This window comes from Schistocerca americana, chromosome 5 (genome assembly GCF_021461395.2).
Source record: "Schistocerca americana isolate TAMUIC-IGC-003095 chromosome 5, iqSchAmer2.1, whole genome shotgun sequence".
In the NCBI taxonomy this organism is placed as follows: Eukaryota; Metazoa; Arthropoda; class Insecta; order Orthoptera; family Acrididae; genus Schistocerca; species Schistocerca americana.
Window position 1 is genome coordinate 339,959,556 of NC_060123.1, and position 144,179 is coordinate 340,103,734.

The 144,179-nt window shown below is 42.8% G+C and overlaps 1 protein-coding gene across 4 annotated transcripts; it reads right to left on the reverse strand.

Annotated features, from left to right (window-relative positions):
* Positions 1 to 1,251: 1,251 nt before the first annotated feature.
* Positions 1,252 to 67,468, reverse strand: LOC124616201 (E3 ubiquitin-protein ligase MARCHF3-like). 4 transcript variants are annotated; one of them, XM_047144503.1, is made up of 5 exons: positions 67,264 to 67,468; positions 66,962 to 67,094; positions 27,433 to 27,596; positions 26,508 to 26,722; positions 1,260 to 2,180 (listed from the first exon to the last, which is right to left on the reverse strand). In XM_047144503.1, the coding sequence occupies exons 1-5, from the start codon at positions 67,327 to 67,329 to the stop codon at positions 2,018 to 2,020; spliced, it is 741 nt and encodes a 246-aa protein (XP_047000459.1). In that variant the 5' UTR covers positions 67,330 to 67,468; the 3' UTR covers positions 1,260 to 2,017. The 4 variants fall into 4 exon arrangements, with proteins under 4 accessions (XP_047000461.1, XP_047000460.1, XP_047000459.1 ...); XM_047144502.1 differs by having other exon boundaries at positions 1,263 to 2,180; positions 67,240 to 67,468; XM_047144505.1 differs by lacking the exon at positions 26,508 to 26,722 and having other exon boundaries at positions 1,252 to 2,180; positions 67,240 to 67,468.
* Positions 67,469 to 144,179: the final 76,711 nt, after the last annotated feature.

Below are 144,179 nucleotides of genomic sequence, written 5' to 3' on the forward strand. Positions count from 1 at the left end.
AGAGTTTATCTGTGTTGCAAGTGTAATGGGCAACTGCCTGCTGCTTCGCTCACATAGACTATTGACTGCAGAGCCTTTTTTGTTTTTATTTAATCAACTTTTTACATTGGTCACAAATTGCAACACCTAAGCTTTTCGTGATAATTAAGGCCTTATAAACTTGGTCTTTTCTGAATGTACTTCTGACGAAGAAGCGATTCTGGTAGCTGGAGTCCAAAGATTTTGTTAATTATACCTTTTGCATTCTTGTGGAGATATTTCCTTAGCAACCTTTCATCCTGTAACAAATATTTCTTCATATCTAACCAAGACGTGAAAAGCCTATTTTCATAATTTTATCTTTAAAAAATCTTTTAATGTAACAAAATATTTTCTTAAAAATTTTCATCCCCTGTTGCACTCCCTTAGGGGTTGACTTTCCAGGAACATTTATTTTTTATTGTCAGATGTAGCCTTAAAAATCTTTAGAAGTATTTTAGTGATTACTTTCGAAGAAAACTGTCACCCTTAATTTTACCACATTAGTGCTTGAATTTCCAAAAATGCTGAAACACTTATTTTTTATTTTCTAATCAAGAAACCGAACAACAATTTTCATCATTCTAGCTTCAAAATTCCCTTAATAGTGACACTTTCAAAAAGCCTTTCATCCCCTATTTCACTCCCTTAGGAGTGGAATTTTGGACAATCCCTTTCCAAAGGGTGCCTACAGTATAAGAGCCACACTTTCTCCAAAACTTCCTGTTTCTATCCTTCGCAATTTTGGGCTGGATGATGAACCAGTCAGGACATTGCCTCATATACAGAGATGTAATAGTGAACTACAAAAACATGCACTGACAGTCCAGGTACAGGTCCAGTGACACAACATGAGAACTTTTCTGTTACTACTACTACTACTACTACTACTACGAGAGGAATTTCGCGTATCCCAGTATCAAAGATTGTACTCCACTCCCACTGCCACACTACACCAGCATGAGTAACAATTTCATGTCCTTTCCTTCAGATTCAGGAAAGAATGCGTGGAAGAGGCATTAACATAAGATCAGGCACTCTTCTCACAGTTTCAGACATGGACTTTTTCATTTATTAGTGATTATGTCATGTAGTTTATAAAATGAAGCAACAAGCAGCAGCAGCAGCTGCCGCACCACAAACTTCCAGAAATGGAAACAAAGGGAATTCTCGCTCACTCAACACAGAATGCAGGTTTGAAGCTGATACACAACAAAAAAATATACAACATAGTTCATAAAATCACTATTCTTTCAAAGATTTACAAAAAAAATTAGTGTACATTTATCACAACATGATGAAACACTAAAAATAATGTGGGTGAATATTATTACAGTATTTGCATGCAATACTGTTACACTTCTTTGTGCTATTATCGTAACTCTGAAAATTCCTGGCTGTTCATATTGTTAGTACTTTTTAGAGAAGGTAAGTGACATTTATAACATTTTGTACTTCAACACTGGTAATAATACTTACATAAGACAGGAATGACAAATCTGTACTGTTAAAAAGGCACTTAAAATTACTGATTAGAAAGTTAAAGAAATAGAGTCAAAATAGTTGTTTACACCTTCTAAAGCTGTCATTAATACTGGTCTTTTCACTTACATTTATCAGTCTAAAAACAGACATCACCTATAATAACACACAACTGTGATCTGCTGTTTATACCAACAGCCAAGGCACTTCATAAAATATAACATGTATATTAATGTATAAAATCGTTAACCGTGTAACACAAGGCACAGAATATTAGAAGCACTGGAGCTCAGTTTAACAATACGCAATGGCTGCCTTAGGAGCTCTTACATCTCTTGGATCCCTGATGTCACTATTTGAAACAATCTGCCACCCTTCAACAAAATTTGGTGACATTGGAATCCTTCAAAACAGACAACTAGTGTTACATTAGTAACTTCCATATACATAATTAAAAATATACATATTTAAAAATATAGAGCAGCAGAAAATAAATAACATTACAAAAGAGTATCCATCATACGAAGACACTCATTTCAATATCTTCATGATGAGTAGCATTTCTGTTTGCTGGTGCATGTTGCTTTTCAATACATTCAGTGAGAGTTTTCTTTCCAGTTAACAAAACATGAACTGTTTGATACTTCCTCTGCCATTCCTTCAGCAGCTTCCAATGATACCTGGAAATCAAAAGCAATAATGACGTCAGGATTCCCTTCATAATTCCTACTTATGGTGCAAAAAATGTGAACATTTTATTACTACTTCTGTGCATTTAAATACATTTATCTAACTACATACATTTTGAAATGAATATACACAGAGTTTACTATATGCCTTTGGTGTCCTATATGCAGAATAGTGTAATGGAATGTCAACATGTGCGCGCACGCGCGCACGCACGCACGCACGCACAGTGTGTCCATTGATAGTGACCGGGCCAAATATCTCTCTCACACACACACACACACACACACACACACACACACACACAGTGTGTCCATTGATAGTGACCAGGCCAAATATCTCACGAAATACACATCAAACAAAGAACGAAACTAGTCTAGCTTAAAGGGGAAAACCAGATGGCGCTATGGTTGGCCCGCTAGATGGCACTGCCATAGGTCAAACGGATATCAACTGCATTTTTAAAATAGGAAGCCCCATTTTTTATTACATATTCGTGTAGTACGCAAAGAAATACGAATGTTTTAGTTGGACCACTTTTTTCGCTTTGTGATAGATGGCGCTGTAATAGTCACAAACATGTAAGTATGTGGTATCACTTAACATTCCGCCAGTGTGGACGGTATTTGCTTCGTGATACATTACCTGTGTTAAGGGGACCCAGAAGGTCCTATACCTCCAATGTTAAATGTAAGGAACATTTTCTTATGAACTATTAACACCAGAATGATGAAACTGTTACAGTATAACATTACATATATTTAATACCATGTACCATATGGATTTTAATTTATTGGTGATTTTTGGGAAGATATTAATTATTTTGTTACTGAAAATAATTGACATTTTTTGGCATAGTATCTTTGAAATAAAATCTGTTATCAATTATGTATCACAAAAAGGCTATGATACAAGGTGTATATTGGCACTGTTTACATTCCTTGAAAATTTAAGTCTCTATCTCTAATAGTTTAGCAGAAAATGTTCCTTATATGGCAAAAAAGTGGACTTGTGGAAAACGAGTTTCAAAGTTTCACTAACATTTTAGTGGAGTCCAGCACCATAAGAGGGGATTTCACTGTCACTTGACATCTCCCCATCTAGCCTTCTTTTCACACCTTTCCTTCTTTGTCTGGCTTGCCTCTCACACTCCTTTTCTTTCCTTTCAGCATCCCATTTCTTCTCATTGTCTATCAACATCATTGCACTCACCATGTACTTTACGGGCATCACATCCAGCTTCTTCAGCACATTGCACTTTATAATCTTACCATTGTTGTACGTAGCAATGGCATCATATACTCCAAAATGAAGAGTATGAATTTCCACAAAAACATTTTTTGGGATTATGGTCCAAATTACATTATTCACACTCTCATTTTGATTTTGTGTACGTCCATGGAGACATTTCTTCAAAAGTTCAGTTGCAGAAAGAGCTCTGAAAATTGGTTTTATAGCCTTCATGACAGTTTCTGGTAGACTGTGATGACACTTGTATACATGTTCAGATCCCTGATATTTGTTGTACTTGCACCAAGAATTGGGTCCCTGTGGGCATAGTCCATGTAAAGGTTCCTCGTCAGTCGATAAGGTGTGGCAGTAAAGTGCCATTACAGCCTTTTCCATTGCATCAACACTGTGCGTATTTTGTCTTATTGCCAGTCCATAGTCTCTCTGCAATCTGTCGATTACCTCGTCTGTCAATCTTTTAGCTCCACCCAAAGGTTTTCCATCACTGGGTACTTGGCCTTTCATTGTGGTCTTCAGTCGATGCAGCCTTGTTCCCATACATTTCTGAACGTGACCTATGCACTCCTGTTTAGTAATGGTAACATCATTTCCATAAGATTTCAGCTCAGATACAGCAGCAAACAACTTCGAATCACCATCACCCAAGAACTGTAGGTATCTGACCTTGTAGCACAGAAGAGAGTGACTGAAAATGTCTTTCACACCGAAAACTTCCATGGCCCCACTAGACCCACTGTAATTCTTTCGACAGTTTTCTGCATGCTCATCCTTCACTCTTTTAGGACACCTACAGTGCTTGGATTTAATTACAACATCTACAACATTTGTAGTATCAGCACTTGTTGCCATTATTACCCCATTGCGTGAAGTGTGCCCACACTTCTGCCACGTACCATATAGTGCGACAGTCAGGTCCCGAGGATTCTGAACATTTGGAATTTCTTCCTTCACCGCTGTTTCTTTCATGGATTCCTGGGCAATATCTTCAACACAGGATCCAACAACCAAGTTATACTTTGAGAATTTCGATGGTGGTGGTGGTAGATTCATTACACCACAAAAGATTTGACCAGCAGAGTATCCCTTACCGATTGACCTTAGAGCATTAACACATCTAATATTTACACCATAGTACTTGCTTTTCTCACTATCAGTTTCACCTTGGCCTATTTCAATGTATTCTGAGTTCCAAAATGAAACACTGTAATGACAACTAGTACAATGGAGACAGATTTCTGCTGCAAGTCCTATGTGTCGCTTGACATTTACTGACATACTCAATTTGCAACATTCCTTACACAGTACTGAACTCTCAGTCAACTTTGATAGCAATGAAATGTTAATTATTTCATTCACATTATCCTCACTACAATTCTCCAACAAACTGCAGTATTTTTCAGTTGATCCATGCAACTTCTTGCTTGTGTTAGAGACAGGAGTAGATTTCACTTCATGAATAACCTCACTATTTTCAGAATCATTTCCCCAAGGTCAGAGAAATTGTCACAGTTCCACTAGTGTACCTCGGAGGAGGCTTCTTCCCCTTGTAAACGCTGTTACTAAATCGAGGCATATTTGATAAGTTCCAGTTACACAATAGAAATACAACACAAATTGTGCAATAACCACCAAATGCTCAATGTAAACAACAGTATCCAAAGACTACAATATGCAGACAAAACAATTGTCTATCAAATCGTGTTGCCAACATAATATAAAGTCTTTGGAAAGACCGGAAGTTTTGAAAAACGATATTTTCAATGAGCATGTATCCATGGAAATTCAATGTTGCGACATGTCCACTACAGCACATTATTGAAAACAATATTTTCAATACTTGGAGTTGAGCTACAGGTAAGATGTCATTTTAAAGAGGAAGATCTGTAGTATTTTATTTCACAATAAACTGAAAACCCAAAATTTCATCATTTTTAGGTTCCGGGTTCCCTTAAAATGGACTGTTTGCCAATTGCGAAAAAGATCGATATCGTGTTGATGTATGGCTATTGTGATCAAAATGCCTAACGGGCGTGTGATATGTACGCTGCTTGGTATCCTTCACAACATCATCCAAGTGTCCCGACCGTTCGCCAGATAGCTTCGTCATTTAAGGAAACAGGAAGTGTTCAGCCACACGTGAAACATCAACCACAACCAGCAACAAATGATGATGCCCAAGTAGGTGTTTTAGCTGCTGTCACGGCTAATCCGCATTTCAGTAGCAGACAAATTGTGCGGGAATCGCGAATCTCCAAAACGTCTGTTGAGAATGCTACATCAACATCGAATGCACCCGTACCATATTTCTGTGCACCAGGACTTGCATGGCAACGAATCTGAACATCATGTACAGTTCTGCCACTGGGCACAAGAAATTATGGGACGATGACAGATTTTTTGCATGCGTTCTATTTAGCGACTAAGCATCATTCACCAACAGCGGTAACGTAAACCTGCATAATATGCACTATTGGGCAATAGAAAATCCACGATAGCTGCGACAAGTGGAACATCAGCGACCATGGCGAGTTAATGTATGGTGCAGCATTATGGGAGGAAGGATAATTGGCCCCCATTCTACCGATGGCAATCTAAATGGTGCAATGTATGCTGATTTCCTGCATAATATTCTACTCGTGTTACTACAAGATGTTTCACTGCATGACAGAATGGCGATGTACTTCCATCATGATCGATGTCCGGCACATAGCTTGCGTGCGGTTGAAGCGGTACTGAATAGCATATTTCATGAGAGGTGGATTGGTTGTCCAAGCACCATACCATGGCCCGCACATTCACCAGATCTGACGTCCCCAGATGTCTTTCTGTGGAGAAAGTTTAAGGATATTTGCTATCGTGATCCACCGACAACCCCTGACAACATGCATCAGAGCATTGTCAATGCAAGTGCGAACATTATGGAAGGCGAACCACTCGCTGTTGAGAGGAATGTCGTTACACATATTGCCAAATGCATTGAGGTTGACGGACATCATTTTGAGCATTTATTGCATTGATGTGGTATTTACAGGTAATCAGGCTGTAACAGCATGTGTTCTCAGAAATGATAAGTTCAGAAAGGTACATGTATCACATTGGAACAACCGAAATCAAATGTTCGAACGTACCTACATGCTGTATTTTAATTTAAAAACCTACCTGTTACCAACTGTTTGTCTAAAATTGTGAGCCATATGTTTGTAACTATTACAGCGCCATCTATCAAAGCGAAAAAAGTGGTCCAAATAAAACATTCACATTTCTTTACGTACTACATGAATATGTAATAAAAATGGGGGTTCCTATTTTAAAAAACCCGATTTACATCCGTTTGACCTATGGCAGCACCATCTAGCGGGCCAACCACAGCGCCATCTGGTTTCCCCTTTCAAGCTAAACAAGTTTCATTCATTGTAGTTTTTTCGTTTGACGCTTATTTCATGAGATATTTGGTCTGGTCACAATCAATGGACCACCTTTGTGTGTGTGTGTGTGTGTGTGTGTGTGTGTGTGTACACAAGAGAGTTTTTGCAATTCATTATGTGCTGCATGTCAAGGAACATTCCTTTACCCTGACGTAATTATGTTCAGAATTTGGAGATTGTTGGCCTAAACTGGTTGTTGATAAATACACAAACATTTTACAGTAGCTGAATTTAATCCTTGTGGGGTGGTGGTAAACTATGAAAATGGCAATCCTATCAGAGACATGGAAGACACCGTTGTGAAGTGGAAACAGTAGTATGAAAAGTTTTATTATGGAATTAAAAGTGGACCATCAAGTAGTTGAGCAACTTACACCAGAAACTACAATCTTGGGCAGCAAAATAAACAATTCAACATCTGAAGGGCTATAAAGCCTCTGCTCTAAGACAGTATGTCTGAGGAGATGATTGAAGAAATGCGGCAGGAAGGTGGTGGTGTGCTGCATTCATCGTGTACATGAAGATAGGAAAATAGGAAGTGGTCACAATACTTGTTGAAGTCTCTTCATCCCGTTACACAAGCAAGGTGGAATGAGGCACTGCTCCACTAACTAACTATTGCTCCCACAACCCATACAAGTAAAATTTTGCTCTGACTCTTGAACCAGCATTTGAAGCCATACATTCAATATCATATACCCTCAGGACATCCAGGTTTCGTAGCAGGAAAAGGAACTCTTGCACAGATTCTCAAAATATGAAAAATGAAAAATTGCAAGAACTCTGAGATCCTGTCTTCCATCTGCTTCCTTGAATATAGGAAAGCCTTTGACTGTGTTATCGGGGAAAAGTTGTGGCAGATGCTTGCAGAGTTTGTGTCCCATCACATTTGACAGCACTGATCAGAATTCTGTACAATAATCACTTAACAGCTGTGGAGCCAAGTCCTGGCAAGTCTGATTTCTTTAGTGTACCAAAAGTTGTCAGAGGGGGTTGTGTTCTGTTCCCACAAAGTGTACAACATCTATGAAGAACATGTCATTAAGAATGATCTTGATGGTTCGACTAAAGCCATCTCAATCTGTGGTAAAATTTAACAAACTCCAGTTTGCTGATGACATCACGCTTTTAGCCAGCAGCAAACATGAACTTGCTGTGCTACTAACAAAAGTAAATGACATTAGTCTATCACATGGCTTAGTCATCAATCTCAGTAAATCCAGACTCATGATGACTGGCTGACAAGTGCACAGGTTCAACTCACTGGCTGATTGAAGGAACAAGAAATCTTGCATTCTGTCACCTTCCTTTCGATCAACAATCTGAGACATGAGAAGCTATGAAGATGGATCATGCTGCATTGAGTGGCTATGAAGAAACTCACCAAGACCTGGCAGAGCAGATTGATAACTGACACCACAAAGATGCAGCTTGTTGAAACGACTGTTTTCTGCCTTCTTTAATGGTTGCAAAACATGGACCCTTAAGGCCTGAGACAAGCAGCATACTAGTGCATTTCTGCATTTCAGCTTTGGTGCTGGTGCAGAAAGTTGCGCATAAAATGGAACGAACGAAGGCTAAATGTGTACATTATTCAACAACTCAATATCTCCAGCAATTCTCTCTTCATGTCAACAACAAAATTCTCCAGTTCTCTGGCCATACTGTGATATAAGATGGAGAAAACTCTTTAAAATAATCTTGGAAGAGAAGATCAAGGACAAGAGACCAAAGGGAAGACCAGCAAGCAGGTGGCTGGATCAAATCAAGATCTTCTGTCTACCTCTTTAGCAGGCTCTAGGTTTGTGGGGTCACAACAATCGGCACTGAGCACAAAGACTTGTGATGACAGCAGCTTTTAGTGGTTCCGAGATGTCATTCTTGCAGTGTTAGTTTAGTGGCAGCTTGCATAACAAGATGGAGATGACTATAAACCATACTGTGTGAGTAATTTGACACATGAAATAATCATGGAATTTACTAAAACGTGAACCACTAATATTAATGTAGAACACTAAATCAAATACATTGCATGCATCTTTTCCGAAGCAAGATCCATTCACTTGAAAATTAACACTTCGTGTACCAGTGATTTTTGCCTGAAACTGCCAGTTTATTAATTTTGTTTTGAAGTATCAGTGCCTTTAGCATGAAACGACAACAGCTGCTGTTGTTGCAAGACAAATACATCTAAAGGTACACCGAGATACTTTTAGGAATGTTGTGCATTGTAGCACTCACAGCATTCAAACCAACAGTCAGTGCAGTAACTGTGCTACACAATTGTAGGAGATTGTGGCATGTTTGACTTTCTATAGTGGCCATACTGAGATCACTGACAGTGATATGTAAGTATATCTAAAGTTATTGCAACATAAATCTGAGTTTGACTACTGTTTTTATGAGTTGCTTTGAAATGAAACCACTGGAGCAGTATACAACTATAAGGGGGTTGTTTGTGTTGTGCCCCGGATGATGATTACACGAATGTTTTGTCAGGATTTGTAAGGTGGTAGGTCCTCGAGGTACAGCAATATGCAAACATGAGAAGTAAGTTTAAACAGTTTTATTGACAAAGGCAGGTTATAAAACACACACGCTACATGCACCCATCATCAGTGTGTCTGACACCCTAATTACGGTCATATCGAAAGGCTCTATGGTGCTCTAAGAAAAGAGAGATATTCGCACCCGAGGCCACGCTAGTTAATACCGTGCACGTCGGCCAGTGGTGTACTCTGTGTCACCTCACACTGCGGCTGGATACGCATGTACTGACCAAGCAAATTGTCTGCATTCCAGACGGGTCGGCTGGTGAGCACTTCTTACGTACCGTACGGCTGCGTGCAACCCATAGACCCTTACACAACATTTATTAAATTTTATGCCCATTTTTTCTTGTTATTGAGACTTGAGTTGTTTTAGGAATTATGAGCTCACAGAAATTTCGAGATGGGGATTGTGTCCATGGAAAATATGAATTTGCTTTCAAATATAACACGACATGCTCGTGGTTGAAAATTGTACATTCCAGTGGCTCCAAACTAAAACCACCTCCTTAAAATTAGTTTACTTTTTGCATATTTCTTCTTATAATCATTGCTTATTATTATGGTAATATTTAATGTCATTAAAAATTTTAAAATTATATTGTCTTTCATATTGTTGGGACTCTAAGAGTTAATTCAGCATGAAAGGAAAAGATTACACAAAAACACTGTCACATATGTTAATAATGAAAGCAGATGTCCCTTTATTTGGACAAAAATGAAGTAATAATGCGATGATTATGTACACTTATGTTTGTGGAATGGGACCCTGCTGTCATTTTAAGTATGCCAAGTGGGCCTCATGTGGTTGGATCTATTTCTATTGAGCTGTCTCATCAGCAACAAGAACCACATCCATTCATGAACCAGGTTCATCACTGCCACCTGATTTGTCTGAAGGATACTTACAAAGACTATATTCTTAGATGTATAGTTTGCGAGCTTTGGGTCAGGGCCCAATGTTTTCAGTGTCACACAAAGGCACATTCTTCTCAATGTATTTGGGACTGATGTCTGTAATTATATTTGTACTATGACTGCAGCAAAATATATATAGTGTAATTTTGAAATAACTGGGAAATTTAAGAACTTTCCAGTTCACAGCTGTGTGTTTTTGAGATTTTGCATCACACACTTTGAGACCATAATGAACTTTGGTGAGTATGGTACTCTTTCATACTTCACTTTGTCCACTTAGACTGGAAAGTTATACTAAGAAATGATCCTATTTTAGAAAATAAGCAGACACTGTGGGTCTAGTTTCTGCAAATGCAGTTCGCAATGTCTGACTGCGACAAATATTGCAGCAGTGCTGGCACACAAGTCCATCTTTCTTCTATAAAACAAAACCAAATATTGTTCTCAATAGGCTTTTTGTAAAGTTCTTGAAGTCTGAAATTACTTTGGTAGAAACTGTTGGTTTCTTTTGCTAGGATTGCCTTCTACTTTCGGCATCAATTTTACAAATGTTCTACAGAAAATTTACCCGAGAAAACTGTAAAATTGTGATATAGGTCTAGGTTACGATGTATCCTAAAAGCTTATATCATCAGAACTGACCCACCAGTAACTCAGGACCTTTACATTTGTCAAATCTGAACTTACTACACCTAGCATCTTTGACTGATAATGTGTGTCTTATTGACTTTAATTGATATAATATGCCACGATTGAACAGTCTACGGGTGTGCTGCTGGTCCAACATATCGAACAGGCACAATATTTTGGGAACCAGACATATCACCATTAACATGTGCAATGATGAGCTGAGCTGCTGAGGGCTACAAGCCGTTCCCTCCGCAATCCACACCTGAGGGTACAAGTCAGCAATCGCAGAGACATTTGCAGTGGCATCTGTGGTAGTACTGCTGCTTCTTCAGGATGCAATACAGTTTAGGTCATAAATGCCTGTGTCATTACTTAAAATGGTCAGTTACCAAATGAAATTAAAGTTCATTTTTAGCTACCACTGTACTCTGGTCGATTAGGCTCAGAGCATTATGATCACTTTCCCTCTGAGGAGGTTGCTCAAATAGTTGAAAATTGAATTTCTTTCACCATATTACTACAATGAATAAAAAGTAAAGTACAATCTACAGCTTGTGCTGTATCTGCTAAAATATCTGATAATACAGATGGCAAACACACATTAAAACGTAAATGCTGAAAGGCTTCTGTAATGACACTGTCCCAGTATTTCTAAGTTTGCACTAAAATTGTTGTATGTTCATAGCAAGGCTTGGGAACCATCACAGTCTACTTAAGACGACGCTCAGCAAATAACAATCTGGCAACTAGTGCGGACAAAGCAACTACACTGACACTACTACAGATGCCGACGCAAGCATCTCGGTGACTGCTGACACATGCCCTTGGGTGAGGACCACAGAGGAAATGGCTTCCAGTGGGAGGGGATATAAGTCCACTATGCGCCCTCAGCACACTTGACGATGGCAACTTGTCTGAACACCAAAATATTGTGCCTGTTGGACACTGTGGACCAGCAGGACAACTGTTGACTCTTTAACAACAAAAATGCAAGGAGAAACTGAAGAATCATAAGTTAGGCCAAGCTTATTGTTCAGTATGCTATAAAATTTATGTTAAGATACATTTTTAATTTACTCAGCTGTGATATGCACAGTAAAAGGAAACGGAAACATCTGCCCCAATTCACACACCACCTCTCAAGAGCACTCTTATTCCACATCCATTATTAGTTTTCTTTTCTATTGTCGAGAAAGGGAAATTGATAATATGTAAGGCAAGAAGCTTATGAAAAATTCACCCTAGTTGGAGAAAAAGTTTAGCAAAACTTTTGCTACAGAATCAGAAAATAGCCGGTAGAAGCACTGTAGTGAAAAAAAAAATTTAAAAATGTGCTATGTTTGGCACTATAGTTACATTGGCTATGCACACTACTGTGCTGAGGTGACCTCTGAGTGAAGTGAGGCTTTATATGTGCCAGTGTGGCAGTAGAAAAGCAGCAGTGACTTTTGACAGTGGCTGCAAGTAAGAACAAGTGCACATCTCTATGTATGCACAGTCAGTGCAGACAACTTGGTTATTTGGCTCTAGATGGAAGGCACTGTACTCTGTTTTAATGGATGTTGTCATTGTGTATATTGGTCAAGTATACTGAGCACTGAAGTTCCTGAATGAATAAGACATGTATAAATTGTCTACGATGTTGGAGGCTCAGTATTTTTAGGGCTGTGTAACAATCATTGTATCTCACGTTATCTTTTCTTGCTGTCAAGTACAACTGTAATTGTTCATTGTACACTTGGATTGCAGATGCTTTCTTTTACTTCATGTGCTCTAGGCATAGCCACCATCAATGTGTATTACTAATCTGAGTGAAGTTTATGTACAATATTATGGAAAGGAGAGACTGCTGCTTAGCATACAGGGGAGATACTGAGTTGCAGGCAGGCAGAATAGAAAGACTGCTAAGCAAGTAAGCTTTTGACCAGTCAGTCTCAGTCTCTCTCTCTCTCTCTCTCTCTCTCTCTCTCTCTCACACACACACACACACACACACACACACACACACACACACACACACACACAAGATTCATTTTCTCTGGCTGCTGAAGCCAGATTGTGAGCTCGGGCATTTTATGGGAGAAGCTGCTGAATGGTGGGAATATACAGAGGAGGCTGGGGCAGAGAGAGGGAGGATTAGTAGGGTTGGGGTGGGGTGGGGGATGGTAAAATGTTGTTTGTGGGAGCACGCAATGATGAGGTAGGGGGAGGGTAGGATAACTATAGGTGCAGTCAGGAGGATTGACAGAGGGCAGGTTGGAGGGGATGGGGGGGGGGGGGGCGGGTGGAAAAGAGGAGTGATGTAAAAAGACTGAGTGCATTGGAATAGAAGGCTGTGTAGTGCTGGTATGAGAATAGTGAAGAGGATAGTTGGGTGAAGAACAGCAACTAATGAAGGCTGAAGCCAGGAGGGTTATGGGAAAGTTGAATATATTGCAGGGAGAGCACCCCACCTGCACAATTCAGAAAAGCTGGTGTTTGTAGGAAGGATCCAGATGGCACAGGCTGTGAAGCAGCCTTTGAAATGAAGGATGATTCGTTGGGCCGAGTGCTCAGCAACTGGGTGGTGAAGCTGTTTCTTGGCCATAGTTTGTTGGTGGTCACTCAAGGGGACAGACAGCTTGCTGGTTGTCACACCCAAGTAGAATACAGAACAGTGGCTGCAGCTTAGCCTGTAGATTGTGGTTTCACAGGTAGCCCTGCATTTGATGGGATAAGTGATGCTTGTAACCAGGCTGGGGTAGGTGGTTGTTGTGGGGAAATTTATGGGGCAGGTCTTGCATCTATGTCTACTACAGGGATATGAGCCGTAAAGCAAATTGTTTAGCAGTCCTCCTGTTTTGCCTTTCTGCAGTTCAGCATCTCCACTACATTGTGTGTAGCAATCTATCCTTTTCATAACACTGTCATCATTCTATCCTAGATTTTCCACTGTTTGAAGTCTATGTATGCGGTGTTAACTACTATTTGTTCATGTACCATTAGGTTCACCTTCATTACTCTGACATTCATTTTCCCCCTACTTATTCAGTAGTAGTCACTGGCAATAATGCATTAAAAACGTGTACACTGTACTTGCTTGATTCTGTACATTTATGATAAGCTTGCACTGGGTGCGCACATTAATGAAATCTTGTAGTACCTTTTCTAATACTGCATTAATTCAGGTGTACAGTAAGATATTCTGCATACTGTATGAATGGCTTCATAATCTATCAGACAAGTACTTGCATGTGCTGATCATCATATGGAAATTTAACAAGCATTGCAAAAGGGAAGGAATTTTTTCTGATAATTTTGGTTGATAATAGTAAATTTTAATGTTGATCAGCTCTCAGATGAAGTATGCAGAATTTGATCAATATGTGATTATATTCATTACTGGTTACAGAGTGAAAATCTCATTCTGGAAACATCCCCAAGGCTGTGGCTAAGCCGTGTCTCCGCAGTATCCTTTCTTTCAGGAGTGCTAGTTCTGCAAGGTTCGCAGGAGAGCTTCTGTAAAGTTTGGAAGGTAGGAGACGAGATACTGGCAGAAGTAAAGCTGTGAGGACCGGGCGTGAGTCGTGCTTCGGTAGCTCAGTTGGTAGAGCACTTGCCCGCGAAAGGCAAAGGTCCCGAGTCCGAGTCTCGGTTGGGCACACAGTTTTAATCTGCCAAGAAGTTTCAATTATGTTGGTTGTTTAAGTACATAAGAAGGAGAAGTATAACAAAAGAAGAGATTGCAAACAGCATGTAACTAGATGAACAGTTTTGATACTACTACTATTAAGCAAATGGTGAGAAAAACATGCCACTTTAAGAAGCAGGAATAGTGAAAACATATCTGAGTATTCAATATATTAGGGTGTTTCTTTAAAATATGGTTGTACAAGATTGAATCAGAACATCATACCAGAATGCTGCTTATGTTGCGCTGATGAAATTCATAATGAAAGGTCACAATCAGAAATACAAAAGGAAGGAATACTGTTCTCTATCATTTTCTCATCCTCATCTTTTTTTTTTTTTTTTTTTTTGGCGCAAAACTTCTATGGTCATTAGCGCCCAGCCCCTGACGTAGGAAACAGGAAAAAACCGAAATTTAAAACCAGCAGCAATGGGAACAAAGTCATAAAATTTGAGAAACTAAAAGCAGAAGGAATGCTTAAAAATCCATTATAGGAAGGGGTTGGTTGTGTCCCCCCCCAAAAAAAAAAACAAAACAAACAAACTTCAAATGACTGACGTCATTTCACTGTCACTAATAAACTGGAGAACGCAGTCGGCTGAGCGCATGTCATCTGCTAAAAATCGACGATAGATCAGGCGATAGCTGTAGACGGGAGCGTAACGGATTAAAATAGGGGCATTCAATTAAAAGGTGTCTGACTGTCCACAGCTGAGAGCAGTGGGGACAGAGTGGGGGAGGATCACCGCTTAAAAGATGTCGATGGCTAAAAAGACAGTGCCCTATCCGGAGTCGAGCTAAAATTACCTCCTCCCGACGACGCGTTCGGGAGGAAGAGGTCCAAGTGCAAGGAAGGGCTTTCACTTCCCGCAATTTATTATGGGGAAGTGTTGACCAATGCGCATGCCATAAATGAGCAACTTGGCGACATAAACCGCTCCGTAGATCGGTAATGGGAAGCGACTGAATAGCTGGCCGAGGAAGAGAGACTGCAGCCTTGGCCGCTATATCGGGCGCCTCATTCCCACAGATACCAGCGTGTCCCGGGAGCCAGAGGAACGCCACCGAGACGCCCCCCAGGTGGAGCAAGCGCAGACAGTCCTGAATCCGGTGGACCAGAGGGTGCACAGGGTAAAGAGCTTGGAGACATAGGAGAGAGCTGAGAGAATCTGAGCAGATTACGTACTGTATCCGCCGATGGTGGCGGATGTAGTGGACAGCCTGGAGAACAGCGTAAAGCTCCGCAGTATAAACCGAACACTGGTCGGGAAGCCGAAAGTGATTTGGGGTGTCGCCAACAATATAGGCACTCCCTACACCTAACGATGTTTTCGAGCCGTCGGTGTAAATAAATGTGGCGTCCGTCATTTGTGCACATAGAGCAGCAAATGCCCGACGGTAAACAAGTGTAGGGGTACCATCCTTGGGAAATCGACATAGGTCTCGGAGCAAGTCGATCCGGGGACGGAGCCAAGGCGGTGCTGTACCCCAAGTTGTCAAGAAGGTTTTAGGAAAGCGGAAGGAACGAGAATGGAGCAGTTGACGGAAGCGGACTCCCGGGGGTAGTAGGGAGGAGGAGCGGCCTGCATACCCTACATCAAAGGAGGCGTCGGAAAAAAGGTCATGGGCTGGATTAGCAGGCATGGAAGACAGATGGCTAGCATAACGACTCAGAAGGACTGCCCGCCGATTGGACAGCAGAGGTTCAGCAGTCTCAGCATAAAGGCTTTCCACAGGGCTGGTGTAAAAAGCTCCAGACACTAAACGTAATCCACGGTGGTGGATAGAGTTGAGACGCCGAAGAATAGACGGCCGAGCAGAGGAGTAGACTATGCTTCCATAATCCAATTTCGAGCGCACTAAGGCGCGATAGAGGCGGAGAAGAACCACTCGGTCCGCTCCCCAGGAGGTACCATTCAGGACACGGAGGGTGTTAAGGGAACGCAGACAGCGAGCCGAAAGATAGGAAACGTGGGAGGACCAGCACGGTTTTCTGTCAAACATAAGACCCAAGAATTTAGCGACGTCCGAAAACGGAAGGTTGACAGGACCTAGATGTAAAGAGGGCGGAAGAAACTCCTTACATCGCCAAAAATTAACACAAACGGTCTTACTGGGTGAGAAACGGAAGCCGGTTTTGACGCTCCACGAGTGGAGGCGATCGAGACATCCCTGAAGACGTCGTTCAAGAAGGCTGGTCTGTTGAGAGCTGTAGTAGATCGCAAAATCGTCCACAAAGAGGGAGCCCGAGACATCAGGAAGGAGACAATCCATAATTGGATTAATGGCGATGGCAAACAGTACAACACTCAGCACGGAGCCCTGGGGTACCCCGTTTTCCTGGGAGAAAGTACGGGAGAGAGTAGTGTTCACCCTCACCCGAAATGTGCGCTCTGCCATAAATTCGCGAAGAAAAAGGGGCAGCCCTTTGCGAATACATAGAAAGAAGGATCCTTTATTGTATGATTATATGATAGCGGAACAAACACTGATAGCAGTTACTTCTGTAAAATATCTGGGAGTATGCGTACGGAACGATTTGAAGTGGAATGATCATATAAAATTAATTGTTGGTAAGGCGGGTACCAGGTTGAGATTCATTGGGAGAGTGCTTAGAAAATGTAGTCCATCAACAAAGGAGGTGGCTTACAAAACACTCGTTCGACCTATACTTGAGTATTGCTCATCAGTGTGGGATCCGTACCAGGTCGGGTTGACGGAGGAGATAGAGAAGATCCAAAGAAGAGCGGCGCGTTTCGTCACTGGGTTATTTGGTAACCGTGATAGCGTTACGGAGATGTTTAATAAACTCAAGTGGCAGACTCTGCAAGAGAGGCGCTCTGCATCGCGGTGTAGCTTGCTCGCCAGGTTTCGAGAGGGTGCGTTTCTGGATGAGGTATCGAGTATATTGCTTCCCCCTACTTATACTTCCCGAGGAGATCACGAATGTAAAATTAGAGAGATTAGAGCGCGCACGGAGGCTTTCAGACAGTCGTTCTTCCCGCGAACCATACGCGACTGGAACAGGAAAGGGAGGTAATGACAGTGGCACGTAAAGTGCCCTCCGCCACACACCGTTGGGTGGCTTGCGGAGTATCAATGTAGATGTAGATGTAGAAGCCCCAAGAGAACAGTGTGCAGAGGATGCCTGTCCTCCAACAGGTATCGTATGCTCTCTCCAGATCAAAAAATATTGCTACCGTTTGGCGTTTCCGGAGAAAATTGTTCATGATATAAGTGGAGAGAGCAACAAGATGGTCAACTGCAGAACGATGCTTTCGGAATCCGCATTGGGCTGGTGTTAAAAGACTGCGGGATTCCAGCCACCAAGCGAAACGGTATTCACCATACGCTCCAAAACCTTACAGACACTATTCGTGAGAGAAATGGGACGATAACTAGAGGGGAGATGTTTGTCCTTTCCAGGTTTCGGAACGGGAACGACAATAGCTTCCCGCCATCGCCTGGGAAATGTACTGTCGGTCCAAATTCGATTATAAAGGCGAAGGAGGTAACGCAGACTATGGGTTGATAAATGCAGCAACATTTGGACATGGATACCATCCGGTCCTGTGGCGGAGGAGCGAGAAGAAGAGAGGGCATGTTGGAGTTCCCGCATGGAGAAAACAGTATTGTAGCTTTCGTCATGTTGAGAGGTGAAAGCAAGATGTCGCACTTCCGCTGCACGTTTCTTCGGGAGAAACGCTGGCGGGTAATTTGAAGAACTCGAAATTTCAGCAAAGTGCTGACCCAATGAGTTAGAAATTGCGACGGGGTCCACTAAGGTATCATGCGCGACAGTGAGCCCAGAGACCGGGGAGAAACTAGGCGCGCCTGAGAACCGTCGAAGCCGACTCCAAACTTCCGACGAGGGAGTGAAGGTGTTAAATGAGCTAATAAAGAATTTCCAGCTTGCCTTCTTGCTATCGCGGATGACGCGACGGCATCGCGCACGGAGCTGCTTATATCGGATACAGTTGGCCATAGTTGGATGGTGACGGAAAATGCGAAGAGCACGTCGCCGCTCACGTATTGCGTCACGGCATGCCTCGTTCCACCAAGGAACTGGGGGGCGCCGGAGCAATTTGGAGGTGCGTGGTATTGAACGTTCCGCAGCCGTGAGAATAACGCCGGTAACATGTGTGACCTCATCGTCGACGCTGGGAAAGCGACGGTCATCGAATGTTGCTAGAGACGAAAAAAGTGTCCAATCGGCTTGGGCAAACTTCCAGCGTCGCGAGCGCATATATGGCAGTTGAGGCTGCAGTCTAAGAACACATGGAAAGTGGTCACTCGAGTGTGTATCATCAAGGGCGAACCATTCGAAGCGCCGAGCTAGCGGAACAGTACCGACCGAAAGGTCCAAATGAGATAAATTTGTCGTGGAGGCAGACAAAAACGTGGGGACCCCAGTGTTGAGGCAGACTAGATCCGCTTGGTGGAAGCAATAGTGAGCCACGTGGACAAGGATGCGGAGATCCCCAAAGCAGGTGGTGGGCATTGAAGTCCCCAACCAGCAAATAGGGGGGTGGAAGCTGATCAAGAAGATGAAGGAGATCAGCTCGTGCCATTGGTGTGGACGATGGAATGTATACCGTACAAAGAGAGAACGTGTATCCGGAAAGGGAAAGACGGACGGCGACAGCTTGGAAGGAACTGTTTAAGGGGAGTGGGTGATAATGGAGAGTATCATGGAGCAGAATCATGAGTCCTCCATGGGCTGGAGTGCCTTAAACAGAGGGGAGGTCATATCGGACGGACTGAAAATGAGGGAGAACAAAGCGGTCATGGGGACGCAGCTTTGTTTCCTGAAGACAGAAGATGACCGGCGAGTAGGATCGTAAGAGGATCGACAATTCATCCCGATTGGTTCGAATGCCGTGGATATTCCAGTGGATAATGGACATAGGGTGAACAGGAAATGGAGGAACGTGACCAAGGGTGCTGTCAACTCAACGACTGCTCAAAGCTTGCGACCGACAGCATGGAATGGCATTCAGTCGAAGGCAGAAGATCCTGATCCATAGGTTGGTCAGGAGCAGCTCCTGCCACCAGCGATCGGCCGGTTGACCGGCCACCAGCAGTGCGCCTCGGCGACACAGAAGACGGCCGAGGGCGATTTCCGCCAGGTGGTGCTGTAGATGGGACATGCCTTGGCGGAGAAGGAGAGGAACTGTGTTTCTTCGTAGCCTTCTTGGAAGGATGATGTTTAGATGAAGGAGGAACCGATGGTTGTGAAGTTGCGGTACGTAAAAACTCTTCACGAGAATGCTCTTTTTTCGAAGACTTGGCGTCTGACTTTTGGGCTCGAGATTTAGCAGAACCCGACGGAGGGTGAGCCATTGAGTGGGCAGGCGAAAGTGGTGAGGTTGAAAGGGCGATCTTTGCACTGGCCGATCTGACGACCGTGGTACTAAAGGTGAGGTCGCAAGTCTGCGTGGCCGCCTCCTTTGTTTGCCGAGGAGAAGCAAAGACAGAGCTGTATTTTCGTTTCTGAAGCACGGTGGGCTGTCGACTGGCGAATAATTTTCGAGCAGCAAAGGTCGACACCTTTTCCTTCACTCTTATTTCCTGGATGATCTTTTCGTCCTTAAAAACGGGGCAATCTCGAGAGGAAGCAGCGTGATCACCCATACAGTTGATGCAGCGAGGGGATGGAGGTGGACAAGCACCCTCATGGGCATCCTTGCCACACGTAACACATTTGGCCGGATTGGAACAGGACTGGCTGGTGTGATTGAACCGCTGACATCGATAGCAACGCGTAGGGTTTGGGACATAAGGGCGAACGGAGATTATCTCATAGCCTGCTTTGATTTTTGATGGGAGTTGAACTTTGTCAAATGTCAAGAAGACAGTGCGGGTTGGAATAATGTTTGGGTCAACCCTTTTCATAACCCGATGAACAGCCGTGACGCCCTGGTCAGACAGGTAGTGCTGAATTTCTTCGTCAGACAATTCATCGAGGGAGCGTGTATAAACGACTCCACGTGAGGGACTTAAGGTACGGTGCGGTTCCACCCGGACAGGGAAGGTGTGGAGCAGAGAAGTACGCAGAGAAGGTGTGGAGCAGAGAAGTACGCAGCAATTTTTGAGCCTGGAGGGCGCTGTGTGTTTCTAACAACAGGGTGCCATTCCGTAATCTGGAACAAGACTTTACAGGACCCGCAATTGCGTCGACACCTTTCTGAATAATGAAAGGGTTGACCGTGGAAATGTCGTGACCTTCGTCAGACCGAGAAACAACAAGGAACTGTGGCAACGATGGAAGAACCGTCTGTGGCTGAGACTCAGTGAACTTACGTTTGTGAGCAGACATAGTGGAAGGTGAGGAAACCATTGCGGAAGAATCCCCCATGATTACTGGCGTCTCCGATGGCGCGCTCCTCCCTTGTGGGGGCCCTCACCGAGGGCACACCCGCCTTAGGTGATTGTTCACACCTCAGGTCACACCTCCCGACAAACGGACGGAGGGACCAATCGGCACTTTCGGAAGGTATCAGCTCGGGTAATCACCCCTCCCTGGGCCTGGCCGTTACCAGGGGGTACGTACGTGTCCTACCTGTTTACCCGGGGCGGGGAATTACGCGTTATCCCGTCACCGGCTACGCACAAAAGTGCGTGGGTCGGCCTTCAGACATGCACAGGGAGGAAAAAGAGAAAGGGAAAGGAAAGAAGAGGGGGTCTCAAACGCTGCAGCGGAGAAAAGGGCAAGGAGAAGCGGGAAGGAAAAGAGAATGACAGAGGAAGGACGAGGACTTTTAAGTGTAGGAAGCAAGGGATTTGGAACAGTTTCGAGCGTCCGTCTCCGGACGTAGGCACAAACCATACTCCCAGAGGGGGAGAAAGGGAAGGAAAGAGCCAGAGGTGAGGGGGGGGGGGGGCGGAAGATGGGGGACGGGGAGGGATGCGGAAAGGGAAGGGAAGGTATGCAGCCCGGAAAGGAAGGAGGGCCACAGTAGCTCGGCGTCCCGTGCTCGCTACACACGTGTCCACAAAAGAGTTGTGGACCCCCTGGGGGGCTCATCATTTTTTCTGTCTAATTCATTGCTTTAAAATTCAGGGAGGTATGTTCCGTCTATGCAACTAATTTAAGGCAGTTTGTTTATTGCCATGTGCGTTTTGCTTTTTTTATTTGTGAAGTATCTTCAGTGGCCTGTAATACATGTTTCTTTTTATACATATAATAAATGTATTATGTGGTAGTTGCAATATGTTGCTATGTTCCATTTTGTCCTGTTTTTCTCTTTTTTTTTTTTACGTATCAACTTTTGTAGCACAAATTTTGTGACGTGACATTATTGTTTGGTGTTACTTATGATTTCCAGCGCTGTCTGCTCATGCGTGTGGCCCTGGAAATGTATTCGTTAGTTTTCCTGCTCCAATTGGCCAATTTCAAACAATCTTTCACCTACATTTGATTCAACACATCGCTTACGTCACTTGCACTTTCCATTTTGCGATCAACAGATGTTTTTGATGTGTAGTATTGCCAGCTGTCACTGTGTGTTTATCAGCCATCTTTTGTTATTGTTGTGTGTATCGTTTGATATTTTTCACTCTCTCTCTCTCTCTCTCTCTCTCTCTCTCTCTCTCTCTCTCTCTCTCTCATGATGTGACTTACCATACGAAAGCGCTGGCAGGTCGATAGAAACACAAACAGACACATACATACACACAAAATTCAAGCTTTCGCAACTAACGGTTGCCTCATCAGGAAAGAGGGAAGGAGAGGGAAAGACGAAAGGAAGTGGGTTTTAAGGGAGAGGGTAAGGAGTCATTCCAATCCCGGGAGCGGAAAGACTTACCTTAGGGGGAAAAAAGGACGGGTATACACTCGCGCGCGCGCACACACACACACACATATCCATCCACCATCACATCATCTTTGTTTTTAGATATATTTTTCCTACGTGGAATGTTTCCCTATATATATATGAAATCCCCAAACCACATTCCCTACCCTCTGGCTCCTACCCTTGTAACCGCCCCCGATGAAAAACCTGTCCCATGCACCCTCCCACCACCACCTACTCCAGTCCTGTAACCCGGAAGGTGTACACGATCAAAGGCAGAGCCACGTGTGAAAGCACCCACATGATTTACCAACTGACCTGCCTACACTGTGAAGCTTTCTATGTGGGAATGACCAGCAACAAACTGTCCATTCGCATGAATGGACACAGGCAGACAGTGTTTGTTGGTAATGAGGATCACCCTGTGGCTAAACATGCCTTGGTGCACGGCCAGCACATCTTGGCACAGTGTTACACCGTCCGGGTTATTTGGATACTCCCCACTAACACCAACCTGTCAGAACTCCGGAGATGGGAACTTGCCCTTCAGTATATCCTCTCTTCTCGTTATCCGCCAGGCCTCAATCTCCACTAATTTCAATTTGCCGCCGCTCATACCTCACCTGTCTTTCAACAACATCTTTGCCTCTTTACTTCCGCCCGACTGACATCTCTACCCAAACTCTTTGCCTTTACAAATGTCTGCTTGTGTCTGTGTATGTGCGGATGGATATATATGTGTGTGTGTGTGTGTGTGTGTGTGTGTGTGTGTGTGTGTGTGTGTGTGTGTGTGTGCGCGCGCGAGCGTGTGTATACCTGTCTTTTTCCCCCTAAGGTAAGTCTTTCCGCTCCCGGGATTGGAATGACTCCTTACCCTCTCCCTTAAAACCCACATCCTTTCGTCTTTCCCTCTCCTTCCCTCTTTCCTGATGAGGCAACAGTTAGTTGCGAAAGCTTGAATTTCGTGTGTATGTTTGTGTGTCTCTCGACCTGCAAGCACTTTCGTTCGGTAAGTCACATCATCTGTGTTTTTAGATATATTTTTCCCACGTGATTTATTCTGGTTACATTTTGGATCTCTGTTATAGTTTTGGTGGCTAGCATGATCAGAGTTATTGTTTATATGGATTTGGTCACTGAGTGCCTTTTCCATTGCAATGGTTCTTTAATGTGAAAGTTTCGTTGTAGTGTCAGGAGCTTTTTGTTGTGATTATTCACTCTGATAGCTGCCATTTCACATTCCATGTTGGATGGTTTGTGTCTATGTTTTATCAGGTGTTCAGTGAAGGTAGAAGGCTATTTTCATATTTCCACCTTCTTTTATGTTCGTTATATCTAGTTTTGAAGTTCCTGCTTGTCATCCCCAAATACAGTGATTTACATTCGGGCACTCTAGCTGGTATATAACCCCTCATTGGCATTTATCTGGTTTGTCTGTTGTAAATGTGATTGGACTGTGTTTCTTGTTCTGTAAGCTATGTGTAAAACCCTGTTTCTCTAATATATTTGCTATCTTGTGTGTTGGTTTGTGTTTGTATTTGAGAGTGTTCCATTTTTTTCTGTTACTCATGTCATGAGTGTTGCTGTTTTGTGTTCCCATGTGGGCTGTGGTGTGTGTGGGGTCCTTTGGTATTTGTGTTCTCTACTTGTTTTCATTTTTCTTTATTTGCATTTTAATTTTTTGGTTGAGTTTTTGTAAAATATCTGTTTTAACCATTGTTTGAGGCTATGAGTTGTATTGTTTGTAATTCTTTTTTGTATTTTTCTTTGCTGAGTGGGATGTTATTTAGTATGTGTAATGTGTCGTCAGACCGTTACAGTACAAAAAGTTATAGTATGTATAGTTTTTGTAACAGTCCGGAACTATCAGTTTCTTAGGTCACTGTCACAAATTTCTGACAAATTATTTATAAAAGAATGAAAAACTGGTAGAAACCAACCTAAGGGAATACCTGTCTGGGTTCTGGAGAAATGTAGGAACATGCAAGGCAAGCAATTATCATAGGAAGTTGACAAACCCATGATTAAGCAGTTGCCTATTTAGAAAAATCATTTGACTATACTGACTGGACTACATGCATTGCAATTTTTAAGGTGTTAAGAGGCAAAATACAGGGAGGAAAAGGTTAATAACCCATACAGAAATCAGTCTGCAAGTTGTTAAAGGGAAGCAGTAGTAGAGAAGGAAGTGAGACAGGGTTGAAGCCTATCCCTGATGTCATTCAATCTGTGAATTGAGCAAGCTGTGAAGGAAACCGAGGAGAGCTTTGGAAAGAAAAATTTCTGGGAGAAGAGATAAAAACTGACATTTTCTGACAACGTTGTAATTCTGGCAGACGCAAAAAAGGATTGGAAGAGCAGTTGAACACAATGAATAGTGTAACATATCAGCTTAACATCAACAAAGGTTAAACAGCTGTAACATAATATAGTCTGCATCAGGTCACTGAGTGAATTAGCTTAGGAAGTGAAACACTAACGGAAGTAAATAAGGTTTGTTATTTGGGCAGCAAAATTCTGAAAGTGGCCAAAATAGAGAGTATGTGAAATGAAGACTGGCTACAGCAAGGAACTCATTTATGAAAATGAGGAATTTATTAACATCTATTATCAATTTAAGTGTTACACAGTCTTTTCTGGAGAGTCACTTTGTACAGAAGTGAAACATGAATAATAAGCAGTTCAGAGAACAGAAGCTTGTGAAATGTTGTGCTACAGAAGCAATAGGGAAGATTAGATGGGTAGGGTGCATAATTAATGAGAAGGTATTGAACTGAATTGAGGAAACAAGAAATTTATGGCTTAACCTGACCAATAGAAGCAATCAGTTGGTAGGAGACTGAGGCATCAATGAATTCAAGCAGAGGGAGACTAATGGATGAATACAATAAGCAGGTTGAAATGAACGTAGGTCACACCAGTTATTTGGAGATAAAGAGGCTTGCATACGATTGACTAGAATGGACAGCAGCATCAAACCGGTCTTCTGACTGAGGAGAACAACAAATAAACTATTTACTTACTGGTCCAGAACTCCTGTTTGCAAGTGGTCCACTGTTTCAGTCTTATGTTTACTACATTGGAATATGACTTCCTAAATTCCTTTCAGTATTAATATCTGTTTTGTCATGATTTGACAGACCATTACTAATTTTCTCTCACTGTGTTGTTCCTCTACAGGAAGAATTATGAAGATATATGTGACTGAACTACTGCTTCTCTGTAGCCTAATTGGGAAGTAGGACCACATTGGTTTCATTAATATTGTTACCTACGAGGACAACAATACTCACAAAAAACCACAGGATGAACTTCACTTTTCCTGATGAGCCAAGTTTGTCACATTACCTAGTGCAGCAAAAATTCTTTATTTTGCTTTAAAAACAAGATTTTTGCCGCACTATTTATATATTTACTCTTAGTGATAAAAGTTATGGTTCAAATGTCTCTAAGCACTATGGGACTTAACATCTGAGGCCATTAGTCCCCTAAACTTACAACTACTTAAACCTAACTAACCTACGGTTAGCACACACATCCATGCGCAAGGCAGGATTCGAACCTGTGACTGTAGCAGCAGCGTGGATCCAGACTGAAATGCCTAGAACCGCTCGGCCACAGCAGCCGGCGATAAAAGTTGCATGGTGAGCTCATTTTGGCTTTTTGCCATTATTGGCTCATCATTGTCATAATTATTTATTACTTAGATGCACATTCGAACATTCCTGTACAGTTCTCAAGTACTTTAACTGTGCAATGTTTAAATATCAATACTTTTGACAAACATGAGATGTGGCATAAATGGCGACTGGCACCATCAGTCAATAATGCTTTGCATATAAATCCTATTGGATATAACCAATTACAGGAGGTGCAACCATATCTTCTTTAACATGACTTATGTTCTGAGATATGAATAATGTAATATAGTTGAGATTTATCAGCAGGTCATCTGCTTTACTTCTAATTCACCACTGGCATGACATTCAAGAAAAAAAGGAAATTAATAGTACAAGTAGAATATACAATAATTATATCTACTACAGAAGTCTTGCATCAACTGCCACAAAGATTCACATACCTTGCTGTCACGCCACACCACAGGAGGAATACCATCAGCAGGAAACAACCAACCACAGCAAGACCTACCCCTTCCCATGCTCCATGGCTCATATATATAAAGGCGCCAAAACTGCATATATAGACGGAGGCAAGACTTAATGGCGTAAGTAAAGCAAGACACAGGAGATCCCCCAACACTGTTTTTGCTCCCATTTTGTCATTGCTCTTCAACCACTGGAATAGAAATTTCAGATTTTCTGTAATGTAACCTACACTTATAAATAGTAATACATTAGTGACCAGATGGATACATTTACACTGACACAGTACATCATTACTGGACATGCAGCCTAGTTTGATGCTCTACAAAAGGATCACTGCAAGTGATCTAAGAGATCCTGCCTATTCCACGGCTCACAACATCCCCATGTGAAGTGTACAGTTAGATTATGTTTGTAACAGATATTCTAAAATCTGCTACCAGATATTCCAAAATCTGCTACCACTTATTTATTACTCCTGTTCCCAACTCTTGCAATCTGTTGCTGCTGTTTGCACTCCAAAATTTCCCTAACTGCAAGTCTACCTGTCTCAGTGCAGTTAAAAACTGTTAAATTTTATACCCTCAGTGGATGCACATTTATTATAGGACAATTTGTTTTTATCAGTTTTGTCATCTCTCCCACTTTCTTTGATTTCTCCTCTACCCTTTAACTCCAGAATGGGTTCCTTGTTAAAAGTGCCAAAAACAGAAACTAATTTTTATCTAATTTATTTTTGTAAAGCTGTTACACCCTTCCCTATCAAAGAGTAGAACTTTTAAGCTATCATTCAGATTATGTTGGCCTCACATAATGATTACTGAGCATGTAAAACAGTACCTTTTGTTGTCTGTGCTAAAACTATCGCATTCAAAGTACCTGATGACACAAAATATTGCTCACCTGCAAAAATGAACCAGGTTTCCGTACAATTTTGAATCTAAATTGGCATATTTCACATTTATCTGTGTTTGAAGTTGACAGCCATTTTTCAAGGCAACTAATATGAATCAGTCCTAGTGCCCCTAAACAGTCACATGGACAAATTAACATTCCAGTCTTGTCATCTGCAAAATAAAGAAATAAAGGTAATGTTAACTAAGATGTCAAGAACATTTCTTGGATGGTGGATACATAAGGTAACCAAGGTGCAACAAAACCAATCTTACAATCTTGTTTGCAGGTCACAATTACATAACTGGCAAGAATGTGGTCTTGCTGTAACTTCTGTATGTAACTCAAGAACATAGTGATGCTATGTTCACGAAGTTGCTAGCCTTACATGGAAGAAGAAGAAGAAGAAGAAGAAGAAGAAGAAGAAGAAAAATTATCAATTCAGGTGAATTAAATAATAACAAATTATGTACAATGCCAACTGCACAAAGAATACAGCACTCATTGAAATTTTATCTGTCTCTGTTCACTAAAGGCAGGCAGGCTCAAGCATGCACACGAGGACACATGTGTCTTAAAACTGAGTGCTGTCCTGTGTACAGATTTCTCCCTAAATATGTACTTTCTGCTAAAGCAATCACTGAATGACAATACTGTTTACTGGGAAAAAAAGTATATTCAAGCTCATCTAAGTGATGGGCAGCTAATAGATGGGATGGCTGATAACATATCCATTACTGAAGAGAACAGCTAAGTGATGAGCGAAACTATGGAGTGTCACAGATAGGTCAAGACCTGTTTCAACAACAGTATATTGAATCATTCATGACAAATTTTTCAGATAAAGGACTGAGGAAGCTGTGTGTATCAGCTTCTTCTGCAACTTAAATAGTAATAATTCATGAGGTGTTTCCTATAGGTTTTTTACCTCTTAAGTAAATGAAGATGAAATTTTGCAATCTGTTATAGAAGGGGGTGAGATACTGAATGTCTTCCAAGGAACAGCTCAATGACTCGGCACAAACTAGCACTGCTGAGGAGGGGGAAAGCTTCTCAATCCACCAAGAAAACAAAGCCAACACTATAATGGAAGCATAAAAAAAACAGGACAATATTAAGAAAAGAACAGTTGCTACTCTCAATATAGCAGAGATGAGGAGTAGCAGATATGCACTTCAAAAAGACTTATCTCTGGCTGCTTTTTGTGTGTGTGTGTGTGTGTGTGTGTGTGTGTGTGTGTGTGTGTTTTTTTTTTTTTTTTTTTTTTTTTTTTTTTTTTTTTGTTACTGCTTACAGGACTCTTTACATTACAGCATTACAGGCTTCCCTGAGATAATTAAAACTGCTCTAATACAGGAAATAAAATAAAAATAGAATACTATAGTAAAACTGAGGTTAAAACCTAAAGAGATAGAAAGTTATTTCACAACAGAATATAAAAAATATAGATATCTGAAACACAAAACCAGTGTAAGTAGGCATTACATCTTCCATCACGAGTTTAGACATAACATTTGTGTGCTCACAAAATTTTGAGATCAGCTGTGCTGCCAGTGTACCATTTACAGCCATTCTCTTTGTCATCTTTCTATAACTGTCTCTAAAGAATGATATTAGTGAACATAACTGGTTGCTGTATTCAGCTGTTTCCGCATTAGCCTATTTGGTTGCTACATATGTAACACTGACACTGTTTTATATTTTTCAGAGGTAAATGCAAAGAATTGCCCTTTGTGCTGCTTCAATTTTTATTTACAAGGACTAGTTTCAAACTGCCTACCAAGCTATTTTCAGACAGTACATACTTTCAATGAATGTCTGTAGCATTGCGGGGGGGTCTTGTGTCTGTGGCATGATAGTAACTCCTATTAACTCATCACATCTGACGCTTAACTTGTTACTTTTTTTTCTGTCTTGCCAGAGCTACACACACCTTACAATGCTACTAAAACTTTAATAAAAGTGTGTATCATGAGACAATGATTTGAAACCAGACATGATAAATGAAAATTAAGGGATCATAAAAGGCAAGTGGTCAGTTATTTCTGAAAACCTTTATTAGTCACAATCGCTGTTTTCTACATCCATAATGGATAAAACTTTTATTTTACTGCTACCATTTATTCTGACAGGACCAGGTACATAGAAGTATTTCCTCTTACCCTGATTTCTGAGGGGAAAAAGTGGTATCTTGGAACCCTAAACAAACTTCACTGTTTGCTGCATTCACTGGATAGCCTATAGAACAACCAGAAAATTGGAATATGTGTGATATTTCAATTTAGGGGCACATCTTCTTTGAGAGTTATAGAGATCCTGTCCAACTGTGTGACAGTTATTCCCTATGTATGTATATTCTAAACTTATTCTGTGAAGACAGGGGAGCAACTAACACGACTGCCTGGGTTTGTCACTGCTAAAACTTAACATGTTAAAATATTTTGAAATTTACGAAAAGATATAACTTGCATTAATCATCTTTTTGTATCCAAGTGTCTTTAAAATTGTAATTATTCTGCAGATCAAACACAGAAGCTGCTTGTTCCAACTTAGCAGGAAGACAGTGTCTACCACATCGTGACGTCACTATTTCCTCTAATTACTTTGACTACTGGCTTATTAATGAATAGTCACTCTGTTGATCAGTGAACAATGATGCCAAATACATAAGAGACCATGGCTGACTGTCCTTAATGCAAATTTCATACCGAGGAACTGCAACTGAATTGTTAGAAACTGGGTAGTTCTGTGTAAGTGTAATTGTCACAAGTTGTTCTGGATTAAAAATTTTCCGATAAAACAAACTGATCCATAGATGATACCCTATTATGAAGTTAGCTTTTGTTTAAGCACTTCAGAATATTCTCAATGTTCAATGCTCTCACACTTATGTCTTGAAACCAAGAAAGCTTTCATCAAATAGGAGGAACAGAAACTGCAAACGTGCTGATGTAGAGGCTAGCACCCTGAAGTCACAACTAAGATACATTAAATACTGTGAGTATGACTGAAATGAATACACTTTCTCTTCAAAAATTTAAAGCTTGTTCTTGTTGCGCTTTCCTCCAACTTCAGTACTTAAGTGCAGCTGACAAGCTGTGTGGCTGGAGGAATAAATCAAACAAATAGTGCCTCACTGGACATCTGACTAGCATGGTTACACAGTTTTACACCAACAGAACCACATCGCATATTTGTAACTAAAAAGTGAGCAACTGCTTTGCACGACATGACTGCTGTATAAGTAACATGCAGCCACAGAGCACTATGAGCACAGTTCAGAGAGAGACAGAGATAAGAGAGCTATATATGCAACAACATTTTTGAATAGCCACTTAAAGTAGTGTCAGACTGTCAAGGGGGCCAACAATACCCTCTGAACTCAGGGAGTGACAGATCAGTTTCAGTAAGATAGGAACCCATATGAAGTTATTTGGTATTCTCTGAAGTCTTCTCTAAACTGCTTGTACATACCATAATAGTTACTTGGGAGAATGTGAACTACTTAGCCAATATCACCTGTAAACAACTTTTATTGTTGAATCTTCCTGGCAGATTAAAACAGTGTGCCAGACCAAGACTCGAACTCGGGACCTTCGCCTTTCACGGGCAAGTGGCGTACCAACTGAAGCTGTGAGGACAGGTCAGGAGTCTTGCTTGGGTACCTCAACTGGTAGACCATTTGCCCACGAAAGGCAGAAATCCTGAGTTAGTCTTGGTCTGGCACATGGTTTTAATCTGCCAGGAAGTTTCATATCAGCACACACTCCACTGCAAAGTGAGACTTTCATTCTAGAACTTTTATTGTTGGTTATCAGTTTCAGTAAGCACAGTTACCATCTTCAGATATTGATAAAAGATTATTACATGTCTCTTATACCAGCTGTACAAGTACTTTCTCGAACCCATTTCCAGGTACATTAAGGACGAGATGAACAAAGCATACGCACGTCACAGTTAAAGCCACAATCGATAGAGTAATTTGCTAAATGCTTGTGGGGGAGGGGGGGGGGGGCACACTACAAGGAGGGAAAACTGGCAAACTTCCAAAAAAGCACCAGCTATGGAGTTCTCTTGGTACAATATACCCCATGCAATGTCAACTTGAGCTCTACTGACAGACATGGCATTATTCAATTCCCACATCAACAAGTGACTGTTGTACTGCTCTTTACAATTCATCTAAAATCGAGCTGTCCCTTTTTTGCAGTTTCTTTTGGAACAGCAGCATAAGGTCTTTATTGCCATAAGAAATTTCATAGAAATAATTACTAACTGCCTCTCCTGTATCAAGTGATGATGTTTTAAGAACCCCTTCATTCTGTCTGGTGGGGATATATTTTTATCTGTTGATATCCAAGATCCTAATGATAGCCTGCCAATCATAGGTGGCTGGTGTGGCAAGAATAAAAGAATTCACGAACTCTTGCCATTACCCTCACTTGCTGTCTTCAGTTAATCACTGTCCTCGAGTGTAGAGCAATATTTGTCTTTCCATCAAGGACCGTATTTGAATTGAACTAGATGGCTGTACAGCAGAAAATTTTCTTAGCACTTGTCATTGTGGCCTCTTTTCAGGTCATCTGATTAAATAAGTATCAAAATAAAGTTGCGAAGGCTAGAATTAAGTTCAGTGCCCACTCCCTGCTCAACAATGTGGTGATAAGAAGGGAAGGTCAATGACAAGGAATAATGCTGCTGAGCAAAATTTAAGTGACCTCTGTTCAAAAGGCAGATCTCTTCTGGTAAAATGCGACTAAAAAACTCAGCCCCCGGGCAAGCATTCCAGTCTCAAAGCCCATGGTGTGCCTTTCAATCTTAGCCAGGGACGAATAGCCAAGGTAGGTCACGATTAGAGAAGAGGTGCAATTTGACATACTTTATCAAGTGGAGATGAGCCAGGACATAAATTATGTAGTTAATAAGTGGCACATGGATGGCAAGGAATGGGTTGGTTCTGCAAGTTATCACTATATGTTGTGCTGTGTACAAAGTAGTGAAATAACTTGCTACAACAATTGTGTGTATCAAAGGCAATGAGGGCTATAATTTAGGGTGAGTGTTTAGACAGTAGACACTTCGAAAGCAACCACAGGCACAACAAGCACAAACATCGCAGCAACGTGAGTAGCAGCATACTCAACTGTAGGCAATCCTGGAAAACAAGAGAAGGAGGCTACACCATTCACAACATTGCAGCCAGAAGGTGGAGACTAGAATTCTTACTACAGATGTCTGTAGCTTTGCTTCCAGACTAGTAATAATAAAACACCTTCTCTGACAACTACTTACAACAGATAGTTTGGAACCACTATCAGGGTGGAAAAATATTAGATCTAATAGCAACAGAAAAACCTGACCTCTTTGACGATGTCGATATCAATACTGATATGACTGAACAGAGGCACTTATGGCAAAAATTATTACCAAAGTAAGAATGACAAAGCGAGGAAAATGAGCAGTGAGACAGCTGAAACCATTCAAATTGAAAAAACTCCAGGGCTTGATGGCACTCCTATCAGACACTCTACTGCATCTGCAGCTGAGTTAACACCTCTTAACTACTATCTATCGTGGATCCCTCAAACAAAAAACCATGTGCAGTTGGTTGATTGGTTGACTGATCTGGGGGAGGGGACCAAACAGTGAAGTTATCGGTCCCATTGGATTAGGGAAGGATGAGAAGCGATGACAGCCATGCCCTTGCAAAGGAACTATACCAGCATTTGCCTGAAGCAATTTAGGAAATCATGGAAAACCAAAATCAGGATGACCTGATGTGGGTCTGAACTGTCATCCTCCCAAATGAGAGTGCAGTGTGAACCACATCACCTCATCCGGTCCACATCCAGTAGCTGGAAGAATGCAGGTCATACCCATCTATCAAGAAGAGTAGGAGATATGGTCCATAAAACTGCCATCCAACATCCTTTACATCAATTAGTTTTAGAATCTCAGAACATATTCTGAGCTCAAACATAATGGGGTATCTCTAACTGAATGACCTTCTGCACATGAACTGGAATGCATTTCAAAAACATCATGTGTGACCAAACTAGCACTTTTCACACACAAAGTACTGCAAGCCTAGGATCAAGGCACTCACATAGATGCAGTATAACTCAATTTCCAAAAAGCATTTGACTCAGTACCACAGTTACACCTATTGTCAAAAGTATGATTGTATAGGGTATAAAGGGAAATTTGTAACTGGACTGACTATCTTTTTTGTAGGAAGGCTGCATCTAAAGCTATCTCAGATGGAGTGTCATTAACAGATGTAAAAGAAACTTCAGGCATGCCCACAGAAGTGGGTCAGGACCCTTGCTAGTCATGTTTTATACTAATAATCTTGTGGACAACAGTAACTGTAACCTCAGACTTTTCACAGATGATGTAGTTATCTATAACAAAGTACCATCTGAAACATCATCGTCTTTCTTTCAAGGATTAGGCTGTTGCCTGTTCTGAACTCACAAACAAAATCATTCCCATCTTTTTCTAGGTCTTACAATATCTCATTTCCCATTCAGCTTCTAGTTCAGGATCTTCAGAGGAATTCTGTGATATGGGATTCTCATGAGGTGTTATTTTCAATATTTACGACCTTTCTGAATTTTTTCATTCATGCTGAAAATATTTAATTCTGTTCTAATACCTTTGTTTCTAGTCATCTCTTTTCTTGTGCAGCCTTTTGTCTTTTTTAGAAACCTCATCTCTGCTGTTTGCATTTTATTTTCTTGCCTTTGTGGTAACCCAGCTTTTGCTCCTGTAGGATAACATTGGAACTGCCATTACTTTATGGCCCACTGTACAGCTTGGAATTTGTGTGTTTCACTTTCACTAACTATCTGAAACAAGCTGCATAAATATTCAGTCAGACCTTGATAAGATTTCAGACCAGTACAATGACTGGCTACTTGCTTTGAATGTTCACAAATGTAAAATTGTGCACTACATAAAAGGAAAGTATCCTACAACTGTAATATCAATGAGTCACAGCTGGACTCATTCAACTGATACAAATAACTGGGTGTAACACTTTGTATGTATATGAAATGGAATGATCACACGATTATCGTAGGTATAGCAGGTGGCAGACTTCGATTTATTAGTAGACTACTGAGGAAACGCATTCAGTTTACAAAGGGGTCTTGTACAAGTCACTTGTGCAAGCAACACATACTACACACATCAAAAAAAGTTTTGCATCACCCTGCTTCCCAGAACTCCTGAATAATAGACGTTGACTGTGGATATTTTATCACAGACACAGTCCCTTTGACTGTTCAGATGTCACGAAACGCACCCAAAGATGTAAACAACAATGCATGAGTAGTGCCTATTAGGTGGAGGGGGCCCGACAGCCATTCAGTTCCAGTCATTCCACCAGGATGGAGGTACACTGCTTGTGTTGTCTGTAGTTCAACCATGCCTAGACAGTCAGTACCATGGTTCGATCATGTCCGCATTGTTACTCTGTGCCAGGAAGAGCTCTCAACAAGGGAAGTGTCTAGGTGTCTCAGAATGAACCAGGGCGATCTTGTTCAGACATGGAGGAGATACATAGAGACAGGAAATGTCGACACCTCACTCAGCCCACCCAAGGGCTTCTGCTGCAGTGGATGACTGCTACCTATAGATTATGGCTCGTAGGAACCCGAACAGCAAAGCCACCATATTGAATAATGCTTTTCATGCCGTCACAGGACATTATGTTACAACTCAAACTGTGCACAATAGATTGCATGATGTGCAACTTCACTCCCAACGTCCATGGCGACGTCCATCTTCACAACCACAACACCATGCAGCAATGTGCTGAATGGACCACTCGGGATTGGCTTCATGTTTTCTTCACTAGAGCGGCCAGCATGTTCTCCAGACATGCCTGGGATAGATTAAAAGGGCTGTTTATGGATGACATGACTCACCAACCACACTGAGTGAGCTACATCATATCGCTGTGGGACAATCTGGACCAACAGTGCCTTGATGAACTTGTGGATAGTATGCCATAATGAATACAGGCATGCCTCAGTGCAAGAGGACATGCTACTGGGTATAAGAGGTACTGGTGTTTACAGCAATCTGGACCACCACCTCTGAAGGTCTGTATGGTGGTACAACATGCAATGTGTGGTTTTCATGAGCAATAAAAAGGGCAGAAATGATTTTGTGTGTGTGTGCGTGTGTGTGTGTGTGTGTGTGTGTGTGTGTAATACTGCTTAAGTGTGTGGGTATGGTACCAAATTGGACTAATGGGGGTGTTGAATGTATACAGGAAAGGATGTGTCTGACACTTGGGAGAGGCTTACAGAGATGTTGAAGAAACTTAACTGGCAGATTCTTGAAGACAGATGTAAACTATCCTGAGAAAGTCTATTAACAATGTCAGTTCAAGTGTGAAAATGAGAGATGCAAACTATCCTATGCTTGATCATTTGTACAAGACATAATAATTAGGTATGCACCAAATAAAGAATTTTGTTCAAAACCACCTGAACTAGCAAACTGCACCAAGGAAGTGTTAGCAAATTTAAGAAACTTCTGAAATGAAACTTACTGGCAGATTAAAGCTGTGTGCCGGACCGAGACTTAAACTCGGGACCTTTGCCTTTCGCAGGCAAGTGCTCTACCAACTGAGCTACCCAAGCACGACTCACGCCCCGTCCCCACAGCTTTACTTCTGCCAGAAAGTAGGAGACGAGGTACTGGCAGAAGTAAAGCTGTGAGGACAGGGTGGGAGTCGTGCTTGGGTAGCTCAGTTGGTAGAACACTTGCCCACGAAAGGCAAAGGTCCCGAGTTTGAGTCCCGGTCCGGCACACAGTTTTAATCTGCCAGGAAGTTTCATATCGGCGCACACTCCGCTGCAGAGTGAAAATCTCATTCTGGAAACTGCTGAAATGTCTACTGCAGCCAGCAATCTTTAGATGAAGCTGATATGTCTTCTACAAAACTGTTCCCATTCATGGCACACTACGCACGATTAGAACACATGAGGTTAATCATCTTTGTAGGTCTCACAGTTCAGACCCTGACACCCAAGTAATGAAAAAACTATAGCAGCCGCACTGTCATTGAAAGCACCCTTGCACTAAGTGGACATACAAGGAAACGAACTGTGTGCACTGTTATAAACACAGATACATAAAGGAAAATTGCTAGGCCATATTGAGTGCACCCCATCAACAAAGCCCCAAGCACACCAACATAGCAGAACACATTCTTCAGTCAGAGCTGAATCCTTTTATGGCACGACCACAGGAATTCTGTCTTTCATTAATAATACACAGCTAATGAATTTTCTTGCCGATATTGGCACGGCAGTCTACCACAAATGAAGAAGCCTGAGTATAGATTGGTTCACTACCATTTCATCCTATTTCAGCAAGACTGAAGTTCTATAGCAAACATTGCATCACATTTGGTGGTGAACATACAGTAAGAAAATTGTACAAGAAGCCAGTTGTTCAGTTGCGATTTTTGTTGTGCCTTCAGTAAAAGCACAAACCTTAACTGAAATTGAAGCTTCCATCGCTTCCAGGTTTCTAATAGTAGATGACCTCAACATCCTATGTGCTATGGTATCATATGATAATCTCTGAACATCAAGCATTGGATTTTCTGATCTCTGTTCTCCGGTTTATGATGTCTCAACAATTATGTGGCACACATTCAGTTAATAACTCTTGCAACACTTCATTTCTAAACCCGACCAGCCCCAGTAACAAAACAAGAACACCTCAAAACACAGTAAAACTGTTTAGTGAAACACGATGTCCTCACACATATCACATCTAGTCAATGGGCAACTCTTAACAATTTTATGAAAACCAAATGGTTCCCTCCACATTTGCAGTGGTTTCAAAGCAACTGAACACATTAACACTGATGTGTACCCCATTACAAAGCCAAAAGAACTCTTGTCAGAAGGCCTACTTTTCCAAGATAAAGCCAGCTGCAGCATACTGGTAATTGCAGCTAGATAAACAAACATAAAACCTGTAATGGTTATTAAAATGTCAGTCGGATCACACAGACTTAACAGACTACCTTTCAGAATCTGTAGCACACTGCAATTTTTGCAACATTACTTGGAATACTAATTCAAATGAGTCTTAGCACAGTTAAATACACGTAGATGTAATTGTCACTAGTACAAGGGGGACAACAACCAGGAAAACCCATGTATGCTCTTCCACATGTTACGGCAAGGGATAGAAGTGTAATCTACCCTGAGAGCCAAAGAAACTGGTACATCTGCCTGATGTCATGTAGGGCCCCTGCGAGCACACAGAAGCCGCAACACAAAGTGGCGTGGACTACTAATATCTGAAGTAGTGCTGGAGAGAAATGACACCTGGAATCCTGCAGGTCTGTCCATAAATCTGTAAGAGTACGAGGGGACGGAGACATCTTCTGATCAGCATGTTACAAGGCATCCCAGATATGCCCAATAATGTTCATATCTGGGGAGTTTGGTGGTCAGCGGATGTGTTTAAACTCGGAAGAGAGTTCCTGGAGCCACTCTGCAGCAATTCTGCACCTGTGAGGTGTCCAATAGTCCTGCTGGAATTGCTCAAGCCCATTGGCATAGATTCAGGTGATCAGATAGGATGCTTATGTAGGTGTCACCTGTCAGTGTCGTATCTAGACACATCAGGGGTCCCATATCACTCCAACTGCACACGCCCCAAACCATTAGAGAGACTCCATCAGCTTGAACAGTCCCCTGCTGACATGCAGGGTCCATTGATTCAAGAGATTGTCCCCATACCCCTACACGTCCCTCCGCTCAATACAATTTGAAACAAGGCTCATCCAACCAGGCAACATGAACATGTTTCCAGTCATCAATAGTCCAATGTCAGTGTTGACACGACCAGGCCAGGTGTAAAGCTTTATGTCATGCACTCATCAAGGATACACGAGTGGGCCTCTGGCTCCAAAAGCCCATATCAATGATGATTCATTGAATGGTTTACACGCCAGCACTTGTTGATGGCCCAACGTTGAAATCTGCAGCAGTCTGCAGAAGGGCTGCACTTCTGTCATGTTGAATGATTCTCTCAGTTGTCGTCAGACCTGTTCTTGCAGGATTTTTCTGTCCACAGTGATGTCGGATGTTTTACTGGATTCCTAATATTCACAGTACACTTGTGAAAGGGTTGTAGGGGAAAACCCCACTTCATCGCTACCTCTGAGATGCTGTGTCCATCACTCACATTCCGACTATAACACCGCTTTCAAACTCACTTAAATCTTGATAAAATGTCATTGCAGAAGCAGTAACCGATCTAACAACTGCAGCGCCTTATTCTGCCTCTATTTGAATATGCATGTCTATACCAGTTTCTTTGGGACATCAGCGTAAATAAGCATGATGATTTTTTTTTTTTGTTTTTTCCCCAAATCCTAGTTGAATGTCTAGGTCATATTGTGAGGTACAGAGGTTAAAACCAACCACACCATTGTAGAAGCCATAGACAAAAGTCAAGTGCCTACAAGCTAAAAATACCTCCAACAATTCTTGGAAAAAATTAATTATGCCAAATTTATATCAAGTGGTGCCCAGATTGCCAGACCACTCAATAACTTATAGAGGAATTGAGTAAAATATGAATGATCCCATAGCCCCACAACGATTATCAAAAATTAAAACTGAGTCATATGTATGATTCCTGTCTATCAACTTACAACCTGTTCATGTTACTTATCTTGGCTACTGATGCCTCAAAGCACAGCATCGGGGCAGTACTCTCCCACAGAACTGACTGGTATGAACAACCTGTCTCATATGCCACCAAAACTGACTTCATTTTAGATGCTTTATTCCCACACAGAAAAATGTTCCTGCAATCTGTTTTGGGAATCAAAAATTTCACCAATGTCTCTACAGTCCTAGATTCCACCTAATCACCCATCTCAAACCTTTAATTTCCTTTCCAGACTCAAGAATTTGCTTTGCTACAGTATGTAAATTTTTTGGTAATGTGAAATACATTAATGCAATGTTCGTACTGCTGTATGCTATCAAATATGTAAATGTCTAATGTTGAAGTTAACTACTGTTTCCACCAAAGTTCAACTTGAGCACCAATGTACATATGCACAAATGAAAAATTGAATAATGAAAGAACAACCCAGTTTGTATAGCCTCCTAATGGGTGGTTCCATTTTAAAATATTGACTACACTTCTGTCCAAGGTCCAAACAATGCATGTCACATTAACCCAAATGAACTTTGTTGCAAGTTTAATAAACGAGCAGGAATTGGCGGTGAAATAATGTTCACTTTTATAAAGACAATTTACTGTAGAAACATTAAATGAAATGTCCTTTCACACTACCCACAACAGTTTAATATTTGTGAATCACCCAATTTATCAAGAACTTCGCTCAGTGGAAGAGGCACAAAAAAGCGAACACATCTTTTTGAAGTACTTTATGTGCCTTTTCTGCACGATATCCTTACATGAAATGGTGGCCAAATGGTTAGCATCATGGCTTCTTAATTTTGTGCCCCGTGTTTAAAACCTGATCATTGTTTTTATTTATTTTTTATTGTTTTCATTTACTTACCATAGAAGATTACTACTTGAACGTTTCTTATCAAATTAGGGGATACAAGAGGGTTACATTAATTGTAATGTTACAACTGGACTTCACAATAAGTTTCACACATTTATTACATTATACATGTGTGTGTGTGTGTATGGTATGTTGAGGGCTTAGAATCCTTTTTGATTCTCATATCAGTTCTTATATTATATTCGTATGGTCATTCTTCAAGAATGATTTGGTGCATTCACTTGGACAATACCGATCGTGGGAAAATTCGAAACACAGATTTCTGAATACCACCAAGGGCAGCTTTGCCACAGCAACACTTCTTTGTATTAATCTAACTCAGGAAAGAAATATGGTTAACAATGGTGAATAAATATTTCATGTTGTTGTTGTGGTCTTCAGTCCTGAGACTGGTTTGATGCAGCTGTCCATGCTACCCTATCCTGTGCAAGCTTCTTTATCTCCCAGTACTTACTACAACGTACATCCTTCTGAATCTGCTTAGTGTATTCATCTCTTGGTCCCCCCTCTACAATTTACCCTCCACGCTGCCCTCCAATGCTAAACTTGTGATACCTTGATGCCTCAGAACATGTCCTACCAACCGGTCCCTTCTTGTCAAGTTGTGCCATAAACTCCTCTTCTCCCCAAGTCTATTCAATACCTCCTCATTAGTTATGTGATCTACCCATCTAATCTTCAGCATTCTTCTGTAGCACCACATTTTGAAAGCTTCTATTCTCTTCTTGTCTAAACTATTTATCATCCACGTTTCACTTCCATACGTGGCTACACTCCATCAAATACTTTGAGAAATGACTTCCTGACAAATCTATACTCCATGTTAACAAATTTCTCTTCTTCAGAAACGTTTTCCTTGCCATTGCCAGTCTACATTTTATATCTTCTCTATCTCTACCATCATCAGTTATTTTGCTCTCCAAATAGCAAAACTCCTTTACTACTTTAAGTGTCTCATTTCCTAATCTAATTCCCTCAGCATCACCCAACTTTGCTTGCTCAATATACAGATTGAATAACATCGGGGAGAGGCTACAACCCTGTCTCACTCCCTTCCCAACCACTGCTTCCCTTTCATGTCCCTCGACTCTTATAAGTGACATCTGGTTTCTGTACAATTTGTAAATAGCCTTTCCATTCCCTGTATTTTACCCCTGCCACCTTCAGAATTTGAAAGAGTATTCCAGTAAACATTGTCAAAAGCTTTCTCTAAGTCTACAAATGCTAGAAATGTAGGCTTGCCTTTCCTTAATCTATTTTCTAAGATAAGTCATAGGGTCAGTATTGCCTCATGTGTTCCAACATTTATACAGAATCCAAACTGATCTTCCCTGAGGTTTTTTTTTTTTTTTTTGTTGTTGTTGTAGGGCGCTCAACTTCAATGGTCATTAGCGCCCAGACTACGTTAGGAATGCACCGCAAGGCACAAGTTTAAAACAGCAACTAAAAGGGAAAAGACAGACTGACAGGCATAGGATTTTAAAAAAACAGCGTAATCGAGTGTCCTTAGAGAGGTTTGTCAAGTTGATAAAACGAAAAACGCGAGCAGCTGCTCGTGGGTCATCCGCTAAAATGGCATCTAGAGTACATGGCAGGCCAAGATCAAGATGCAGGGTGTTAAAATCCGGACAGGACGTTAAAATGTGGTGGACCGTCAGCAATTGCCCACATGGGCAGAACGGCGCCAGCGCAGCCGTCAGCAGATGGTGATGGCTGAACCGGCAGTGTCCAATTCGTAACCGGGCCAAAATGACCTCCTCCCGTCGAGAAGGGCGGGAGGAGGACATCCAAGCCGCGGGAAGAGGTTTCAAGGCCCGAAGCTTGTTGTCCGTAAGTGCAGCCCAATCGGCATGCCACAGCGATAAAATGTGCCAACAAATGACCCTGCTACAATCTGACGAAGGGACACAACAAGAAGCTGTCCGAGGCTGGAGGACCGCAGCCTTGGCCGCGGCATCTGCAGCTTCGTTCCCAGGGATACCGACTTGGCCAGGAGCCCACATAAAGCTAACCGGAGATCTGACGTCCACCAGCTGCTGAAGAGAGCGGTGGATCCGGTGCACGAAAGGGTGAACCGGATACGGATCACTGAGGCTCTGGATGGCGCTCAGGGAATCAGAGCAGATGACATAAGCAGAATGTCGGTGGCGGCAGATGCAAAGAACAGCCTGGTAGAGGGCAAAGAGCTCAGCTGTGAAGATCGAACAATGGCCATGGAGCCTGTATTTGAAACTTTGTGCCCCGACAATAAAAGAACACCCGACCCCGTCATTGGTCTTAGAGCCATCTGTATAAATGAAGGTCATATTGATGAACTTCGAACGAAGTTCAACAAAACGGGAGTGGTAGACCGAACCGGGGGTAACCTCCTTTGGGAGCGAGCTGAGGTCAAGGTGAATGCGAACCTGAGCCTGGAGCCAAGATGGCGTGTGGCTCTCGCCCACTCGAAAGGTTGCAGGGAGTGAAAAATTAAGGTGTTGAAGGAGGCGACAAAGGCGAACTCCAGGGGGTAGCAGGGCAGAGACATACAACCCGTATTGACGGTCGAGAGAGTCGTCAAAAAAGGAACGATAAGACGGGTGGTCGGGCATTGACAGTAGCCGACAGGCATACCGACAAAGCAGTATATCGCGCCGGTAGGTGAGTGGCAATTCACCAGCGTCAGCATGAAGACTCTCGACGGGACTAGTATAAAACGCTCCGATCGCAAGTCGTAAACCCCGATGTTGTATGGAGTTGAGGCGGCGTAAGATGGATGGCCGTGCAGAGGAGTATACGAAGCTCCCATAATCCAGCTTGGAGCGGACGATCGACCGATATAGACGAGGTAGGACGGTTCGATCCGCTCCCCACGACATACCACTGAGAACACGGAGGACATTTAGAGAACGGGTACAACGGGCAGCCAAATATGACATGTGGAGACCAGCTAAGTTTCCTGTCAAATGTAAGACCTAAAAATTTTGTTGTCTCCACGAATGGGAGAGCAACGGGACCGAGTCGTAAGGACGGTGGGAGAAACTCTTTGTAGCGCCAGAAGTTAATACAGACCGTCTTCTCGGCAGAAAAACGGAAGCCATTGGCGACACTCCAGGAGTAAAGATGGTCAAGAGAACGCTGAAGACAGCGCTCCAGGAAACACGTACGCTGCGCGCTGCAATAGATGGTAAAATCGTCCACGAAAAGGGAGCCTGATACATCAGCTGGGAGGCAATCCATTACTGGATTGATCGCTATGGCGAAGAGAGCGACGCTCAAAACTAAGCCCTGTGGCACCCCATTCTCCTGGCGAAAGGTGTCTTACAGGACAGAACCCACACGTACCCTGAACTGTCGATCCATTAAAAAGGAGCGAATAAAAAGAGGGAGGCGACAGCGAAGGCCCCATGTATGTATGTATGTATGGTGCGGAGAATGCCCGCCCTCCAACAGGTGTCGTAAGCCTTCTCCAAATCAAAGAACACAGCCACGGTCGGGCGCTTCTGCAAGAAGTTATTCATAATGCAGGCCGACAAGGTAACCAGATGGTCAACAGCAGAGCAGCGCCTACGAAATCCACATTGTACATTGGTAAGTAGGCGTCGAGACTCGAGCAGCCAAACCAAACGAGAGTTAACCATTCACTCCATCACTTTACAGACACAGCTGGTAAGCGAGATGGGTCGATAACTGGAAGGCAAGTGCTTGTCCTTCCCCGGCTTAGGAATCGGGACAACAATAGACTCACGCCAGCATGCGGGAACATGTCCCTCAATCCAGATGCGATTGTAAGTACGAAGAAGAAAACCTTTACCCGCAGGAGAAAGGTTCTTCAGCATCCGAATATGAATAGAATCAGGCCCTGGAGCGGAGGACTGTGACCGGGCAAGTGCGTTTTTGAGTTCCCGCATGGTGAATGGGGGCATTATAACTTTCACGATTCGAGGAGCGGAAGTTAGGTGGCCTAGCCTCCTCTGCCTGTTTGCGGGGGAGGAAGGCAGGGTGGTAATGAGCAAAACTAGAAACCTCTGCGAAAAAGCGGCCGAAGGCATTGGAGACATCCTCAGGGGCCACAAGGACGTCATTTGCGACCGTCAAGCCAGAAACTGGTGAGTGGACCTTAGTGCCAGATAGCCGGTGCAGGCTACCCCAGACAACAGAAGAAGGAGTAAAACTGTTGAAGGTGCTTGTGAAAGCAGCCCAGCTGGCTTTCTTTTTTCTTTAATAATACGACGACACTGTGCACGTAATCGTTTATAATTGATACAACTCGCCACTGTAGGGTGGCGTTTAAAGGTGCGTAAAGCATGTCGACGAGCACGTAAAGTGTCTCTACATGCTGCGGTCCACCAGGGGACCGGTACGCGATGTGGAGAAGAAGTAGTGTGAGGGATGGAATATTCAGCAGCAGTGAGAATGACTTCCGTGAGATGTGCGACCTGACTATCGCAGCTTGTGAAGGTTTGATCCTGAAAGGTCGCCCTGGAAGAGAAGAGCCCCCAGTCTGCTTTGGAGATGGTCCAACTAGATGAGCACGGAGAGGGGGTATGCTGCAGGAGATGGATAACACACGAGAAGTGGTCGCTCGAATATGTATCAGAAAGTGCATACCACTCAAACCGGCGTGCAAGTTGAGTAGTACATATAGAGAGGTCTAAATGGGAATAGTTGTGAGATGTGTCCAAAAGAAAAGTAGGGGCACCAGTATTGAGGCAGACAAGATTGAGCTGGTTGAAAAGGTCTGCTAACAGGGAGCCCCTCGGGCAGGATGCTGGAGAGCCCCAAAGGGGATGGTGGGCGTTGAGGTCTCCAGTTAACAAAAATGGTGCAGGTAGCTGAGCAATAATTTGCATCATGTCTGCCCTGGTACCGGCAGATGATGATGGAGTGTAAACGGTACAAATGGAAAATGTAAAAGTGGGGAGAGTAATTCGGATGGCAACTGCCTACAGGCCGGTGTGCAATGTGATGGGATCGTAGTAAATATCATCCTGGACCAGCAACATAACCCCTCCATGAGCCGGAATACCTACCACAGGGGGTAGGTCAAAACGCACAGAGGTGTAGTGTGCCAAGGCAATTTGATCGCATGGGCGTAGCTTCGTTTCCTGGAGGGCTACGACGAGCGGACGGTGCAAGCGGAGCAGCAACTTCAAGTCCTCTCGGTTGGAGCGAATGCTGCGGATATTCCAGTGAATAAGTGCCATCGTAAGAAGAAAAGGAAGATGAAAGAAGGGGTCACCTCGAAGGCCGCTGAGGGCCTGGCTTCGAGCGAGCACTGCTGCCGCTATCAGTAGGCGGACAGTCATCGGACAGTCATTGGACAGTCATTGGTTCTATAGGTTCATCGGCCATCTTGGTAAGATGGCCAGGAGGGGGAGCTTCCTCCACCAGTGAACGGCTACCAGCGGTGCGGCCAGGCGAAACGGATGACAGCCTGGGGCGGCAACCGCTGGGTGGCGCAGGAGAAGAAATGCGCCGTGGCGGAGAAGGAGAACTGTGCTTCCTATGAGCCTTCTTGGAAGGTCGTTTGGTGGAAGTACTGGTCGATGGCTGGGAGGTCGAGGTACGTAGGAAGTCTGCACAGGACGGTTCCTTCTTGAAGGCCCGTGCATCTGACTTCTGGGTCTTCGTCTTAGCAGAAGCTGATGAAGGGGCTTGTGTCTGTGGGGTGATGGGAGGAAGAGGAGACGCCGACCGCGTGATCTTAGCACTGGCCGAACGGACGACCGTGGTGCTGAAGGTCAGATCGCATGTCTGGGTTGCCACCACCCTGGTAGTCCGAGGAGAGGCAAGGACAGTACTGTATTTCCCCGCTGGGAGCAGCGTGGGCTTCCTACTAGCTAATAGCTTGCGAGCAGCCGAGGTGGACACTTTCTCTTTGACCCGAATTTCTTGGATACAGCGTTCTTCCTTATAGATGGGGCAGTCGCGGGAGGACACTGCATGGTCATCCTGACAGTTCACACAACGAGGAGACTGAGGTGGACAGTCACCCTCATGGGCATCCGTGCCGCAAGTGACACATTTAGCCACATTGGAACAAGACTGGCGAGTGTGATTAAAACACTGACACTGGTAGCAGCGCGTAGGTGTCGGGACATAGGGGCAAACAGAAATAATCTCGTAGCCCGCTTTGAGGCGCGATGGCAGCTTAACACTATCAAAGGTCAAGAGAAGTGTCCGGGTCGGTACAAGGTCATTGTTGACCTTTTTCATGACCCTATGGACAGCCGTCACGCCCTGCTCAGCGAGGAAAGATTGAATCTCCTCGTCAGTCAATCCGTCGAGGGATCTAGTATAGACCACACCACGAGACGAATTCAAAGTTCGGTGAGCCTCCACCCTGACAGGGAACATGTACAGGAGTGTGGCTCGAAGCAGTTTCTGTGCCTGAAAGGCGCTCTCAGTTTCTAGTAACAAGGTACCATTACGCAACCTTGTACAAGACTTAACAGATCCGGCTATGGCATCTACGCCCTTCTGGATAACGAAAGGGTTGACAGAGGAAAAATCCTTTCCGTCCAGAGATCGAGAAACGACGAGGAACTGTGGGGCAGGCGGTAGTACTTTTGTCGCTGGTGGCTGGTCATGTTTCCGTTTGTGGGCAGAAGTCGAGAGAGAAGAAGAGAAATCCATTGCGGAGGAATCCCCCATGACTGCCAGCGTCTCTGATGGCACGCTCCTTCCTTATGGGGACCCTCTCAGAGGGCACTCCAGCCTTAGGTGAATGTTTACACCTCAGGTCACACCTCCCGAGAAACAGACGGAGGGACCAATCGGCATGGTCAGAAGGTATCAGCTCAGGCAATCACCCCTCCCTGGGCCTGGCCTTTACCAGGGGGTATGAGCGTGCCTTACTTGTCTACCCAGGGCGGGGAATTATGCATTACCCCGTCACCGGCTACGCGTGCGAACGCGTGGGTCGGCCTTCAGGTGCACACAGGGAGGAAGGAAGAAGAGGAAAAGGAAGAGAGAGAGGACAGACTGTCTCAAACGCCGAGGCGGAGACCAGAGAAGGCAAGGAGGAGGCGGCAAGGAGGAGGAGGCGGCGGCAAGGAGGAGGAGGCGGCGGCAAGGATGGTTGGTTGGTTGTTTGAGGTTAAAGGGACCAAACAGCAAGGTCATCAGTCCCTTGTTTCAAATAGACTCCATTCTGCTAACGGGACATCTCAGTATAGTCAGAAAAATAAAACGGATAAAGGGGAAACGTAAAAGGGCAGTCACGTTGTCATTAGTAAAAACAAATGAGGGAAGTTGGCAAGAGAACGAACCCAACACTATGCTGAAACAGCATAGGCAAGACCACCTGTGACTTAAAAGGTACAACTGCTATAATGCAGAAAGTACGTATGGGAATAGAAAAACTAACCAAGCCTTAAAAAGAAGGGGTAAAAACAGAGTAAAAGGGAAAGAAAAGAGGATTCCGGTCAGGGAGGTGAATCGGGAATCTCTGAACACTGCCTACAGTGGGAGACACCCAAACACTCACCGCCCTGCCCCAACACCAGAGGGAGATTAAAAACTTTAAAACTGAGAATAAAAACCACTCTCCCGGAGGAAACCTAGAACCAGAGAGACCATCCGCGAATCGTCAGCCAACATCAAAGGTAAAGTGTGGGGGAGTCTGTACTTAGCACGCAGAGCCAAAAGAAGGGGGCATTCAACCAAAATGTGGGCCACTGACTGGAAGGCTCCACAACCACATAGCGGGGGTGGCTCATCACGCAAAAGGAAACCATGGGTCAGCCTGGTATGGCCAATGCGGAGACGACACAGTGTGGTCGAGTCCTTGCGGGAGAGGCTAAAGGAAGAACGCCATGGGCCTGTATTCACCTTAATGGCACGAAGTTTATTAGACAGTGGAGTAGCCTCCCAAGAATTGGCCCATGACTGTGCAAAGTGGGATTTGATGTGAAGCCGTAAATCCGCTGCAGGAGGGGTTACAGAAAACGGGGGGTAAGTAACTGCTCCCCCAGCCAAACGATCAGCGAGCTCATTACCCGGGATACCCACATGGCCCGGGACCCATAGGAAGTCAATGGAACAAGCAGCACGGTGAAGATCAGCGAGATGGTCATGGATGGCAGAGACCAAGGGATGGCGCGAAAAACACCGGTCAATAGCAAGAAGGCCACTCATCGAGTCCGTACATAACAAAACGCGGTTGTGTTGGGATTGTTTAATAAAGGTAAGGGCCCGGGAAATTGCCATCAATTCCGCAGTAAACACCCCACATGAGGGTGGCAGTAGATGATTTTCCGTTCCAACAAAGGACGTGAAGGCATACCCAACATGATCAGCAGATTTAGAGCCATCAGTGTAAAAAACAACAGCATCCCGAAACTCCCATAAAATTTGGCGGAAAAAGGAACGGAACACCACCGGGGGGATGGAATCTTTCGGACCGCGGCGGAGATCCATCCGAATTCGAGGCCGAGGAACTAACCAAGGAGGGGTGGAGGGGAGGGAGCGAGGAAGACAGGACAAAGAAGGAAGCCGAAAATCACGGGTAAGAGACGCAAGGCGCAGCCCAACCGGTAAACCCGCCCGAGGGCGGGAGTCAGGCGGGCGACGTCCATGGTCTGGGAATAGGATAGAATAGGAAGGATGAGCGGGAGAAGAACGGATAGTAAGGGCATAAGACACCAGAAGCTGGGACCGCCGAACAGAAAGGGGGGGGGATCCCAGCTTCAACCAGGAGACTATCAACAGGGCTAGTAGGGAAGGCACCGGTGGCCAAACGGATACCACGATGGTGGACTGGATCCAGCACGTGCAGCGTGGAAGGAGCAGCTGAACCATAAACTTGACAACCATAGTCCAAACGTGACAGAACTAGAGCACGATAAAGACGGAGGAGGAGGGAACGGTCCGCACCCCAGGAGGAGTGGGCAAGGAAGCGAAGGACATTGAGTTTACGGAAACATCCTACCTTCAGGAGTCTGATATGGGGCAGCCAAGTGAGCTTGTTGTCGAAAAGAAGACCTAGGAAACGAAACTGTGGAACCACAGGCAATCTTTGTGCAGCGAGATAGAGCTCTGGATCAGGGTGGACCGTAGTACGGCGACAGAAGTGGACCACCCGCGATTTTAAAGGAGAGAATTGAAACCCGTGGGAGAGGGTCCATGCAGAGGCACGCCGTATAGCCACCTGGAGCTGCCGTTCTGCAGAAGGCATCGAGGAGGAACTAACCCAAATGCAGAAATCATCCACATACAGGGCAGGGGCGACCAAGGGACCGACAGAGGCCACAAGTCCATCGATAGCAATGAGGAAAAGAAGGACACTCAAGACAGAACCCTGTGGGATGCCCGTCTCCTGGGTCCGTGGAGAACTAAAAGCAGTACCAACTCGAACTCTGAATGACCGATGGATCAGGAACTGGCGGATAAAAATCGGGAGTGGGCCCCAAAGACCCCACTGATGAAGGGTTAGTAAGATGTGATGGTGCCAGGCCGTGTCATAGGCCTTGCGAAGGTCAAAAAACACTGCAACCAAATGGCGGCGCTGGGAAAAAGCCTGCCGAACTGTGGATTCCAAGCGAAGCAACTGATCGATTGGAGATCGTCCCTCTCGAAAGCCACACTGGTAAGGGGACAACAGATCCCGAGATTCGAGGACCCAAGTGAGCCGACGGGCTACCAGCCGTTCAAGTAACTTACAACCAACATTGGTCAAACTAATTGGCCGATAGCTGTCAACAGATAGGGGGTTCTGACCAGGCTTAAGGACAGGAACCACAATGCTATCCCTCCACTGAGAAGGGAAGTCACCCTGGAGCCAGATACGGTTAAACACCCGAAGAAGATGGTGCCGTTGTGGAGCACTGAGATGTTGAAGCAGCTGGTTATGAATGGAATCTGGGCCAGGAGCCGTATCATGAGAAGCAGATAGAGCAGAAAGAAATTCCCATTCAGTGAAAGGTTCGTTGTAAGATTCTGACTCACAAGTGGTGAAACATAAGGGGACAGCTTCAGCCTGCTGGTTTTGATGAAGGAAAGCAGCTGGATAGGAGGCCGACGCTGATGCCACTGCAAAATGGGTCGCAAGATGTTCTGCAAGAACTAATGGGTCCGTACAAATGCCATCTGGGAGGTGAAGGCCTGGGAGGGTGGACTGCCGATGGCAACCTTGGAGAGAGCGAAGTGTAGCCCATACCCGTGACAGAGGGACAGTGGAACCAAGGGAAGAAACGAATCGTTCCCAACATATCCGCTTGCTCTGTTTGATTAAATAACGGGCTTTAGCGCGAAGGCGCTTAAAGGTAGAAAGGCTGGCTACAGATGGGTGCCTCTTAAAGTGTTGCAAAGCTCGACGGCGATCACGGATGGCAATGGCAATGGCCGTACTCCACCACGGGACTTGCCGACGACGAAATTGTCCAGATGAGCGCGGGACAGCAAGGTTAGCAGCGCGAACAATCGCGTCAGACACGTCACGTAGGACGTCATCAATACAACCCGACAAAGAGGGAGAAAACTCGACCTGTGCAGTATATAGAGGCCAATCGGCGCGGTGGAAAGACCAACGAGGTAACCTCTCCATCGGGGAGCGGGAAGGGAGCGTGATAATCAACGGGAAATGGTCACTATCACAAAGGTCGTCGTGTGGCGACCAGTGTAATGAAGGGAGGAGACAGGGAGAAGAAAGAGAAAGATCAATGGCAGAAAAGGTACCATGACCAGCACTGAAATGAGTAGGGGAGCCATCATTAAGAAGGCACAGGTCGTGGTCTGCAATAAATTGGTCGATAAGAAGACCTCGTCTAGATGGAAAGGCACTGCCCCACAAAGGATGATGAGCATTAAAATCCCCAAGGAGGAGGAAGGGAGGAGGAAGTTGCTGAAGAAGGGTGGTTAAGGCAGCAGGTGTAAGAGTCCTGTCAGGAGGGAGATAAAGATTGCATACTGTGACTGCAGAGTCTAAGTGGACCCTAACAGCAACTGCTTCCAATGTAGTTTGGAGAGGAATCCACGTGCTAGCAATGTCTGTACGGACCAACGTACAAACGCCACCAGAAGCCCGCAAGGGTCCGACCCGATTTCGACAGAAAACACGGAACCCACGGAGGGTCGGTGAGTGAGCATCAGTAAAATGAGATTCCTGGAGAACCACACAAGCTGCTGAGTAGGACGAAAGAAGGGATTTCAATTCCGGAAGGTGACGATAGTAGCCATTACAATTCCATTGGAGAACCACAGAACGATGGTTTAAATGAGGGCTGAACACGCTAAATCCAGTCATACCGCCGGGTCCCCACCCGTCACCGACAAGGAGGGGGCGACATCCATAAACGACAGGTCAGAATCCGGTTGTGAAGCCGGGGAAGGGACCTCCGGTGACACCAGAGGCTCTTTGTCCCGGGACTTATGTTTCTTCTTCTTTTCAGGCTGAGATCGAGGAGGGCTGTGTGGCATAATGGAGCCAGCTGCAGCAAGATCAGGAACAGAAAGAGACCGGGCGACCTGGGGGCCGATAGACCGCGGCTCTCGCGGTCGCCGCGCTGCAGCAGACCTTTGACCTGGAAGGTGCCGGGGAGGGGCATCCCGGGAGAGGCGCCCTTGACCGGCAGACGCCGAAGAAGTGGGACACTTCTCTGGCTGGGGAGGGGGAGCGGCGCCCAGAGGAGAAGGTGTGGGAGCCGCAGGGGAGGGGGGAAGGAGAGGGGTCCGGGACGGGGGTAAGGAAGGGGGAGGAAGGGATGAAGATGTAACCAAGGCGTAACTAGATGTCATGGACACAGGGTGCAATCGTGCATATTTCTTACGGGCCTCTGTGTAGCTTAAACGATCAAGAGACTTATACTCCTGTATCTTTTTTTCTTTCTTATAGACTGGGCAATCTGCTGAACGTGGAGAATGACTACCATGACAATTTACACATACAGGAGGGGGAACACAGGGACTCCCCTCATGGAGTGGACGTCCACAGTCACCACAGAGAGGGTCCTGGGTACATCGAGAAGACATGTGGCCAAAACGCAAGCACTTAAAACACCGCATAGGAGGTGGGATGTACGGCTTCACATCACAGCGATAGACCATAATCTTAACTTTCTCAGGAAGGGTATCCCCTTCAAAGGCCAGGATAAAGGCACCAGTATCAATACGATTATCTTTAGGACCCTTCTGAACACGCCGAACAAAGTGAACACCCCGCCGTCCGAGATTGTCCCGAAGTTCCTCATCAGTTTGAAGGATGAGGTCTCTGTGAAAAATCACATCTTGTACCATATTTAGAGACTGGTGAGGGGTAATGGACACGGGAATTGTGCCAAGATGGGTACAGGCACGAAGGGCCGCAGATTGGGCAGCCGAAGCAGTTTTTATCAGTAACGAACCCGACCGCATCTTGCTCAGGGAGTCCACTTCGCCGAACTTGTCTTCAATGTGTTCCACAAAGAATAAAGGTTTGACACTGGTGAAAGTATCTCCATCAGTCCTGGTGCAAACTAGATAACGGGGGAAAGGTTTTGCCCCTAGACGACGGGCCTGACCCTCCTCCCAGGGGGTAGCCACGGAAGGGAAGGCCGAAGGGGCAAGAGAAGCAGCACTTGAGGAATCAGTACCACGCAGAGAGACGGCCGCAGAAGAGCGGCCAGAGGTTTGGACCCTTATGCGTTTCATCTGCATAGTGTCCGCCCTGATACCACCCACTCCGATCAGGGGCTCTCCTCACGGGCGCCACCCAGCCACAGCAAGGGCCGTCTGGCACGGCGGCCATTGCCGGGAGTTCCGATGCTCCAGGATGACGAGCAACCACTCCAAGGCATGCATGAGGAGGTCACAGCTCAGGTATCAGAAGTGTGATCCCTGTGTGTTCAGGGGGCTCAACCAAAAGGGTACATAGCGACCCCACCACACGGGCTGGCTACCGTGCTGGCTATGCACCCTAGCATCAGACAACGACGTAGAAGAAAAGGTGGAATATACTAGGAGGGCACACATCGGAGACACTAGGTAAGGTGCTCTTCCCCAAATGGCTCACACTACGGAAGAGAAATTTTGGAATGGAGGTCAAACCCCAGAGGGGGACCAAGGAATGCCAAAAGGAGATGATTACGCAACAAAGCCAGAGTGTAAAACCAACAGAACCAGGAGGATAGCGGGGGCCAACATAAGCAAGGACACCAATAGAGGGAGAGGAGAGGGCGAGGGGAAAGGGGTATGGAGGGGAAAGGAGGGGAAGGGAAAGGAAATGCAGCCCGGGAGAGAAAGAAGGCTGCAATGGCTCGGGGCCCCGTGCTCGCCACGCACGTATCCACGAAAGAGTTGTGGACCCCCCGGGGGGGGCGGCAAGGAGGAGGAGGCGGCGGCAAGGAGGAGAGTAAGGAAGACAGTGAGATGGAGAAGAACAAAGAAAGGAACCAACCAAAGGAAGGAAGAAACGACAAGTGAAAAACCAAAAAGACCACAAATATAGGTCGTGGAACCGTCCGTCTCCGGACGCAGGCGCTAACTACCCCCTTGAGGGGGATGGACTCCTTTTAGTCGCCTCTTACGACAGGCAGGAATACCTCGGGCCTATTCTAACCCCCGGACCCGCAGGGGGGTTCCCTGAGGTTGGCTTCTACCAGTTTTTCCATTTGTCTGTAAAGAATTCGTGTTAGTATTTTGCAGCTGCGACTTATTAAACTGATAGTTTGGTAATTTTCACATCTGTCAACACCTGCATGTGTTGGCAATAATTCCACAGCAAATCATGCAAAACTGATCACTCCTTCAAAAACTGGCACTTTTAATTGACTATGAATCAAGGTATACAACAGTAACCGAAAACAGTTTCAAATAATTTTCTCTTTTTTTTGTTTTTTAATTCATTCATCTGAAAATTAGTAGACGAGTTGGTTGGAGTGGGGGAGGGGACCAAACAGCAAGGTCATCGGTACCATCAGATTAGGGAAGGGTGGGGAAGGAAGTCTGCCATGCCCTTTCAATGCAACCATCCTGGTATCTGCCTGAAGCGATTTAGGGAAATCGCAGAAAATCTTTATCAGGATGACTGGATGTGGGCTTCAACCATTGTTCTCCCGAAAGCGAATCCAATGTGCTAACCACTGCACCACCTCACTCTGTTAATAGATGATTAAGGACAACCTTATATCAATACACATTTTAAAACATTCATATAGTCACCTACAACCTCGGTACACAAATGAAAGAAGTAATAATTGGGTTTCAACTATAGAGTGCAAAATTAAAAAGTCGTGATGCTAACTGCTAAAAGCCACCATTTCGTCTGGTGATACCAAGCAGTAAAAGGCACATAAAGTACCTCAGGAATACCTCAAAAACTATGACAATCTCCTCCTCCTCCTCCTCCTCTCCCCCTTTTTTTTAAATTTATTTTGCCCCCTCATTCACTAAGCAAAATTTCTCTGAAATCAGGTTATTGCACTTGCTGTTGTCTCCTTCTACATTGCCTAACGCAAAATGGCTGTGGGGTAGTCATCTTGCTGTCACTATCTCACCATATCACCAGCCTTCTGCATTATGACCGCTGGCAGATGGTCAACACCTCCGTGCCAGGTGGGAGAGCATACGTGTTAACTTTGCCAACCAATTCCTGTGTCTAGGATGAACTACATATCCCAATCTCTAAATTCTTTTATCTAGTGTGAACAGCACCATATACACAAGTAATTATAAGAGCCTTACAGAATATCTTTGCCACATACCGTGTCCTTGGGAACCATTGTGACAGTCAACAGTACTCAAGTCATTTCCAGTCTTATGCGTGCAGAATTGCGTAACCCACCTTACAACAATGTCACTCCATCCAGCCTCCAATGGGGAACCTGAAAACTTCATTTGTTCAAAATAAAGATGCATAAAAACACAGTCTCAGAGCTTGCAACTCAGTTCCTGGCTTCATGTAGGACCACACTGATCCCATGGCTGCTGTGTGATTGCCATCATTGGACACTTAACTTTATTTAACTAACACCTCGGCAACACCAGCACAGCAACAGCACATGTTACTCTGTGGGTTCATGTCCACTCTTTTGGCTGGGTCCCAGTCTGGCTCCCCAGCAACATCATAGCCACCTACAACCAAAAAAATGTTTGTAACAAAGGCAACAGCACAAGGCTGGAGAGAGGCACACAAATCAACTGTATCTGCTGACTGTGGCACCATCACTGATGCTTTAGCTGGCCAATTATGACCAAGGCCACATCGAGCCCCTGACCAATATCACAGGCCAAGTGGATATCAACAGAGAGGGATCCCTTTCATTATCTGAACAGTTTGCTTTCAATGAGAAGGCAGTCATCTGGATGCCAACATCTGACTCCAGTTATGAGATATCACCACTGCTATACGCAGCTGACACTGAGATCATGGAGCCTCTACCACTGACATTGCCCTATGTCAAGCTGGCCCCGTCAACACATTACTGGCCGACACACATGCATGCACGCACACACGCACACTCTTCCTCCCCTTCCTATTACGTCAGTCCCATTGTTGGTAGGTGCACTTTTAACCCTATACGTTAATTAAGGTGATTTTTTTTTTTTGGGGGGGGGGGGGGGTGACAGCAAGATCAGTAACCTAAGATCATTGCTACCACAGACTTTATCAACTGCTTCAAGATAGCATAGCACAGTTAGCACATGAACAGAATCACCGACATTGTCTACCTCACATACTCTTGTCACTGCCTAGCAGAGCACAATCACTTCAGACTGTCCTGAGCTTTTACTGCCAACTCTCGCTGGTACTTTGATACAATCTACCTGTGACATTCTGTTATATTTGGTGGCCATTTTTACTCTCGCAGAATTGCAAATTTACTTTGTGGATCTTTTGGCTGACAACCTACAATGTTTACAAGACATGGACTGGTCATTCAGGCTATCGGTGTATTCTGTATCATGCAAAATAAATAGCTTATTACACTAACCAAGTATTACAGTATTGTAAGGAAGACAAATGAAGTGCAGCACGTATTAATGTCACGTGCCTGCCTTCCTTCCTTCCCCCATTTTCTCCTGAAAGGTAGATTAGGGATAAATTGGCTTTAACATCTTTCTGTATAATTATAATGCACAATTTGTTCACCATCATCTAAAGCTAAAGAAAGTGTGATTTCAGCTGATGATTCCCCTGATCTCTGTGGACCTGAAGGTACGAAGATGGATACTTCATTGGCTGGAACAGAGTGGGAAACAGTGATTGGCTTTAGTTTATTATTTTGAATGTTTGTCACTCAACAGACCAGCAGCAGCAGCAGCCTTGACTGCTGGGCATCAGTGCTTGTACTGCGTACTTTGCAAAAGCAATAAATGGGCAGGCAGTGATAAGGTTGCTTGTCATTGTTTCTGCAGAAATGTGTTAACTTTGATGACTAGCTGCTTTGGGGCTCCACAAATGAGGCAGTGAATATTCTGTCTAATTTCTAACACTTAAAGCAGTGTAAAGAATACAGAACATACCAATATACCAACATACTCTCAGATGACTGCACACAGCTTTAGAAAATTTTGGAAGTACAGGAAAGTTGGTTATCTATACTTCAAATTACTATTTATGACACACACAATTTCAGCTACATTTTGTTTTCCACTGCATCGACATGCAATGTGGCTCTGAAACTACACTATTCCATCATTTAAATTAAGAGTATCATGTGGCTCTGACACTACAGAATCCACAAAATTTCTTGGATTTCAGAAAGTTTATCACTTACCGGCTGTAGCAGTATTGATCAGGAGAATGCCACTTATCAGTCTTTGTCTTTAAGTGTGTATACAATTCCCATGGATAAGGAACATGTAGAGACAAATGTGTCCTCAAATTTAAGTTAGACTTAACACCGTCTGTATAGATTGCAGTGTGCCACATCCATTTTCTCTGTGATTAGAAACAAAAGCAAACTTAACATTGCTACCAGTATGGCGACGTATGATTAGTTTCGTAGAAAACAAATCTACAAAATACTTTGAAGCAAAGCAATAGCAAAGCCCTGTATTTTGGCCCTGACAGACCAAATGGGACTGACCGACCACTTTGTCATTCTATGCCAACTGTCTCTGGACATGTATGGAGTGGCTTGTGGTCAGCACACCACTATCTCAGCCATTTTCAGATTTCTTGATGTTTGAGCCACTACACTCACTCAAGTCACTCCTCAGTTGGTATCACTAGACTGAGTGGGCCATGTTCCAGTCGTCCTACAAAGGAAAAACCCCTACCAGCACTGGCAACTCCATAATAACCAGACATGCTGACCACCACATTACAGAGGCAGACAAAGCTTTGAGAATCTGTATTTTCCATCTTTCACTAAATTTATTCCATTGACACAAGAAAAATATACTCCATACCTTACAACATGCGCAAGAAAAATTCCAACAACCATCCACGAGCTGATGTAGAATTTTGCAATATGTTGCACTAATACTATCATAGCCTCTTTGGTTTCCAAATTAATTGGTTCACAGAATGTCCATGATGCTTTGAGAAACAGATCAGTCTCCTTATACTGGCAGCAGTTGTGGTGGGCATATACAACTGCAGAATTCAAATAGCATGCTTGGAAGATTAGGGGTGCCAACTGTGGTTGCCAAATCAAGAAGAGTGTAATATTTTCACCAAATGCCTTTCAAAATAGACTGCCAAGCTGCATATAGCAAATGCTTTATTTCAATTACTGAAGTTCAAAAGCACATTTCTACTGCTTCCTTAAATATGATACACCAACGAGGTCAATAGGCACCACAAACTTCATAGTTTATGGCATATAAGTGCAGCTTTTCCGTTAAGTCTTCATATCTTTTTCAGATGTTCTACACAACATTAAAATTCCATATTTCGCAGGTAATCAGAAAGATGGGTTTAATAACCCTTCTTATTCCAGATCAGTTGATTCTCATGGAAGCTCAACTACCACAATGTAGGAATGTAAGCTGGTTGCTTCAGTTGTACCATCACACAGCCATCAGAAGTTGGTGTTCTTCAAGCAGCTGGCAAAGCCACAGATAGCTGCTGCTACTGTGTGCTGGACTGTCATGAAAAATAAATATTGTAGTGATTGTCTTACGGGAATGCAGCCAACACACTCATAACCAACTCAACAAAACTAAAAATAACCTTTCTGGGGGCACCACCTTGAAGTACTGGTTATGTTGGTGGAGATGCTTGCAGGATCTCTTGAAGCTGAGGGCTATGCTGACTAGTGCAACTACTAGTGGGGCCTCCCATGCCAGACAGACCTCAGTGGATGAACCAGACAGTGTGTCTCAAAACAACCATCTCTCCCATATCCAATTCCATAACCCTTCCCCAATTCCCAAGACACTCACTCCAAGGTGTGATGCAATCCATGCCAAGGGCTGCATGGCAGTGGTGAAGTTGTATCATTGATGGTGCCTCAGGGATACCAGGCAAGCTCCCTGTGTAATTAGCCTTGCACTTCATGTGGCTCTGCGGTGTTGAGCGAATAAATCCCCAATTCTTGCAGGATCAAAATGGAACAAAAAAGAACAAAACAAAACAAAGACGTGGAAATCACCACTTAAGTTGGACTTGTTCAAGATCAAATCCTTGTCTGGACCACAGGAGAAAACTTCTCGAAGGACAGAAAGAGAAGGCGAAGAATGACTTCCTAACAGATCTCTTGTATCTCCAAGATGGGGAATAAGGGAAGAGCCAAATATTCCCAATTCTTACAATACTCAGAACCAGAAAAAGTTGAGCCAAATACAGGAAAACATACCCTTAGTACAGCACTCTTGGTTTTAAGGATGGGGGTTATCCAGCAGGGGTATCCACTGATCCACATTACCTTACAACAGATGGAGGTTGTTCTGATGGCTCTCTGGAAAGACTTGAGGGCACAAATCCATGCCCCAAATTCAGGAGAGTCTCCCTGGACTATGGTGCTTTACTTTTTGTCTGGGAGGGAATGGGAGAAGTAAATTGTCTTTAGGAGATGGTGCCAAAGATAGCCGTTTGGACGTTGGCAATAGTGCTGGTCGAGACAATAGCCAAGCTCTTCCAGACCACAAAGGTATCAGTTTGGGACAAACTTTCAGGATATTCCTTCAGAGACTGTTTGAGGAACTAAATGAAAAATGACCAGAGTCAGAGAGATTGTTCCACACTTTTCAAATTCCTTTATTACAGCTTTCTACCATGTTTCATTAAAAGCAGCAGCAGCAGTGCAGTCGAGACATCCAGTTGCCTACTGCACTTGTATGCACAATGTTCTGCAATGCTGATAGAGCATGGTGTGGCCGAGTGGTGGCCTAATGTCACTGCTTCTATCAGCAATGCCCCCCCCCCCCCCCCACACTCGGCAACTAAGACAGTGACGGCCAACATGTGGCTGTTACCTGCAGCACTGCCCAGCTGGCAACAATGGGTGATGCAACTGTGACCCAGTGCAGTAGTGCTGTGGTTGGTGCATTATGTTCCAGTACTTGGCTGGCCCTGCAGCGGTTCTGTGTGTCTTGGTGTCGGGGCGAACTACCCTGATGTGAGGTGGAACTTCAGACCCAGTACAGCATTCCGGATGGCACTCCAAATGTCACAGCGGTTGCTCACCACCATGGTAGTGCTACGATACCAACACAAGGTGACTTCAGTACAAAAGTGGCCAGGTATTTGTATGCTCATGGCCAGCACTTGCTTGGGCTTTGGTATGCCCTATGGCATATTTATTCAACACCTCTCCAGCTGCTTGTGTGAAAAGGCTTTCATCTTCTTCTGCCTGGGTGCTGCTGTGTCAACTATTGTCACATCTCATCTGTCTGGCTGGCTTGCCTCACAACATGTGAAGGCTGTGGTGTTTTGCAAGGCGTAACATCTGCGCTTACCTGTGGCTGAGTCTGCTGTAACCTGCTTCTTATTTTGTGCATCTGACCAAATTTGGTCGGTGTGCTACATTGTCCTCCCTCTTAACATGACCCAGTTCCTCATTCCACCTTAACTAAGCTATCTTTAATTTGAAATACCCTGGTGTTTCCCTTACGCACCACTTAACCCCAAGCCCCTTAGTTTTCTGCCCAACTTAACTTATTGTTACAATTCTCTCTAGTGCCTCTGAAGACTTGGGAATCCAGTCTACCAGAATTTGAACAATGGCTCAGGCTGAACATTATCTTGTTCTCCACTTTTTGTGCATGTGAACAAGGATTACACTTAGCAGAGTAACTGTTGCTGCAGTAACTGATATGGAAATAGTCAACGTCATTCCCCTCCAGTATTCATTCTCCCTATACAATTCACATGCTGCATCAGTGTCTCCACAGATATTCCAGCCCCCTGACCAGCAATGAGTTTGTATATGGACTGTATTAACTCTGATGCCAACATATGGTTTAACACAGATTCATAGCTGGTAACATTCCCGCAGGGTTCCTCTGGCCAATACAACAGACTGCAAAATGCTTATATGGGTTATTCCTGAAATTGTGGCAGGTAGATGGAAAGTAAGTTCCATTATTTCACATGATGACCTATTAGTTAATAATCCACTCCCATCCAACTCTAACCACCCTGATATCTTGTTTTCCTGCTCAAAACAACTGGCTACTACTATTTCTTTGTCAAAAGTAGAGTACAACCAACATGCCACAACCTGCTGGAAGTACAACTCAGGCCTAACGACTTCCTTGGAATCATCCTGCCCTTTCTGACCAAACAGTAGCTTCAATGCACAGGAATTCTGACTCTCTCACTACCCTGTTTGGACAAACTGTAATCTCACTTCTGTAACTCTGCTCCTTTCATGTCTGCTCTTATCATATCAAAGAAAGGTGGTCCCCTGTTTCAGTATTATCATTTCAGCTACCCCAAACTCGAGTATCCAGTTATTTATCAGCCCTTGAGCCACTGTTGCTGCCAGTTTGTTTGGCATTGCTACTATTTACACATATTTCAAAAAGTGATCTGTAATATGGGTACCTATTTATTCTCTGGAGGTACTTCACTGAAAGGACCTAAGACATAAATCCCAAGAATTTCAAACAGTGTTAATGCTTCAGGTAACCTCTGCAATGGTACTGCCATTCAACTCAAATCCACACTAAGATTCACTGCACATACTGGTTCACACCTGTCTTCCTATTCTTCCACCAATATCTCTCCACTACTCTCCTGTTGGTAGCCCTATGTCCTCCACAACCTGCTAACATGTGATCATGTGTTCCTTGTAGCACCCTAGCCCTCAGTTTTGCTGGTACTATTACTTGTGGTACTAATTTTGTTTCTCTGTACAACCCATCCTCCTACAAATTGTGTTGTCTACTACACTGCTCACACATCTTCTGCATTGTCTGCCACTTCTTAAGCACATTACCACCTATGTGCAACACGACTACTTTCCTACTCCTGCCATCTGCATTCCATGTTTCTTTTCAGATTTACATATAACACAGTAAATCTCAATCATACCACCCATCCTGTCAACCCTCTAGACTGGTCCCTCAACCTCGGCAATCCCTTCAATGCTACATGACCTATCATCTACACCTACATGGATACTCTGCGAATCAACTTAAGTGCCTGGTAGAAGGTTCATTGAACCATCTTCACAATAATTCTGTATTATTCCAATCTCAAACAGTGCACAGAAAAAACGAACACCTGTATCTTTCTATGCGAGCTCTGATTTACCTTACTTTATTATGATGATCATTTCTCCCAATGTAGGTTGGTGCCAACAAAATATTTTCACATTCAGATGAGAAAGTTGGTTTTTAAAATTTCCACAAGATCTGAAATATTTCAATAATTTCCAGTGTGTTTTCATCATAAGGCACATTTGCAAAGAACGTGCTCTATAAAACGCTGGTTAATGTCACCTAAAACTATCATACTAATGAATATACACCAATACAGAGTACAAATAGCTGGCATCTGATATTATCTCTAAGTTTTCTTGGCATGTTTAATGCCATACTTTATGGTGTGCAGCCAAGTTGTCTAGGCAGCGAGCATGTGTAACACAGCTCACAGCACCTGCAAAGTGTGGGAAGAATTTCTGATCAAAATACAGTGCATACAAACGAAAATAGTAAAAAAACTCTAATGAAGACATGAAAATACATTATTTGAAATCTCTTTCAAGCCTGCCTTTTGTCATCATGGAAGCACCCACACCTATAAAGTATTTTTTGTATGATTTTGTAAATTTTTTGTTGTTGTAAGCTGCCTACCGTTTTTGTTACTATTCTTACCACCAGGTTACTTGATAATGCCCTAGAGGGCAAACTTAGCTATTCGATAACTTAATTAAGAATTAATTCAAATAAAAATGGCCTCCTGCAAATTGAGGACTACTACTGATAAATTTACTGCAGCTGCTGACAAGCATACCGAAACATATTTTCCGCTCCGAAGAAACTTCTGTTTTCCATTCAAAACAGTGCATCTTCGCCAGAACATATTAAAATGTGCCGATAATTTTCGTTCCAAGTAAACTGCGAGAAAAGAAGGCTAAAGAAATGCACCATAATTTTACTAAAAATACGTACAGCTTTGGCCAAATTTCCATTTGCTCCTGCAGTCTAATCATCAACACTTTTAAAAAGAATAGAGCAGATACTCCAATATAACAGACATGGGTCATTCCACACCAAGTGGTCTAAAACTGAAAAAAGTTCCCACCATCATGGTCTCCAATTTTCGTCAAATTTTAACTGTAGCTTTAGTCAAGTGTTGAAGTAAGTTTCCCAAGATTTCAGGCCTCTAGCTGCAATAGCTGCTGATCTAGACCCCCTTGTCTGAAGTGTACTTAGTCCGTGTGCATGCAACATAAAAAAAATGTCATATTTGGAGTCTAATAAAATCGAAACTAATTCATAAGAATGGTTAGTAAGATGCGACCCTGTACAGTTTTTTTTGCTGATTCCAACGAAATTATGTATAACATTACTCATGCAAACCCCGGTCAAATAACTCGACTCAAAGTATACTTCAAAATTTGTCGTGACACAACGCGACAAATTTTGACCAATATTAAGACTGCAATGATTTCCTTGCAGTTGAAGATATGGACTTGAACTTTTGGCCAAGCTTCATGCTTGTGCTAGACATAATGCAGCCGGATTTGCAATGATCCAGGCCATATGGTCGCCCTGCAGTATCTCTTCAAATTAGGCAGTGTCAGCACAAACGGTAAAATTTACCAAAGTTTCAAGCCAATTACTAAAAAATAGTTGGCCTGAATCTGCTTGTGAATAGTATCACCTAAAAGAGAAACTCTTGCTCTACAAGACTGACATTTGTTTTTTTTGCAACGCGACCATTAAGTACTCATTAACTCACATCAAAGTTGTTATATTTTGTATGCGCGATGCACTAATTTTTCTTCATTTCTAGGAATTTGAATCTTAATAGTCGCTTAGAATTACTGATATAATTGGATATTTCATTCGTGTTTTATTCAGTGATTGGCCAGTGAGAGATGTCAGAAGTTAATGAAGAAGAAGAATCGTTGGCCCCCTGTTCAATTGGAAAAGATGCTGCTGCATCGAAGTGCCATGTTATCTTCTATGCTAAGAAGACTGGATTCAAAGCGTTTAGTGATTTCACAGAATGTGACCAGAAATTGCTTGTTTCGCGTTCAGAAGCCAAACTTGACGAAAATTCCATCATTTGCTTCCACCATGAAGCCCTCTTCCTACATGAATATCAAGCGATGCAAAAGAAATGTTGCAATCCATTCAAGAAGAGGAATCACAATGTAAAAGCTGGACTTAGACTGCTTGATAATGAAACAGCTGCCAAACTTTGCCTGTTAAAGAAAAAAGAAGTGATTGATATAAAACCTGGTCAGAAGCTTTGCCCTCGCTGCATGTCGGCACTGAACCAAAAGCTAGAAGATTCATCATCACTATCAACCCAATCTGAACAAGATTTCACAACGGATGAAACTGAACCAGCCATCAACAAAAGTTTATCATTTATTGGTGCTTCACCATTGAAAAGAAGACAACTAAGTAAAAGAGATAAGCAAAGCTATGCAAAAAGAAAGATCTTGGATGCACAAAGTTTAATTGGGAATCAAATTGCTGCTGCTGTAGGAATCAATTACGATGAACAGCCAAGTTCAAGTAAAAGTCGCCCATGCAATAATTGTGCAGATCTTGATAATCTTATAGAAGAGTTGAAAGAAAAATGTAAAGTGTCAAATCGTAGGACAAAAGTTCAAATATTGACCTTGGTTCCAAGAAGCTGGACAATTAAAGATACGACAACAGCATTTAATGTATCAGAAAGAATGGTAAAGCAAGCGAGAAAACTGAAGAATGAGCAAGGTGTTCTAGCTTTTCCAGCAAATCGGCAAGGAAGGAAGCTTTCAGATGAAGTTGTTCAGAAAGTACATGACTTTTTTCAAGATGACGAATTCAGCAGACTTTGTCCAGGGAAGAAAGACTGTGTGCCTGTGAGAATTTCAGGAACAAAGGTGTACAAGCAAAAGCGGTTGTTGCTTTGCAATTTGAAGGAAATGTACGTGTCTTATCAGAAGCAAAATGGACCAGAAATTGGCTTCTCAAAGTTTTGCGAGCTTAGACCAAAATGGTGTGTTACAGTTGGCTCTGCTGGAATGCACTCAGTTTGTGTCTGTACAATACACCAAAATGTCAAGCTTATGCTCACTGGTGCATCAATCAATGAAGACTACAAGGAAATTCTTAGCAAAGCTGTTTGCAGCTTGGAAAACAAGGATTGTATGCTTCATCGTTGTGAAAACTGCCCTGGTCCAGAAGGTGTAGAAGCAGTTATTGCAACATATTTTGAAGATAATGACCCTGAAGAACTGATTGAGTACAAACAATGGATTCATACCGACAGGGATACTTTAGAAACAAAGCAGCTTTCAACAGAAGAGTATGTTGAAGATATTGCAGCAAAAATTTGGAACCTGTCTTGTCATCACTACATTGCCAAGCATCAAAGCCAGCACCTGAAAGCTCTCAAAACTGATTTGAAAGAAGGCGAATTCATAATACTAATGGATTTTGCTGAAAACTATTCATTTATTGTTCAAGATGCAGTGCAAGGCTTTCACTGGGAAAACAGTCAAGCAACAGTTCATCCATTTGTAGTCTACTACTGTGAAAACGAAGAGGTGCAATGTGTGAATCTTTGTGTTATTAGTGACTGCCTTCGACACGATACGATTACTGTCCATGTTTACATTGGAAAAGTAATCAATTACCTGAAGATGCAATTTTCCAAAATAAGCCACATCCACTACTTCAGTGATGGTTCAGCTGCACAATATAAGAATTTCAAGAATTTTCTCAACTTATGCTATCACAAAGAAGATTTTGAAATAACAGCAGAATGGAATTTCTTTGGAACAAGCCATGGAAAGTCGCCTTGTGATGGCATTGGAGGCACAACAAAACGGTTGGCAGCAAGAGCAAGTTTGCAACGTCCATATGAAAACCAGATTCTAACACCCAAAGATCTTTTCAACTTCTGCAATGATAATATCAATGGAATCAAATTCTTTTTCATCAGCAAAGAGGAAGTTGAAGAAGAAAAAGCTTCTCAAGAAGAAAGATTCCTGCAAGGGCACACTCTAGCTGGCACAAGAGAAAACCACCATTTTTTGCCCATTGATATGACGACAATTAAGGTCAGTAGAGTTTCTAATGATGCGACATCTTTTTTGGCCAAAATTAGTGCTGCTGAAGTAGTAGTTCAAGTCATGGATCTTCAGCCTGGGCAGTATGTTGCTTGCATTTATGAAAAGAAATGGTGGATTGGAAACATCGTTGAAATCTCAGTCGAACAGAAAGATGCTTTCATAAGCTTTATGCATCCTCATGGTCCTGCAAGTTCATTTTATTGGCCCTTAAGACGTGATACTTGCTGGATTCCAGAACAACTTATCATTGGTGTTATTCCAGCTCCATCAGTGACATCATCTGGTCGGCAATACAGTTTTCCTGAAAGCATTCTCTTGCAAATCAACGATGCTTCCAGAATGATGAAGTAACTGAGGAAGACAGGCTTGGGAACCTGCATAAAGAAACCCACAATCAGGCTTGGGATCCTGTGGTAAAGACACCCTGTAATCAGGCTTGGGAACCTGCAGTAAAGATACCCACCCGTGGCTGTTACTGCATGGCTATCGGGCGTGGCCCCTATGGCGATGGGGATGCTGGTTTTATTGTGATAACCAGTAATGGCTCAGCCATCATGGACCAACGCAGGGCACTGCGCACACAAAATATAAGATACTTTGACCTGAGTAAATAAGCACTTAATGGAAGCGTTGCAAAAGAAAAATATATCCATCTCGTAGAGCAAGAGTTTCTCTTTCAGATGATACTATTCACAATTAAATCCAGGCTGACTATTTTGTAGTAATGGGCTTTGAACTTTGGTAAATAAAGCCATTTGCGCTGACACTGCCAAATTTGAAGAGATTTTGCAAGGCGACTATAAAGCCTGGGTAGTTGGAAATCCAGCTGTATTATGTCCAGCACAAAGATAAGACTTGGTAAAAAGTTCAAGTCCATATCTTTATCTGCAAGGAAATTATTGCAGTCTGAATATTGGTCAAAATTTGTCGCATTAAGTCACGACAGAATTAGGGGTACACTTTGAGTCGACTTGTTTGACCGGATTTTGCATCAGTAATCTTATAATTAATTTCGTTTGAATCAGCACAAAAAAACTGTACAGGGTCTCATCTTACTAACCATTCTTATGAATTGGTTTCAATTTTATGAGACCCCAAAAATGGCATTTTGTCTGATGTCGCGCGCATGCGAACTTACTACCCTTCAGACAAGGGGGTGTAGATCAGCAAGTATTGCAGCTAGAGGCTTGAAATCTTGAGAAACTTAATTTAGCACTTGACTAGTGCTACAGATAAAATTTGAAGAAAATTGGAGACATGATGGTGGGAAGGTTTAGACCACTTGGCATGGAATGACCCACATATTTGTTAAATTTTTTTGCTTATAAACGATTAAGTTAGGGCATACCATCGTGGCAAATTCTGCATACGACACTCGAGCTTGAAGAAGTTGAATGGAGCGATTTCGACACATTTCCTGTACTATTTGGTTCACTTTGTTGCAACTGAATCACAATTGGGCTGACGTACAAACGACTCTCCTGCAATAAGTTATATTTACTCCGTTATTATGTCATAACATATAATATCATGCTCCTGTCAAGCATGTCCGACGAATGTTGGTAGTTTTATACTTCTTTTAGCTTCACTATCATCTTTCCTATGAATAGCTTTTGCCTACCTTACCTCTGTACTACAAACAGAGCTTGCCTGGGGCGTATTTGGTGAATCAAACAGGTCGTTGCAATGTGAAATTCCTTTCCTTTCTCCGTCCATATTTTGGTACTCAGCCCACTTTATATCTTAAACACTTCGCTCCAGTAAATTCTTTCGCATCAATCCAAAAACTGAACATTTTACGAGCAATTTTGAGGTACATCATAAAATCAAACGTAGCTACAACATTAATCTTTGGTTCACGGGCTGTCAAAATAGTCAAAGATGTAAAATAGAGGAGACGCCAATGATATTTTACAAAATCAAAATTACTTTACTATTCATTAGAGGTGGGCCAAACGGTTATTCTGGAGTAACCGTTATCACAGTTCCAGTTATTCTTTGATAACCGTTATCGGTAACGGTTATTAATAACTGCCAAGTTATTTTTCGCTAGCGAATACCGATAACTCCGACAGTTAAATAACGACATAGTTGGAATCCATCAGTTTAGTTATCAGTGTAACTGCGAGTAGTGTGAAATAGCAAAAATGTCGCATGAATCGTGTCATAACCTTAGCTTATTAACTCCGGGTACATTTTAGTTGATGTTAGAACGATTATTAGTGTTTCATATTATATGTTTGTAGGTTATCGGTCGCTATTAGAAATATTATCTTCGCAGCTGCGACAGAAAGTACGCGGAACTTCGCCAAAGCACTGTTTAAGTAAAATGTTAACAACGTGCGTTTTTAAGTATGAAGTAATATGTAAACTGAGTACTGTAGGTTAAATTCGAAGCTTAATTTCTTGTGCTGCTCGCATAATAGAATAAAGTGTACAGCCTTATAATACAACAAAAAATATACGTAATGTGACATATTCGTTTACTCCTGTGCTGTAAAAGCTAGTCGTATTGGGGAAAGTGTGAGTACGCTAATCCAAGTTTTATGTCAGATTTGCAAACTGCTCGATTTCTCCAGCGACAGCATGTTTATAACATATGAAGACATGCAGATCGAAAAGGTTGACAGTGTTACATTTCTGGGACTACAACTCGATAATAAATTCAGTTGGGAAGGGCATAAAACATTTTTTCGTTCTATTATTTCATAAGGGAGCATATTCTGTGGTAACTTATCAAACGTAGCAAAAGTTTTTCGCATGTAAAACGTGTAATAAAAATCGTTTGTGGTATCAATTCAAGAACATCATGTAGGAACCTGTTCAAGGAACTTTGTATTCTAACCACAGCTTCCTAGTATATTTATTCCTTTATGAAGTTTGTTTCAAGTATTTCCAACCAATAGCTTAATACATAATATCAGTACTAGAAATGGAAACAGCAATCTACATAAAGACCTAAAATTAGTTACCTTGGTCCAAAAGGGGTCCAATATTCAGGAACATGCATTTTCAATAAACTGCCAGCAAGTCAGCAACCATTAAAAACTTGGTTTCAGATAAGGCACGGTTTACAGTGTGTTTGAAAGACTATTTGATACAGAAGTGTCTGATTCCACCCGTCATCAATATGCCGGAAATGGCTATTTTAAGTGTCTATGACGTCACTACATACACATGGCAACAAACACGAAGTTACATATAAATAATACAATAACATTTCCCACCAAAAATACAATCAAACCAATGGGACAACTGCGGGAAGTTGGGGGTTTTAGGGTGAGGACAAGCTAGTAAAAAAAACACACCATGATCCCAAAACACAAAATGAAGAACAAAAAGAAAAAAAATACAGCATTCCGCTACACCAACAAAAATCTGCAGGAATCGGACACTTCCCTTGAACAATATAGGTCAACTATAGGTGACCATACCAAAACACCAATACCCACAACTAACAGTACGAAAATTGGAATCAGACATTTCCCTTGACCTACATAGGTCAACCTCAGATGACGATACTAAAACATCAACACACACAACTATGAAAATGGGAATCGGTCATTTCCGGTGACCTATATAGGTCCATCACAGCTACTGATGCCAAAAAAACAACACCTACAACTGCGAAAAATAAAACCACAATCCCAAAAGTCCACAAATCAATCATCCCTACATAAATTAAATCACATTCAATACTTCATAAATACACAAAGCATCACAGCTAGAAAAAAAAAAATATTAATTACCACCAGCAAATTCCGGCACTGCAACCTAGATCGACAGCCCCCCCCCCCCCCCCACACACACACACACACACACACAGACACACAAAAACCAACTCATAAACACCGTGCCGTAATGACATTCACACACCACAACACCTTTACGTCGAAGCAGACGGGTGGAATCAGACGCTTCCACTGACCCCTCCTTCTACTCTGTAGATGAATATCGTAACAGAGACTGATAGACCAGCTTAGGTAAAAATTCTGCTATATTTCAGTTTTGACAGCACTTGGTTGCAACAGTCAAGATCGGGTATTCTGTGCACGATAAATTTATTAAAAGTACGTAACTGTGTTTTATTCTGTCAGTGTACCAATTCTGTAAATATTAGCAGTTACTGTGATATATTCACATATTTTGACAATCTCCTGACAAATGATGAGGATAATAATTATTATATTCCACTGTATTATGTTATACTTTCTGACATGTTATTTGTCATTCGCGATGGCCAGCGGCTATTTCCGTAGCAGTACGAAAATATTTGTTCGCTCCAGTTACTATTAGTGGTGGGCAGGAAATCGCGTATCTGTTAGAAATCACAGTGACTGCGAAGTCACAGATATCACAGTAGCAACTTTACAGAATCTAACTGCGATTTCAGTCACAGTTAGCAGTCGCAAGTAGTATTTCACATTGAAAGACGTGAGCCATCTATTGGTCGAATTTAGCACTGCTTTCTGCGATTTCAGTGACAAGTCGCAACTAAGAGTCGCAAGTAGCAACTAAAAAGCGCGGTTAACAGTGGCATCTGTTGGCCGAAGTTCGTACTACGTCCATCTCTGCGGTACGCTATGGAGTCTAACTGCGATTTCCGTGACAAGTCGCAACTAAGAGTCGCAAGTAGCAACTAAAAAGCGCGGTTAACAGTGCCATCTGTGGGTCAAAGTTCGTACTACGTCCATCTCTGCGATACGCTATGGAGTCTAACTGCGATTTCCGTGACAAGTCGCAACTAAGAGTCGCAAGTAGCAACTAGAAAGCGCGGTTAACAGTGCCATCTGTTGGTCAAAGTTCGTACTACGTCCACCTCTGCGGTACGCTATGGAGTCTAACTGCGATTTCCGTGACAAGTCGCAACTAAGAGTCGCAAGTAGCAACTAAAAAGCGCGGTTAACAGTGCCATCTGTGGGTCAAAGTTCGTACTACGTCCATCTCTGCGATACGCTATGGAGTCTAACTGCGATTTCCGTGACAAGTCGCAACTAAGAGTCACAAGTAGCAACTAAAAAGCGCAGTTAGCACTGCCATCTGTTGAGCAAAGTTCATACTACGCTATTCGCTACCGAGTCAAACTGCGATTTCTGTGACAAATCGCAACTAAGAGTCGCAAGTAGCAACTAAAAAGCGCAGTTAACATACTTCTCCTAGTGTCATCTGTTGACCGACGTATGTACGTTATGAGAGCCTTGTGCCTCACGAGATCGATGTGCTGTGTGTGCATGTGAAGGGCTTATTTCAATAGTGGTACAAGTCCATTTTTGTTAATTTTGAGATATAGAGTCGTAAAGTTAAATGAGTGCTGAAAAATCTGCAGTTGAGATACCAGAAACATTCACCATATAGCTTCTTGCTAGAGATGAGCCTTTATTTATGTTTGTTTGGATTACTAATTTCAGAAGCATTATAGACAGAAAAGTGTAGGTAATGGACTTGTACCACTATTGAAATAAGTCCTTCATATTATATGACGACATGCACATTCAGCATCAGTTATGGTTGGTCAAATACTGCTGTGACTCTGAATGTATTATATTAATAAGAAGCGACATTGCCTTTTTCTCCTGAAAATATCGAGTAACGTAACAAATGTGTTTGATTCTGCTTCCAATATGACAGTTTTGGTTAATACTCCACATGCCTACAGGACTTTGCAATGTTAACACAGCAGAACTCAGACATCTGTATAAGTGTAGAGAAATGAAAACAGTCATATGAATGCCTCACAGTTCAAGACTCGGGAGAAAAGTTTTATACCTGGTGTTCTACATGGCAACTTCACACACAAGAACTTTTTGCCGACACTACTACCACCTACATAAGTAAGCTTTTCCTGTGTCACTTTCAAGTAATGCACTTAAGCTATTCCTGATTTAACTGGAAGATCTGTACTTCCCACTTTCATATCAACAGCCTCAAAATGCATATTGTAGACTTCGGGATATGTTACAGGTCAGTGTCACACCAAGATTGTGGAGAAAGGGGGGGGGGGGGGCGGCATGTCACTCTCCAACAAGTGTTTACCAATAAATAAGTGGCGGAAAATTACGGGTATAGGACGGCTTAACATGTGGAAAATGAGATTTTTATTATTCACTCAATGTATTTAACATTTATTATTCCTTTAAAATCGCACAACAACTTCAATAAAACACTTTAATCAGTCATACACTTATTTCATAATTATTTCACTTTTAAACTGCAAATCCTCTAAGAGCTGTCTTGAATCTTCACGAGTCTCTCTCAACAGCCTTGATGTGGATAGATATGTACAGCAACCAGTAATCAGTCAGAACTGCGTCTGCAAAAACACAAGGATTATTAAACAATTTTTGCTGTCACTAATTACTAGCAATATAATTGACAGAGTAGATTGCTAATATTTGCTATATCACATTTGCTATATCACATTCGCAAGAACGATCTCACTGAAGTAATTAAGTCCATCAAAACGCTTAGAAACTAACCTGTCGTCTGACGAAAACGGTCTAAAGACTGGCAATTTCTTCAGATCTGTTGACAATGATATTTTGAATTATCACTTTACTGAGTGACTGAAATGTAGTTCAGGTACCTATGAACATAACAATATGTTAGAATTCATTTGCTAAACACGAACTATTACGATACTGTGCGGCTACTTACATATTAGTTACACTATTAATATTTTCACAGTTGTTTCTTTAATACAAAATTAAAGCCAACGGAAGAATAAACGTAAAACATACTTACCAATGACAGGTTTGTTGAGATGCAATTTTCTGTGTGGACAGATGTAACCTTTTCATACGGTGGTACGTCGCAGCAATCGCAGGAGTCACAGAAATCGCAGAAGTAGCAGAAGTCACAGAAATCGCAGAAGTAGCAGAAGTCACAGAAATCGCAGAAGTAGCAGAAGTCGCAGAAGTAGCAGAAGTCGCAGAAATCGCGGAAGTAGCAGAAGTAGCAGTGGCGGAGGGATACGCGACTTAGGTTCCTTAACTGCGACTCTTAACTGCGACAAATCACAGTTAAGAATAACAGATACTGAAAAGTAGCATTCACAGAAATCACTGATATCGGAAAATCGCAGTTTAGCCCATCACTAGTTACTATCCTCTCTGGAAATATCACCTGGAACTACGACCTTTAACTGGAGTCACCGAGTCAGGAACGTCTACACACACAGTTATTCCGTTACCAGCTGCCAGGTTATCTGTGGTGGTAGCCCGATAACTACCAGAGAACTAGAACTACGAGCCAATAACGATAACTGCCAGAGGAGAATACTGGTCTCTGACAGTTATTTCCATAGTCGCACGAATTCCTAAGTAACTTTCCTTGTACTACCCGTCCAAGCTAAATTAACACGTAAGGCGGTGGCTTAAGGGAACGACCGTACTTGTTAATGCCTGTACTGCAGCTCCTATCAGCCACGGCTTGGACATTAACTTTATTTAATTGTTTATGCTAAAAGTAACGAAGGCCCACGAAATAGTACACAGTTCTTATCAACAGATGGCGCGCAGTCTCACAGTTATTCCCATGGTTATAGAACGCCTTCCAAATGCGCAGTACAATCTTCGGTCAACAGATGGCGCGAGGCACTGTTGACACTAAACAGTTATTGAAATAACTGCCAGAATCAGAGGAACGGTTATCGCAGTAACCGTTACTTCTCAGTAACCGGTTATTTCTATCAGTTACGTTATTTTTTGCCACCTCTACTATTCATTAAGTGATCTATTATTCTTAAATACGGTGTTGATATTGTTTTTCTTGTACACTCTTAATGTCACTAGTTGAATGAACGCACCCAAATGATTAAAAAATTACGATAAGTTTGTAAATAGTCAGTAGATTCGTTAAAATAGATTTGTAAGCTTCGATTTGTAAGTCACTATTGTTAACGTGACGTAGCCAACAGCGCCATGAAATTGTAATCTGAGAGGAAGAAAGTCCGTTGTCAGTTACACATATCAGTAACTCTCCCAACCGAAAAAGCCATGCGAATCAGTGCACTATTCCAAACAAACAAAAAAAAAAAAAAAAAAAAAAAGTCTAAAACTTTTTGCATGTTGAGTTCACAGAAATGTATGCAGTTCATAAGCATAAACAATGGTAATATTTAAAAAGCTGCGTTTTGACTTATTTAAACCGGAGATAATACAGTACACGTCAAGTTGTTATGGTGGTAACAAGTTTGTTACTTTGACTTGCAAACGCTTACGAAAAATGAATTTGCAGGAAATTAGTAAAAGTTTCATAAAATGAAGAATAGTGTTTCTTTCATCTGTTTATGTTTGTACTGCATTCTGCTTATGCCAAGGTCAGTTGTTTTCCTCTGTCATAAGCTGTATGTTAGTAAATACAATTTTCGAACGAAAGACTGAAGGATTATTTTGTAGAGCCAGAAAATAAATGCTGTTTTCTACCATATCATCATCATTGCCACGAAATTATTGCCATGGATTCTATGTGTGTCCGCATTCTAATCCAAATTATATTAATCTTGTAAAACCAATGTCGCATTCATTGTATTCTGCACCCCTGTCTGCCCCCCAGCTACTAAACGCTATTTACTTTTATTGGCTGATGAAGTTGGTTTGCATTCGTCTACATTCGACTTTATGAAAACGAGTGATTTGTGGGTTGCGTTTTAGACCCGAGGTTCAGTTTTCAGTTAATTTTTGTACTCCTGTTTTATTTACTGTTACATTTGCGTATGGCCATTTTATGGCTTGACATTTAGAGATAAAACCAGGTATTGACTGCACATTTCACATTCTGGAGAATAACATTTCCTCTCAATGCTGACAGCATAATTAACTTGAGGGCCTACCTATTTTTACTTCTGATATTTGAAGACAGGAGAAACAGTTAAGATCCAGGATTTCCTTTGTGTTTAAAATGCTATTGCCCTTCTTTAATCAATGGATCCCAGGCTTTCTCAGTCTACATTTATTTTGACATTCAGTTTTTTGTGTAAAATAATCTTCCATCTGAGATGTGTTCAAAAAATGACATTCATGACAGTGTTGAAGGTGTTCAAAATCAAAATGCTCTAATACAGCGGTTCTCCAATTTTTTTTTAAAGAAAAAAACAAAATTAGAACATAGATGCTGCTCTTGCTGTCCATAATTTGTTTGTAAATGTGCTGGTCATTCTGCATGCACATGTGTGCCACCTTTCTGTTGCAAATGCTGAATGGTGTTAAATAAGCAGATATTTATTGGTGTGTTAATATGTACATGAGGAATAATCCAATCTTTTACCTTTGTTCATAATTTGAGTTTTAGAAAATGTGCAGTGGTACTGAAATACTTATCACCCTTACTTCGGAAAAACTTACAGATTTATTTGAAAACTATAATTCCAATTAGGACACTGATCAAAATCTCCCAGCTCCATTTGTATGCTTCCCATGTGTTCAGGTTAATGAGATAAAAGTCAACAACAGCAAGTTCTCAGTAATATAATCATTCTATTAGTGTGTAGTGTAGGATTCCCCAAACTTTCCCTACCTCCATCCCCACTCTTGAAATCCTATTTGTGGTGACAGGCTGCACTGTAGCATATACCAAGGTCTACATTAGGTCAGTGAAGCCAACAAATATGAAGGTTGTGGTAACAGACTGTCCTGAAGCTTAGCCAGTTATTTACATTCATATCATATTTAATGCACTTGGCCATATTTAAAACACATTTCTTCACAAAAACTACAAAGTAAAATCAGAAAACCTATGTTAAATAATGGACATGCCTCAGGTGAATATTTTGATGTGTAGTATTTGCATATATCTCACAATGGTCCAGTACAGAATTATGATATTTAGTATATACATACCATGAAAAAAGAGATGTTTTGATAAATCTGATATTGTCTTTCAGTGAGATTTAAATTCAGTGTCCGCCTCTGGAAAATAAAAAGGTTTGCTTCTGAAGTGATGTAATTTTTTAATTAGGCAGCTCAGCAAAAACAGCATACTTTCTTTTTACCAAGTTATTAATTAATTCATTATGAATTTTATTTCTGATGCACTTAGTTGCACATGATATGATATTGTGTAGGCATCAGGATGATATGTGATTTAATTTTTGAGCTTTATTAATATTGCTTCATGTAGGCGTATGTGATTTAGTGTAGTATGTACATTAAAAGTTCTGATGTTGTAGTACTTTGTATTCATGAGTACTCTTTTTTGCCAACATTTCAGTGCCATAGTTTTAACATTCCTCTGCAAGGCTGAAAAAATATTGGGAAGGAGGGTATTGAACATAAGGCTGTTCTGTAAACTAAGCAACTTTTTAACTTAAATGACAGTGCTGCAGAAGCCTAGACTGTTGGTATGATGTACTGTTAAATTTCAGTATTTTAGAAGCAGGAATGTGAATGACGTGTTAGTATAACATAATGTGCAATGTGTTAATTTATGAGACAGAGAGATGGGCCAGACCCGGATAACTGTTCGTAGGCTGGCACTCTGGCCAAACTGCATGCAGTTTTTAAGTGGTTCCCCTCACTCATTTAGGCAAATGCTAGACTCGCTCCCAAATTCTACTTCAGAAAATACAGTAAGCAACCAGTTAAGATATGATAACACATAGCACAAAATTTACACAATTAACAGACACGGCACATACGATTCCCCATCCTTAGATTATCTTGATGACTGTGATGTCAGGGAGGACATCCAGCCCAAAGTTAAGAAATAAAATAAAATTTGCCAAATTGTGGCAAAATGAACTTTACACTAGATGGGACAAATACTAGGGAGAAGAAGAAAAAAGCAGGAATGAAGAATAAGAACTATTTGCAGAAGGAGGAATTTTAGTAAATTATGAGCAAAGGTGGAAGATTAGATTATTCCTCATGTACATATTAACACACCAATAAATATCTGCTTACAATCTGCTTTTTTAACACAATTCAGCATTTGCATCAAAAAGATGGTACAATATGCAGACATTTATAACGAAAGGTTTCTTTCTGTCTTTCTTTTTTTAGTTGTACATTTGTAGATTAGGATTTAATAGGAGATTTGTACTTAGAAAATAATGAGTGGTTCAAAGTATTGTGCTCATTGCGGGTCAATTGAACTTACCGATGCTTCTCATTTGCTATGATCTGTGATGTAAATGGTGATGTTGTAGTGCACAAACAGAAAAAGAATGGAACACGGACAATATATTTTGAGTGTATATTATTTTTCAGGATGTAGGTTGTTGTGACAGGCTGACCTGTTGCATTAAAGTAGTCTAGGTTAGGTGGAAAGCTGACAGTTTAGTTGTGAGAGTTGCCAAAGCTGTATCAAAGGCTTCAGTTAGGTCGTGATTGCTCTTTGATAACATTAAATAGTAGAGGATCAGATGAGAACCGATTGTGCACAACAGTTATAATGAGACAACAGGTGATGCACATTTATCAGTAAAAGATGATATTTATGAGTGTACATAATTTACTCATATCAGGTTGATTTTTTACTCTCTAAAACAATTTGAAGAAATTGATCTTAACATTACATTTTGTATTCAAAGAGATGTGTGAATGTTATTTTGTGTGAAACATCCAAGGCCCCAAAGATTAATGAATATTGTGTTGGGCAGCATTTTGTATGCTGTGTCATAATGCTAGATTTCAAAATGTACATGCTGTAGTAGAGTTGGTGAAAGAAGATTTCTGACAGTTGCAGTGCACTTGGCTGCTTCTCACACCTGCATCAGCCTGTCATGTAACATAATTTTGTATATGTCTCTATGCCAACAAGACATTGTCATCACAGCTCTGTAGTCAACTATTTATTGCCTACAGCCATTTGCACATCTGTATCTACATAGGTACTCCGCAAGCCAACATACAGTGCACGGCAGAGGGTACCCCTGTGCCACTACTTGTCATTTCCTTTCCTGTCCCACTCACAAATATGTTTCTTGTATGTTATCTCCGTGGTCTTTACACACAATGTGTGTTGGCAGCAGCAGAATCATTCAGCAGTCAGCTTCAAATGCCAGTTCTCTAAATTTTCTTAATAGTGTTTTTTGAAAAGAACACTGCCTTCCTTTTAGGGATTCCCTTTTGAGTCCCCAAGGCATCTCTGTAACACTTATGTGTTGTTCAAACCTACTGGTAACAAATCTAGCACCCGCCTCTGGGTTGGTATGACATCTTCCTTCAATCCAACCTGGTACAGATCCCAAACACTTGAGCAGTACTCAAGAATAGGTCGCACTAGCACCCTATATGCGGTCCGATTTACAGGTGAACTGCCCTCACCTAAAATTCTCCCAACAAATTGAAGCTGACCAATTGCCTTCCCTACCACAGTTTTCACATGCTTTTTCCACCTCATATTGCTTTGCAGCATTGTGCCCAGATACCTAAATTACTTGACTGTGTCAAACAGGATACTAGTAATACTGTAACTGAATGTTACAGATTTGATCTTCGTACTCATCTGCATTAACTCAGATTTTTCCAAATTTAGGGCTAGCTGCCATTCATCACATCAACTGGGAATTTTGTGTAAATCGTCTTGTATGTTCCTACAGTCACTCAACTTTGACACCTTACCGTACACCACGGCATCATCATCAGACAACCACAGATTGCTGCCCAACCTGACTGCAAAATGATTTATGTATATAGAGAACAACAGTTCTCAATTCTATCACACTTCCGTGGGGCGCTCCTGATGGTACCCTTGTCCCTGATGAACACTCACTGTTGAGGACAACATACTGAGTTCTATTATTTAAAAAGTCTTTGAGTCACTCACATACCTGTCAACTTATTCCATTTGCACATTCCTTCATTAACAGCCTGCAATGGAGCACCATGTCAGAAGCTTTCCAGAAATGTAGGTATATGGAATCTGCCTGTTGCCCTTCATCCATAGTTCTCAGTACCTATATCTTGTGAGAAAAAGGCAAGCTGACTTTCTCACAAGCGATGTTTTCTAAAACCGTGCTAAATCATGGATATAAGCCTCTCAAGCTCAAGAAATTTTATTGTATTCAAACTGAGAATATGTTCAAGGGTTCTGCAGGGATATTGGTCTGTAATTTTGCAGGTTCATTCTCTTATCCTTATTATATACTAGAGTCACTTGCACTTTTCTCCAGTTGCTTGGGACTTTCTGCTGGGCAAGAGATTCACGATAAGTGCAAGCCATAGAGTACTCGATGTAAAATCAAAGTGCGATTCCATACAGACTTGGTGACTTATTTGCTTTCGAATCTTTCAGTTGTTTCTCTACACCAGGTATACTTGTTACTGTGTCGTCTCTATGGGAGTCTGTGTGACGGTCAAATGACGGAATGTTTGTACAGTTCTCCTTTGTGAACGATTTCCTGAATGTTAGATTTAAAACTTTGGCTTTCATTTTGTTATCCTTAACTGCCACACCAGACTGGTCAACAAGGGCCTGAATAGAACCATTATACGTGCTTAAGAATTTTACATATGACCAGAATTTTCTCATGTTCTCTGCCAGATCTTTTGCTAAGATATAATGGTGGTAGTTATTCTATGCTTCACACATAGATCTTTTCACAGACACATGAATCCCTACCAACCTTCGCTTGTCGTTATTTGCACGTTCCCTTTTGAACCGAGTTTGCAACAGCCTTCACTTCTTCAGCATCCACCAAATTTCAATATTAAACCATGGTGGGTCTTTCCCATCCTTCATCCAGTTCACAGTTGAAACCTAGCAGCAACTGTCAGGGACCCTCTTTCAGTGACTCTGCTATAGTTATACTTAACAGTTTTCAGGTCGACAGCAGGAAATACCTTAAATTTCATAAAAGAGTAAGGGTATGGAGAATTATTGTTTATGGATGCTTTGGATGATTTCCTGTCCAATATTAGTAATCAAGAACCATGAGAATTGTTTATATTCATCACTATATTATTTGCACAATATAGTTCCCAATAATTATTTAAGATTTTTGTGGCTTTCATGAATCAGTTCAGGAAAATGGTGGGGTGGTTTCTTCAGAAGACCACAGTCGGTGGCTGGCCCTATCATCATAAAACCTTTGTAGCTACCTACTTTCCGTGTATTTTGATGAAAAATCTTATATCATTGTGAGGTGACCCCCAGAAAAACAATAAATAAATAGGTCATTTGGCAGCTTGTTTATACTCGTAGAAACCCAACTTTCATGAGTTGCATGTGAAAAAAATTATTAAATATTGTTTTATCTGACAATGTCTAACATAAAAAAGGTGAGTGGAATATTCAGATAAATTTAGGGCTTTCAGCTGCTTGTTGGTTGTTGTTCAATACATTCCACGATATTTCAACTGGGCACCTACCAGTCATTCTCAGCAGAGCCATTGAAGATTGACAGTGACCTATTCCACAATATGCAGGGTATTTTGTTTTAACTTGAGACAACTAAATTCTTGAAAAATATATTCTTGGTGCAGAGTTAATACTAGGAAAGGTGCCATCTGTCTATAACCAATTGGATACCTCCTTACCACACCACCTGCACAGGCAAGGTCAACTTTGTATTTTAAAATGGGAACATCCCATTTTTATTGCATATTCAGATTCTACAGCAAAAAATATGTATGCTTTACTCAAACTATTGTTTCCCATATGTGGTAGGTGGTGCTCTAATTGACAAATATCAAATGTACCTGTTTTTGCACTTAAGAACTAATGCATTTGATTCTACCTATCATTTTTGTGACATGGATGTAAACCTTTGTGTTCTGACAGTGTTGCCAATGTGATGATACAGTACAAATAATATGGCTAGACATTGACGTTTCTGTGAAATAGGCTACTTTATGGTATGTAGTTTTCTGTTCTCTATGGGGTTGATTTTAGTGTGTCCGCAAACCACCAAAATGCTTGATTTCAGTGGCTGCCCTTGAAGCCTGGCATGAGGCTGTTTGTTTCCATCCAAGCACCATAACTCTCTTGGTGGGTGATGTGCAGCCACCAGCAGAACACAGACCACAATCATTGTAATAATTTAAAATCTCCATCAAGAGATGGGGCACCTCTCATGGATACCTACTAAAATAAAGGTGAGAGGCAAGAGGAGTCACCAATATCAAGCATCCTGATAGGAACAGGAAACTATCTTGGATGGTGGATGGCAAACCACTTTCATCCAAAAGACTGCAGGCCTTCTGGGATCAGTGGACACTTTTTACTGTGGAAGGCCAGAATTTTCAAAACTCCTTGCAGTGTGGTATGGCTTAAATAGATCAGACGACGTGCACCATGAAAGAATGCTGCACTGATCATCAACACTGCACTCTCCTTTTACAGCTAAGCTAGTCCGCCGTTGTCAAACTTTGTATTCCCACTGGGCGTTCAAAAGTGCATGATAAAACAATTATTCTGACCAAAGCAATGCCTTCTTGAGATCCTATTATTAAAGAATCTGTGTAAATATACCCTGGTGGAAAATCTGATGAACCACGATAGTTGCTATCAGTTGGTCAGTGCATGAAATCCTATGATCTCCACGATTTTCTCTAATCAAAGATGACAGTGTGTTCCCCGAGGCCACAGTGAGCAGTAATTCAGAGGACACCTATGCATCAAGCAAGTTGGTGCAGTGGTTGGCACACTGGACTCCCATTGAGGAGGACATCAATTCAAACCTTTGTCCAGACATCCAAATTTAGGTTTTTCATGATTGCCCTAAATTAATCCAGGCAAATGTTGGGATGGCTCCTTTGAAAGAGGATGGCTTCTGACTTACTTTCGCATCCTTGACACAATCCAAGCTTAAGCTCCGCCTGTAAAGACCTTGATATTGGTGGGACATTAAACCCTATCTTTCTTCCTTTCCTTCCTGAGTTCGGCAATTCTGTGAGGGTGGTGCCACTAGTTAGTGAAGTCCACATGTCAAATTGATTTTGACTCAGGCACGGAATACTCACAGACATCTTTGTCAGTCTCCAGTGGCTCCCCAAAGGATGACTGGTAGTGCCCACTTGAAATACTATGGACTGTATTGAACGACAATCAGCCTCAAGCCCAAAATTTGTTTGCACGTAATCATAACTAAATACCCAGTTTCAGTGCTTAGACCGAGCGAGGTGGCGCAGTGGTTAGCACACTGGACTCGCATTCGGGAGGACGACGGTTCAATCCCGTCTCCAGCCATCCTGATTTAGGTTTTCCGTGATTTCCCTAAATCGTTTCAGGCAAATGCCGGGATGGTTCCTTTGAAAGGGCACGGCCGATTTCCTTCCCAATCCTTCCCTAACCCGAGCTTGCGCCCCGTCTCTAATGACCTCGTTGTCGACGGGACGTTAAACACTAACCACCACCATCAATGCTTAGAGACATTATGTGGAGAGGATGTGGAATAGATTTACAAGGAAGTTACCATGGATGAAAGACTTAACTCTCTCTGAAACATATTGTGTTGGCACTCTGAACTATTTCTACCATTGAAACAAATGAGGATCAGATTAATCATGAGGAGAGATAAGGGTAGGATAATGCATGGGATTAGAGGGAGAACAGTTGCTAATTCAGTGGACAAGCTGTAATCTACATCTACATCCATACTCTGCGAACCACTGTGAAGTCCATAGTAGATGATACTTTCTCTTTCCATTCATCAATGGAGTATGGGAACAAAGACTGCTTAAATGCCTCAGTGGCACTATGATTAGCAAAACTTCTGTGTTTTTTCCCTAAGAGGTGTATGTTCTTAGATTTCTCATTTAATATTGGTTCTTGAAACTGTGTAAGTAGGCACTGTGGAGTAATTAGTACCTTTCTTCAGGCATCTGCTAGTTCAGGGTTTTTAGCATTTCTTTGCATTACTGTCCTTCTCAGCATTCGATAACTGAAGGATCATTTCATATGGGCACAAAATCACACAGCCAAGTAATAAAATAAAAAGTCAAATGATACTAAAGATCACCTGTCCCTGGTGAATTGTCGCAATTGGTTTTCCTAACAGCATCACATAAAACCATCACTGCTATGGAAAGGAGCCATTTTAACAATTTTCATAGAGCTTTCCAATTTTTTTAAGTTTAACATGTTTTACCAATGCATTCTTAAGGAAAAGCTATCATGCTTGGCATGTAATGCACCTTCTTGATAAACATAAGACTGTTAAAATTCACTGTTGTGTTCATTACACATCCAACCAACCCAACAACTTTTCTGACATCAATATTTACCACATGGAAGTGCCACCTTGTGTGAAACTACTGCCTCAAAATGAAACACCTTCCTTTCACATGCCAACTTTCAAGTGCAGCACTCTTATGTAGTCACACATCACATGATAATTACAGTTGCCCTCAGTGGCTCAGCATTCACTAGCTGGGTACAGGATTGGTGACGCCAGAGTTCCTGAGCTGGGAACTGGTAAGTGCCCCAATCCTCTGTCACTGTAATCTCTGGGCATGCTTCAGCGACCACTGTGTGGCACAACAGTGGAACATTGTGTGTCACGGGGAACAGGGATCTTGGGTTGAACACTCGGATCGTAAGGATGGTAAAGACCTCTACGAAAAAAACCTCAATGTCAAGGAGTGCTGTTCACTGGTGAGATGCACGGATGTTGAAGTGGAACAGTCGTTAGTAGGCAACCTCTGGAGAACCTGCCACACATCACTTGTATAAGGCCTACTTAGCCACATAGGGCTTTGTCTAGGTTGACTTTTATTTTCCAAACTGCTTCATGGGACCAAGATGAAGCCCTCAAAATTCTCCTCCCAGCAGAATGGTTGGCCCACTGGTAGGTACCAACACACAAGAAAACAAGAGGACTCATGGAGCAAGTCCTCCAGATTTTGGGTTTACACAGAGTTCTTCATGGAATAGTAACAGAATGCATACAGTTGCTCAGAATGTATTGTTGATTGTGAAATGGAAAGTGGGCAGCTTTGAAAAGATTTTGCCTTTTTGCATTCAAAAAGATTTAAAGGGCTTCACAAATACATTAAAATCAATAAGGCAATTGCATAATGGCATGCTGTTTGTTGAACTGTTAGTTCCTGACTAGCAACCAACCACCTAAAAGCTAAATGTATTGGGAAATATGCCCTAGAAATGGAGCTTCACACACCTTGAACTATAGCAAAGGTGTTGTGTCATTAAGAGATCTAGTAGACATTCCCAAGGAGGAACTTTAAAGATGACTGGACTCAAGAAGAGATCATTGATGTGCAAAATATATGGAAAAGGGTGGATGGGGATCTAGTAAAATCTGTCTTCCCCCATCCTTATGTTTAGTAGCACGAAACTTCCATAGCATATCAAGCAGATTTCCTTTGCCTAAGTGTATGGCTTAATGTCCCCAACCCAACACGCTGTTCTAAATGCCAGCACTTTGAGCACGCCATCTTAGGGTGTAAGAGTGGAGCCACTTGAGAATCGTTAAAAAGGCTAGTTCCTCAGCCAGTGCATCTGTACAAAAGGAGGTTCTAGTGTTACTACTAGTACCTGCATTTTTCAGTGCACTTGTAAAGCTGCAGTTGCTTCAGAGCCCACTGCCATCCTTAGAACATCAAATAAAGCCACAGTTCTCACCATTGTGATGCTCCCGGTATTCCGCGACCTCCCCATCATGGCACAAAGAAAGAGTGAAAGCGCAACCCCAGTGATAAATGGCTCCCATACCACAGTGGAACATAGGTAGGTTCAGGACTCAGTGTAGGAACTGAAACTCCTGGCAGAGGCACACCCACTGTGTTTGTGTTTACAGTAAACACAATTCTAAGTCACTGAAGCCCTTTGCTATGGTGCTGTACCGTAATCCGAAAGGATGACCTGACTGAGGGAAGAGCCAAGGGAGAGGTTGCTGTGTTTGTTCGTAATACACACAACTACCCTGCTCTCTCCTTGGTAACTGACCTAAAATCTGTATCCATCGCAGTTCATGTGGGTCAGAAGCTCACTATTTGATTACTGTGCTTGCTTCTGCAAAATGCGATAGACTCTGAGGCTCTCACAGCTCTTATTGCGCACCTCTCCCACCCATTTCTCGTACTGGGTGATTGAAATGCCTATAATTTATTATGGGGCTCAAACTATTCTTACTCTAGGGATCAAGTCTTGGAGACCCCATCCACGCCCTCCCTGCTGGTCCGGGGGTTAGAATAGACCTGAGGTATCGCTGCCTGTCATAAGAGGCGACTAAATGGAGTCTCTCACTTTTCAGCCCTATAAGTTCAGGTCCCATTTTATGGTTTGACCTGCCACCTTCCAAATTATACATAAATGCGGGCCATATGGGGATGGATGCCTTACATGGTGCATGTGTTATCCATAGTGCCCTTCGATCTCATGAACCTCTTGTCATGGATTTGCATCTCCACCTGCAATTCAACTATTTGGGTGAGGACACTTTCTGGGGTGTGTAATCTTCTTCCATTGTCTCCAGTCGTCTTTCACCCCCATGACTATATTGGATTTCTCTGCACCCAATATCCAGCATGGCAGCCAGTCCATTGAGGTGGGGCCGTCATGTACACATTTGGATACAGGGCTCGCACTGCTGATACCTGAGCTGTAAACTCTCCATGTATGCCAAGGAGTAGATGCCCGTCTTCCTGGTGCATCAGGACTCCTGGCAACGGCCATCATGCCAGGTGGTCTTTGCCGTGGCTGGGTGGCGCCCGTGGGGAGAGCCCCTGATTGGAGTGGGTGGCATCAGGGCGGATGACCCACAATGAAGCGGACTAAGTCATCTCTTGCTGGTGACCGTACGGCGCCAACAGTCTCTAAGAAGGGCAAGATTGAGTACATTGCTGACACAGATGACCCTAAATGGTTTTCTCCCTCGCTAGACCATGGGAGGAACGTAGAGCTACAGAAAGAAGAGAGCCATATTTGCTCCGTATTTAGTCTGTAGCAGAATGAGCGGGGACTTCTTTCTAGCTATGAAGCCTCAATTTTTTGTTGAACATCTTGAGTATAAGTTTGGGGAAGTGACAGCGCTGTCCGAGATGAGAAGCAGTGCAGTCTTGATTCAGATAGCATCCCCAGCCCAATCCTGGGTGTTACTCACTTGTGACCGGCTGGGTGATATTCCTCTTTCCGTCACTCCCCATAAAAGCCTCAACATGGTTCAGGGAATTATTTTCAATCGTGACCACCTCTTGCAGTCTGATGATGAGCTCCATGCCAATCTAGAACGGCAAGATGTTCATTTCATCCGGCGTGTTTACAGAGGACCCAAAGACAACAGCATTGCTACGGGTGCCTTCATCTTGGCCTTTGAGGGTGATTCATTGCATGAAAAGGTCAAGGTGATGGTTTACCGCTCTGACACTAAACCATAGATCCCTCCCCCTATGCTGTGCTTTAAGTGCTGGAAATTCAGGCACATGTCTTCCCACGGCACTTCTAGCACCACATGTCGAGACTGCGAACGTCCACTGCATCCAGATACCCCATGTGCGCCTCCTCCCACTTGTATCAGCTGTGGAGAGCAGTACTCCCCCTGCTTGCAGACTGCACAGTACTCCAAAAGGAGCAGAAGATCATGGAATACAAGACCCTGGACTGGTTGACTTACCAGGGGGCTAAACATAAATTTGAACGATTACACCCCGTTTGGTTTACATCCACATATGCTGTAGCTACATTACCATCGCCGTCACAAATACCAGTTGTACCACACTCTGTGTCACGAACAGTGGGCTCTGTGGGCCTCCAGAATACATGCACCCCCTTGTTGGTAGGGGGAAAATCTCCTTCCATTGCTCCCAAAGTACCTACTTTGGGAGGTAGCACCCCCCCCCCCCCCCTCCCAAATGCAGGAGACTTCGGTCCCCTCTCCCCAGCCAGAGAAACAACAGCCTCCTCCAGCTCCTCTCGTGTGGAAGGGGTCCCACTAATGCCACAGCCGACAGTCGCTAGTGGCTAAAGGAGCCAAAAGCTGCTGGACAAAGAGCTTCACGGTGTTCCTCTGTGCCTGAAGCTACTTCAGAGAAGTTCTCCCAGTAAGCCCCTAAAGAGAAGCGAGAGGGCAAGCAAACAAAGAAGTCTGCTAAGAAAAAGGACCTTCCAGTGGCCCCAACACCACCACTTCCTACCAATTCTGCACCTGAGGATGAGATCTTAGCGTCCCCTGAGGACCTGGATCTCACTGATGCCTCACCCACAATAGGAATGGATACAAATACTCAGTCAGTGGCAGCAGGTCACCTGAGGTGTAACCTGTCTCCTTGCGTGCTTCGTGCCTTCCCAGACCCACGATAAAATCATCCTTCAGTGGAATTGCTGTGGTGTTTTCCACCACCTGGCTGAGCTACGGCAACTGTTAAGCTTTACACCTGCTTTAGCCTATGCATTGCCCTCCGGGTTCCCAGCAATGCGGACCCCTGCCCTCCGCAGCTATAGGGGATATCACAAGAACCGTAGCGACTATAGTAGAGTGTCAGGTTGAGTTTGTGTCTATGTCTTGAACTCAGTATGCAGTGAACCTGTGCCCCTTCAAACCCCTCTTGAAGCTGTGGCTGTCAGTAAAAGGATGACACAGGAAATAACTGTCTGCAACGTATATCTTCCTCCAGCTTGTGCAGTATCCCTGAACACATTGGCTGCACTGATTGATCAACTGCCTAAACCTTTCCTTCTTTTGGGAGATTTTATCGCCCATAACCCCTTGTGGGGTGGCACCGTGCTTACTAGCCGAGGTAGAGATGTCGAAACTTTCCTGTCCCAACTCGACCTCTGCCTCTTAAATACTGAGGCCCCCACACATTTCAGTGTGGCTCATGGCACTTACTCAGCCATTGATTTATCCCTCTGCAGCTCAGGACTTCTCCCATCTGTCCACTGGAGAGCCAAGATGACTTTTGTGTTAGTGGCCACTTTCCCATCTTCCTGTCATTCCCCCATTGCCATTCCCCAGGTGTCTACCAAGATGGGCTTTAAACAAGGCAGACTGGGAAGCTTTCACTTCTGCTGCCACCATTGGATCTCCCCCACATGGTATCATAGGTGTGATAGTTGAGCGGTTCACTAGAACGATTGTTTCATGTGGTGGAAAACATGATCCCATGTTCTTTAGGGTACACCTGGTGAAAGTCAGTACCTTGGTGGTTGCCAGAAATTACTGAGGCCGTTAAAGGGCATCAGCGAGCTCTACAGCAACATAGGCAACATCCTTCCCTAGAGCACCTAATAGCTTTTAAACGGATCCATGCCCATGTTCACCAGCTTATAAAAAGACAGAAACAGGAATATTGGGAGAGCTACATCTGGACCATTGGGTGCCATACGTCACCTTCCCAAGTCTGGACGAAGATCAGATGTGTTTGTGGATACCAGACACTGACAGGTGTCACTGGCATTAACATCAATGGTGTGTTATCTATCAATGCAAATGCAATTGCCAAGCACTATGCTTGAGCCTCCGCGCCGGAGTATTATCCCCCAGCATTTCACACCCACAAACGGTGGATGGAAAAGAAAGCCCTCTCATTCGCTGAACGTCACGGTGAACCCTGTAATGCTCCATTTACAGAGTGGAAGCTCCTCAGCATCGTTGCACATTGCTCTGACACAGCTCCTGGGCCAGATTAGATTCACAGTCAGATGATCAAACATCTGTCGTCCGACTACAAGTTACATCTCCCCATCAACTTCAACCGGATCTGGTGTGATGACGTTTTTCCATTGCATTGGTGAGAGAGCACCATCATTCCGGTGCTCAAACCAAGCAAATATCCGTTTGACGTGGATAGCTATCAGCCATCAGCCTCACCAACGTTCTTTGTAAGCTGTTAGAACATATGGTAAGTTGGCGGTTGTGTTGGGTACTAAAGTCATGTGGCCTACTGCTTCCATGCCAGTGAGGTTTCTGCCAGGGTCGCTCTACCATTGATAATGTAGTTTCCCTCAAGTCTGCCATCCGAACAACCTTTTCCAGACACCAACACCTGCTTGCCGTCTCTTTTGATTTACGAAAAGCTTATGACACGACCTGGCGCCACATTGTATGAGTGGGGCCTTCAGGGCCCACTCGCAATTTTTATACAAAATTTCCTATCGCTCTGTACTTTCCGTGTCCAAGTTGGTGCCTCCCACAGTGTTCTGTATTGAGAAACAACATTGAAAAATTTACTTTCTAAGTCTTAAGTTACCATTAATATTGACAATATCATGAAAGGATAGTTGCTACTCACCATATAGCAGAGGCGCTGAGTTGCAGATAAGCACAATAAAAAGACTATCAAACAAAGCTTTCGGTCAAACAGGTGTTCGTGAGAAAGATCTCACACACACACACACACACACATACACACACACACATATACAGATGCAAATCACACACACATAACCACAATCTCAGGGTGGGGGGATTATAAAGTGCTACTTGTGGGAGCATACAGGTGTGAGGTGGGGAGAGGTTAGGCCAGCTAGGGGCAGTCTGTAGGTTAGACGGAGCAAGGGGGGGGGGGGGGAGAGAAGTAAAAAGGCTATGGGTGCATTGTGCATTGGTGGAATAGAGGGCAGTGTAGTGCTGGAATGGGAACAGGAAAGGGGATTGGTTGGTAAAGGACAATGAGTAATGTAGGTTGAGTCCAGGAATGTAGGATATATTGTTGTAGGGAGAATTCCCATCTGCACAATTCAGAAAAGCTGGTGTTGCTCAGAAGGATCCAGACGGCAAAGGCTGTAAAGCAGTCATAGAAATGAAGCATGTTATGTTGGGCAGCATGCTCAGCAACTGTATAGTACAGCTGTTTCTTGTCCATAATTTGTCAGTGGACATTCATGCGGACAAATGGCTTGTTGGTTGTTACGCCCATGTAGAATGCAGCACAGTGGTTGCAGCTTAGCTTGTCGATCGCATGGCTAGTTTCACAGGTAGCCCTGCCTTTGATGGGATAGGTGATGTTTGTGACTGGACTGGAATAGCTAGCAGTGCGAGGATGTATGGGACAGGTCGTATCCCTGTAATAGACATAGATGCAAGACCTGTCCCATATGTCCTCCCACCATCACCTACTCCAGTCCAGTCTTGGGAATCACCTATTCCATCAAAGGCAAGGCTTTGTGTGAGAACAGTCATGTGATCTACAAGTTAAGCTGCAACCACTGTGCTGCATTCTATGTGGGCATGACAGCCAACAAGCTGTCTGTCCTCTTGAGTGGCCACTAACAATTTGTGGCCAAGAAACATCTGGACCACCCAGCTGCTGAGCACAATGTCAACATGATGTTCTTCATTTCAATGACTGCTTCACAGCCTTTGCCATCTGGATATTCCCCATCACCACCAGCTTTTCTGAATCATGCAGGTGGGAACTCTCCCTACAATATAACCTATGTTCTTGTAACAGTCCTGTCATCAACCTTTGTTACTCGTTGTCCTTTATCCACCTGTCCTCTTCCCTGTTCCCATTCCAGCACTACCCAGCCCTCTGTTCCACCAATGTACCCACAGTCTTTTTACTTCTTTCCTTTTCCTCTGCCCCCCCCCCTCCCCAATCTTCCTCCTAACCTCCCAACTGCACCTAGCTGCACTACCCACTCCCCACCTCGTTCATGTATGCTCCCATAGGCAGCACTCTACTGTCCTCCATCGCTACCCTTCTATCCATCCCCCTCTCTACCCCAGCCTCCTCCTTACTCCGACCACTGAGTTTGCTTCTCCTGTAATGTGCTGCTATTCATTGTCTGGCCTTGGCAGCCAGTGACTGGTCAATTTTGTGTGTGTGTGTGTGTGTGTGTGTGTGTGTGTGTGTGTGTGTGTGTGTGTGTGTGTGTGTGTGTGTGTGTGTGTGTGTGTGTGTGTGTGCGTGTGCGTGCGTGTGCGTGTGCGTGTGCGCGTGTGTGTGGGCGCGCACGCGCCCCTGCATGTGTTTTGTCTAATTCTGATGGAAGCTTTGTTTGACAGTCTTTTTGTTGTGCCTATCTGACTCAGCATCTCAGCTATATGGTGGGTAGCAACTATCCTTTCATAATATTGTCATTATTTCATCCTGAATTTTCCACAGTTTGATTTTATCGTTAATATTGTGTGCCATGTGTCATTAACATAGCCAATGGCCTTGCCGCAGTGGTAACGCCGGTTCCCTCTCAATATCTGCATCCAGCGACACCTGCGGGTTGAGGATGATATGGCGGCTGGTCGGTACTGTTGGGCCTTCATGAGCTGTTTGGGCGGAGTTTAGTTTAGTTTTATGTCATTAACATACAACATGAACAGCATGTGTCCCAGCACACTTCCCGGGGGAACATTTGCAGTTACTTCCGTATCTGTTGATGACTCCACATCCAAGATGGCAGGCTGTATCCTGCCAAAAGATCCTCAGCCCAGTCACAAACTCATTTAATATAGTATCTGATTGTAATTTTGTTAGTGAGTAGTGCTGAGTTGTATGCTTTTTGGAAATAAGGAAAGCATACCTGACTGACTGATCCAGGGTTTTCAGGATGTCATGTGAGAAAAGCATGAGTTGAGTTTCACGTGACCACTGAAATATTTAATTGTCAAACAAACACATAAATAAAATTAAAATCAGTTACTAAAACTTTCAGACTGTGCCATTCCTTGAAACTAACAGGTTATCAAAACATACTCATGCATATGCACGGCTACATTGTCCTGTCATTGCAGCCCAACTACAGTCTTGGGATATGTTGATATGAGTGAGTAAGAGGAACAAAGTAGACCAGCCAAGAACGGAGCATACTGATGAGTGCAATATGCTCAACTTTATTGGCTGTTTCACAAACTCAGCCATCTAGATCTTCCTCTCCAGTAACAGTAGATGGGAATCGTGTATACAACAGATCCTGCCCAACATTTGGTCAGGCATCAGTCTCTGCTAGTGGCTGGCCCACACATATCTCAATTGCTGTCCCCACTTCACTCCCTTAGTATTCACCCACATTTTTCTCTTCATGGTGATTTTGGTGTTGATTGTATGCCTTTTGGCTGCTCAGTACCCCCATATATTGTGAGTAATTACCCTTCATTTTGCCATTATTTGCATTCTACCTAGGACACTCCATTATCATATTAAAATTGAGTCACTGCATAGATGAAATAATCAAGAACCACACCACAGCCTGTTTTGCACTCCATGGTGTCACTAACTGGGTTGACTTGAAGGACAGGATGATAGTTTATTTTGCATAATTTCCTTCTTTGTTGTCTTACGGAATTACCTTCTGACAAAATGTTGCTAATATAGAGAAAGTATTCATTCAATGAAAGTAAGCAGCAAGTATATTGCGTTATATAATAACCGTTCATCTAGCAGATGCCCCTTCAGTAATCTGGGAATTCTTATACTCACTCACTACAACATTATTTTACTCCATATTGTTGTTTGCTGACAATAATAATAAAAACCGAATGATGTGTCACAGTACTTAGCCACCGGACTTGCATTTCGAAGGACTACGGTTGAAACCCACATCTGGCCATCCTGATTTGGGTTTTCTGTGATATCCCTAAATCGCTTCATGCAAATGCTGGGTTGGTTTCTTTGAGAGGGCATAGCCAATTTCATTCTCCATACTTCCTGCTATGTCTCTAATGATCTTGTTGTTGGCAGGACGTTAAACACCAATCTTCTCCTCCTCTTCCTGGTAATAAAATCAGTTTGAGTTGAATGTGATTTACACAGTCACAAAAAAGATATAAAATAGACATTGACTCTTTGCCTAGAGTTTACAGTGGTGTTTTATATTCTGATGTGAGGACCTTCAACAAGCTCCCATCAGACATAGTCAATCTGGAATCCCTCTAAATTTGAAAGAAAGTAGCAAACATACCCTACTAGCCACTATTTATACAAATTATCTGATTATTTAGATTCAGAACTAAGTATTCCTGTTAGCCATCTGACAAGTAGTAATTTTCAATGTCCCCTGTAAACAGGCATCCAGGTCCACGCTGAGTTTGATGCGGAAAAACTAACCCCCAGTTAATATTTGGTGGGGAAAAACTAATACCCTGGTAGACAGTGAACAACAGTTCTGTTACTAATAACAGGAATTCACTTTCCTCCATTTAGGAGCATAAATTCAAAAGCACACCAAAACAGTTTATCAAACAAAGTCTGTGTCTTACTAAACACTTCTTCTAGTTTACATCAAAGTTGAACTGTTCACTTGGAATGGGTAAATCCCAAACAATATGACAGAGTAATTTTTTAAGGACAACTCATTCAGATGACCACCTCTAAATACAATCACAGTAATGATGCCTGAGTGTTGAGAGGCCAAGGCTCTGTGTAGCCAAGATAATGATTGCTGGTGGCTCCAAGTAACTCTAGAAGACATCAGTTATAGATTGACTATGCCACCAGATATGCACCATGCAATGGCTTAAGTACTGGTGGGTGGATGAATTGCTCATGAAATATTCGCAGTCGCGTGGTGTGATGACGGCAAATAGTTCTGCACTAGCTGCACCTCCTAGGAGTGATGCTGCAGTGAGGTGAGTCCCTGGAGTTGTTGCAGTGGCATGTGGAGTTGTTCTCTATAACATGGCTTGTTATTGACATAATGAAACATTTTGTTTTGCTTGTGTTGTTGTGGCTCCTGTGTCCTCAGGCATAGGTAACTTGTGGCACAGTACTCTCATGTTTGTGGGCCGTGTGCCCTGATATAGCAATTCTTATGGCAGGTAATTGTGCTGCACCGAAGTGTGCAAAACATTGCTTTGTGCAAGAGATGCACAGATATACAACAAAAGCTACAAACTAGATTTATTTGGAACAGGTTATAAAATATTTTGGTGATAGACATAATGCAGAAATGAAGAATAGAAATTAACAACTGCATTAGATTCCCAGATTTGCATTGGAGGATGAAAATTGCTGTTGCTCGCAGCTTGTCACCCCGGTCAGTGTTTTCTTGCAGTAAAATGTCAATTCCTCTTGGCAGTTCTGTTGTGGCACTTGTTTATTCTAGTCAACCCAGCTCTTTTGGAGCTGCTGGCTGGTGAGTACATGCAGCTCAGTGGACTGGAATCGCATGCTCTCAGACCTTGAGCAGCTTGTAGTCATCCATCCTCTTCATGCTGTTGGGGCATTTAATAATTTCAGGAGGCTCCCTTACGTTTTGGTGTAGCATCCACTGCAGCCAGAAAAGGACACGAGCTTCTTGGAAATTGACAGATTAGCCACATCCCTAGCGATGTTTGGTTATTGCTTATTGTCTGTGTTGCCCATTTGTATGCAGCATTCGTACCCTGCCATGTGACTGCTAATTGAATTCACCAATGTAGAGTTTGCTGCTCCATAGAACTCAGATTCACAACCAGCCACAAGAGAATGAGCATCTTGCCACAGAAAAATGCTGGCCCTGAATACAAGCTGCCGATTCGCTGAAGACTGTCACTCACCTGTTAGAGTAGACAGGCAGTCTATCATACAGCCACTTGTACACAGACATATTGACTTCAAACTATCCAGTGACATGCCAGAATTTGACATTAGTTGCCATCTGATAACTGAAATAAGACTGCTTGTATAGGGAAGACCATACCCAGAACCCAGCAGTTTAATCATCCGAAGAGGATCACTGCAAAGACAGACAAAGCATTGGTTTTATGTCATTTTAGTATTTCATAATGACCCAAAAAGATTTTATTCTGATTGATAGTGCCCCAACTCTCTTCATTTCTGAACAGCTGCTACAGTCTACATGCACATGTTGTAATCTAACATTGAGCTCCCTCTACAATGTATAGTCTCCAATGTCCGTTACTTGTTCTTCTTTGTTACTGTGAAACACATTTCTTCAGTTGAACAAGTGTTTGTAGCTCTTAAGGTATGCGTGTCAGAGCCCATGTTTATTAGACTGTTTTGCTTTGAGTGATTGTTCATGTCATATCCGTGAAAAATGACCAGTCCTCCTGGTACACCCTGTCAGAGCCATTCCAACTTATTACAGTTGTAGCAATATATCTCTGAATTCCTTGAACATATGCTGTCAGACCTGCTTGATAAGTATTCCAACTACTGGAGCAGTACTCTTGTATATGTGAAACCAATGTCTTATGTGGAATCTATTTAATAGACTTAAGCGGTATTTGTGAGAGAGTAAGTGTTTGACAATCCTCCTAACAACTGTAAGTGTCCCATTTGCTTGTTTACTGTTTACATATGTTCACCCAATTTCATATTGTTTCCCAGGCACTGATATGGCATGACCTCTAATATTGTAAACTGACGCATGTAAATGGTTATTCTTATTTATGAACATTTTCTTGCAGCACTCTATACCTAAAGAGAACTGTCACTCAGTACACAATAGGGAAATGCAGCCTACACTGAGCTGACAACTCATGGGATAGCGATATGCACATATACAGGTTGTGGTAGTATTGCATACACAAGGCATAAGCGGGCAATGCATTGGCTGTCAGTTGTACTCTGGTGATTCATAACAAAGGGTTTCTGGTGTGGTTATGGCCGCACTTTGGGGATTAACAGACTTTCAATGCAGAATGGTAGATAGAGCTAGATGCATGAGGCATTCTGTTCTGGAAATTGTTAGGGAATTCACTATGCTAAGATCCACTGTTATCAAAAATGTGCTGAGAATACCAAATTTCAGGCATTACCTCTCACCACAGACAACACAATCACCAATGACCTTCCCTAAACCATCAAGAGCAGTAGCTTTTGTGTAGAGTTGTCAGTGCTAACAGATAAGCAATATTGTGTGAAATAAACACAACAATCAATGTGGTATGTATGACCAATGTATCTGTTAGGACAGTGGAGCACAATTTGTCATTAAGGGGCTGTGGCAGCAGACGACTGATGCAGATACCTTCACTAATAGCATGACATCACCTGTAGCGCCTCTCCTGAGCTTGTGGCCATATCGGTTGAACCCTAGATGGCTGAAAACTGTACCCTGGTCAGATGAGAGTCGATTTCAGTTGGGAAGACCTGATGGTAGGGTTTGAGCGTGGCACAGGTACCACAAAGCCATGGACCCAAATTGTCAACAAAGCACAGGTGCAAACTGCTTGAGGCACATTAATGGTTTGGGGTGTGTTTTGATGGAACTGACTGTGTCCTCTGATCCAATTGAACTGATCATTGACTGGAAATGGTTACATTCAGCTACTTGGAGACCATTTGTGCCCATTAATTGAATTCATATTCTGCAACAGCATTGTAACTTTATTACATGATAAGGCATAAAGACAAGAGAGACAAAGTGCATACAACAGACAACACACAAAGTGGCCATTGGAGCCTTGCACTCTGGCCTGTATAGTCATTAGATCCAACAACGAGTGCAGCTGGCAAGCTGCGCACACAACTACTGTCATATTAGCAGGCTGAGTGGCCTCTGTTGGCTGAATCAAGCACATACTTTATGTGCAAACTGTGAAATGGCACGGATACAAGTGTGGTAGTTATAGCACTCCTCTTCCTTTGCGAAGTAGGGAGCACTCTGTTCATGGCCATTTCTTCTGCTGTTGACATTGGTTGTTGAGTCATGTGAGGCACAGCCACTGGTGCGAATGGTTGGAAGTGGCGTGAGAGACCATATGGTAGGGCAAGTGACATTGGCATGGTTTCTTTTTCCATGTCCAAGTCTAATGCTGGTGAGAAGGCTACAGCGAAGGTGGCTGAACAGGTGGCGCCAGCTGTGAGGGAGGCAGCAGCGGGGGAGGCGTCGGCTGCGACAGCACTGGAGCTGGTGTCCCACCTTGGCCCCCGAGAGCTGAAGGGGGCACCCACAGCAGAGGAGACAGTTGTGAAGGCATTGGAAGTGGCAGCTTAGAAGGCGAGGAGACCGGCTGTGATGTTGGAGGCGGCCTGGCAGATAGAGGATGCAAGAGTGGCAGAGGCACTTCCTGTGCACAGCCATCTACGCAGGATCATAGCTGGTTGAAGTATCACAATGCCCTCCCCTCAGCATTGCAGACAACGCGGAGACATCAGCCACAGTGACACTTGATGACTGCCAGCACCCATTTCACTCGATGACCAAAACAAAAAGTCCAAACAGCTATGCCTGGCTGGAAGCTGTGCGGCGCCAGTGTTGGTGGATGCCCTAGCATAGGTTGAAGAAGATATAGCAGAGTCCAGGACTGACAGCTGAGCAACAACGCTGCTGGACTTTTATATCCAATCAGGATAAACCAATAAGAACTGAGGAATTGGTCAAGAAACTCTTCCGATGACACTTCCAAAATGTAATTTTTCATCTGAGTCTTAAATGTTTGTACTAGTCATTCTGCTTTTTCGTTCGATTGAGGGTGGAAAGGAGGAGCCATGATATGGTGAATACCACTTTTGTACAAAAATCTTCAAATTCCTGAAATATGAACTGAGGGCTGTTACCTGTAACAAATGTGTACGGAGGACCTTCCATTGCAAAAATTTTTGCGATGGAAGGTTGAAATTGTTGTCATGGAAGAAGTAGACAGAGAATGCACCACATATGGAAACTTAGAATAAGTGTGAGTTACAGGAAGCCAATAGAAATTCCAAAGAGGCCCCATAAAATCTACATGAATTTGTTGCTAAAGCTGCTAAGGCGCTGGCCACTGTGACAGAGACGGAGGGGGGGCAGGGGGCACCTGATGATGGGTGGCACACTGTGGGGAGGCTGCAACAACTCGCACTATATCCCAATCAGTGCCTAACCAAAAAGCATTTCTGCATGCTAATGCTGTTGTATGTGACACGCCCCAATGGTCCACATGTAATAAACGCATAACATCATGCCAAAGGGTGGATGGGACTACAGCCCGAGGAGTGGTGTCCTCTGTAGCTAACAGCTGAACTCAATCCCAAACAGAAAGATGATAATTTCGTAAAGGATCAGAAGCATAGTCCGGATGTTTGTTTGGCTAGACATGATGCACAAAAGAAACAACGTTACGTAAAACAGGATCCTTGGCTACTAGGACCGCAGTTTTAGTACTAATGATAGGAAAATCATCAACAACATTTTGAGCTTCCACATTTAAAAGAAAACAAAGCATTTCCTCTGTATCAAACTCTGGATCCAGACCATTCGCAAAATGCAATAAGTTGTCAGTTGGTATATTACGCTGAAGGTCAAAAATGTATTTCATAATTGTATTGTGACAGGAAGACAGCCCACCGCTGTAAGTGATGTGAGGCTTTGTCCAGCAAGGATGCTGAAGCATTAAAAAGATACTCCAGAGATTTGTGGTCTGTGATCAGGTGAAACTTAGGCTCGTACAGAAAAACATGAAATTTCATTAGAGCATACAATGTTACTAATAATCTTTCCCTATCTGAGAATAATGCTGTTGCACTGAATTTAAGTTTGTAGAGGCGTGGGCAGTAGGATGTTCTATCTGTCCACATACTTATGAGCAAGGACGGTGCAAAGTTCAAACTGAGAGGTGCCTGTGGCTAACACAAGGTGTTGTCCTGGCTGAAAAGTGACCAAATAAGGGGCCAACTGTAGCTTGGATTTCAACATCTTGAATGCCTGCTCACAAGCCGGGCCCATTGGAAAGGAACATCTTTACGTAATACCACATGGAGTGGTTGTGCCTCAGAGGCAGCATCTGGAATGAATTTTTTGTAGTACGCTGTTTTGTTTAAAAATGCCTGAAATTGCTTGACGGACGGGTGGTATGGCAATGTGACAGTAGCATAAATATGCTGACACAATGATTTAATGCCAGCACTTGACACTTCAAGACCCAAATAAATAATAGATGGTTGGAAAAACTGTCTTGTCCAAATTGCGCTTTAACCCTGCTGACTGTAAAACATTAAATAGAGCATGAAGTTTCTGCAAATTTCCTTCTGTAGAGGCACCAGACACTACTGTGTCATCTAAATAGTTGATGCCGCATGAAACTGATGCAATAAGTTGCTCTAAAAAGCACTGAAAAATAGCTGGTGCACTTGCCACACCGAAAGTCAAATGCTGGTATTGATAAACCCCAAATGGTGTATTGATAACTAGAGGGCTTTTAGATTCCTTGTCTAGTGGCAGCTGTTAATATGCATTTGCCAAGTTAATCTTTGAAAAATAATGGCCCCTCAATAGTTTTGTGAACAGCTCGTCAGGGCATGGCAAAGGGTAGGTATTAATGATTGCCTCTGCATTAATTGATTTTTTTAATGACCACAGAGGTGTAATTTACCTGTAGATTTTTTTTACTATCAACAGCAACATTGACCAATCACTGGGAGAAATAGGTTGAATAATGTCAAGGGATTGTACACGATCTAATTCTGCTTTTACGTGATCCCATAAAGTTACTGATACTGCGTGGGCCCTGAAGAAATGGGGGCAGGCAGACTGTTTCATTGTAATAGGAGCCTGAAATTCTGTTGCAAAACCCAGTCCTGGGGAAAATAAAGAGGAAAATTGGACATAGAGAGCATCTAACTGTTGATATGGAACTTGATCAGAAACCAGATGCAGTTCATCATTCATCATCAATGGAGAATCTGAAAAGTTTAAAAATGTGCAAACCAAAAGGATTTTCAGTGTAAACATTGTCCATAAATATGAATGTTAATGAATGAACCACAGCCTTGTTAGTCACAGGTGCAGAAAACTGTCCAAGAATGAGAATCTACTGTTTGTTATAACTCAACAGCCACCATGACATTGGAGCCAGAGGGCAAGAACCAATTTCTACATAAGTTTGAGAATTTGTCAACATTGGTTCTGCACCCATGTCCATCTGAATTCTCATTGGTTTATTGAATGCATGGACTTCAATGTACAACTTGCTTGGAGATACGATCACTGCTGACACACTGTTCACATCCATATTTGCTCATCCTCACTTAGGTTCAGAAGAAAATTACACACAGAAGCAGTGTGTCCTTTTTTGTGGCACCTATTACACATTACCCAGTGCTTGGGGCACACATTCCATTCATGTTGAAGCACGGGTCTTTTGCTGTTATGATGTGGACTATTGTTGTCATGAATGACAATTACCTATATGATGCTAAAATGTATATTAAACTGCTGTAGTAACTTCTCTGTTCCCTTGCAAACTGACTGAAGGCTTGGAGGAACTGATCTGTGAAACTTTGGACCAGGCTTCTGTCTGACTACCTGCAGTATGTGAAACTTCAAATGATTGAGCTATGTTAATGCTTCCGTAAGTGTAGGATTTTCACACTGCAGAGCTCGCTCTAGAACTTCCCTATCGGGAGCAAGGTTTATGACTGCATCTAAAATCGCCTATTCTGCATGGGATTCCATATGAACATTTGTCACCCAACGATTAAGTCCATGTAGTTCTGTTCCCCATGCTCTGTATGATTGTTTTGATGGCTTTTGGCGACGGCAGAGCTGCACACTAGCAGCAGTAACGTGAGTGTGTTTACAGTGATAGGTAGAAAGTAACTTACACATCTGACCAAAAGAAAGACTTGAAGGTTCCTGTAAGTGGGCAAGCTGACACAACAACTGATACACGCGAGGTAAGATCCATGACAAAAGATGAGTCTTGCACAAGCTTGCATCTGTTACCCTAAATGTCTGGAAATGTTGTTGCAGTCATTTTTTGTAAGCATCCCAATTTTCTACTGCATCGTTATATGCAGGGAATGGTGGTGGAAACGTGTCATTCTTGGGGCCTGCACGTTGTGCCACTGTAGTTGTTAAACTGGAAATAGCAACTGCCAGTGCCTGCCGTTGCTCGAGAAGCAATATAAGCACTGCCTCCATGGAAATTAAACTCAAAGGAACAATGACTGAAGTGAAACATGCGGAGTCAAATCCCATCCTCAGCATCAAAGCGTTATAACTTCATTACATGAAAAAGTGTAAACACATGAGAGGCAAAGTACATACAACGACTACACACAAGTGACCTGAAGTCGTGCTGTGTTATTTTCAGTGTGTGTCATCCAGATTTGCACACCTGGTACATTTACAATGTATGATGCTGAATTATATGTGATCTGGAGGGCACTGGAGACGATGAGGTGCCTTTCTGATACCAAATTCTGTTATCTGCACCAACCCCTTAAGTGCCTTTCAGGCTATCGATTAAATGTACCCAGCTGAAAAATATCTTCAGGTTGATGACACTCTTTCCCTCTTACAGAGGGATGACTAGGAATTGTCATTCTACTGGGTACCAGGCCACGTTCACATTCCGGGTGATGAAGCAGCAGATGCAGTAGCTAAGGATGCATGTTCAGAAGTAACAGTTTGTCAATGTGCTGCCCCTATTCATGCAGCTACTGCACTATTGAGAAACAACATCATGTGTCTGTGGGAGGAGGAGCAGTTAGGATTCGTAAACAACAAGCTGGGGCCTGTGAAACCAGTGCCAACCATGGTGTTCCTCCTTCTGGCCACTGTGATAGGAACAAGTACTTTTAATGCACCTCCAGACAGGACACTGTCCTCTGATGCGTGAATTCCTCCTAGAGCATGAAGAACCATCAGTTTGCAGTGCTTGTGGTGTACAGGTTTCTGTACACCATATTTTAACCAAATGCTCTTTATACCAAACCATGAGGGCTGCTTACCAATTTACCTGCTGTCCATTGTAGGTGGTGATGAATCCAATGTGGTGTGTGTTCTAAGATTCTGTGTGATGTCTGGTCTTCTTAATAGTGGCTGAGATAGAAGGTTTTAATGTGTTTTTGGGGGTGGTTGCTTCATCCTTTATTTTTCAGTGGATCGTGTAGGCACAGCTACTTGTTCCAGTATGTTAGATGTTATGTAGTTACATTTGTGTTCTTTACTTACACACTGCCCTGAGACATCCATCTTGCGTGTGACAGTGTGAGTGAGAGAGTCCCAGGTTGGCTGTGGATCCCATTTTTTAATTTACATTTTGTTGCAGGCTTCCCACAACTGATAACCACACTTCTACTCTTTTAGTTGAGTACAGCTGCTGATGACCTCACTGTTCAGTGCCCTATACATACCACCACCACCACCTGTTTGCAGCTCGTGGTCTAGTGCCTGTTGTTGCTGCCTCTGGATCACGGGTTCAATTCCCGGCCGGGTTGGGGACTTTCTCTGCTCAGGGACTGGGTGCTTATGTTGTCCTCATCATTTCATCATCATCGTCATCATTCATGATAGTGGCTAGATTGGACTGTGTATGAAAATTGGACTATGTAAAAATTGGGACTTTGTATGGCCACTGATGGCCACGCAGTTGAGCACTCCACAAATCAAACATCATCACCACCACCACCACCACCACCACCACCACCACCATATGCATCACAAATGGCTGGCAGAGCCTTTCACTCTGGCCTTTATTGTCATTAGTTCTAAGAGCCAGCAGGTTGTGCAAGCAACTGCTGTCACGCTAGCAGGCTTGGCGGCTTCTAGTGGCCAAATCATACCAAACTTCATGTGTGAACTAGGAAGCGGAACCCACACTAATCTGGTAGTTACAGCATGATGGAAGTCTGGCTTCTTCTTTTTCAGAATTAATGACATTTAATTCTGCAAAAGGATTCCACTGAGAATAATTTCCTCATATCTTTCAGAGATAAATACTTTTAAATGCTGCCGATTTAAAAAAAAAATATTTTATTAATATTATAAGCTGTGTCTTTCTCTGTTTCAGTTGTCTAGTTTTACTTGTGGAAAATCCTGAAAAAGCTGCTCCAAAGCCACATAGAGTGATAGGAAAAACAGAACATAGTAATGGCCAACAGTTTAACCACAATGAGATTGAAAAAGAAGTTCCTCTTAGAGAACAAAACTCAGATTTTCAGGATACCAGAGATTTGCCGGGAATTGGTCTTGAGAAGGTGATGCTGAAAAGAAATGAAAAGGTATTTTGTTTCTTTTCATTATTTATTTAATAATATGTGTTAGCTAGGTAAACAGTATTTTCTTTTCATTTGATTTCAGAAAGAGGAGATTACTACTGCAGAAATACACTCCAGCTTTGAAGAAGCAGTTCCTAGTCAAGCACAAGATGTCCACTTGCCCACTCAGATTAAACAAGAAGATGATGTTAAAATTGGAGATGTAGCCAAAGAGTGAGTACATTCTTTTTTGTGATTACTATATATACTCCAAAGAACAATTCCTGTGAGAAAATTAGAAAATTACAAAAAGACAGAATGTCTGGTTAGTACTTACCTCGATTTTTAATGTGTATTTTGTCTGTACTGGAATTTTGCCTCCAGAAAGCCAGCCATTTTGCCTCTTTGTAATTATATATTTTTTCCTATAAAATTAGCCAATAAAGCTAGAGGGTGGGTGTCCAATACTTACCTTACAAGTTAAATTCCAAGTACTGCAGATAAAAATATATCTCCTCTTGTCCTCAGAAAGGTTGGGTCTCTCCTAACCTGGTGTCCTACTGACTGTGCCCTCCTTTCCAACCTACCCCAACATATCCAGCTTTCCTCTGTGATGTAGAAAATAACAGTTCTGAAAGCTATGATTTCCTTATACAATACTTTGAATGGTATCATCAGCAGTACTTGTATTTCATCTCTTGAAGGTAAGTGCTGTCGCCTGATGTATTTTCTTAGTCAATTAACTTTATGAGCTATTCAACATTTTTCACTATTCCATGGATGTACAGATTTAATGAATGTTCATTTTGTAACCATACTATGAGTAGATTTTGATCAGACAGAACCTATGGTCTGTATTATTTCAGGATTTTATGCCAGATATGTGTTGAATTCAATTTATTTTCTGAAATACTCATGTGTAAATCGGAAAGTTATGACAGCAATGTTGATATTTGTGATACATTACACACTGCAAGAGATGTGCATCATCATGTCAAAAAAGTATTTTGTTTTAACAAAGCATCATGCCAGAAAATGAGAAGAAGATGGTATGGGTGACTGTTTTCTTGCTAAGTTACTTAGAAGAAACTTGAAATGTGTATAACCTCTCTTGCTTTTTTCCAGTGGCTCTCTAGTATAAAATTCTCTCTACATTCTAGACACATCACATTTGAAACAGGCACACATTAAGTTATGCAGTCGATCATCTCCTGATGCTGAAGATGGTGTAAATCTTTGAAAGCTTAAATTTCTGCTTAAATGTGGTACGACACAGGGGGGGGGGGGGGGGGATTTTATACATGAATTACGTGTGACTGCAGCTTGGTTTCACTGTTCCTTTGCCATTTTCTGATGTATGTCATTTTTCCCCTGCAAATGTGTCATTTAAATTTTGAATGTACAGTGTTGTCCTATATGGTAGTTTTTACTGTTGGCTGCATCTTATAGTGTTAATATCTATTCAAAAATCTAAATTAAATTGACCTCTTTCTTCAGTTTTAATGGATTCATTTGTAAAACATCTCACTAATGTAATGCTGTATTTACTCATAATATGTTAGGTACCCGTTTTAAATTTTCAGACAGATTTTCTGCTGGTTAATGGTTTTGGAGCTGGGTTTTGTTAATTCTGTCCATGGTATAGTAAAACTATTGTAGAATAGTGTTGTGATTAATAATGCATCTAACATGGCATATACAGTTGTTTTATTTCTATTAAACATTGCATTATATTCTGCTTAATTACTTTCTGCTTAATATTGGAAAGACAAATCAAAAATGCTGTTTCATATTCTCGTGCATTAAAAACTCATTTGAACACACTCTTTGAAAATTTGTTCGAGAATAGTATTCTGTTTCTAGTAAATTAAAAACTATGTCATTAATCAACTTGATGGGCACTCTGCCATATTTCTTGAAGAAGTGAAATTCTTAAATTTATTTCATAAAAAAAGGCAATTGTGTACTTCCTGGGCCACATTCTGTGTTTTTGACTATGTCACATCTTCGAGCCCCTAGTGTTTTAAAGTAGTACTGAAATATTTTTACATCAACACTTTTAGGCAGATACCAGTTTTGCTCCCACAAAATTTGATTATGAAATTTAATAGAATCAGCTGGTTTTTTACAAAAGAATGTGTGTGTGGTGGAGGTGGGAGTGGACAGGGGTTGTGTGTTTTGCACAATTATGCAGTATGTCATCCAAGCGAACCTAGATATTGTAGAGTGATTAACTTCCAAGAGCTTCCATGCCCTTCTTTTCAGCGGTGCTCTTCCCTTATAACTCGTATGCCGTTTACAGTCGGGAGGCAACCATTTTTTTCTTATAAAAATAAAGGAAGTGATACACACGACAGAAAAACAGTTTGACGACTCCAGTGGCAGCATCTTTGAGTTTCAAAGAACCATTTTGGATGATACAGATTCTGATTCATCTTCCAGTGTTGATTTATGTCCACATGACCAGTCTGTATCCATGTCTCATAAACAATTGGTTATGAAATGCATTGGTTGTCAGACTCTACACTTAATCACACAGCTCATCAGAGGATAGAACAGGATCCACTTGGTGTACTTGTACCTGCTGTGTTGCTCAGTTTTCAGGCTCTGCCATGCAATCTTGTTACAAGGAAAACCACCAAAGCACTTTGTGTGTAGTGCAAACTTTCATTAAGGAGGGTGTGGAAAGTTATGGGTTGATATTCTGCATTCTGTTCTGTGTGAAAAGTATGCTGCAGTTGATTTGTAACAGGCACCATTTCTGACTCTCTCTTGGAAAGAAGTAATAATGATCTCTGGCTACAGTGGGCTCTGGATAACTGTATCAGATCTTCTTCACAGTGGACCGCAAAGTGTGAACAGAAAGACAAACAACAAAGGAATGGGCAATTGAAGATGTCACTACAGATAAACGAAGTCTAATGAGTAATCTGGAGAGAGAAAACCTGAGATGTAGTGAAATCCAGTGATTGATTATGACAACAAGATGATAGTGAAGCAAATACACTGCTGAGTCCGGTGCCAGTGCACAGTGAAACTTAGGGCAACTATGAGTTCTTATTGGCCAGCAGAATGATATGTCATGCTGTTGTGGGCATTGCAAGCACTTGCAGATGCAACAGCTCCATCTAGTGGCTGAGGTCCAGTTCCGTATTCTCTGTTGGGCTTTCAGGGTCGTCAGGCCAGGATATGAGATTCCTCCCCCATGAAATGAGTGCTTATAGCCAGGAATGGCCTGCATGATGTTTTCGAAGGTGAACTGGTGGCACGGTTGGTGGCAAAGCACTTAAGCCCACCACTGGTGTAAGGAACCTGGCATGTCTGGAAGTATGCTAAAATGTGGCAGTGAGGACATCATTGGTTGTGGTGGCGGAGGTTGCATGGAAGGCTCCACGTCTGTGCCCAACGAAATTGCCATTGGTTTTCAAGGCCACAGCTTACATGGTTGAGGATGTGGGACTGGCAGTGGTGAGCTTTCTAACTCAGAGCATGTCTGGGTGGTGATGCAGTTGGTATGAATGGGGAGAGTTGGTTTTGTATGAGGACACTCCAAACCTTTCAGAGTGTCAATTGAAGTAATGCACTGTGCATGTGCTTTAACGGCTGTTGCTAGCGTCCAAGTATCTTCTGCTCCATACAAGCATTCCTACACTGCAGTGCCTGGCAGACATTGCCCTGAGTGCCGGGCCTAGCATTCTGCAGGGCTTTGGGATCAGGAGATGAAGTTCACAGTTGTCTCCCATGGAGGAACTCCAATGGACTACAGTCTTGGAAGGCAGTGGTCCTGCTCTGGTACATTGTGAGTGATACCATTGCTGCTTAAATGTCCTTACCATATGCTTGGCTTTACCATTGGAGAATGTGTGAAATGGCAGACTAAAAAGTTGTTTTATGCCTTTTCACGTATATAGTTGGTTGAAAGCTGCCACCATGAATTGGGGCCCATTATCTGACGCTGCAATTAAGGGAAGCCTTTACATTGCTTGAACCTGCACTAGCATGTTTATTGTGGCTTTTGTTGTGGTAGTATTAAGAGTATGCATTCACATAGAGCCTGGAAATGGCCAAAGAAGTTCAAAGGAATGCAGTCCCAGTGTCAACAGGGAGTGAACCAGGGGGCAAAAAATTGACATGGTCTACCTGATACCAGGCACAAACTGAACAGTTGCGCGTCATGGCTTCCATGCCCTTGTTTAGAACAAGCCAGTAAGCATGTTACCTCCTAAAGCTTTCACTTGTGATATTCTCAAGGCCCCTGACAGAGTAGTTGTAAAACTTGAGGCCACAGGGTGGCTAGGGTAATGACTCTGTATGCATCTCTCAGGTTCAAGTGGGAGAACATCATTGTTAACTGACAGACAGTCGCAGATGAAGGATCAAGTCTGAAGATCTTGAGTTTTCTTCTTTGAAATGTACGTGGGCCAATCATGGAGCACATAGCGCATGACTTGTCGCAAGATCGGATCACTTCATTTGTATGCAGTGATTCATGAAGGTGTTATGGGAAATCTTTGAAAGGTCTGTCTCCATTCTGCATCTGTGTTGAACCAAGATTTCCTGCTGGTCAAAGGCTGGTCTGCCTATGCAGGAAGGAGAAATAGAGCATTTGCATTTGCTTGTTGTGCAGTTGGCTTCAACTTAATGGCGTAATTGCAGGAAGTGAGGAATAACCTTTAGATCTTCGACTTCTTTCCATAGCGATTCCGAAAGATCGTGTTTCCAGAAACAGAAATTTCACTAATCCTATGTGGCAGTTGATACAAATAGTTCCAAACTAAACATCAGTGCTCTCTCCCCCTCTCTCCCCCCCTCTCCCTCTCCCTCCCCCTCCCCCCTTTCTCCTTCTCCCTCTCTCCCCTCCCCCCCCCCCCACCCCCCCCCACCCCCCTCCCCCCCAAAAAAAAAAATCTGCTTTGCGTAACACGACTAGAAGATTAAATTTGAACTTTCCTATTTCCTCCCAGCACTTCATACACTTAGTTGTTTCCCGGATGAATCAGACTTTCACACTTTCTGCTAGAGGCGTAGAATTGTAACACCACTTCGACGATAGAAGAATACAACAAATCACGTGTTCCATCAGAGTACCAGGATTCTCAAAGTGTGCCGTCAGAGGAAAAGTTTGGGGACCCCTGATCAAGAGGAAATAAATATGTTTTTTCTTTGGGGTAGATTTGTACCAGGTGAGACACTTATTAAGACAGGCCACTCCAAATAAATTTCGAACGAGTAAATACATCGAGACGCGTTTTTCGCAAAGTTGTAGCGAACAGTGTGGCGAAGTTTCTGACTCATGCAAGTAATTTTCAGCATTTATAGCCCCCGAATTATGCACCAATTACATTCTTTCTTTTATGGTAGTGAATAATTTTTTCGTGGCACGGGAAAGAGCGTATGAAAGGACTCCAAAGGGGTAACATTTGTGGAACTTGAACTAATAGTAACAAGAGAATGACGCGCAAACTAGTGTCTCGCCGTCAGTAGAAAGGATCCCCGAAGACATCTGCCCTACTGCACCACAATTAAGCAAACACATTAACTCCGATACGGTTCATGTATTTATTGTTATGGCTTTAGTATGGAGTGATCAAAGTGTTGACCTTGAGCACTGACCCACGCTGTAAATAATTTCCGGAGAGATAATGCTGCACTTCGGATATCATCCGGGCTTTTCGCAGCACAGGGCCATGTTATACGGCATTTAATATCCGCGAGCGTCGTAAGTGTTGCCATTTAAACTTGTTTTGATTTTCCGCGTGGATAAAAGTGCAGAGCTTGTAAAGTCTGGCGAACGTGTGTTTCCCGAACGATTGACACAACTATCTCCAAGTATTTTGTGAACAAGGTCCATAATTATCTGTGCGGAATGGGAGGGGCATTCATTTTGCCACTTAATGTCCAGTGGGATTTCTTCCAATGATTCAGACATTATATCTATTAGGAATTGTTAATGCTTATGGTAGTTAGGGTTCCATAAATGAAAGAGGGACCAACGATGCGATTCTTGACATGTGCGGACCCTACGTTGACAGTCGAAGATCATTCTTTATTCACTTTTTTTTAACCGGCTTGGATCTTCTACTGATCAGTAGTGCATACTGCAAAGAATTGTAATCAGTGAGTCATCCGTAAACAAAATTTTGTATAAAAACGCCGCATCATTTTGCAGTTTCCAGAAACACCATACAGATAAAGTGTAACTGATTTTTGAAGACATTGCTGATGGAGTGAAATGCGGAAAGGCATACATCTGAACGCAGAATTCAGATGTCACCGCTGTGGTTGATCCTACTGCCACTCCAGAGATTCCTCGTAGCGTTACGTGGATTTTGTTTTACAGCCGCTGAAATTTCTTCTTCGATTGCTGTTCTTTTTCATTGCCGCACCTTTATTCCTAATATCTCCACTTTCTAAATTTTTTGTATAATGTTTGCAAAGACAGATCGTGAGGGCTTGCCACTATCAGGATACCTTGAGCACTGATCCACGCTGTAAAGCATTTCCGGAGAGATAATGCTGCACTTCGGATATACAGAGCTTATCGCAGTGCAGGGCCATGTTATACGGCATTTAATATCCACGAGAGTCGTAGATGTCGCTCTCGCCGTAAACGAAAATCGAATCCACTTGTTATACTGCCGTTTACATTGTAAAAGTCTAGATAGCTTCACGAGCAAGTTGTCTGGTCGCTACTACAGCAGAGCGCAGACTGAGCAGCTTCAAACGCACACGTAAACACATGAACCGTCTGGAGTCACGTGTTTGCTCACATTTGGAGCATGCACTAGGACAAGCGTTTGCGGCACCTCTTCCGAGAGCCTCCTCGGTATATTTACATGTTCTAGAAACATCTTTAGTGGCTTGTTGTATTTGCGTTACCCTGTATATTGAAACCATATAAGCATCACATATTAATTCATACACTTTCTCTATCTCCTTGGAGTATACCTCCGACATTAGATAGCATCAAGTTCCTGTGTACTGATAGGGGTGAAGCTTACTGCATTGTCTTTAGTATTACAACTGATTGTTTCGTGTACCGGTTAACAGAAGTTTCTGTGAGTTCGTACATACGTAACTGTGAAGTTATTCCACTGTCCATGAATCAAGCATGGTATGGATTTAACGTGCTCTCAACGTCGACGAGACCGAACACCAGCTCGGTCTCGACAAGTATTGAGGAAGGAATCGACCTTTCTGTGTGAAACAAGTAATTTGCACAAGACTAAAGATCAATTTCGGTGCGCAAAATAAATAGTTCATTTGCCGGAATTGTGAATGGATGCAGCGTCTCTCTCATCGTCATAGTTTACACAGTCGCTGAGTTCTCCGGCCATCGCGGATAAGATTTTATAGCTCTTCCAATGTTTGAAAATGCAAGTGTGCTGCAAGATACGTTCCACCTCATCCCGTGTTCCATTATCTGCTTTAAAAAATTCCAAATCATTTGAAAATTTTTAAAAAAGGTTATTCCCCGTTCTTTAGACTCCGTAGCTGCTCAAAGGATGAAAACGCATTGAATGTGTAGTAGTCATCTGGTTGGCCATGCTTAGTGCCCATAGCTCGCAGTTTCGAGTTAAGCCCCGTGCACGCGTCTGGATTTTAATGTTTACCAGTAGTCTGCTTCCCACTGCGCGTTTTCCCACGGCGGCTATTTTTTCTTCTTTGCAGCGAAATTATCTCCTGTGGAAGATACGTTACTGTCTGTTCCAAACTAATCTTAAATTTTGTATAGATTCCTAACTGTCCGGCGACGGAATTTTTTAATTGATACATTGGAGTTTGCACTCATGCTTTTCACACAAATGCACGAAAACTAAAACTGTGATTTTTCATTTCTTGCTGTTTCTTTTCTTTCTTTTAGGTCACAACCTGTCTCCAGCGATTATTGCTGCAGGATTCAATTAAAAAAAAACTTGTATGTTTTATATCAGAGTAACCTCATGTCTTAGCCAAGCATTGATCTACTCACTTCGCCAGTAATACGTATACGAAATGAGATGGCGTAGTGTTTTGAACACTGGACTAAGTTCATGCTAATTTACGCTACCGCGGTTACTTCGGACTCTAATGTGATATATTCAAGATTTTCATGGTAATGGATTAAAGTAGCAGTAAAGCGCCTTTTTACAAAAAAATGATTCAAATGACTCCGAGCACTATGGGACTTAACATCTGGGTCATCAGCTCCCTAGAACTTAGAACTATTTAAACCTAACTAACCTAAGGACGTCACAAACATCCATGCCCGAGGCAGGATTCGAACCTGCGACCGTAGCGGTCACGCGGTTCCAGACTGAAGCGCCTAGAACCGCTCGGCCACATCGGCCGGCGCCTTTTTACACCCACCCTCAACCATGCACCCTTTATCCCACAATTTAAAACTCAAATAGTGTTCAGTCTTGCCAGACTTCGGTCGACCTATTCATGTGCACCAAATGTGTTACGCAGGCGTGACCATGTGTGTACATTTTTATAATGGTGTCATTATTGAGTGTTAAAAGCGTTTTTAACTCATCCCAAATGTTGGTTTGAACGCCACAGGTCTCTTTTACGAATTTGGTTCTGTTGGATGTGGTTTGTCGTGTTCGTCCAAACTATGTACTGACGTATGCAACGAATTGTAGGGGAATATACAATTTAACGTGGTTTCCGAACCAAAGTGCAATACAACATTTTTTCACATAAACATATTATTTCCAGGGGTTAAAAAGCAACTACCACTAATAAATGCAGACTGAAATAACAACAGTGGAATTATACGCCCATATATACTCCCAACGTGGGTCTTTTATATATATATATATATATATATATATATATATATATATATATATATATATATATATATATATTCCATTTCCAGGAATATATATATATATATTCCTGGAAATGGAAAAAAGAACACATTGACACCGGTGTGTCAGACCCACCATACTTGCTCCGGACACTGCGAGAGGGCTGTACAAGCAATGATCACACGCACGGCACAGCGGACACACCAGGAACCGCGGTGTTGGCCGTCGAATGGCGCTAGCTGCGCAGCATTTGTGCACCGCCGCCGTCAGTGTCAGCCAGTTTGCCGTGGCATACGGAGCTCCATCGCAGTCTTTAACACTGGTAGCATGCCGCGACAGCGTGGACGTGAACCGTATGTGCAGTTGACGGACTTTGAGCGAGGGCGTATAGTGGGCATGCGGGAGGCCGGGTGGACGTACCGCCGAATTGCTCAACACGTGGGGCGTGAGGTCTCCACAGTACATCGATGTTGTCGCCAGTGGTCGGCGGAAGGTGCACGTGCCCGTCGACCTGGGACCGGACCGCAGCGACGCACGGATGCACGCCAAGACCGTAGGATCCTACGCAGTGCCGTAGGGGACCGCACCGCCACTTCCCAGCAAATTAGGGACACTGTTGCTCCTGGGGTATCGGCGAGGACCATTCGCAACCGTCTCCATGAAGCTGGGCTACGGTCCCGCACACCGTTAGGCCGTCTTCCGCTCACGCCCCAACATCGTGCAGCCCGCCTCCAGTGGTGTCGCGACAGGCGTGAATGGAGGGACGAATGGAGACGTGTCGTCTTCAGCGATGAGAGTCGCTTCTGCCTTGGTGCCAATGATGGTCGTATGCGTGTTTGGCGCCGTGCAGGTGAGCGCCACAATCAGGACTGCATACGACCGAGGCACACAGGGCCAACACCCGGCATCATGGTGTGGGGAGCGATCTCCTACACTGGCCGTACACCACTGGTGATCGTCGAGGGGATATATATATATATATATATATATATATATATATATATATATATATATATATACTCCTGGAAATTGAAATAAGAACACCGTGAATTCATTGTCCCAGGAAGGGGAAACTTTATTGACACATTCCTGGGGTCAGATACATCACATGATCACACTGACAGAACCACAGGCACATAGACACAGGCAACAGAGCATGCACAATGTCGGCACTAGTACAGTGTATATCCACCTTTCGCAGCAATGCAGGCTGCTATTCTCCCATGGAGACGATCGTAGAGATGCTGGATGTAGTCCTGTGGAACGGCTTGCCATGCCATTTCCACCTGGCGCCTCAGTTGGACCAGCGTTCGTGCTGGACGTGCAGACCGCGTGAGACGACGCTTCATCCAGTCCCAAACATGCTCAATGGGGGACAGATCCGGAGATCTTGCTGGCCAGGGTAGTTGACTTACACCTTCTGGAGCACGTTGGGTGGCACGGGATACATGCGGACGTGCATTGTCCTGTTGGAACAGCAAGTTCCCTTGCCGGTCTAGGAATGGTAGAACGATGGGTTCGATGACGGTTTGGATGTACCGTGCACTATTCAGTGTCCCCTCGACGATCACCAGTGGTGTCGGCCAGTGTAGGAGATCGCTCCCCACACCATGATGCCGGGTGTTGGCCCTGTGTGCCTCGGTCGTATGCAGTCCTGATTGTGGCGCTCACCTGCACGGCGCCAAACACGCATACGACCATCATTGGCATCAAGGCAGAAGCGACTCTCATCGCTGAAGACGACACGTCTCCATTCGTCCCTCCATTCACGCCTGTCGCGACACCACTGGAGGCGGGCTGCACGATGTTGGGGCGTGAGCGGAAGACGGCCTAACGGTGTGCGGGACCGTAGCCCAGCTTAATGGAGACGGTTGCGAATGGTCCTCGCCGATACCCCAGGAGCAACAGTGTCCCTAATTTGCTGGGAAGTAGCGGTGCGGTCCCCTACGGCACTGCGTAGGATCCTACGGTCTTGGCGTGCATCCGTGCGTCGCAGCGGTCCGGTCCCAGGTCGACGGGCACGTCCACCTTCCGCCGACCACTGGCGACAACATCGATGTACTGTGGAGACCTCACGCCCCACGTGTTGAGCAATTCGGCAGTACGTCCACCCGGCCTCCCGCATGCCCACTATACGCCCTCGCTCAAAGTCCGTCAACTGCACATACGGTTCACGTCCACGCTGTCGCGGCATGCTACCAGTGTTAAAGACTGCGATGGAGCTCCGTGTGCCACGGCAAACTGGCTGACACTGACGGTGGCGGTGCACAAATGCTGCGCAGCTAGCGCCATTCGACGGCCAACACCGCGGTTCCTGGTGTGTCCGCTGTGCCGTGCGTGTGATCATTGCTTGTACAGCCCTCTCGCAGTGTCCGGAGCAAGTATGGTGGGTCTGACACACCGGTGTCAATGTGTTCTTTTTTCCATTTCCAGGAGTATATATATATATATATATATATATATATATATATATATATATATATATATATATAAAAATGAGTCGCATATGATTGCTCTGTTAATGCTCACTAAGTGCGAATATTGTTCCAGCACACTATATTCGACTGTGCGCAATTACTTTCGAATTGTTATATCAGTGGCGACCACAAGAGAAGGATGGAAGTCAGGTTTAACGCGACTTCTGTCGACTGAACATTAGCTCATTTACAACGTGCGGACCGTGGCTATAATTAAGGAACCATCCCGGCATTCGCCTTTGGTGATTTGTGGGAATCGCAAATCGTAATAGCCAGGCAGGACTTCGATAGCAACTCCTCGCCAATAAGTTTACAGTATCTTAACGATTGACTCTTGTCGCTAGCGCTGTCACTCTGTAAGTGATACTCAGACAGTAATGTTTCACCCATTTAGTATATTTACAACTAGAAAATAGAGTACGTGGCAGATGTGAAGTGAAACATATGGAAACTGGTTATGGTAGAATACAAAAGACTACAAAATTTATATATCCAAGTGAAATAATACAACCAAATGCTTTAGACAAAGAAGCTAACCTAGCAAGGACAAGGAAAGTGGAGGTGGCTTTTCGACTAACAAAAAGCGTGTGTAACAAGAAATCTGTTTCCACAAATGCAAAACTTCGGCAGTACAATACTGTCACTAAACCAGAATGCCTTTATGCATCAGAATGCCTTTCGTTAAATACAGCCAACAATGAGGTGAAATAGAAAAGAAGCAAAGGAAAATAATCGGGAATATCACGGGACCAAAATATGGGACTTGGAAATGAAAATTATGAAGTAATAAAGAAGTTTATGAAAAAATAGAGCGAATATCAGTCAGGAAGAGAAGAGTTGCATCCTGTTGACACCTGAAAAGACTTCATGAAAACAGGTTAATAAAAAGAATGTTTAACTTCCTTGACAGAAATTCCAAAACATCAATGAGGTGGATAAAATAAGTTAAAGCAGAACTGAGGGAGATAGAAATAATGGAGGAAGTAGCAGGAGAAAGAGAAAGGTTCACAGCAAAAGCAAAGGGTTTCAAGGGCTTCTAGGAGTATACAAAGAGAAAGGAAGATGCAATGTGGACAGAAGAAAGCAGAGAAAAGCGTAGAGAAAGAATGAAAAATTACTGGAAAGAAAGAAAGGAGAAAATAAAGATCAAATAAGTTATTTCATGTGGCCCTTAGTAGGCCACGCCAATTTAAAAAAATAAATAAATAAATAAATAAATAAATAAAAAGACCGTGTATATTCTGCCGCCGTATGTCCTGAGTACTTGGGAGTTCATTTGCGTATGCTAACCATTTTCGAACTAATCCAGAATTATGAGTCCTCTAATTCCGTAAGCTGCAGAAGTTTACGCCAGAGCTCCAGATATTTTCACTTGCAAAGCATGAAGGATGGATACAGCTGGTGGAGGCCAGGAATTTGTTTTGAATTCAGTTTCCAGCAAGAGGCTAGAAACTGAGCGCGTGATCGCGCCGTACCTCAGCTTACGCTTCGTGTACTCCTTTACATTATATCATAAGCATCCATCTGTCTTATTCCACGACACAGTTGTATTTTATCACTTTGCCTAGTTAAAACATTCTAGTCCAATGAGAAGCCAACCCTTTTCTAAAAGAAATCCATCCTGTTGCACTAAAAGAAGGAAACCCGAGAGGCCTGTTTCTTCTTTCCCTTTCTCCTCTATTTGCCATGTCAGCGATTGGCTGCCATATCAGATCACTTTATTTTCGAACAGATCTGTTATTGACATGTTCCTATTAAAACATTAACATTGTAACGTACCAAGGTGTGAAAAGAGCCACCGTAGATTTTAGCAGTGCTAGATTTATACCATGATCATGCACCTGGCTCCACGATATGTGATTTCTAGTTTAGTCGCCTAGATGCGTTGGGTCTACTGAGGTGGACTGGAAAGTTAGAAGAATAAATTAACTCTACAAAAACTAGTGCTCGAAAGTTGTTATAAATAGGATGTGAAAGAGGGTTGAATCGGGAAAGGAGTAATACAGGTTTTCACCCCCTTATTTCTTTTGTATATGGATTGAAGAAGCTACGTAAACAATTAAATAAAAATTAAAGAAATTAAGTTCAGTTATGCAAAACATCAGACTGGTTATGTAGGGACAGTAGCAGATGCCGAAAAAAGGAAATAAACTAGTTGAGATTGTCATCTGATTCACTATAAAGAGAAATTTGTAAGTAAATAAGAAAGAAATTGAAATAACAGCAGTTAGAAAAAAAAAAAATATTAAAGAGATCGACATGGAGTTAGGACTGACAGCATTGAAATTAATCGAGTAGAGCGGTTCTGATTAGAGGTGTACATGTCCCGCTTTTAACCCGCCCATGCTTGCCCGGTGGCCTGGCAGGCAGGCCGCCGCTCGTTGTCAACAGAACGGGCAGGCTGCTTCACTCCCAGCCAAGCCAAGCAGAACCCAACCCAGGCAGGCTGCGGGAAACTTGCTTGCCTGCTCATATTACTGCTGAGCTGCGCTACGCAGCCGTTTAGTCTGCGCGCGTCATAGTCGTATTATGAACGTTAATCAAAAGTTTTTATTTTACCTGAGCACCAAAAGACAAACCCCAACATTATATATATGTATTAATTTCAGGTAAAAAAATATTGGTTTTATTTGTATATTCTTCCTCTACGCGTATATTCGGGCTTCTTATCTATATATATAAATAAAAATTAATTGCCAAATGTGTTGATAAGCGTAAAACTCGAGAACGCCTTGACCAGTTCGGCAAAATTTTTTTTGCTGTGTTCGTAATTCTCAGGACAAGGTTTTTATGAAATAAAATTTTTCGAAAATCGACCGAAAAATTGGAAAATTTGACAAAAACTGAAAGTGCGTTTTCATTGTGTCTGTGTGTTTGTATTGCATACAATCTTGATGAAATTTTGCACACTATACCTTGAAACCAAGAGGAAGGTCACAGTCTACATAAAATTTCATATGGTGCATGGCAGAGGTTCCTTTACATAACGGAATTCGACAAATTGTACGTATTTATTCCGATATTGATGAAATTTGGCACACTTGATATTCAAAGCAGGATGAAGGGCGCTGTCTGCTTAAAATTCTGAATGGTGCATGGCGGAGGGTACTTTACTTACACACTTCTACACCAACCTACAATTATATTCCGATCTTGAAGAAATTTTGCACACTTGACCATCAAGAGGAACATCACTGTCTACATAAAATTTCGGACAGTACATTGAAGAGAGTACCTTACAAAAGATTTTGACATCGTTTGCAGGTTACCATGAAAGTTCACTATGTACGCATGTTTCCATGGAGAAGGTTTTTGAATATTTACATGTGCATGTATATATATATATATATATATATATATATATATATATATATATATATGTGTGTGTGTGTGTGTGTGTGTGTGTGTGTGTGTGTGTGTGTGTGTGTGTATGTATTTGTCTATGAGTGTGTGTGTATGTATATATATATATATTTCTTTTAAACGAAATGTCTATGATCTTTCTGAAATTTGAGAGCTGTCTGACACATTCACAGTCATCATGTTGGACAATTCGCGCACAGCAAATGTCGTTTAACAGTTGCAAACCATTTTTGGTTGAGTGAACGTGTTATACTGGCTGCAAAAAACCTTGATGTTAACGAAATGAATTTTCAGATTCAAAATATGACACCTGGCGAATTGCTGACATACAAGTCGGTTTATTCCGTTACTAACCAAGATGATGTACTCAACTATCCTACGGAATTTTTAAATTCGCTGGATTTCCCCGGATTACCGCCTCCCAATCTGTAATTAAGTCGGATCGGCAATCATGTTGCGAAAGGTAAACCAGCCACGTCTTTGTAATGGCGCCCGGCTTGCGGGGAAGAAGTTAAAGAACAACGTAATCGAAGCCACAATTTTAAAAGGAAAGTACAAAGGTGAGGACAGTTTGATTCTAGTATCACTAAGATTCCGACCGACATGCCATTCGACTTTAAACGGTTATAATTTCCAGTGCAGCTTACATTTGCCATGTCGATAGATAAATCGCAAGGGCAGTTGTTATATGTTTGTGGCATCAATCTTGAAAATCATGTTTTTCACATGGCTATTTGTATGTCGCATATTCCCCTGTCGGAACACCTTCAACTTCATTTGTTTACGCACCAGAAAACAAAACTATCAATGCTGCGTATCAAAAAGTATTACAATAAATGCTACCTAGCAATAAACTTTTACACTGATTCACTGATCACCACAAAAGTTGACAGATATATATGAGTTTTCATAGATAGGTGAAGAGGAGATGAACTGAGGTGGCGGAATCCAACAGAGAGACGACGAGGAGAAGGATAGAGGGTGGGGGGGAGATGGGCCAAGGGATGGGTTCAAAAATGGTTCAAATGGCCCGGAGCAATATGGGACTTAACTTCCGAGGTCATCAGTCCCCTAGAACTTAGAACTACTTAAACCTAACTAACCTAAGGACATCACACACATCCATGCCCGAGGCAGGATTCGAACCTGCAACCGTAGCGGTCGCGCGGTTCCAGACTGTAGCGCCTAGAACTGCTTGGCGACTTCGGCCGGCCAAGGGATGGGGAGGGGGGGGGGGGGGGGAGGTGATCAAAGAGATGGTGGGAGAGGACTAAATGGATAGAGAGAAAATACGGGAGGGAAGATGGACTACGAGAGTATGGAATACATAAATGCCCAGGCAACCAAATGCAGTCTGTGCTGCACTTTTCAACACCGAAACGGATGGATATTTGTACTAAAGAAGTGAACCTCCACCCCCCAAAAAGAAGATTGGTCACCTCCCCAGAAGAATAAATTATCTACGCCCCTATTAACCACTGTACTGCAATGAGAACCAAATTAAGATTTTGGAAGTCTAGATTCTTTAACTTTAGCATGTTTCAGCCAAGTATGACACCAATTATATAAATATTTAACTACGTTTCCAGGATGTATTTTACTGGTTCTGTGAATTCATTCGAAGTTGGCAAAATCATTCTAAATTGCAAAAATGCATTTTAACAAAATCGAAGGACTTGTTTCGTATCCAGTTCGTCTAAAAACTATAGTACTGGGAATACAATGGCGACCCTGAGCCATTTTTCGCGGCTCCTACGTTTGCGTCATGAGAGTCCATACTTGTAGTATAGTTCTGCATCATGAGGGACCATATTTCGGACCATCATGATGCAGACTAAGACGACGAGTGTTTACTTGCATGATGCAAATCCAAACGACGACTCTAGACCCTCATAACACAGACCTAAACGACGAGTCTGAATCCTCATGACGCAGATATAGACGCTGTGGAGAGTGGCTCAGAGTTTCCATTATATTCCTACTACAATACATTCATGGAAAAAGACGCTCTTCATTTTAGGAGTATTTGTAGTGTCTAGGTCTTCAGCATCTTGACTCTGCATGTGGGATTCCCCTTAATATAGAAATAAAAGAATAAAATTACATTTTGCAATGTGTGTGGAACTCAACAAAATAAATTGTAATTTAAACTCATAATGTGTATTGCCTTACTCCACAAATGAATATTTTATTTTGCAGAACACTTTTCAACATAAAATCTTTACAAATTTTCCTTCAGTTCCCCTGAAAGTATTATTTAGGCCAAACCAGATACTCCTAAAAATATTTGGCTACTTTTGCAAACCCAAGTAACAGAAAATGGTTTACAAACAATAATTAATGTCACTTGGGAGGATTTAAATCAAAAAGTTTAGTCTAAAATAAAAATGAACTATATGCATTACAAAATTTCTATCTCATAAATTGACGCCCAGAAAGCACAAGAAAGAAATCCGCACTCTTAAGTAGTAAATTTGCGCTCAAACTCAGTTTCCCGTTTAATGTTCTACTGTATTTTCAATGTGTCTGCTGATTAGTGTTTGAATTAATTATGACGAGATCGTTAAGTCTGTCTGCATTAAGACGTGATCGTTTTTCGCTAATTAGGTTTCCAGCGCAACTAAAAATTCTCTCACTAGACGCACTAGTGGCTGGTATATTTAATATTTTTCTTGCCACACACGCAAGTCGAGGAAGTCGTTGGGAGTTATTTTTCCACCACTGTAGAATATCTCCCTCGTTCACACAGTGTTCTTGCAAGTATCTGCTGCCTTCATCATGTAGGAGAGGAGGCTCTTCTGCCCAGTCCTCAAATTTCGCCATTTTGTACGGCCCTGGATTTGTTTCTTGGTTGCTGTGATTGGGCACTTGTACTGAAACTGTACAGGTTTCAATTAATATTTGCAGAATAATGTGAAGATCGTACTACACATAGTTGAAATTATAATAGGTTTTAGATGATGCTATCATTTATCGTCCTGTAAAGTCACCAGAAGATCAAAACTAACTGCAGGACGATTTAAACAAGGTATATATTTTTGGTGTGAAAATTAGCAGTTGGCAATAAATAATGACAAGAGCGAGGTTATCCCTGTGTGTACTAAACTAAGTCCGTTACACTTCGTTTACAAGATCAACCAGTCAAATCTAAAGGCTGTAGATTCTACTTAATACCTCTGCTTACAATTACGACCTACTTAAATAGGAATGGACACACAGAAATTCTGTAGGCGTTTTAATGACAAAACACTCTTTTGGAGCATTGATACGAAGTTGGAGAGCCTTACTATTGACGGAAGAGGTCGAAAGAGTCTAAATAAGGGCAGCTGGTTTGGTATTATCGTAAAACAGGGGAAAGAGTGTCGCGGAAATTACACAAGAGTTGGGGTGGTAATCATTACAACAATGGCGTTTTTTGACGTGGCGCGATCTATATATGAAATTTCGATCACCAACTTACACCTCCGAATTCGAAGAGATATTGTTGAGTCCCATATACATTGGAAGAAATGATCATCAGAATAAAATACAAAAAAGCAGCGCTCAGACGGAGAGCTGTAGGTGTTCTATCCCGCGCGAAATTCGAGAAAAGAAGACAAATAAGTTGAAAGTGGTTCGATGAACCCTCAACTAAGCACTTGCGTGTGTCTTGCAGAGTAACCATGTACATGTAGATGAAGAATATATGCATTATCTTAGGAGCTTACCTTCAGCACACATCTGTCGTGCTGCTTGGTAAACTTCAATTTTTTCATCCTCGGTTAACTTTCTTAATGTGCGGTAGTTAGCCACCATAAACGTTGCAATTTTATGCAACATACTAACGCACATTTTCTGTTCTAGGAAGGCATCAGCGGCTTGTTTCAAAGGTTTCATGTCCTGAAAATACATTTTCTCAACATACATATTTCACAAGTGGTTCTATAATATTCAGATGGAATAAAATTACAAACCTCTTCATCGTTGTCCCGTACGGTACAGTGAGTTTTTAAGGCATAAAACCACGGTAGAACTAAATGTAGGGTTGGATCCTTGTCACTCTCTAGATCAACTGTGGCTTCTTTAAACGGCTTAAGAAATTCTATAAGCTGGCCAGTTATATGGTGGTCATAACCCAGCATTTTATCAGAGGCACCTTCATTATGTAAAACAGCCTTCATTGAATCAATCTGAGAATGGACTGATACAAGCATGTCAAAATAACTATTCCAACGAGTTGAAACCCACTGCTTTAAAGATGAGAGTTCAGTCTCACACAGAGACCTCTTCTCTTGAAGTACGAAACCGTAGCCCGCACTGTATTAAGAATGGCTAATATATTTGGAACATTTTCTTTCAAAAACTGTTCGCTCAGAACATGTTTCAAGACTGTGTTTATACTATGAGCCATGCATGGAAGACGCTGATATACTTCGAGAGCTTTGACAATGTTACTGCCCTGGTCTGTGACAAACGTAATTTGGGCAATGTCTTCACGAGAAACACCCATTGTTTCTAAGCCATCTTCCAACTCGTTTCGAATATTCGAGCCAGTTTTTGGGCAGTCAGGAAACGCAGAGCACATCAGTACATATTTATTCAAACGCCAGTCTGAATTTATGTAATGCATTGTCACGGACATGTAATGCACCCCTTTGTAATTGTCTGTCCATAGATCAATTGTACTGGCACATATACCAGAACGAATCGCATGCACTATATCTGGGAGCATTTTGCTGCGCACTTTATCAGCTAAGGTTTGAACTTTCCTAGCTACTGTCACTCGGGAAGGCATAACATTTTTAATATCAAATGAGCCATATTTTTTACCTATGTCGATCAGTGTCTGACCTAAATTAAGAAATCCTTCTCCCTCTATACTGCTAAATGGTCTCAGGTCCTTAGCACACATTTCGACGCACTTTTCGGCCACTAAATCTTTGTCCTCTTTCAAGGTATTTACGGAGTGAGGGAACTGCTTGTCAAATTTGCACACATGTCGTAACATACTCGAGGTCCCGAATAAGTACTTAAGAGCTTTTTACATAGTTTGCATTGAGACACACCTACCGATTTATTTGAAGCGGCCTCATAAACTCACGAAAACGTTTCCCATGCGGCACTTGTGCTCTGTTTCGTTACCAGCATGTATTCGCCAGTTGTCAATTTCTTTTTCAATCTCACTAAAGTTCGACCTATTCATTGTGCTGCCTCCACCGTTGCGATAAATGAACTGCGGCCTAACTACCTGGCTACAATAGTCAAGGTAGCTTGACAGCGCAACCTGTTGTCAGGCGCAGCAAGCTGAGCGGGTCCCGTGAAGCTTGGCAGTCCTGTGGGAACCCAGGTAGCCCTGGCTTGCGGGAGCCCGTATCGCCCGCATTGCCCACTATGCCTCAGTACACGCGCACTCTTGTGTTTACGTCGCGGCAGGCTGACCTGCATGAATGGTTGCAGAGGAGCTAGGGGCAAGCAGGCTGCAAGGGGAATTTGTACACCTCTGGTTCTGATACGTCGCCGATGTTACAGAAGATAATGCATAATAGTGAAAATCAAGAGAGAAATATTCCTAGCAATACAGGCAATCGTGGTTATTAAAACTGATGTTTCAAGTAAATGCATCAGTGTAGGAATACAGAAATCCTTCGCATAGGCCTAATTGTTTGTACGGAGTGCACCTCCGTATAAATATGAATGCTGGTGACTGGGAACACAGTTTAAGACCCGATTGGAGGGAACAGAAATATTGATATAGTGGAAGATGAGCGAACCAAGGTGAAGGGAAAGAAAAACAAATGTAGAAGCACTACGATAAGTGACGGAGGACAGGAGCCTGATAAAAGAAATGACAAGAAGGAGTCTGAATCCGATGGGACTTATCTTTAAACGCATCGCCTTTGGGGTAAATGCAACAGAAAGGAAGGTGTTACGCAGAACACTTGAAGTATGCCTGAGAAGCCTGAAGAGCGATACATAAGATATGGGGAGATCAAAGGAGCAGTGGATGATAACATAGAACGGTTGCTTCGACGAGGTATAGGTGTAGAAAATAAGTGAATTAGAAGTGGAGATAACGTCCGGAGAAACGGGAAATATTGAAAGTAGTAGTGGTAGACCTGACGAGTTAACAGAAAGGTGAGAGTGGCATGTCTCTGTGTGTAGCTCCTTGCCCCATTTTAGTTAACGAGGAACAGTGGTCGATTAACAGTGTGCATTTGCCGTAAAGGCATTTTACAAGAATGTTATGTCTGACGTTGCTCTATGGGAAATCCTACATCATTGCGATGTGGGACGTCATGGTCGCGTTCCATATCGCCATGCCATCTGGATAAGGGTTAAAAATTTCGATGAGACGGATTCAGCTCTGAAAAAGGTTACACCAGGAGGACAATGCACTCAACCAACACGAGAAAACACTGAAGAACTTCGGGCTTCATTCAGAAGGACTCCACGGCGATCGGTAACGTAACACACGGCAACGTTAAACAGAACTGCGTCGAATTCTTCACACTAATTTAAAGTTTCACCCTTATAACATTCAAGCTGCGCGGGAACTGAAACCATCAGACCACATTGCGCGACAACAGTTTTTTTTTTTTTGCAGTTGTTTCATGTCGCATGAGGTCCCATTTCCATATTAATGGGTTTGTAAACAACCAGAATTTTAGATACTGGACACCTAAAAAGCCTTATCTATTGCACGAATGACCGTTAACAGCGTAAGTGTTACTGTTGGGTGTGGCGTATGAATGGGAGGTGTGGTGCGGCCTTACTTTGTTGAGGAGAGATAGTAATGTCAGAACAATATGAGGATATGGCCGAAGCTTTTGTAGCAGAACAGTTTCATAACTTTCCCAATGTTCATAATCCTTAGTTTCTGCAAGATGGAGCCACGCCTCATATTGCCATTGCATCAGTGGCAGCCAGTAGACATCATTTTGGTAACTAGATAATTTTACTCTCTGGAGACATTCGTTGGTCACCAAGATAGTCAGACTTGTCGGTGTGCTTTTTTGTTGCGGAGCTACCTCACTCAACGGCTATTGCTGAGTTGAAAACAAGGATTCGAGGAGAACGCTGCAGTTCCGTGGAAGTCTTTCAAAGCGCCATGCAAAATCTCAATCGTCTCATCTGGAATGCAAATGTTTGAGTGATCATCATCTAACCGATCTTACGTTTAGGAAATATTTTTTGTTGTTTTTGGATAGTTAATGGTTGTAATTTATTGTTTCCCATCAACAATATAACTTGCAAATTCGTTTCCTTTACTTTTGTGGAAGTTATTTAGAGTTTTCCTGTTTCCTTGTTCCACCATGTGTTTGAAGCAAGAAGTTGGATGAGGTGAGAAAATTTCGAAATACACTGTCGTAAATGGAAATTGTAACTCCGTGGACACGTTGACGGAACGCTGCCAAACTGGTGCTCAGATACTACCATATCTGATGGATGTTATGGTTAAAATTTCTTCCTCATGGAAACTAATTTTCAGTGCAGAAAGAAGCAATTCCTAAAGGCGAAGAGTGGTGTGAGCTCACGGTGACTACTGGTACCTCTGACGTTACAGCAGGGTGGAGATCGCAACCTGGAGGATGTGCACGTGCAGCTTATCACCGTCTTGCGGATTTTGAGAAGGGCTGAACCATTGGCATGAGAGGCAAGGGGAGCATCGTATCGACCAAAGGCACAGGCAGTTAGTTGGCTGTAGTGCAGTGAATGCCGTACAAGTGGTGACGAAGCGGGCTCAGGACTACAACGTGGAGAGAAAAGTAGTCACAGGTCCGTCAAGAAGGACTACATCGCGAGAAACCCGCAGGACTGTTCAACTGGCTCTGACGAATAGACGGGTGCCAGCAGCTGAACTCTGATTTTAAATTTCGACGTGTTCTGGCTATAAAGACTTAAGTGGTTTATCGCCTGAGTCAACAGGGGCAGTTTATGGCATTCTGTACTGCTCACCAAAGAGACTTGCTTATGTTTGTGGCGGTTAGGTGGAGTCCAACGTGTCCGCAGACGATCTGGTGAGAAGCCATAGGAAGCAGCAATTATCTGGATACGTATGTGGCTCTCTAACACCTGTGACCACGGTTGTGGCGAGCCTTTGGATATGACAAGGGAACTGATTTGGCAATTGTTGAAGAGAGGCTGAATATTCGCCTGTATATGACAAGAATGCTAAACCCTGTAGTCATACTCTTCCTGACCAGAGCACCAAGTGGCAAAATCCAGTAGGATAATACAAAACTCCAAACTGCAGTTCATACAGCAAAGACCTTGAGGGATGTAAGGAATGTACGCATCCGTAACTCATCTGTCCCGTCCCCTGATTTTTCACCCACAGAGCATTCATGGGTGCCATTGAAAACCGTGCATTATTGTACCAACCTCTAGCCAAAAATCCTCATGAACTGACACCCATGTTTCAGTCATGCGAAGAAATTTCTCAAGATGACATTCGGAGCCTATTTGCTTGCATTCCTCGACGATTATAAGAATATATGCATGCCTTTGAGGGTCACACCTAATACTGGTGTTGATGATGGACATCAGTTGCAAGTGGAATGAAAGATTAGTCATTTAATATCCGTTATGTGGTGAACATGTTCAGTAATTTTGATAAACATCGGACTGTGGTCCTTCATGGCGCGTAATACTTCCCACTCCGTCAGTATATAACGAATGAATGGCAAGAACTCTGAGAAGGGATTTCAAATTGATTCCGTATTTCTAGTTTTACAAAAGGCTTTTGATACCGTACCTCACAAGCGGCTTGTAATCAAATTGCGTGCTTATGGAATATCGTCTCAGTTATGCGACTGGATTCGTAATTTCGTGTCAGAGCGGTCAAATTTGGTAGTAATTGACGGAAAGTCATCGAGTAAAACAGAAGTGGTTTTTGGCGTTCCCCAAGGGAGTGTTAAAGGCCCTATATATATAAACGATTTAGGAGACAACCTGAGCAGCCTTCTTGGGTTGTTTGCAGATTATGCTGTCGTTAATCGACTAGTAAAGTCATGAGAATATCAAAACAAATTTCAAAACGATTTAGAACAAATATCCGTATTGTGCGAAAATTTTCAATAGACGCTAAATAATGAAAAGCGTGTGGTCATCCACATGAGTTCTAAAAGAATCCGTTAAACTTCGGTTACACGATAAATCAATCAAATCCGTAGGCCGAAAATTCAGTTAAATACCTAAGAATTACTATTGCGACCTATTTAATTTGTAAAGAACACATAGAAAATGTTGTGGGGAAGGTGAACCAAAGGCTGCGTTTTATTGGCAGAAGACTTCGAAGATGCAACAGATCCACTAGACTGTCTACACTACGCTTGTCCGTCTTCTCTTGGAGTACTGCTACGCAGTGTGGGATCCTTACCAGACAAGATTAACGGAGTACATCGAGAAAATTCAAAGAAGAGCAGCACGTTTTCTACCATCGAGAACTAGGGGAGAGAGTGTCACTGACATGATACAGGATTTGGGGTGGACTTCTTTAAAACAAAGGCGTTTTTCGTTGCGGCGGGATCATCTCACGAAATTTCAGTCACCAACTTTCTGAAAATATTTTGTTGACGTCGACCTACACAGGGAGAAACAATCGTCATAATAAAATAAGGGAAATCACACATAAGTATTCTTTTTTCCGTGGGCTCTTCAAGAGTGGAATAACTGAGAATTATTGTGAAGGTGATTCCATGAACCCTGTGCCAGGCACTTGAGCATGACTTGCAGAGTAGCCATGTAGATGTAGATGTCAGCAGATTGTGGGGACTAGGGAAATAAAAATCTGTTCATATTGACATTCGTGTTTCTTCTGCGTCGTGAACGTGGAGACGCCAACTAGCAGTGGAGAAAATGAAAGAGCGTGACCCTTAGCGAGCCAATTGGCTTTGCATCCGAGGACTACACTCATTTCTTGGTTCGTCCTAACAGTGAACAACCACTTCTGGACTTCGTTATCCGCGAAAATCTTCTGCGACGTTGTTGTCTTAGCTCCTGTGGCGGGGGATCCCCCTCTCGACCGAGATGCTGTCCCGCACTCAGGTCGCGTCGCGTCGCTACGCGGAACTCTGACCGGAGGCGTGTCGCTGACGCGCGCCGTGACGTTTCGCAGCGGCTGTGTGTGTGGGTCGGCACGAGCCGCAAGGACGCAATTCCAACAAGGATCGCGCCACGTCAGAAAGCATAGCGTGGCACTGGCTTGAGCGGGCACGTCCAGCAACCCAGTACAGGCGCGGCCCGCACCAGAGCAACACTTGCTGTTACGTCAGCGAGTCGCCGGTGATCTCGGCGAGCGGCTATGGCAGGCGTGAGTACGGCGTCTCACTTGCGATGTTTCCTAAGTACTCGCTGTAGTGGCTCAAGTGAGATCGACATTTACATCAGAGAATTTGTCCCCCCGCCGCCACCCTCCCTTGAACCACTTTCTGAATCTCGGTGAACACGCCCATTGGAAGGTCGCAAGCCAATCCGAAGGCTTGTGCAGTGTACCAAGCACGAACGGGAAAGGCGTTAGACTGGTTGGATATTGCCTTGACAACAATCTCGTGTGGTACCGGGCATGGGCTAATTCAAGCGCAATGATTCATTTAGTGCTTAAGAGGACTCGGACTGAATACTCGTGGGTTCGTACGCACGTAACATAACAAGAATATGCGTTGTAACTCGTTCAGAATAAGCAACTGCGAGGATACCGATTAAAGCCGCGAAGATCATCTTGAGCATTCTTTTAAAGTAGTTTGTTGTGTTTATATAGACTAAATGTGGGTCAGCGTCTAAACTAGCGTTTATCAAAAGCAATGACAGCTTTTATTTATGACTTCTTCCAAAATAAGGAAACTGTCGGAGGAAAAACTGCATCTTTGCAGTTTTTCCTCGACCGATGCTGGTACTTCTGTGACCATTTCGTTTTTTCTTCACCGAGAAAGGCGCTCTCTTCTTTGGGAAAAGCAGGGTTGATATTTCCGTCCGACCATCTTGATGTTGACTTTTCGCCGTTTTTCACCATTACCCGTGTATATATTTCCGTTATAATAAACGACAATGTGCGATTCCCAGCCACGACGTATTACATTTAAGCTTATTTTGCCTCTCCAAAGACCTCGATGTGATCTTAAACGCTAGACCTTTTTCTTCCTGTCTTTTAGTTCTCCCCAGCCCCCATACAATTTACGATTCATTTCATACGATAGAGATTTTGGTTTTGAAAGCTGCTGAAATAATAGTGTTTTTGCAAGTTTCTGCTTGCGTCTACAGTGTTTCTTTACATAATTCCACCATAATCGAAGTATGGATTTTCATTTAGTATACCAGCCCACACTTGCAGATAGAGTGACGAATTACTTTTCTCGTTGGCTTACGTGGCCTCTTACTACCCCAAGCCCGTGTCTCCTTAAAACGAGGCCGATAACAAAAGCTTTAGTTTGGGAAACAGCCTGTCGTAGTGTGACAATCATATTTCTTTTTCTGCGAAGTGTATCTACTAACTTCACCACGTTCAAGGGTTACAAAGTAGTCACCTTTCCTCTTAATAATGTGTAATACTTTCATGAGATGTGATAAGAGTTACGATTCGCTGTAACGAAACCTGCACAAGCTTCTGATTGTAGAAGACATCATCACTATCAAACCATTCCTACCGCGAGTCCTGTGCAGCTGACCAGGTTATGTGTTTATCTTCTCTGTCGTTTGGCGCAATTTTCCAGGCTGTCCCAGAGATTTTGCAGTTTGGTCAGATTTTGGGGGCTTGTGAGCCCGTCAAGATGTGTGGGTGCACCGAGACATTACTCATGCCATGCAGTCTTAGACTTAGCCAGACTGATGCGAATGTCATATTGGGAGATAGGTCTTCTTTTAGAGTACGGAAACGGCAAAATCTGGTAGTCCAACAACTTGTAGCCGTTCTGAAAATCACATGAAACCTCAACCCAATGTCCAGCTTCCTCATAGTTTAAATATCCTCAGAACATCACTTAGCTACAACCAGATTTTTCTAGAACTTACTCCCAAACCTCTTGATATCCTTGCTATCGTTTATGATCGACGTGACAATATAATCGTAATTTACATACTACTGACCAGACATACGCTCTTCTTAATGCAACACTTTTTTTTCTGGAAGCAGGTCGGTTTTATTCTGAATTCCAATACACTATATTGTTCCCCGGTCATTTAGTTACAAAACCATATTTTTTAACATAATCCGCGTTCAACGCGACGGCCGTCATCTTTCTGGAAGGGCGTGTTGGCTCGCATGGTACCACTCTACTGGTCGACGTCGGAGCCAACGTCTTGCTGCACCAATAACTTCCCTATCATCCACGTACTGTTTCCCGCGGAGTGCATCCTGCATTGGGCCAGATGGAAGTCAGAAGGTGAGAGATCCGGCTGTAGAGTGGATGAGTAAGAGCAGTCCAGGGTGATTTCCCTAAATCGCTTCAGGCAAGTGACGGGATGGTTCCTTTCAAAGGGCATGGCCGACTTCCTTCCCCATCCTTTCCTAATCCGATGGGAGACCTCGCTGTTTGGTCCCCTCCCCCAAATCAACCAACCAACAGTCCAGGTTTTTCGCGGCCTTGTTGCGATGATGGCAGATGCCTCGTCCTACGACTCACCGTACTTTTGCTCACTGTCAGGTCGCCTTAGACATTCTGCAAGCGCCTATGAATATCCTCAATACTCTTTTTTTTTTCGCCAAAAGAGCTATAGACGCCATTTTGAAGGTTGCGTATATCGCTGCCACGTATCGAAACCAGGCAACTATAGGGACTGAAGCAGGATGTTCTACGATGTTCCATAACAAATCCCACATTTTTTCAACCGAAATTGGCCGAGAAAAAAATTGTTACATTACTTAATGAAAGCCTTTCGTACTGATGTATATTTTGCAGTGCCTGTGTTATTACGATATACTCTGCAATGTTCTTCATACATGCATGCGGCTAAAGCGACCACTCGCTTAAAGCGGGAAATCCGGGTTCGTGTCCTGGACCAGAATAGATATTCATTGTCACAAACACATTGTGCAGCTGGAGTCTGATCATATTCGCAGTAGCGAATACGTTTCTTGTACTTTTTAATACTCTACACGAATCAGTTTTGTGCGTCTTCAGCCAATGCAATTGGCCGCTTTTCAGTGGTTAGTAGTGGGCAACTCTGCTCCAAATATCCTTGTGATGGGCTGCAGCAAACCCTGCCTCGTACGGAATGAATTGTTACTCACGAGCCGTCGCGACGTTCACCGACGGCCTTGTTTTGTCGTGATGACCTTCCGGTCGCCATTTTGATTTGAATGTAATATGCAAAAGTATGTTCAATATCGGAGGTAAACCTGGACTGTACATTGAAATGAATCTTCAGAATACAGCACTTCGTCGCCTGCATGGACCTTTGTACCGCTTCGTCTCATTGTTAATACGGCTCGTATCACACACGAAGAACGAGACATGCGTTTCCCTGCGCCACCCTTGATTCGTGGGTAGTAGTTTACACTTACCACAAATCGTGCCACCTCGTTACATACGATGTACAGTTTTAGTCGTGTATTTCCGCAACTATATAAATGTATATAGGGAAACTAACGATGACAGTATTTTAGGAATTAAAGGTCTACTGCTGGCTTACACTCCTATACGGTAACGCCCGCTCGGTGAACAATCCAGTTGATTCATTGCATTACCTTCACCACCTCGTCATCCGAAGAAAACGTGGATTCATGTAAGTAATCCTTCATCGGACAAAAAAAATGTTAAAAATACTTGGAGTTAAGTAAGTGTTCCAGCATCTGGATTGTTCTCCCAGCGGGAGTTAACGTATAGCAAATTCGGACCTTCTGGAAATTTCCATCTCCTCTTGGATTTTATTTTGGGCTACAGATCTCGCAGTAGCTCACAGTAGCTGCAACTGTTCGCTGTTTGCCTTGTAGGAGCGTAATGAGTCAGCAGTATACCTTTCATTCCCAAAACACTACAGTGTTACTCTGTAGTTTGTAGTGACGTACTCAAGTCTGATCAACGGTTACTATACGACAGAGAAAGGCTTCTTCTTTCTGTTCAAAATACACTACGTGATCAAAAGTATCCGAACGCCCCCAAAAACATATGTTTTTCGTATTAGGTGCAGTGTACTGCTACCTACTGCCAAGTATTCCATATCAGCGACCTCAGTAGTCATTTGACATCGTGAGAGAGCAGAGTGGGGCGCTCCGCGGAACATACGGACTTCGAATGTGGTCAGGTGATTGGGTGTCACTTGTATCATACGTCTGTACGCGAGATTTCCACACTCCTAAACATCCTTAGGTCCACTGTTTCTGATGTGACAGTGCATTGGAAACGTGAAGGGACACGTACAGCACAAAAGCGTACAGGCCGACCTCGTCTGTTGACTGACAGAGAGCGCCGACAGTTAAGATGTTCGTAATGTGTAATAGGCAGACATCTACCCAGACCATCACACAAGACTTCCAAACTGCATCAGGATTCTATGCAATTACTACGACAGTGAGGCGGAAGGTGAGAAAACTTGGACTTCATGGTGGAGCGGCTGCTCATAAGCCACACGCTTAGCTCATAAGCCAAACGACGCCTCGCGTGGTGTAAGGAGCGTAACCATTGGAGGATTGAACAATGGAAAAACGTTGTGTGGAGTGAGGAATCACGGTACACAATGTGGCGATCCGATGGCAGGGAATGGGTATGGCGAATGCTCGGTGAACGTCATCTGCCAGCGTGTGTAGTGCCAACTGTAAAATTCGGAGGCAGTTTTGTTATGGTGTGGTCGTGTTTTTCATGGAGGGCGCTTGTGCCCCTTGTTGTTTTGCGTGGTACTATCACAGCACAGGCCTGAATTGATGTTTGAAACACTTTCTTGTTTCCCTCTGATGAAGAGCATTTCGGGGATGGCGATTGCATCTTTCAACACGATCGAGCACCTGTTCACGGACTGTGGCGGAGTGGTTACATGACAATAACATCCCTGTAATGGACTGGCCTGCACAGAGTGCTGACCAGAATCCTGTAGAGCACCTTTGGGATGTTTTGGAACGCCTACTTCGTGCCAGGCCTCACCGACCGACATCGATACCTCTCCCCACTGCAGCACTCCGTGAATAATGAGCTGCCATTCCCCAAGAAACCTTCCAGCACCTGACTGAATGTATGCCTGCGAGAGTGGAAGCTGTCATCAAGAGTAAGGGTGGGCCAACACCGTACTAAGTTCCAGCATTACCGATGGAGGTCTCCATGAACTTGTAAATCATTTTCAGCCAGGTGTCCGAATACTTTTGATCACACAGTATACCTTAAATGTGATTTCGACAAATTCAGACGTGCTTGTTTGTCAGTTGAGGGTCCACAAGCGAGGTACATGGCGTATTCGAAAAGTGAGAGCTATTGGACATTAGAAAATATATTCGGAAGAAGCTTTTATTCGTATTTTAATTTACTAAAGACTCCTTAATTCCTCATGCAATTACAGTTCGCCGCGCGGGGTAGCCGCGCGGTCGTAGGCGCCTTGTCACGGTCCGCGCGGCTCCTCCCGTCAGAGGTTCGAGTCCTCCCTCGGGCATGGGTGTGTGTGTTGTCCTTAGCGTGAGTTAGTCTAAGTTAGATTAAGTATTGGGTAAGCTTAGGGACCAATGACCTCAGCAGTTTTGTCCCATAAGACCTTAACCACAAATTTCCAAAAATTAATTACAGTTCACTTCTAAGCACTTTTGATAACATTATTCTAGCTTCTTCAACAGCTCTGCACAAAAATTCTTCGTTTGCAAAGTGAACCGGCTGAAACTGGCGGTCTCGAGTTCCTCAAATCACTGTACACCACGTTATTTCCAGTTCGAGAAGAGATAACAGGTTGAGACTGTAGGATGGTTGGCCGGAAATTCCTAATAGAAATGCTGAATCTTATCTTGGTTCCGGAGTTGTGTGTGATTGCTAACTCTAATGACCTCATTTCGACGGGTCGCTAAATCCTAATCTTCCTTCCTTCCTTCGTGTGCGATCTCGCATAGTTGTGGTGGAAGATTGACTGTAGCCAGACAATTTGCGTTATGTGAGCTTTTCCGTAACAGTCGTGTAAATAGGAAATTCATCAGCCTGAGTACCAATCATCTATCGGATAGCAGTTTCGGCTCCATTTGTTGAATCGGTCTGGAAAACAGGCCCACCACTCCACTCTTCATCATACTCAAGTGTTACGGCCACTATTCTCTAGCATTTCCTGTACTTATTTCTGTAGAGCAGCTGCAGATCTATTTGTACACAGCCGACGAATTACAGCACGCCCATAGTAACTGGCGGAAGAAAATATTTAAATATTTTCGAAACAATCATTGTTTGCTTCCATTCATAATCAGGCAAATACTGAATCAAAGCAACGATTTATGTAGCTTCATAAACATTCAATAGATCGCGCTGTATTCGTTCAATCTTTTTCTAAACTGCCTACGTATAAATACAAGCAAACGGCTGTTACTTTTCTGTAGGTTTCGTATGACCAACGATTTGACGAACCCATTATATACCATTACGAATTCGGAAAACACGTTCATGATATGTAAGCTTTTACGATTCGCTGAAATACTCTTTCCATCCCACGTAAAATGACACTGAGCGACCACTGACCACCTGGGATTCTCAGAATTGAAGTGTTACTTAATGGTACACTGTCACAGTACAAATCTAAAGGGACAGAATTAGAGCCATCATTGCCTGCAGAATTATTTCCCACACTTAATGTGTCCGCCACCTGTGACAATTTTCGTGTCCGTGTAATAATTCAAGTTGCAGAGATAATCTGTTACACGTAAGGAAGTCCAATACTCGGCTAGATGAGTCTGTTGACAGGTCTGTAAACGCGGGCGCGTCGCTGGTAAGCGACATTATGCCTGCTAATGACTACTTCACTTAATGGTGTAATATCGTTTGAGACGTGGTTGCGACATTAGACTCGTGTTCTGGAGGGACGGGATTCAAATTTCCGTATGGGAATCCTGATTTATACTTTCTGTGGTTTTTATTTATTATTTGAGTTGAACGCGGATGAGTTCCTTCCCCGTCTTGTAGCTGATCTTATGTTGCGACTACAGTGCATTGTAGACGGGCTTTAAATTCTACTGTTGTTTCCTTGTGTACATGACATGTTGACGTATGACTTCTATTTTAATTTACGTATGGCCTGTTTGGCCATTATGGATTCTCAAGGACGCAAGAGGTCAAGTTTGCTTTTAATTAAAACCTTATTTATAATATACCCAAGTGGATTTTATTATTATCTTTCTTTTTTCTCAGGACTATAACCTTTCTGCAGGAACTGTACCGAGCGAGATGGCTTAGTGGTAAATCACTAGACGATAATTAGGGAGAACAGCTGTTCGGATACTTCTCTGCCCGTCCATATTTACGTTTTTCGTGGTTTTCCTAACTCATTGAAGGCCAAAGCTGGAATGATGCCTTTTAAACTAAAATGCCCGATCACCTCACCCGTTTACGAGGTTGTCCGCCGTATACAATGTCCTCGTCGTCAGTAGCCCGTTAAACTCTAACCTTCACTCTTTTTTCTAGTAATTGTTTCTTGAAGTGTATTCAATTTGATTCCAAAGAAGTGGATTGTGTGAGTGTCAAAACTGCTACGCACGATAATGCAGTGATAAGGAGAGTGCGGTTCCCATTCCTAACATGCAAACGTCGGATACTTCGAAAACCCCAAGCATAAATGTGGAAATATTTTCTGGCTTCGCAATTGAAGAGCGGCTGCTCTTACTGCTGATGTTAAAGGAGCGGAAGGTAGCTACAAAATGTAACCCTCACGATTTGGTTACTTAGTGAAACAGTAACTACGTTTGATCAACGTAACATTTGAGATCAATCGATTGAACACTGTCGTGCACGCTGCATCATTGTTGTTGCCATACTTGCTTGAAATTCCTCAGTCGAATGCATCTCTAGTCCCACTTATCCTACTCAGCTTACACACATAACACCGCGGCATCGTTTTTTTACCGTATTCGATTGTAGATATTACCTATAGACATATTCACAAGACAGATACTATGGAGGAAATTCTGCATCGATTATAGTTCCTTAGCGTAAGCAAAGCGCCTAGATTCTAGCACGAACATGGACTTGATAAACTATATGGTGTAGCGACACCGACGATCTGCAGCTTTTGGTGGGATACCCTAATGATCTGCGTCAATTACCGTCGCTTATGAAGTCTTGCCATTTAAGCATTGCTAGTCATAAAAAAGAACAGAGCAAACTATACTGCTTGCTGTTAAGAAGGATGGGATATAGAAGCGGAATGTTCATTTGAAAATTGATCTTGCGCTATCCACTTGGCCGGTATTATTACAATATATCTTATGATAAATTCTGACGACCATTTCTTTTAGCATTCTTCAGATTAAATATGATACTGAATGTTAGTTTATTTTAGTGTTTGATAGATTAAATATGAATGGATCAGAATCAAGTAATTTCATTTCATTTATGATGTATTACTAAGTAGTTTCGTACTTAAGCTGATTTTCAGGGGCCAGCATGCATTTGAAAAACTTAATAATTTGTATGGGCGTGTTACGGTAAACAAAATGCCCACATTTTCAGCAGCCTGCTATCTGTTGGTTTAGTCTCCACATTTAAATCAGTCGCAGTGCAAATGCGCAAATAGTCGAGGGAAGCAACGAAGCTTTATGGTGATAGTGGAGCCTTTGACGAAAAATGTGCCCTTGAAATTTCTATCCGAACGCCTCCACGGTCTGTTGAAGCCGAGATTTGTGGCTAGCGCCTGACATTGCATCACACGAGATAAGTACGCCAACGCATGTTTTTTAGACACTGCGCGGCCTTTTTTGGCAACATGTGAATATTCTGAATCTTGCGCTTCGGTGTATTCTTGTGAGAATTTATTTATTTTTTATTTTTATTTTTTTATTATTTTTTTTAATGAGAGGCAATGAAAGCTGTCAGTCAACAAAAAAATTTCGGTGGACCCCAAGACACGTTTCTGTATGTCGTATACATAGAACATAACTATACTGACTAATCGATAAGTTTGGTGTTCTTGTACACTAATATTTCCGCTGGCTTTAGGAACAGAATTGTTCGGAAGAACCTTAACAGCATAGGAAGAGTAATCCCTAATGTCGGTTTTCGGAACATAGTTCAACTGTAGGGCGAAGGAGCTAAATCAAATGGCCAAAGGTGTGTGAATTCCTAAGGGACCAAACTGCTGCCGGCCGCGGTGGCCGTGCGGTTCTAGGCACTTCAGTCCGGAACCGCGTGACTGCTACGGTCGCAGGTTCGAATCCTGCCTCGGGCATGGATGTGTGTGATGTCCTTAGGTTAGTTAGGTTTAAGTAGTTCTAACAAGGGGAGGCCGCCAATTGTGAAATTCAGATTCCATTCATACTGCGCATAATAAAAGCTCATGGCCAGAGGTGTAATGTGGCAAACCACCAAGATGCACTTCTCAGCCGTTATCGAGAAAATCGACAGTTAAAAGAAACCGTTGCGGTGAAATACTCTCTACGATTAATAGTTATCTACAGTGTCGTGGCGCAGCGGTAAGCGCTCGGGTTCGTAATCCGAAGGTCGCCGGATCGAATCTCGCGCCATGCAATTTTTTTTATTATTAGTTTTTTGTAATTTATATATATATATATATAAACTATTAATGAATTGCTTATGCATGTTGGTGAAGACGGATCACTCTCCAATTGTACCGCCTCCATTTTTCCTTTTTTTAACAGGGTGTACCAAAGCTCTCCCGTCCGCACTGATTTTCGACGATGTTATAAGCTGCGCTAGGGACCGCATCTACCTTCTTTCGAAGTTAGCAGGCAACTACGCTGTTATGCGGCGGCTCGTTTCGGCCCATTCAACATGTCCTTCAAGTGTAACGAGCGAGTAACGGAGTTTATATTTCATACCTGCCACAGCGAATTTGTGTTCGTGGGGTCTCTACTCTAATTCGAACGTTTGACTTACGCTATACGTATTCGTTTCGGAATATCGTTTCTACGTCTTCCGTTAACTCTACGTGGTTAACATTATGAAGACAATTAATAGTATTTGTGAAATACAACTTTGTTTGCGGAAAACATAATGATGTTCGAAGTCGCCAGTTTTTCCACGACAAACGACTTTCAACAACTTATTATATGCATGATTGTTGCAACTGACATATATATACAGGGTGTTACAAAAAGGTACGGCCAAACTTTCAGGAAACATTCCTCACACACAAATAAAGAAAATATGTTATGTGGACATGTGTCCGGAAACGCTTAATTTCCATGTTAGAGCTCATTTTGGTTTCATCCACCTACGCTCAATGGAGCACGTTATCATGATTTCATACGGGATACTTTACCTGTGCTGCTAGAACATGTGCCTTTACAAGTACGACACAACATGTGGTTCATGCGCGATGGAGCTCCTGCACATTTCAGTCGAAGTGTTCGTACGCTTCTCAACAACAGATTCGGTGACCGATGGATTGGTAGAGGCGGACCAATTCCATGGCCTCCACGCTCTCCTGACCTCAACCCTCCTGACTTTCATTTATGGGGGCATTTGAAAGCTCTTGTCTACGCAACCCCGGTACCAAATGTAGAGACTCTTCGTGCTCGTATTGTGGACGGCTGTGATACAATACGCCATTCTTCAGGGCTGCATCAGCGCATCAGGGATTCCATGCGACGGAGGGTGGATGCATGTGTCCCCGCTAACGGAGGACGTTTTGAACATTTCCTGTAACAAAGTGTTTGAAGTCACGCTGGTACGTTCTGTTGCTGTGTGTTTGCATGCCATGATTAATGTGATTTGAAGGGAAGTAATAAAATGAGCTCTAACATGGAAAGTAAGCGTTTCCGGACACATGTCCACATAACATATTTTCTTTCTTTGTGTGTGAGGAATGTTTCCTGAAAGTTTGGCCGTACCTTTTTGTAACACCCTATATATATATATAATATATATATATATATATATATATATATATATATATATATATATATATATATATATGTGTGTGTGTGTGTGTGTGTGTGTGTGTGTGTGTGTGTGTGTACACATTTGAATTACAAAAAAAATACTAAAAAAAAGGTGCATGGTGCGAGATTCGATCCGGCGACCTTCGGATTACAAATCCGAGCGCTTACCGCTGCGCCACGACGCTGTGAATAATTATGAGTCGTAGAGAGTATTTCACGGCAACGGTTTCTTTTAACTGTCGATTTTCTCGACAACGGCTGAGAAGTGCATCTTGGTGCTTTGCCACATTACACCTCTGGCCATGAGCTTTTATTATGCGCAGTATGAATCGAATCTGAATTTCACAATTGGCTGTCTCCCCTTGTAAGTTCTAGGGGACTGATGACCTCAGATGTTGAGTCCCATAGCGCTCAGACACATTTGAACCAAACTGCTGAGGTCATCGGTCCTTAGACTTACACACTAATTAAACTAATTTATGCTAAGAACAAACTGTGACATGGCGCCTCTAACCGCGCGGCCACTCCGTGCGGCTAAGAAAGGACACCCCGAATCGAGTAAATAAACAGGGTGTTTCCGTAAGAGCGCGCAGAAATATGACAGGACGTAGAGAATGCTCCACTGAAGAATTTGTGGTCTACCGCGTTGTCTAACATTACTGTTTTCTAGCTTATTTACAACGAACATACGTGTAAGTTTACACGTAGTGTGCTGTTTATTTACAAGTACATGTACATTCTTTTATTTCCTGCCAGGAAACAGAGAGGACGAGTCTGATTACTGGGAAGTCATGATGCAGGTTTTGTTTACTTTACTTGTCCATAACGTGACCCTGTCATATTGTATTTACATTGTCCCCTTGGCTGTTCGTGAGAGGACGTGGATACAACACGACGGTGCACCGCCTCACTTCAGTGTTGATGTCCGCAAACATCCCAGTGCTCTATTTCCTGGTCGCTGGAATGGAATGGAAGGGGAGGTCCTATTCCATGGCCTGCGAGGTCACCCTGATTGTTTCTTATGGGGATATCTGAAGGCACTTGCGTACGAGATCCCAGTGGACACGGAGATGCCAGAATTGTAGCTGCAAGTGATGTGATTCGAAACACACTAGGGATATTTTTCAGGGTACATCAGAATTTTGTTCAGCGATGTCATGCTTACATTGAGGTTGGTGGCCGTCAGTTACAGCACATTTTGTAAGGTACACTACAAATGGTACGTTCATTGTGTCAATGATGGTATTTGCAGTTAACTGTAACTAATGTATATAAAAAATACACAATAATGTGATTTTATTACTGTTATGTTCTTAAGCCAGCTTCTCCGACCCCGGGTTCCCTACCTTATATTGTTCAGTGGAGCATGCTCTATGTCCTGATAAATTTTTGCACCCTCTTACGGAAATACCCTGTATTGAGGTGCTGTTTGCACTCATTTGTAGACGACAACGTGGCGAATTTCCTGAACATTCTAGTGATTTTTGATGTTTGCAAGCCGCGCAGGGTAGCCGAGGGATCTGGGGCGCCTTGTCACGGTCCGCGCGGCTCCCCCCCCCCCTCCACCCCCCCCACACCCCCCGTCGGACCGTCGGAGGTTCGAGTCCTCCCTCGGGCATGGGTGTGTGTGTTGTTCTTAGCATAAGTTAGTTCAAGTAGTGAGTAAGTCTAGGGACCGATGACCTCAGCAGTTTGGTCCCATAAGACATTACCACAAATTTCCAAAAATGTTTGCAACTGCAGAATTATGACAGTTAATTTTTAATGAAACTTCGTATTTTGTGGTGGATTGTAAAGAGTCTTCGAAGGGGACTTCTGCGACGCAACACATGCGTGGGACAAACCGTCGTCACGAGGTTCCGCAAACGTTTGCCGTAGTTTATCAAATGTAAGCAAACATGACTCAGGTACGGTTCGTGTGTTTACCTGTTCGCATTAATCCCTTCGGTCTGTGCTCTGTTGTTGTAGCGACCAGTCAGTTTGCTTGTGTACCTGTTCACACTTTCAGAACGTATACACCAGTTGAAAACACATTTGTTTTTTGTGTAATTTATGGTGAATTTCGCCAAATTGTGAAAGCAGCGGTGCGGTTGTAGGCAGAAAGGTATGCTAATAGTGCCAAGCCTTCACGATGTAGCTTTGCAAGTATTATTTAAAAAATGATAAGCAGATAAACCTCGTGATGCATAGCTGCAACCACTATCATCGCATGCAGTTTATATTTTAGATCCTGCACTTTGACGACAGTGCTGTGCGTAGTTACTCATGGCATGCTAGTTTTGTATGACGACGCAAGGACGACGTACCCACGTCTGTGATAATTACTACGTTTGCAGTTGAAAATGGCGCATGCCTGGTAATAGTAGTGCTGAATAAAGTAGAATGATATCATTTATCAGATTTAACGAGGCTGTGGTGCCCACCCAAAAGAAAATTATTATTGTTATTAATTATTTATTATTTTTCTGTAAGACATTGTAAAGAGAAACAGGTTCTGATAGTTGGTTAATATATAGTTCAGTACTTTCTTATTGAGTAATGTGACAGGTATTTTCCATATTTTGATTTTAATTCTTCATTTTGCTACTGAGATTTATCTTGGTTACCGTCAGGACCTAATAGTGATTATTGGCCTTCATGAAACAGGAATGTGCAGGTGTGGTCTACACTACCCTTGGGCTCTAAACCATTAAGAACCCCCATTCACTGGCACAAAAATGTGATTAATTATAATAATTTAGCACTTTAAGTAAAAAGTTCGTTGGAAAAAGCTGCTCTTTTCGCCCTTGGCTATACCACCTTAACCTTTTACACAGCGGTGAAGCATCAGGGGTAACAGAGGGAGGGGGGAGGGGGGGGGGGAGGGGAGAGAGAGAGAGAGAGAGAGAGAGAGAGAGAGAGAGAGAGAGAGAGAGAGAGAGAGAGAGAGAGAGAGAGATGGGGGAGGGGGGGATAAAAATTGAACACTGTAGAGGCAGACCAACATTTTTGACTGCAGTAATCAGGTTCAAGTGGATGTACGTTGCAGTAGTTATACCGAGGTGAATAGTCATGCACGTTATAGAGCTGTGCTTGAAACCATACTTTGACACAACAGCAACAATACTGGCATAGGCCAGGCCAACGAAATACGATCGAGCGCGAACTCCTCGTCCTCCTCCTCCTCCCCCTCCCCCTCCTCCTCCCCCCCTCCTTCTCCCCCTCCCCCCCTCCCCCTCCTCCTCCCCCCCCCCTCCATCTCACGCGGTGTTACCAGAAGGACCATTGCAAACCTGCCGCTTGTGGATGCTGTGACGGCCTACATGGCGCCCACCCCACAATCAGCCCTATAAAACCCCTTTTACACGATAGATTCCTGGCCTCAGTTGACTACTCGATACAAGTTCAAATGTGTGTGAATCCCTAAGGGACCAAACGGCTGAGGTCATCGGTCCCTAAACTTACACACTACTTCAACTAACTTATCGCTAAGGATAACACTCACACCCATGCCTGAGGGAGGACTCGAACCTCCGGCGGGAGAGGCCGCAGTATTAGTGACATGGCGCGTCTAACCGCGCGGCCACTCCGTGCGGCTCGATACGAGTGAGTCTACGGCAGCGCCCATGGCGTTTTGCTCCTGTACTGAGTATCGTCTCTTTCGAGCGGTCATTTTCCGTCAGTTTCGTTTACACATCAGCGCCAAAATTGCGTGTGTTGTGAGAGCTGCTTGCTGTGCAGTTGTTGTTGTTGTTGTTGTGGTTGTGGTCTTCAGTCCTGAGACTGGTTTGATGCAGCTCTCCATGTTACTCTATCCTGTGCAAGCTTTTTCATCTCCCAGTACTTACTGCAACCTACATCCTTCTGAATCTGCTTAGTGTATTCATCTCTTGGTCTTCCTCTACGATTTTTACCCTCCACGCTGCCCTCCAATGCTAAATTTGTGATCCCTTGATGCCTCATAACATGTCCTACCAACCGATCCCTTCTTCTAGTCAAGTTGTGCAACAAATTCCTCTTCTCCCCCATTCTGTTCAATACCTCCTCATTAGTTATGTGATCTACCTACCTAATCTTCAGCATTCTTCTGTAGCACCACATCTCGAAAGCTTCTATTCTCTTCTTGTCCAAACTATTGAGCTCGGTCAGAATAGGTTAACTTCCGCTGTTAGCAGACGCCACCATAGTGCCCCGTTTCTGCGCAGTATATATGCAGGACACTCAGAAATTTAGAACTCCACATTCGGCACAATCTATAATCATTGACATCATAGACACACTCGCGTCGTGTTTGGTTGCTGATTTACACGCAGGCACAAAAGGTGCACGCACTTTGGGCAGTCGATTTTGACCAGAAAGTCGCTCGCGCCTGAAGCACGGCAGTGTTAGGTTTTATCGGAAAGTGTTAAGTTCTACCAAAGCAAGAGCAAGTGCGCAGTCGTCTGTCATCAGAAATGTATGACTTATGTCTCGAAACATTAATGTATAACATGTTTTCTGTAGGGCATACTCATACTTCTCGGGAATGCCCGACATTCTCGTTTCATAAAGGAAGGTTTAATTCTCATGTTTTATGGTAGTTAATAACTTTCCCCTACATTCTTGTATATTTGCGATATGATACTTATTTGGCATTTCTATGAGCCAGAAAGGAAGAAAGCATCATGAAGTGGATGTCCATGCGTGTTCAAAACACAACAGACTCGTATTACCAGAGAAAACCTGCTGATAATAGCAATAAGAAGCCTGAACTGTTCAAGAGTGCAAATTTTTGGTGCCTAACACGTGAAAAAAGTCAATATGACAGGCTTCTGGACTGTAGTCGTAGAACAGATAGAGAATACCAACAAATCCTCGTAAAACATTACAGTAGAGCTTCGAACGGCCACAGGACTTCTGAAATCGCTACTTGTCTTTTTTAACATCACAGCGTTCGATCACTACGAGAAAGTGGCAAATGAAGAAATTCGATATATTCTGGGAATTAGTTTTGTCCATATGAGTATAAAATATCACGATGATGATAATATCGAAGAAGCAGTGCTTCGTAAAAGAAACAAGTTGAAGATTATAACTTCCCAATACTCGATAAGCCATATACAGTACTTTCTCGTGGTATGAAGTCTCCGATTTTGATTCCTCGTTGAGTTCCCAGTAAAGGCTTACTGCGAAATTAAAGAAATTGTCACAAACGCTACAGGTAAGCGATGTTTTTCGAAACCAAAGGTTTGTAGAATTGGAGACCTTCTGTGTTGCACGAACGACTGAACTTGCTTCTCATTAGGTTCTCTGAAAGCAATGTGTTACAGAATATAGACTTCGATGAAACCCTAAAATATTTTATAGCGAAAAAAAGGAAGAACGAATGTTCATACAGTGGTCCTTAAGCAAAACTTTTTTTTTTATTATTGTCATGTAGTATTATTTTATCAAACTTGTAATTTATTTTTGTAAGACATTACTAACTGTCGTCTGATTTTTCCAGTCTAACTCATATACCAAAATTATCAGTTACCAAAATGAAAAGCTTTTAGAGGTTAGTTTTGGAAGGCGGTTCCAAGAATGACTTTGCCTCATTGCTTCCGCATGGTTTAAACAGTTTATTGTGTCACTGAGCAGTTTCGCGTGTTTTCGTCCAACACCGACATGTCACATTTTATTCGTTGGTTTCTTTCGATAAGACAAATGCTACTGGCAACTTAAATTCCTAACCAACATATGCTGTCTTCTGTTCAGTCTTTCGTGTATAATTCCCTGTTCTAGAAAGCGTATTCATTTGCTAATTCTGAAACATGTAGCTTGATTTTAATTTTCTTTTTCGTGGTTTTCTGGTGTATTCCCGAACTGTTTGGTAACGTGTAGCTTGTTGTCTGCCTTTCACATCTTATTTTTGGCTCAGCTCAATTCCTGCTTTGACTAGTTGCATAATCTGTTTGCGTGGAAACTGCGACATCAAGGGCAACAACTTGAGCGGGCAGTGGACGTGTGGTTTTGCGGCGTATCCATGTGCAGCTTTACAGTGAGTTAAGATTACGTCACCAGCACCGCTAACAGTTTATTTTTGCTCTTAAAACTCTACCCGCGTATGCTACCCATCCAAGGAATGTCATCCACGGTTGACGTAAGAAAACAAGGAGGGGCCGAAGAAGTTAATAACATTGTACGTATCGTTTGTTTCGTATTTAGCAATGAACGTGCAAGTGGAAATATCTTCACCGTTATGATCTGAAGAAGTTGGCTGTCGACACAGACATGCAACGCTGCTCTAGAAGTGCTTTTCTTCTGA

Excerpts from the sequence above, each read along its gene's own strand:
- LOC124616201 (XM_047144502.1), bottom strand. The coding sequence starts at position 67,329 with ATGGACGGAGAAAGGAAAGGAATTTCACATTGCAACGACCTGTTTGAT. Across the intron at positions 67,095-67,239 it reads GCTCTGTTTGTAGTACAGAG|GAGAGTCGTTTGTACGTCAG; the intron begins GTAAGGTAGGCA and ends AACTTATTGCAG. Across the intron at positions 27,597-66,961 it reads ATGCAGAATTTGCCACGATG|ATGACAAGACTGGAATGTTA; the intron begins GTATGCCCTAAC and ends TTTATTTTGCAG.